The following is a 144,179-nucleotide window of genomic DNA, read 5'->3' as shown; positions in this document are numbered from 1 at the left end:
TAAAGCTTGGTCGCAAATGGGTCTTCCAAATGGACAATGACCCCAAGCATACTTCCAAAATTGTGGCAAAATGGCTTCAGGACAACAAAGTCAAGGTATTGGAGTGGCCATCACAAAGCCCTGACCTGAATCCCATAGAAAATATGTGGGCAGAACTGAAAAAGCATGTGCGAGAAAGGAGGCCTACAAACCTGATTCAGTTACACCAGCTCTGTCAGGAGGAATGGGCCAAAATTCACCCAGCTTTATGTGGGGAGCTTGTGGAAGGCTACCTGAAATGTTTGACCCAAGTTAAACAATTTAAAGGCAATGCTACCAAATACTAATTGAGTGTATGTAAACTTCTGACCCACTGGGAATGTGATGAAAGAAATAAAAGCTGAAATAAATCATTCTCTCTACTATTATTCTGACATTTCACATTCTTAAAATAAAGTGGTGATCCTAACTGACCTAAGACAGGGACTTTTTACTAGGATTAAATGTCAGAAATTGTGAAAAACTGAGTTTAAATGTATTTGGCTTAGGTGTATGGGAACATCCGACTTCAACTGTACCTGTATTTATTCTACAAAAATGTCTCCTCTATATAAACCTGTTTGGTGAGCACATTATAAGAAGTAGGCATAGCCATATAAACTCAGCAAAAAAAGAAACGTCCCTTTTTCAGGACCCTGTCTTTCAAAGATAATTCATAAAAATCCACAGATCTTCATTGTAAAGGGTTTAAACACTGTTTCCCATGCTTGTTCAATGAATCATAAACAATTAATGAACATGCACCTGTGGAACGGTCGTTAAGACATTAACAGTTTACAGTCGGTAGGCAATTAAGGTCACAGTTATGAAACTTAGGACACTAAAGAGGCCTTTCTACTGACTTTGAAAAACAAGTCAGGGAATCTTTACTAGGATTAAATGTCAGGAATTGTGAAAAACTGAGTTGAAATGTATTTTGCTAAGGTGTATGTAAACTTCCGACTTCAACTGTATGCTCTCGGTCTCTCTCTCTCGCTCTTACTCCCTCTCGCTCTAATTTTTTCTCTTCCTGCATTCCTTTCTATCCTCTTTCTTTGCATCTTAAACGGCCTTACCCTTTAACTTTCTCTTGCTCTCAAACTCTCTCGCAGTTCATAGCTGTTCTGTAGGTAACTACTGTATGGTGAGAGTATATGAATCCAGACGGAGAAAGACTTGATGATGTTAAAGGCTGGAACCTTTACAAAATGCTGTAAAGCCCTAAAGAAAGAAAGGGAATGAGAAACAAAGAGTGAAAGACAGATGCAAAGCTTCCCATCATCTGTTCAAGGTTATGGGAGAAACTTGTCTGCTGGCCGTGAGATCTGATCGTTCTTTCATATAGCACTCAGAGGGGAAGAGAAAAGGAGGAGGGTAGGAGATGAAGAGAGAGAAGAAAGGAGGACGGATCAGGCAAGCTAAAGTGAAAATCACCAAATAGCCGCCTCACGAATCTATCAGTGCAGGATCTAGATCCTATATCTTTTTATTCTATTTTCTTTATTTCCATTTTCTTATCTAGTGGGCATGGGGCATGGAGTGAGGAAGGAGGGGGTTGGGGTCTTTTTATGTCAAGGAATTTATTTTATCTTAGCTGCATCATTTTGATTGAAAAAATACTGTATATCCGTTCACACTTCAGATTGGAAAGATGTTCTAAGATTAGAGCTAGAAGGCTGAAGGGCCATCTCACTGCATATCACTGTTTTTCATTCTGTCCTTCTATTCAGGGACTGATTCAAACCTGACTCACTAGGGGAATAGGCCAATCAATGACAATCATTTAGGAATTTACTAACAGGTGGAAACATGACCGCGGGAAGATGTTTTGGGTTGGGGGTGCTGTGGGGTGCTGTGGGGTGCTGTGGGGTGCTGTCAAAAAATATATACGCCAATTGGGGGCTGAGGGAAACTGTTGAGCGTGAAAAACCCAGCAGCGTTGCAGTACTTGACACACTCAAACCGGTGCGCCTGGCACCTACTATCATGCCCCGTTCAAAGGCACTTCAATCTTTTGTCTTGCCCGTTCACCCTCTGAATGGCACACCCACACAATCCATGTCTCAATTGTATCAAGGCTTAAAAATACTTCTTTAACCTGTCCAGGTGAAAGCTATGATCCCTTATTGATGTCACATTTAAATCCACTTCAATCAGTATAGATGAAGGGGAGGAGACAGGTTAAAGAAGGACTTTTAAGCCTTGAGACAATTGAGACATGGATTGTGTATGTGTGCCATTCAGAGGGTGAATGGGCAAGACAAAAGATTGAAGTGCATTTGAACAGGGCATGGTAGTAGGTGCCAGCCGCACCAGTTTGAGTGTGTCAAGAACTGCAACGCTGCTGGGTTTTTCACGCTCAACAGTTTCCTGTGTGTATCAAGAATGGTACACCACCCAAAGGACATCCATCCAACTTGACACAACTGTGGGAAACATTGAAGTCAACATGGGCCAGCATCCCTGTGGAATGCTTTTGACACCTTGTAGAGTTCATGCCCTGATGAATTGAGGCTGTTTTGAGGACAAAAGGGAGTGAACTCAATATTAGGAAGATGTTCCTATTGTTTAGCACACTCAGTGTACGTTGAGCGCAAAGGAGGGGGATACAATAAATTAGGTAGCGGGCTGCAAATGGCCCCAGGGCTATGTGTCTGACACCTCTGATGAGAATCAACGTGTATGGTAGGGAGTGAGAGGAAGCTCATGAAATAGAGAGAAACTAAAAATTTTAATCGTTGGAAAGTGTGAGTGGGGAGCGCAGTACTTGGAGACCCAATTTATCTGATGTTGAAACACGAGATGATGACATAGGAGGTCCCCCAACTTGGATGGGTGTAGTTTGACCAACATTTGAAGAAAGGTTCCTTATTTTGACTGTTATCCACTGTGTTAGCTAGTTTTTGTCCATATGGAGAGATACGGCCTAACTGATTCTAGTTGAGGTGGGACAGCAGGTACAGTGGCTTTTGTGAAAGTATTCATCCCCCTTGGCATTTTTCCTGTTTTGTTGCCTTACAACCTGGAATTAAAATAGATTTTTGGGGGGTTTGTAACATTTGATTTACACAACATGCATACCACTTTGAAGATGCAAAATATGTTTTATTGTTAAACAAACAAGAAATAAGACAAAAAAACAGAAAACTTGAGCGTGCATAACTATTCACCCCCCCAAAGTCAGTACTTTGTAGAGCCACCTTTTGCAGCAATTACAGCTGCAAGACTCTTGGGGTATGTCTCTATAAGCTTGGCACATCTAGTAACTGGGATTTTTGCCTATTCTTCAAGGCAAAACTGCTCCAGCTAATTCAAGTTGGATGGGTGCCACTGGTGTACAGCAATCTTTTGACATCATTTGCTACCTGACAATTTTACGGTTTTTAATTTTTAATTACCGTTAATATTTTTAGTTTTTCCTACACTCAACTTTTTTTCATTCAATTTTTTCCCTCAGGACATTTTATCTGGACTGTCACGATCGTCGTAAGCATACTCGGACCAAAACGCAGCACGATATGGGTTCCACATGTTTATTCAATGAAACGCACAAAAACAATAAAGCACAAACGAAAGGTGACGTTCTGGAGTGCTCACAGGCAACAACACAAAAACAAGATCCCACAAAGCACAGTGGGGAAATGGCTGCCTAAATATGATCCCCAATCAGAGACAACGATAAACAGCTGCCTCTGATTGGGAACCATACCAGGCCAACATAGAATAAACAACCTAGATTACACACCCTAGTCACACCCCGACCTAACCAAAATAGAGAATAAAAAGGCTCTCTATGGTCAGTGACATGGACATGGTTCGTCAGGACTTCCAACAGCCGAAGCTAAGTAGTAACATTAACATGATGCCTTCTAATTGCAGTCGCTGTACTCATAATATTCAGGAGAACGATCGCCTTACGGCGAGGATAGCTGTGCTGCAAGCCCAGTTTCAGACGCAATCGTTAGGCAAGGGTAATTTCAGTGTAGGAAAGGATGAAACAGCGTCTGTGCCACCATTAAGTACAGATAGTAGTAGACCCCTCGCACGGTCCCCGCAGCCGGACAACTTTCTCATGGCTTCTGGAGGGAAATGCTGTAGGAATGCTCAACCGGTGTCGCTCATTCAGCCGACAGAAACTTTCAACCGGTTCTCCCCATTAAGCAACGAGTCGTAGTCAGAGGCCGAGCCTCCTCTGGTCTCTACTCCTCCCGTTACGGGGTCTGAGATGCCGAAGCCTCCCACCATTAGCTCTGACAAATTGAAAACCTTAGTCATTGGCGACTCCATTACCCGCAGTATTAGACTTAATACTACCTGGCATGACTACCTGGCATGATGACTCCTTGCTGTCCCCAGTCCACCTGGCCGTGCTGCTGCTCCAGTTTCAACTGTTCTGCTTGCGGCTATGGAACCCTTACCTGTTCACCGGACGTGCTACCTGTCCCAGACCTGCTGTTTTCAACTCTCTAGAGACAGCAGGAGCGGTAGAGATACTCTGAATGATCGGCTATGAAAAGCCAACTTACATTTACTCCTGAGGTGCTGACTTGTTGCACCCTCGACAACAAGTACTGTGATTATTATTATTTGACCATGCTGGTCATTTATGAACATTTGAACATCTTGGCCATGTTCTGTTATAATCTCCACCCGGCACAGCCAGAAGAGGACTGGCCACCCCTCATAGCCTGGTTCCTCTCTAGGTGTCTTCCTAGGTTTTGGCCTTTCTAGGGAGTTTTTCCTAGCCACTGTGCTTCTACACCTGCATTGCTTGCTGTTTGGGGTCTTAGGCTGGTTTTTGTACAGAACTTTGATATATCAGCTGATGTAAGAAGGGCTATATAAATAAATACATTTGATTTTTTAAGTCATACCACAGATTCTCAATTGGATTGAGGTCTGGGCTTTGACTAGGCCATTCCAAGACATTTACATGTTTCCCCTTAAACCACCCGAGTGTTGCTTTAGCAGTATGCTTATGGTCATTGTCCTGCTGGAAGGTGAACCTCCGTCCCAGTCTCAAATCTCTGGAAGACTGAAACAGATTTCCCTCAAGATTTTACCTGTATTTAGCACCATCCATCATTCCTTCAATTCTGACCAGTTTCCCAGTCCCTGCCGATGAAAAACATCCCCACAGCATGATGCTGCCACCACCATGCTTCACTGTGGGGATGGTGTTCTCGGGGTGATGAGAGGTGTGGGGTTTGTGCCAGACATAGCGTTTTCCTTGATGGCCAAAAAGCTAAATTTTTGTCTCATCTGACCAGAGTACCTTCTTCCATATGTTTAGGGAGTCTCCCACATGCCTTTTGGCGAACACCAAATGTGTTTGCTCATTTTTTTCTTCAATATTTTTTTTCTCTTCTGGCCACTCTTCTGTAAAGCCCAGCTCTGTTGAGTGTACGGCTTAAAGTGGTCCTATGGACAGATACTCCAATCTCCGCTGTGGAGCTTTGCAGCTCCTTCAGGGTTATCTTTGGTCTCTTTGTTGCCTCTGATTAATGCCCTCCTTACCTGGTCCGTGAGTTTTGGTGGGCGGCCCTCTCTTGGCAGGTTTGTTGTGGTGCCATATTCTTTCCATTTTTTTATAATGGATTTAATGGTGCTCCGTGGGATGTTTAAAGTTTTTGATCTTTTTTTATAACCCAACCCTGATCTGTACTTCTCCACAACTTTGTCCATGACCTGTTTGGAGAGCTCCTTGCTCTTCATGGTGCTGCTTGCTTGGTGGTGCCCCTTGCTTAGTGGTGTTGCAGACTCTGGGGCCTTTCAGAACAGGTGTATATACACTGAGATCATGTGAAAGATCATGCGACACTTGGTTAAATAAAGTCCACCTGTGTGCAATCTAATTATGTGACTTCTGAAGGTAATTGGATGCGCCAGATCTTATTTAGGAGCTTCATAGCAAAGAGGGTGAATACATATGCTTGCACCACTTTTCCAGTTTTAATTTTTTAGATTTTTATTTTTTTCATTTCACCAATTTGGACTATTTTGTGTATGTCCATTACATGAAATCCAAATAAAAATATATTTAAATTACAGGTTGTAATGCAACAAAATAGGAAAAATGCCAAGGGTGTAACGGCTGATTTCCTCCTCTTCTTCGTCTGAAGAAGTCCCGTGTGGCATGAACACAGACACAGGAAACAAACACCCACCAACCAACAGTGAAAGCAGGCAACCTAAATATGGTTCCCAATCAGAGACAATGCAAAACACCTGTCTCTGATTGAGAACCATATCAGGCCAATTGACAAACCTAAACATAGAAACACATAACATAGACTGCCCACCCCAACTCACGCCCTGACCAACTAACTAAAGACAAAACAAAGGAAAATACAAAGGGGGACGAATACTTTTGCAAGGCACTGTAAATGTACTGTATATTATTTGCTGACAGGTAAAAGCCATAGGATTTGAATGAGGATTTGGATGTGTCTCCAAAACTCCTTGATGAAAACATGTTTACCTACCACACTGACACATACATGCACACAGCTATATCTGACTATCTGGATGTCTAACCTCACACACACAGAGACTCAAACACACACACACACACACACATGCACGCACAAACACACTTCTTAAGACAAGACTGAGGAAGTAGCACGACACAATTCATTGAAATTGGGTCAGGCGCTGGATTGCCACCAAAACACACCCACTCCCTAACCTTTAGAGAACCACACTGGGGTTCTCACAAGTGATTATCTTTCTCCCAAGACCAATCCCAGACGACAGCTTCTCGCATGTCAACAATCTTGTCTGTGCAGACACACATACACGTCTCACACACGTCTTACACCCGCATGCATGCCTAGTGAAGTGTTACCGAAAGGACATATGTACCTTGGAAGATTTCAAAAGAGTCTGAAAACCTCAACTTCTCCCAGAAATGGAAGCCTTTTTGAAATGTATCCTCTTTGCCCAAAATCATCTCAAACTCAACCCAGCCTCTCCAGCTCTTTTCTAATCGTATTACTCCACTCTAACGTGTCTCCTGCTTTTCCTAGTCATTAACGTGATATTCCCTCAATCAGCTGAATTTCCAGAGCCTATTCCCAACCAGGCAGCCTGGAATAGGGGATGGATCAGGCAGCTTATAGGAATAGGGGGATTGCAGCACATGCACAGAGCTGTGTATATTTTAGCCCTTACTTCCTTAAACCAGTGTCTCCCCAGTCTGGAGATAATCTGGAGAGATGCTAAACCAGCAGCTTTCTGAGGCTAAGGCTGTTGACTGGTGTGGACTCTCTTCTACTTCCTCCTCTTCTTCTTCCTCTCAGTGAATGGTTTTGGGGCTTTACCTTTAAATCTGAACTCATAAACACACAAGACGCAAAGCACGCAAGGTCTGGACAAGGTGTTCTCAAGGCAAACCAGTGGCACAATGGTGCTGTTACTGAGAAAATGGGTGAAAATACACTACATGATCAAAAGAATGCAGAAACCTGCTCGTCGAACATCTCATTCCAAAATCATAGGCATTAATATGGAGTTGGTCCCCCTTTGCTGCTATAACAACCTCCTCCAATCTTCTGGGAATGCGTTCCACTAGAAGTTGGAACATTGCTTCCATTTAGCCATAAGAGCATTAGTGAGGTTTGGCACTGATGTTGGGCTATTAGGCCTGGCTCGTAGTCGGCTTTCCAATTCATCCCAACGGTGTTCGATGGAGTTGAGGTCAGGGCTCTGTGCAGACCAGTTAAGTTCTTCCACACAGATCTCGACAAACCATTTCTGTATGGACCTCGCTTAGTGCACAGGGGCATTGTCATGCTGAAACTGGAAAGGGCCTTCCCCAAACTGTTGCCACAAAGTTGGAAACACAGAATGGTCTGGAATGTCATTGTATGCTATAGTCTTAAAATTTCCCTTAGCTGGAATTAAGGGGCCTAGCCCGAACCATGAAAAACAGCCCCAGACAATTATTCCTTCTCCACCCAACTTTACAGCTGGCACTATGCATTGGGGCAGGTAGCGTGCTCCTGGCATCCGCCAAACCCAGATTAGTCCATTGGACTGACAGATGGTGAAGCATGATTCATCACGCCAGAGAATGCGTTTCCACTGCTCCAGAGTCCAATGGTGGCGAGCTTTACACCACTCCAGTCGACGCTTGGTATTGTGCATGGTGATTTTAGGCTTGTGTGCGGTTGCTCGGCCATGAAAACCCATTTCATGAAGCTCCCGATGAACAGTTCTTGTGCTGACATTGCTTCCAGAGGCAGTTTGGAACTCGGTAGTGAGTTTTTCAACCGAGGAAATTTGATTTTTACACGCTTCAGCACTAGGTGGTACCGTTCTGTGAGCTTGTGTGGTCTACCACTTCGCGGCTGAGCCGTTATTGCTCCTAGACGTTTCCACTTCACAATAACAGCACTTACAGTTGATCGGGGCAGCTCTAGCAGGGCATAAATGTGATGATCTGACATGTTAGAAAGGTGGCATCCTATGACGGTGACACGTTGAATGTCACTGAGCTCTTCAGTAAGGCCATTCTACTTCCAATGTTTGTCTATGGAGATTGCATGGCTTTGTGCTCAATTTTATACACCTGTCAGTAACGGCTGTAGCTGAAGTAGCTGAATCCACTAATTTGAAGGGGTGCACACATACTTTTGTAGACATAGTGTAGAAAAAGGGGGAACGAAAGTAACATACAGTGCCTTCAGAAAGTATTCATACTCTTTGACTTTTTCCGCATTTTGTTTTGTTACAGCCTGAATTTAAAATGGATTCAACTTAGATTTTGTGTCACTGATCTCCCCACAGTACCCCACGATGTCAACGTGGAATTTTGTTTTTCTCTTGAGTATTCAACCCCTTTGTTATGACAAACCTAAAGGTCAGGAGAAAAAATTTGCTTAACAAGTCACATAATAAGTTGCATGGACTCACTCTGTGTGCAATAATAGTGGTTAACATGATTTTTGAATGACTACCTCATCTCTGTACCCGACACATGCAATTATCTGTAAGGTCCCTCAGTCAAGTAGTGAATTTCAAGCACAGATTCAACTTGAAAGACTAGGGAGGTTTTTCAATGCTTCGCAAAGAAGGGCACCTATCGGTAGATGGGTAAAAATAAAACAAGCAGACACTGACTATCCATTTGAGCATCGTGAAGATATTAATTTGGTTTTGGATGGTGTATCTATACACCCAGTCACTCCAAAGATACAGGCGTCCTTCCTAACTCAGTTGCCGGAGAGGAAGGAAACCGCTCAGGGATTTCACCATGAGGCCAATGGTGACTTTAAAACAGTTACAGAGTTTAATGGCTGTGATAGGAGAAAACTGAGGATGGATCAACAACATTGTAGTTACTCCACAATACTAACCTAATTGACAGAGGAAAAGGAAGAAAGCCTGTGCAGAAGAAGAAAAAAAATATTCCAAAACATGCATCCTGTTTGCAATAAGGCGCTAAAGTAATACTGCAAAAGATGTGGCAGAGAAATTTACTTTTTGTCCTGAATATAAATAGTTATGTTTGGGGCAAATCCAACACAACACATCACTGAGTACCACTCTTCATATTTTCAAGTATGGGGGTGGCTCCATCATGTTATGGATATGCTTGTCATCAGCAAGGACTAAGGAGTTTTTAGGATAAAAAGAAACGGAATAGAGCTAAGCACAGGCAACATCCTAAAGGAAAACCTGGTTCAGTCTGCTTTCCAACAGATACTGGGAGACAAATTCACCTTTCATCAGGACAAGAACTTAAAACTCAAGGCCAAATATACACTGGAGTTGCTTACCAAAATAACATTGAATGTTCCTGAGTGGCCTAGTTAGAGTTTTGACTTAAAGCTGCTTGGAAATCTATGGTAAGACTTGAAAATGGCTGTCTAGCAATGATCAACAACCAATTTGACAGAGCTTGAAGAGTTTAAAAAATAATGGGCAAATATTGTGCAATCCAATATTTTGAGATTTACCCTAAAATACTCACAACTGGAATCACTGCCAAAGGTGATTGTAACATGTATTAACTCAGGGGGTTGAATACTTATCTAATCAAGATATATTTAGTTTTTTTTAAGTGTTAAAATGTTTCTTCCACTTTGACATTACAGAGTATTTTGTGTAGATGGTTGAAAAAGATTATGATAAATTTTTTATCCCAATCTGTAACACAACAAATGTGGACAAAGGCTAGAAACTCTCTCTCTCTCTATCTCTCTCTCTCTCTCTCTCTCTCTCTCTTAATTTGCTCCCCTTTTCTCTCTCTCTTTTTTTTCTTTCTCTCTGCTCTCTGCTCTCTTTTATTCTCTATCTCTTTTTCTCTCTCTCTCTCTCTTTGTCTAGTAGTTTGTCTCCAGGTATGCCTCTGCATACTGACTGGGTCCTCAGGGATCTGTTGGTGGCGTGTGTGTTGGAGTTTCTTCTCCAGGCCTTTAAAAAACACCTGAGTCAGTGAGAGTGGCTTCTCTAACAGCTGTTCAGCCTCATTTAGACCCAACCCGCTTCACTCAGTGATTAAAACCCTGTGTGCATCAGCAAGAACTTGCCTCGCCCCCCCGCCTCCCTCCCCACATCTGCAGTCCCTACACAGCTCAGAGAGACAACAAAAGTTTCACTCTATTATCAAGAAATGGGAAGAATTAAGGTGTCACCCCTTTAACCCTGGGCATCAGTAATAAGCCGTAATAACTTACCAGAGGGTTTCTCCTCATCTCTTTTACTCGATCTGCACTGTTCTGAGAGAGTTGAACAGATGCTAAACAAATAGTGATGTCACCCTGTTTATTTTTCTTCAGATCAGTGCAGATGAAACTGAGAGGACAGGAGAGTAAGGCACTTTAGTCTATTGAGATGCACCCTAGATCAGAGGAGGTGCTGTTCTGCAAAACAATACAAAAGTACATTCTCGTACATAAAGGCAAAGATAGAGGGAGGGAGAGAGAGAGAGTGAAAAAAGTTCCCAGAAGGAGCAAAAAGTGCATAATGAGAGAGGGAAAGGGGAGAAGGAGGGAGTGCTGGAGAGTCAGAGATAGCGACGGCTGCCAGCGAGAGTTGAAAGCATGACCTTGCCTGATAGGATGACAAAGGGAACCGGCGGCACACTCATGAACGCACGCACACGCACACACACACACACACACACACACACACACACACACACACACACACACACACACACACACACACACACACACACACACACACACACACACACACACACACACACACACACACACACACACACACACAGAAAGTTTCTCTGTTCATTATTCATATGGCCCCTTGTTGATTTTGGGCGTTCGCCGCACATTCTAAATGCCAGGGTATCTCATTTGGATGTTGGCAGCCCCAGCCACGGCTGCTGTCTTGCGCTGCATTCTTTATGCATTTTGCCGTTTTCTTCAGTTATTCCCCCCCTCCACTTCCCCTCTCTCTCCTTGCCTGTCCTCTTCTGTCATTGTCCCAACTCTCTTCTTTTTGCTCCACCTCCACTTCCACCCCATATTCTCTCTCTCGCTCTCTCTTCCTCTCTCGACCACCCCGGCCTTTAGGGACACACATCAGGTATGTTATACTTCTTCATGATCACCAGGCGTAGAGGCACGAGGCCCTTTTGTGTACATATGTCTGAGTGTGAAAGACGTGTGTGTGTACGTGCGTGCATGTGTTTTTTAAATATATGTGTCCATTCTCACCCATTCACCCCCAACCCAAGTAAACACACACATCTCAGATGTATTGGGGAGAAAACTAGCTGAACTTGCTGATACCAAAGGTTTCCGTGGCTGAAAAACAGCATTCAGAGTAATGATGAAATAAGTCTGTAATGATGTCCTCTACATTAGCTATGTATATCAGAGTAAAACTCTTTCTACCAACTTTATTTTTCTCCTTCTTATGTACTGTGCAGCACATAAACAAAACGAGGCCGGGGAAAGGCAACGTTCACCATGCCACTCTGATCAAAGAGCATGCGTTGTTTTTGAAATAGAAAAACACAGCGCACAGCCCACGAAGAAAGAGAGAGCACAAAAGACAGACAGAGAGAAGGACAGAGAGGGAGGGTGAGAGAGGGAGGGTGAGAGAGGGAGGGTGAGAGAACGGAGGGAAAGTTTTAATAATGCATCTGGCAATCCTGACGTCTCCCAGTTGTGGCAGAGTCATCCTGAAATGTCCAATTAGTATAAAATATTCAGGCGTGGTGTGTGTCTGTAGAAAGAGACAGCGTGGGGAACGGACACAGAGAAGGGGGAATGAGTGTGTGACTCTGGAGGTGACAGGCTCTACGAGGGACACTAACAACATGCCCACGGTCTGAGAGTGCAAAGGAGAGTGATACTGGGGAGCTCCTAATGTGTGTGTGTGTGTGTGTATGTGTTTGTGTCTCTGTGTGTGTGTGTGTGTGTTTATAGAGATATTCTCATCCAGCAGGTGCTTGCTGTAAGGGTTCCCTCATAAAACTCAACCAGGAGAGCTCCCGGGTTGAGTCTCCCGGTTGTCTCCCGGGTGGCGCAGTGGTCTAGGGCACTGCACCGCAGTGCTAGCTGCGCCACCAGAGTCTCTGGGTTTGCGCCCAGGCTGGGCTGGGTTCGCGCCCAGGCTCTGTCGCAGCCGGCCGCAACCGGGAGATCCGTGGGGCGACGCACAATTGGCATAGCGTCGTCCGGGTTAGGGAGGGTTTGGCCGGTAGGGAGGGTTTGGCCGGTAGGGATATCCTTGTCTCAGTATGTAAAAAAATAAAAAAAATAAAACAATTTCTAAAAAATTCAACAAAAAAAAAATTATAATAATATATATATCAAAAAAATGTATGCACTCTACTGTAAGTCGCTCTGGATAAGAGCGTCTGCTCTTGGCCGGTAGGGATATCCTTGTCTCAGTATGTAAAAATGTAATACATACTGAGGGGAGGGGAGGACGGCTCATAATAACGGCTGGAATGGAGTCAATGGAGTGGTATCAACCAAATGGAAACCACACGTTGGATGTGGTTGATACCACTCCATTGACTCCATTCCAGACATTATTATGAGCCGTCCTCCTGTCAGCAGCCTCCGCTGGTGGGAGAGCTCCACCCATGGGACTGGTGGATAAGTACAGTGCAGGTTGTCAAAGGAAAGACAGAGAGGGGAAACACATGGGTTAGCCAACATGACCATAGTCATTCTCCACAGCACACAATGTTTCCACAATAACCGTTCACATTTTAGTTGGACGTGACAGCACATCTAAAATGAGTTAAACATACAGCAGCTTCACTATGCATTTCAGCTCCACACATTTTGAGGTTGTTTGTCTATCTATCCTGTCTGCTGTGGATGGGAGGAGGGGGAAGAGTAGAGGAGGAGGAGAAGGATGAGAGGAGTGGGAGGAGGAGAGAAGGGAGGAATAGAGGAGGGAGGAGTAGAGGAGGGAGGACAGGAGGAGGAGGAGGGGTAGGAGATCAGCATTCTGCTCCACTCCGATGTGATTCGCGGCACTGGCCACGTCTGCTGGCAGTAACAGATTTTCTGCTGCTCGAGCAGAGCCAGTTCCTTTTCTCCCACTTGTACAAACACACACACACACACGTGCATACACACACACACATACAAACACACACACACACACACACACACATATAATCACCCCGATTGTTCTTTTAACCTTGACAGAGCGGCAAGCAGCAATACACACGTTTACACACTACTGGCCCCAAGCAATAGCAAGGTACTCAATGTTAGAGTTTGTGGAGGGAACTGGCGAGACTGAACGAGGGAGAGGATCCCTGCTGTTGTTGTAGGACTAAGAGGGAAAAAGGGATGAGAAAAGAGAGAAAGAGAGATGGTGCCATTGATAAAATGATTCTAGGAAGGGGCAGGGTTAATGCAGCCTGTAGCAGTAACATGTAACACTGACATTCTGCAATGACAACAGAGTTTTGCAGCAGACAAGGACAACATTGCACTTGCCTGCCAAAACATTTGAACCTGAGAATATTACAACATGGCATTGGCTGCTTAATATTATATCATAAATCTCCCCTACCCTCGTTCTCCCTCTCTCTCATTTTCTGTCATTCTCTCGTTCTCTCTCCCTCCATCCCTTCATCCCGCCAGTCGGACCTGTGACACGGTCGGTTCACTTTGACGGTTGGGGGACAGGAGCCGAGGACCCATGATTTTTCGGCGGGCACTTTGATGGGCCGAAAAGTGCGTCACTCATTAGAGGGTGTAAATCGTGTCATCTCTCTCCATCTGCTCCTCTCTCTCTCTCGTCATCTCTTGCTCGCTCTGTGTTTTTTGCATGTCTTTTTCTCAATCTCTGTCTCTCTCTCTCATCCCTTTTCCTCTCCCTTGCACATCAACAACAGAACAAAATAGCGTAGGTGTGAGTATTAATATTGAGCAGAGTAAAGTGGATTGGGTAAAAAGAAGCAGAATGTATGGGCAGTGGAGGGGAGAAGAACAGGAGTCTAGCAGGACGCTCAATATACATTTAAACCCCAGATACTGTAACTGATGAAATATCAATGGATCTATAACAACAGCTGCTCCCTACACACTCATCGACACACACTCACGATACTTGCGCACACACAAACACACACACACACACACAAACACACACACACGCACAAAACAAACACGCACACACACAAACAGGCTCGCTGACTTAGGGAGACCACAGACAGACTGCTGATAGGCAGCAGGACATACTATGGTCTGATGTGCGTGTGTGTGTGTTCTGCTGTGTCATCAGGGACACTGACCTGAATCTGCACCACGACAGGACCCTGTACAGGAATGAGGAGGGAATGTAGGGTTAGGGAAGGGGGTGAAGAAAGCTGGAGGGGGAGAATGGAGAGGAGTGGGGAAGGTGTGTGTGTGTGCATGTGTGTGTTAGTGGGGTTCTGTTTACCTTAATGTATATGAGAGTACTACAACACAATAGCAACTACACAAACAAACTAACAGAGTTGTGGAGGCTCATGCTCTGAAAATCCCCCCAATCTGACATGGAGAATTACCAGCGCCTTCCCAATGGGCTTAGACACACTTGCATCCCCACTACAACTAAGAGGCATGTGTGTGTGTGTGTGTGTGTGTGTGTGTGTGTGTGTGTGTGTGTGTGTGTGTGTGTGTGTGTGTGTGTGTGTGTGTGTGTGTGTGTGTGTGTGTGTGTGTGTGTGTGTGTGTGTGTGTGTGTGTGTGTGTGTGTGTGTGTGTGTGTGTGTGTGTTCAAGCCCAAGGTAAGGCATAGGATGACCAACATACAATACAGATACAGCAATTATAGAAATAGGTAAAGAGAGAAGAGACATTGGGATGGGAGACGAAGAGGAGAAGAAGAAGAGGAGGAGAGGAAAAGATTAAGCGAGCAAGTAAGAAATAAAATTGACAGAGAAAGAAAAAACTGATTGAGAGCATCAAATATCTGTATTGTAAATAAATCTTTGTCTCCCTCTGGTGGTTACATTTAATAACTCTCTGAATCCCCTGAAGCTCTAGGGTTGAACTTCAAATCAATCAAACTTTGTGTTAACCAACAGTGCAGTTCAAGAAGAGTTAAGAAAATGTTTACTAAATAAACTAAAGTAAAAAATTATAAAAAGTAACACAATAACATAACAATAACGAGACTATATACAGGGGGTACCGGTACCGAGTCAGTGTGCGGGGGTACAGGTTAGAGGTAATTTGTACATGTAGGTAGGCGTGAAGTGACTATGCTTAGAGAATAAACAGTAGCAGCAGTGTACAAAACAAATGGGGGGGGGGGGGGGGGGGATCAATGTAAATAGTCTGGGTGGCCATGTGATTAGTTGTTCAGCAGTCTTATGGCTTGGGGGTAGAAGCTGTTAAGGAGCCTTTTGGTCCTAGACTTGGCGCTCCGGTACTGCTTGCTGTGCGCTAGCAGAGAAAACAGTCTATGACTTGGGTGACTGGAGTCTCTGACAATTTTATGGGCTTTCCTCTGACGCCTATTATATAGGTCCTGGAATGCAGGAAACTTTTCGCCAGTGATGTACTGGGCCGTACGCATTACCTTCTGTTGCGCCTTACGGTCAGATGCTGAGCAGTTGCCATACCAGGTGGTGATGCAACCGGTCAGGATGCTCTAGAGACGGTGGAGCTGTATAACTTTTTGAGGATCTGAGGACCCATGCCAAATCTTTTTCAGTCTCCTGAGGGGGAAAAGGTTTTGAGGGCACGACTGTCTTGGTGTGTTTGGACCATGATAGATCATTGGTGGACATCAAGGAACTTGAAGCTCTCGACCGGCTCCACTACAGCCCTGTTGATGTTAATAGGGGCCTGTTCGGCCCACCTTTTCCTGTAGTCCACGATCAGCTCCTTTGTCTTGCTCACATTGAGGGAGAGGTTGTTGTCCTGGCACCACACTGCCAGTTCTCTGACCTTCTCCCTATAGGCTGTCTCATCGTTGTCGGTGATTAGGCCTACCACTGTTGTGTCGTCAGCAAACTTAATAATGGTGTTGGAGTCGTGTTTGGCCACGCAGTCGTGGGTAAACATGGATTACAGGAGGGGACTAAGTACACACCCCTGAGGGGCCCCAGTGTTGAGGATCAGTGTGGCAGACGTGTTGTTGCCTACCCTTACCACCTTGGGACGGCCCATCAAGAAGTCTAGGATCCAGTTGCAGAGGGAAGTGTTTAGTCCCAGGGTCCGTAGCTTAGTGATGAGCTTCGTGGGCACTATGGTGTTGAACGCTGAGCTGTAGTCAATGAACAGCCTTCTCACATAGGTGTTCCTTTTGTCCAGGTGGGAAACGGCAGTGTGGAATGCAAATGCGATTGAGATTGCGTCATCTGTGGATCTTTTGGGGCGGTATGCGAGTTGGAGTGGGTCTAGGGTATCCGGTACGATGCTGTTGATGTGAGCCATGACCAGCCTTTCAAAGCACTTCATGGCTACCGACGTGAGTGCTACGGGGCGGGGCAGGTTACCTTCCTTTCCTTGGGCACAGGGACTATGGTGGTCTGCTTGAAACATGTAGGTATTACAGACTCAGTCAGGGAGAAGTTGAAAATGTCAGTGAAGACATTTGACAGTTGGTCTGCGCATGCTTTGAGTACATGTCCTGGTAATCCATCTGGCACCGCGACTTTGTGAATGTTGACCAGTTTAAAGGTCTTGCTCACATCGGCTACCGAGAGCATTATCACACAGACATCTAGAACAGCTGGTGGTCTCGTGCATGCTTCAGTGTTGCTTGCCTCGAAGCGAGCATAAAAGGCATTTAGCTCGTCTGGTAGGCTCGCGTCACTGGGCAGCTCGTGTCTGGGTTTCCCTTTGTAGTCCGTAATAGTTTTCAAGCCCTGCCACATTCGACGAGCTTCAGAGCCGGTGTAGTAGGATTCAATCTTAATCCTGTATTGACTCTGTATTGATTCTGAGGACATAGCAGGATGTCTTATAGGCGTCTGGATTAGTGTCCCGCTCCTTGAAAGCGGCAGCTCTAGCCTTTTGCTCGATGAGGATGTTGCCTGTAATCCATGGCTTCTGGTTGGGATATGTACGTACGGTCACTGTGGGGACGACGTCGTCGATGCACTTACTGATGAAGCCGATGACTGAGGTGGTATACTCCTCAACGCCATTGGATGAATCCCGGCACCGACAGAGATGGCCGCCTCGCTTCGCGTTCCTAGGAAACTATGCAGTATTTCGTTTTTTTACGTGTTATTTCTTACATTGGTATCCCAGGTAATCTTAGGTTTTATTGCATACAGTCGGGAGGAACTATTGGAATATAAGAGCAACGTCAACTCACCATCATTACGACCAGGAATACGTCTTTCCCGAAGCGGATCCTCTGTTTTGGATCGGATCCCAGCCGGCGAACCAAAACAACGACGCCGTAAAAGAGGCAGACGAAGCGGTCTTCTGGTCAGGCTCCGGAGACGGGCACATCGCGCACCGCTCCCGAGCATACTACTCGCCAATGTCCAGTCTCTTGACAACAAGGTAGATGAAATCCGAGCAAGGGTAGCATTCCAGAGAGACATAAGAGACTGTAACGTTCTTTGCTTCACGGAAACATGGCTCACTCGAGACACGCTATCGGAGTCGGTCCAGCCAGCTGGTTTCTTCACGCATCGTGCCAACAGAAACAAGCATCTTTCTGGTAAGAAGAAGGGCGGGGGGTATGCCTTATGATTAACAAGACGTGGTGTGATCATAACAACATACAGGAACTCAAGTCCTTCTGTTCACCTGACTTAGAATTCCTCACAATCAAATGTCGACCACATTATCTACCAAGTGAATTCTCTTCGATTATAATCACAGCCGCATATATTCCCCCCCAAGCAGACACATCGATGGCCCTGAACAAACTTCATTTGACTCTATGTAAACTGGAAACCACATATCCTGAGGCTGCATTCATTGTAGCTGGGGATTTTAACAAGGCCAATCTGAAAGCAAGACTCCCCAAATTCTATCAGCATATCAATTGTGCTACCACGGCTGGCAAAACCCTGGATCATTGTTATTCTAACTTCCGCGACGCATATAAGGCCCTCCCCCGCCCTCCCTTTGGAAAAGCTGACCACGACTCCATTTTGTTGCTTCCAGCCTATAGACAGAAACTAAAACAGGAAGCTCCCGCGCTCAAGTCTGTTCAACGCTGGTCCGACCAATCTGATTCCACGCTTCAAGATTGCTTCGATCACGTGGACTGGGATATGTTCCGCATTGCGTCAAACAACAACATTGACGAATAGGCTGATTCGGTGAGCGAGTTAATTAGCAAGTGCATCGGCGATGTCGTACCCACAGCAACTATTAAAACATTGCCAAACCAGAAACCGTGGATTGATGGCAGCATTCGCACAAACTGAAAGCGCGAACCACTGCTTTTAATCAGGGCAAGGTGACCGGAAACATGACCGAATACAAACAGTGTAGCTATTCCCTCCGCAAGGCAATCAAACAAGCTAAGCGTCAGTATAGAGACAAAGTAGAGTCGCAATTCAACGGCTCAGACACAAGAGGTATGTGGCAGGGTCTACAGTCAATCACGGATTACAAAAAGAAAACAAGCCCCGTCGCAGACCAGGATGTCTTGCTCCCAGACAGACTAAACAACTTCTTTGCCCGCTTTGAGGACAGTACAGTGCCACTGACACGGCCCCCCGCTACCAAAACCTGCGGACTCTCCGTCACTGCAGCCGATGTGAGTAAAACATTTAAACGTTAACCTCCGGCATCCCCAGCCGCGTCTTCCAAGCATGCGCAGACCAATCTGGTTGGTGTGTTTACGGACATATTCAATCAATCCTTATCCCAGTCTGCTGTCCCCACATGCTTCAAGAGGGCCACCATTGTTCCTGTTCCCAAGAAAGCTAAGGTAACTGAGCTAAACGACTACCACCCCGTAGCACTCACTTCCGTCATCATGAAGTGCTTTGAGAGACTAGTCAAGGACCATATCACCTCCACCCTACCTGACACTCTAGACCCACTCCAATTTGCTTATCGCCCCAATAGGTCCACAGATGACGCAATCGCAACCGCACTGCACACTGCCCAAAGCCCATCTGGACAAGAGGAATACCTATGTGAGAATGCTGTTCATCGACTACAGCTCAGCATTTAACATCATAGTACCCTCCAAACTCGTCATCAAGCTCGAGACCCTGGGTCTCGACCCCGCCCTGTGCAACTGGGCACTGGACTTCCTGACGGGCCGCCCCCAGGTGGTGAGGGTAGGTAACAACATCTCCACTCCGCTGATCCTCAACACTGGGGCCCCACAAGGGTGCGTTCTGAGCCCTCTCCTGTACTCCCTGTTCACCCACGACTGCGTGGCCATGCACGCCTCCAACTCAATCATCAAGTTTGCAGACGACACTACAATGGTAGGCTTGATTACCAACAACGACGAGACGGCCTACTGGGAGGAGGTGAGGGCCCTCGGAGTGTGGTGTCAGGAAAATAACCTCACACTCAACGTCAACAAAACAAAGGAGATGATCGTGGTCTTCAGGAAACAGCAGAGGGAGCACCCCCCTATCCACATCGACAGGACAGTAGTAGAGAGGGTAGTAAGTTTTAAGTTCCTCGGCGTACACATCACGGACAAACTGAATTGGTCCACCCACACAGACAGCGTGGTGAAGAAGGCGCAGCAGCACCTCTTCAACCTCAGGAGGCTGAAGAAATTCGGCTTGTCACCAAAAGCACTCACAAACTTTTACAGACGCACAATCGAGAGCATCCTGTCGGGCTGTATCACCGCCTGGTACGGCAACTGCTCCGCCCACAACCGTAAGGCTCTCCAGAGGGTAGTGAGGTCTGCACAACGCCACACCGGGGGCAAACCACCTGCCCTCCAGGACACCTACACCACCCGATATCACAGGAAGGCCATAAAGGACAACAACCACCCGAGCCACTGCCTGTTCACCCCGCTATCATCCAGAAGGCGAGGTCAGTACAGGTGCATCAAAGCAGGGACCGAGAGACTGAAAAACAGCTTCTATCTCAAGGCCATCAGACTGTTAAACAGCCACCACTAACATTGAGTGGCTGCTGCCAACATACTGACTCAATTCCAGCCACTTTAACAATGTAAAAATGGATGAAAAAAATGTATCACTAGCCACTTTAAACAATGCCACTTCATATAATGTTTACATACCCTACATTACTAATCTCATATGTATATACTGTACTCGAAACCATCTACTGCATCTTGCCTATGCCGTTCTTTACCATCACTCATTCATATATTTTTATGTACATATTATTCATTCCTTTACACTTGTGTGTATAAGGTAGTTGTTGTGAAATTGTTTGGTTAGATTACTCGTTGCTAATCATAGATCATAATTTTTTTTCTTCCAATGATAGCATGTTGGCAAGTAGAATTGATGGCAGTGGGAGTTTAGTCGCTCGCCTACGGATTCTCAAAAGGCAGTCTGATCTGTGTTCTCTTTGCCTCTGTCTTTTCTTCACGCAAATGACAGGGATTTAGGCTTGTTCCCAGGAGAGCAGTATATCTTTCTTGTCGGACTCGTTTAAAGGAAAAATCTTCTTCCAGTCCGTGGTGAGTAATTCCAGTTCTTTTTGGTCATAAGAGACGGTAGCAGTAACATTTTGTACAAAATCTGTTAAAAAATAAGTTACAAACAACCCCAAAAAACTAACAAAATACCATAATTGGTTACGGGCATGTAAAAGGTCAGGCATCCTCTTCGGGGTCATCTTAACATCTACACACCGAGACCTCTAGGATCAGATCCCTCCCTCCAAACTCTGACCTTAACCATTAGATGAGATAACTCAAAACTGTACTTCAATCATTGTCTAGGGGCAACTTCATCCATACACTCCCTCGTCGACCCTGATCTCATAACTCCCACGAAGGATGACATCCTTATCACTTGTCACTGACATATCCGCAACAATGGCACTCATTCCGTCAAAGGCCTGACCTTCAGCTTTGGCAATCAGCAGAGGATGGTGTTTGTCAATGTGTATGTGAGAGAGTGTGATCAGAAAAGTATGGCTCCAGCCTCCTAACAGATTCCCTACCATAGGGGTTTTATGAAGGCATAAATCTACTCCATTCCGGACTGGCTGTGTAGGCGCTGGGTGGATGAGGGTCAGCAGGAGTCTGTGTTTTGGTGGGTGTGTGTGTGGGTGGGTGAGTGTGACATAATTTCTGGTCACAACTTGTAGACTTGTTTACGTGCTGCTGTGCATTTTGTTGCTAACCTTACTCTGCTACCTGCCAACTTTACGTTTTTTATTTTTTAATTACATTTATATTTTTAGTTTTTCCCTCGCTCCACTTTTTTAATTCAACTTTTTCACTCCGGTCGCTTCATCTGGACGTGGTTCGTCAGGACCTCCACCAGCCGAAGCTAAGTAGTAACATTAACATGATGCCTTCTAATTGCAGTCGCTGTACTCATAAAATACAGGAGAACGATCGCCTTACGGCGAGGATAGCTGTGCTGCAAGCCCAGCTTCAGACGCAATCGTTAGGCAAGGGTAATTTAAGTGTAGGAAAGGATGAAACAGCGTCTGTGCCACCATTAAGTACACATAGTAGTATAAATCCCCTCGCACAGTCCCCGCAGCCGGACAATTTTCTCATGGCTTCTGGAGGGAAATGCTGTAGGAATGCTCAACCGGTGTCGCTCTTTCAGCCGACAGAAACTTTCAACCGGTTCTCCCCATTAAGCAATGAGTCGGAGACAGAGACCGAGCCTTCTCTGGTCTCTACTCCTCCCGTTACGGGGTCTGAGACGCCGAAGCCTCCCACCATTAGCTCTGACAAATTGAAAACCCTAGTCATTGACGACTCCATTACCCGCAGTATTAGACTTAAAACGAATCATCCAGCGATCATACACTGTTTACCAGGGGACAGGGCTACCGACGTTAAGGCTAATCTGAAGATGGTGCTGGCTTAAGCTAAAACTGGCGAGTGTAGAGAGTATAGAGATATTGTTATCCACGTCGGCACCAACGATCTTTGGATGAAACAGTCAGAGTTCACCAAGCGCAACATAGCTTCAGCTTGTAAATCAGCTAGAAAGATGTGTTGGCATCGAGTAATTGTCTCTGGTCCCCTCCCAGTTAGGGGGAGTGATGAGCTCTACAGCAAATCAAATCAAGTTTATTTTATATAGCCCTTCGTACATCAGCTAATATCTCGAAGTGCTGTACAGAAACCCAGTCTAAAACCCCAAACAGCAAGCAATGCAGGTGTAGAAGCACGGTGGCTAGGAAAAACTCCCTAGAAAGGCCAAAACCTAGGAAGAAACCTAGAGAGGAACCAGGCTATGAGGGGTGGCCAGTCCTCTTCTGGCTGTGCCGGGTGGAGATTATAACAGAACATGGCCAAGATGTTCAAATGTTCATAGATGACCAGCATGGTCAAATAATAATAATCACAGTAGTTATCGAGGGTGTAGCAAGTCAGCACCTCAGAAGTAAATGTCAGTTGGCTTTTCATAGCCGATCATTAAGAGTATCTCTACCGCTCCTGCGGTCTCTAGAGAGTTGAAAACAGCAGGTCTGGGACAGGTAGCACGTCCGGTGGACAGGTCAGGGTTCCATAGCCGCAGGCAGAACAGTTGAAACTGGAACAGCAGCAAGGCCAGGTGGACTGGGGACAGCAAGGAGTCATCATGCCCGGTAGTCCTGACACATGGTCCTAGGGCTCAGGTCCCCTGAGAGAGAGAAAGAAAGAAAGAAGGAGAGAATTAGAGAGAGCATACTTAAATTCACACAGGACACCGGATAAGACAGAAGTACTCCAGATATAACCAACTGACCCTAGCCCCCCGACACAAACTACTGCAGCCTAAATACTGGAGGCTGAGACAGGAGGGGTCAGAGACACTGTGGCCCCATCCGATGATACCCCCGGACAGGGCCAAACAGGAAGGATATAACCCCACCCACTTTGCCAAAGCACAGCCCCCACACCACTAGAGGGATATCTTCAACCACCAACTTACAATCCTGAGACAAGGCCGAGTATAGCCCACAAAGATCTCCACCACAGCACAAACCAAGGGGGGGCGCCAACCCAGACAGGAAGATCACGTCAGTAACTCAACCCACTCAAGTGACGCACCCCTCCTAGGGACGGCATGAAAGAGCACCAGTAAGCCAGTGACTCAGCCCCTGTAATAGGGTTAGAGGCAGAGAATCCCAGTGGAGAGAGGGAAACCGGCCAGGCAGAGACAGCAAGGGCGGTTCGTTGCTCCAGAGCCTTTCCGTTCACCTTCACACTCCTGGGCCAGACTACACTCAATCATATGACCTACTGAAGAGATAAGTCTTCAGTAAAGACTTAAAGGTTGAGAACGAGTCTGCGTCTCTCACATGGGTAGGCAGACCATTCCATAAAAATGGAGATCTATAGGAGAAAGCCCTGCCTCCAGCTGTTTGCTTAGAAATTCTAGGGACAATTAGGAGGCCTGCGTCTTGTGACCGTAGCGTACGTGTAGGTACAGTGGGGAGAACAAGTATTTGATACACTGCCGATTTTGCAGGTTTTCCTACTTACAAAGCATGTAGAGGTCTGTAATTTTTATCATAGGTACACTTCAACTATGAGAGACGGAATCTAAAACAAAAATCCAGAAAATCACATTGTATGATTTTTAAGTAATTAATTTGCATTTTATTGCATGACATAAGTATTTGATACATCAGAAAAGCAGAACTTAATATTTGGTACAGAAACCTTTGTTTGCAATTACAGAGATCATACGTTTCCTGTAGTTCTTGACTAGGTTTGCACACACTGCAGCAGGGATTTTGGCCCACTCCTCCCTACAGATCTTCTCCAGATCCTTCAGGTTTCGGGGCTGTCGCTGGGCAATACGGACTTTCAGCTCCCTCCAAAGATTTTCTATTGGGTTCAGGTCTGGAGACTGGCTAGGCCACTCCAGGACCTTGAGATGCTTCTTATGGAGCCACTCCTTAGTTGCCATGGCTGTGTGCTTCGTATCGTTGTCATGCTGGAAGACCCAGCCACGACCCATCTTCAAAGCTCTTACTGAGGGAAGGAGGTTGTTGGCCAAGATCTCGCGATACATGGCCCCATCCATCCTCCCCTCAATACGGTGCAGTCGTCCTGTCCCATTTGCAGAAAAGCATCCCCAAAGAATGATGTTTCCACCTCCATGCTTCACGGTTGGGATGGTGTTCTTGGGGTTGTACTCATACTTCTTCTTCCTCCAAACACGGCGAGTGGAGTTAGACCAAAAAGCTCTATTTTTGTCTCATCAGACCACATGACCTTCTCCCATTCCTCCTCTGGATCATCCAGATGGTCATTGGCAAACTTCAGACAGGCCTGGACATGCACTGGCTTAAGCAGGGGGACCTTGCGTGCGCTGCAGGATTTTAATCCATGACGGCGTAGTGTGTTACTAATGGTTTTCTTTGAGACTGTGGTCCCAGCTCTCTTCAGGTCATTGACCAGGTCCTGCCGTGTAGTTCTGGGCTGATCCCTCACCTTCCTCGTGATCATTGATGCCCCACGAGGTGAAATCTTGCATGGAGCCCCAGACCGAGGGTGATTGACCGTCATCTTGAACTTCTTCCATTTTCTAATAATTGCGCCAACAGTTGTTTCCTTCTCACCAAGCTGCTTGCCTATTGTCCTGTAGCCCATCCCAGCCTTGTGCAGGTCTACAATTTTATCCCTGATGTCCTTACACAGCTCTCTGGTCTTGGCCATTGTGGAGAGGTTGGAATCTGTTTGATTGTGTGTGGACAGGTGTCTTTTATACAGGTAACGAGTTCAAACAGGTGCAGTTAATACAGGTAATGAGTGGAGAACAGGAGGGCTTCTTAAAGAAAAACTAACAGGTCTGTGAGAGCCGGAATTCTTACTGGTTGGTAGGTGATCAAATACTTATGTCATGCAATAAAATGCAAATTAATTATTTAAAAATCATACAATGTGATTTTCTGGATTTTTGTTTTAGATTCCGTCTCTCACAGTTGAAGTGTACCTATGATAAAAATTACAGACCTCTACATGCTTTGTAAGTAGGAAAACCTGCAAAATCGGCAGTGTATCAAATACTTGTTCTCCCCACTGTATGTACGGCAGGACCAACTCGGAAAGATAGGTAGGAGCAAGCCCATGTAATGCTTTATAGGTTAACAGTAAAACCTTGAAATCAGCCCCTGCCTTAACAGGAAGCCAGTGTAGGGAAGCTAGCACTGGAGTAATATGATCAAATTTCTTGGTTCTAGTCAGGATTCTAGCAGCCGTGTTTAGCACTAACTGAAGTTTATTTAGTGCTTTATCCGGGTAGCCGGAAAGTAAAGCATTGCAGTAGTCTAACCTAGAAGTAACAAAAGCATGGATTAATTTTTCTGCATCATTTTTGGACAGAAAATTTCTGATTTTTGCAATGTTACGTAGATGGAAAAAAGCTGTCCTTGAAACAGTCTTGATATGTTCGTCAAAAGAGAGATCAGGGTCCAGAGGAACGCCGAGGTCCTTCACAGTTTTATTTGAGACGACTTTACAACCATCAAGATTAATTGTCAGTCTCACAACTCAATCGCTGGTTGAAAACTGTTTTCTGCCCCTCCCAAAAGATAGAATTTGTATATAATTGTCCCTCTTTCTGGGACTCACCCACAAACAGGACCAAGCCTGGCCTGTTGAGGAGTGACGGACTCCATCCTAGCTGGAGGGTTGCTCTCATCTTATCTATGAACATAGACAGGGCTCTAACTCCCCTAGCTGCACAATGAGATAGGGTGCCGGCCAGGCAGCAGGCTGTTAGCCAGTCTGCAACTAGCACAGTCAGTGTAGTCAGCTCAGCTATCCCCATTGAGACCGTGTCTGTGCCTCGACCTAGGTTGGGCAAAACTAAACATGGCGGTGTTCGCCTTAGCAATCTTACTTGAATAAAGACCTCCTCCATTCCTGCCATTATTGAAAGAGATTGTGATACCTCACATCTCAAAATAGGGCTACTTAATGTTTGATCCCTCACTTCCAAGGCAGTTATAGTCAATGAACTAATCACTGATCATAATCTTGATGTGATTGGCCTGACTGAAACATGGCTTAAGCCTGATGAATTTACTGTGTTAAATGAGGCCTCACCTCCTGGTTACACTAGTGACCATATCCCCCGCTCATCCCGCAAAGGTGGAGGTGCTGCTAACATTTACGATAGCATATATCAATTTACAAAAAAAAATAAACGTTTTTATCTTTTGAGCTTCTAGTCATGAAATCTATGCAGCCTACTCAATCACTTTTATAGCTACTTTTTACCGGCCTCCTGGGCCATATACAGTGTTCCTCACTGAGTTCCCTGAATTCCTATCGATCCTTGTAGTCATGGCAGATAATATTCTAATTTTTGGTGACTTTAAAATTCACATGGAAAAGTCCACAGACCCACTCCAAAAGGCTTTCGGAGCCATCATCGACTCAGTGGGTTTTGTCCAACATGTCTCCGGACCTGTTCCATGGAATAAATGTTGTGGATCTTATTGTTTTTCTTCATAATCCTTAACTATCGGACCACCATTTTATTACGTTTGCAATCGCAACAAATAATCTGCTCAGACCCCAACCAAGGATCATCAAAAGTCATGCTATAAATTCTCGGACAACACAAAGATTCCTAGATGCCCTTCCAGACTCCCTCCACCTACCCAAGGACGTCAGGGGACATAAATCAGTTAACCACCTAACTGAGGAACTCAATTTAACCTTGCGCAATACCCTAGATGCAGTCCCACCCCTAAAAACAAAAAACATTTGTCATAAGAAACTAGCTCCCTGGTATACAGAAAATACCCGAGCTCTGAAGCAAGCTTCCAGAAAATTGGAACGGAAATGGTGCCACACCAAACTGTAAGTCTTCCGACTAGCTTGGAAAGACAGTACAGTGCAGTATCGAAGAGCCCTCACTGCTGCTCGATCATCCTATTTTTCCAACTTAATTGAGAAAAATAAGAACATTCCAAAATGTCCCAAGAGAGGCATTTCCCAAGAGAGGATGGCTTTCACTTCAGCTGTGAAAAATTCATGAACTTCTTTGAGGAAAAGAACATGATCATTAGAAAGCAAATTACGGACTCCTCTTTAAACCTGCGTATTCCTCCAAAGCTCAGTTGTCCTGAATATACACAACTCTGCCAGGACCTAGGATCAAGGGAGACACTAAAGTGTTTTAGTACTATATCCCTTGACACATTGATGAAAATAATCATGGCCTCTAAACCTTCAAGCTGCATACTGGACCCTATTCCAACTAAACTACTGAAAGAGCTGCTTCCTTTGCTTGGCCCTCCTATGTTGAACATAATAAACGGCTCTCTATCCACCGGATGTGTACCAAACTCACTAAAAGTGGTAGTAATAAAGCCTCTCTTGAAAAAGCCAAACCTTGACCCAGAAAATGTAAAGAATTAACGGCAAATACTGAATCTCCCATTCCTCTCGAAAAAAATTGCAAAAAGCTGTTGCACAGCAACTCACTGCCTTCCTGAAGACAAACAATGTATACAAAATGCTTCAGTCTGGTTTTAGACCCAATCATAGCATTGAGACTGCACTTGTGTAGGTGGTAAATTACATTTTTAATGGCGTCAGACCGAGGCTCTGCATCTGTCCTCGTGCTCCTAGACCTTAGTGCTGCTTTTGATACCATCGATCACCACATTCTTTTGGAGAGATTGGAAACCCAAATTGGTCTACATGGACAAGTTCTGGCCTGGTTTAGATCTTATCTGTCGAAAAGATATCAGTTTGTCTCTGTGGATGGTTTGTCCTCTGACAAATCAACTCTAAATGTCGGTGTTCCTCAAGGCTCCGTTTTAGGACCACTATTGTTTTCACTATATATTTTACCTCTTGGTGATGTCATTCGGAAACATAATATTAACTTTCCCTGCTATGCGGATGACACACAGCTGTACATTTCGATGAAACATGGTGAAGCCCCAAAATTGCCCTCCCTGGAAGCCCGTGTTTCAGACATAAGGAAGTAGATGGTGGCAAATGTTCTACTTTTAAACTCGGACAAAACAGAGATGTTTTTTCTAGGTCCCAAGAAGCAAAGAGATCTTCTGTTGAATCTGACAATTAATCTTGATGGTTGTACAGTCGATTAAAATAAAACTGTGAAGGACCTCGGCGTTACTCCTGACCCTGATCTCTCTTTTGACGAACATAACAAGACTGTTTCAAGGACAGCTTTTTTCCATCTACGTAACATTGCAAAAATCAGAAACTCTCTGTCCAAAAATGATGCAGAAAATGTATCTATGCTTTTGTCACTTCTAGGTTAGACTACTGCAATGCTCTACTTTCCGGCTACCCGGATAAAGCACTAAATAAACTTCAGTTAGTGCTAAACACGGCTGCTAGAATCTTGACTAGAACCCCAAAATTTGATCATATTACTCCAGTGCTAGCCTCTCTACACGAACTGCCTGTTAAGGCAAGGGCTGATTTCAAGGTTTTACTGCTAACCTACAAAGCATTACATGGGCTTGCTCATACCAATCTTTCCGATTTGGTCCTGCCGTACATATCTACACATACACTACAGTCACAAGACGTAGGCCTCCTTACGGTCCCTAGAATTTCGAAGCAAATACCTGGAGGCAGGGCTTTCTCCTATAGAGCTCTATTTTTATGGAATGGTCTGCCTATCCGTGTGAGAGACTCAGACTCGTTCTCAACCTTTAAGTCTTTATTGAAGACTCATCTCTTCAGTAGGTCCTATGAATGAGCGTAGTCTGGCCCAGTAGTGTGAAGGTGAACGGAAAGGCACTGGAGCAACGAACCGCCCCTGCTGTCTCTGCCTGGCAGGCTCCCCTCTTTCCACTTGGATTCTCTGCCTCTAACCCTATTACAGGGGCTGAGTCACTGGCTTACTGGTGCTCTTCCATGCCGTCCCTAGGAGGGGTGCGTCACTTGAGTGGGTTGAGTCACTGACGTGATCTTCCTGTCTGGGTTGGCGCAACCCCTTGGGTTGTGCCGTGGCGGAGATCTTCGTGGGCTATACTTGGCCTTGTCTCAGGGTGGTAAGTTGGTGGTTGAAGATATCCCTCTAGTGGTGTGGGGGCTGTGCTTTGGTAAAGTGGGTGGGATTATATCCTGCCTGTTTGGCCCTGTCCGTGGGTATCGTCGGACGGGGCCACAATGTCTCCCGACCCCTCCTGTCTCAGCCTCCAGTATTTATGCTGCAGTAGATTATGTGTCGGGGGGCTAGGGTCAGTCGGTTATATCTGGAGTATTTCTCCTGTCTTATCCGGTGTCCTGTGTACATTTAAGTATGCTCTCTCTAATTCTCTCTCTCTTTTTCTCTCTTTCTCTCTTTTTCTCTCTTTCTTTCTTTCTTTCTCTCTCGGAGGACCTGAGCCCTAGGACCATGCCTCAGGACTACCTGGCCTGATGACTCCTTGCTGATGACTCCCAGTCCACCTGGCCGTGATGCTGTTCCAGTTTCAACTGTTCTGCCTGCGGCTATGGAACCCTGACCTGTTCACCGGACGTGCTACCTGTTCCAGACCTGCTGTTTTCTACTCTCTAGAGACAGCAGGAGCGGTAGAGATACTCTGAATGATCGGCTATGAAAAGCCAACTGACGTTTACTCCTGAGGTGCTGACCTGTTGCACCCTCGACAACCACTGTGATTATTATTATTTGACCCTGCTGGTCATCTATGAACATTTGAACATCTTGGCCATGTTCTGTTATAATCTCCACCCAGCACAGCCAGAAGAGGACTGGCCACCCCTCATAGCCTGGTTCCTCTCTAGGTTTCTTCCTAGGTTCTGGGCTTTCTAGGGAGTTTTTCCTAGCCACCGTGCTTCTACACCTGCATTGCTTGCTGTTTGAGGTTTTAGGCTGGGTTTCTGTACAGCACTTTGTGACATCAGCTGATGTAAGAAGGGCTTTACAAATACATTGGATTGACTGATTATTCCACATCTGTGTCTGTGTCTTGAGAGTTTGTCTTTTCATTGATGTATGGAAGTCTGCTTTTACAACTGATGTGGTATGGGGGTACAGAAGTATGAATGTTCTGATATGAAGTGTAGTAACCTGGTATATTTATGTTTACCAATAGATGGCAGTATTGACTCAAGACGGGGGTTTGCTTCCCGCTATCCGTAGCTATTTCCTATGTCTGCCTATTTAACTATGATTAAGAAAGCTTCAGGTAGTTTAAGCCAGGTGCATAAGAGAATGTAATTCTAAGTTACAATTAAGTACTAAACCGTACTTAAGTCTCATGAGTCGTAATTCTAAGAAGCCTTTAAGGATACTACATATTGGTATATCATCAGACTGATTTCCCCAGGTAGTCTCCCATCCAGGTTCTGACCATGCCCAGATGGAAGCCAGCAGAGGGATATAGGGTGCTTTGAATACTGACTGTGACTGATGCTGGCCATAACTGATGTGGTCTATAACTTATGCAGTCTGCCTACTCAAGCATGCTCCCCAACAGATACTGAACTTGTCATACCAGTACACACTAACGTTTTCAACTGAAAAAGGAGAGAGAGAATACATGTATGGAGAAGAGAGGAAAGAGTGAGAGAGAAACATCGAACAGAGAGAGAACTAATGGGGTGAGGAAAGGATAGAGCAGGACGAAAAGGAGGGAGGCTACTCTTGATGGGCTGGCCCCTCAGGCTTTACCTGCAGGCACAGAGACTACCCCTAGAGACAGAGGTGTAGAGAGAGATGGAGAAAGAGACATAGTTGGGAGGGTGAGCGAGCGAGAGAAAGGTAGACGAATTAAGGGGGGGAGAGATTGAATGAAAGCAAATGGCAAGGAAGAGAGAAGGTGAGAGAAAGTGTATGCTCGCATGTGTGTGTAGGTGTGAATTCTCCAGAGAGACCTTAATGGGTTTGGAGAAGCCCTGCAACAGGGAGGTCATAAGAGATTGCTCCCGGCTTCTGTGCCAATGTTTTCGGTTTCGACATCATTTCTGGTGTGTGTGTAGTGGAACACCTTGGGGTGACCGTGGCCTATTGAAGCCTGAGAGCTGACAAAACCTCCCCAGTAGAATGCTATTCCAGGGGGTTGCCTGTCATTGTACAGTGGAGCCAGTGTGGCACACATTAGGAGAATAATTTGAGCTCTTAAGAAAAATATAGACTGAGAGACCGAGACAGACACAAAGAGAGAAGAAGAGAGATGATAGAGAGGGAGAGACAGCAAATTTGTGGTAGAGAGAGGGGTGAGAGGTACAAGGGATCATATCGGTGCTCACTGACTTCCTCCTGGGTCTTCCCATCCAAACAAAACAGATATGGATGGTTGCCAATGTGACACATTGAGGGAAACAAAGGGGAAAGCAGGCAGAATTTGTCACATGAAGTGTAAAGCAACATGACCCTCTGTCATACAAATCCTCATGATTCATCAGCCGGCACGCCCAATTGTGTTGTGTTCGCTTTCCCAACCTATCAGTATCATACGCCAGGGCGATCAATTCTTACACACTCGAGCGGCGCGACCCTGTTAAAGCGCTCTCTGAAGATGATGAGATGTGATTCTAAACTGAGATTCCCCAGATAATCCTGATTCCTGTGTTATTTTGCTGGGCGGTGTGGATTAAAAATACAACCGGCCAGTACATCACGCACAAACGGTGAATGTAGTAGATATGAAAAAAACGAAAAAGACGAGAACACTTCCACTGTTGTTCTCCAAAGTAAGAAAGAGACTATTACTGAAGCATTTTTACAAAGGGTCTATAAAGACTCAGCACATACACATTGTTACTGGACCCCTAGTCTCTCTCATGCTGAAGGGGAAAAATAAATAGAACTAAAATGCGAACTATTCAGTCTTAAAACAGATACACTGCTACATAACACAGCAGTCCATAGAGCTTTGAGTACCTGATGTGTGTGTGTGTGTGTGTTGATTTCTGATGGTGCTGATTGAAGAGAGGTCATCTGACGTGAGACGGATGTCATGGATGCTACTGGTTATTTATGTTGTTAATATTTAGACGAGGCTGCCTCCAGCTAAGCAGCCGATCAGGGACACACCCGTAAACCACAGCCGACACATTGCAAGGCCTCCGCTCAAACACACTCATTCACTCAGACAAACACACACAGTCACACACACGGACAAGCGCACAAACAATAGAGCACGAGACCCTCTAACATAAACCAACACATAGGCACACACCACACCAGCAGTGACAGAAAGGCCTGGGGGTAAACTCAAACACCACACCAGCAGTGACATAAAGGCCTGGGGGTAGACTCAAACACACCACACCAGCAGTGACAGAAAGGCCTGGGGGTAAACTCAAACACACCACACCAGCAGTGACAGAAAGGCCTGGGGGTAAACTCAAACACACCACACCAGCAGTGACAGAAAGGCCTGGGGGTAAACTCAAACACACCCCACCAGCAGTGACAGAAAGGCCTGGGGGTAAACTCAAACACACCACACCAGCAGTGACAGAAAGGCCTGGGGGTAAACTCAAACACACCACACCAGCAGTGACAGAAAGGCCTGGGGGTAAACTCAAACACACCCCACCAGCAGTGACATAAAGGCGGGGAGGGGGTCAACTCAAACACACCCCACCAGCAGTGACATAAAGACCTGGGATTAAACACAAACACACCAAACATTAAGTTTCATGTCACGTGCACAAGTACAGTGAACCTCTAAACCCAACAATGCAGTAATCAATAACAATGTAATACTAAAATTAACATAAGGTAGAACAACAAAACACGGGAAATAGAAATATGAATTACACAAGAAAGTAAGTAAGCTATATACAGGGTCAGTTGCAACGGCGCTACGATTGGCCCAGCGTCATCTGGGTTAGAGAAGGGTTGATTGTGGTTGGCCGTCATTGTAAAATATGAATTTGTTCTTAATTTAACTAACTTACCTAGTTAAAGAAAGGTTAAATAGAGGTAGATATGTATAGTGTCTGTGTGTGTAGAGAGTATATGTGTGTGTGTGAGCAAATTAATTGAGTCCTGTGAGTGTGCATAAAGTGATAGTCTGTGCAGCCATTTTGTTAGCTACAGTTGAAGTCAGAAGTTTACATACACCTTATCCAAATACATATAAACTCAGTTTTTCACAATTCCTCACATTTAATCCTAGTAAATGTTTTACGTCAGTTAGGATCACCACTTTATTTTAATAATGTGAAATGTCAGAATAATAGTAGAGAGAATGATTTACTTCAGCTTTTATTACTTTCATCACATTCCCAATGGGTCAGAAGTTTACATACACTCAATTAGTATTTGGTAGCATTGCCTTTACATTTTTTAACTTGGGTCAAACGTTTTTCGGGTAGCCTTCTACAAGCTTCCCACAATAAGTTGGGTGAATTTTGGCACATTCCTCCTGATAGAGCTGATGTAACTGAGTCAGGTTTGTAGGCCTCCTTGCTCACACACGCTTTTTAAGTTCTGCCCACACATCTTCTATAGGATTGAGATCAGGGCTTTGTGATGGCCACTCCAATACCTTGACTTTGTTGTCCTTAACTTTGGAAGTATGCTTGTCATTGTGCATTTGGAAGACCAATTTGCGACAAAGCTTTAACTTCCTGACTGATGTCTTAAGATGTTGCTTCAATATATCCACATCATTTTCCTACCTCATGATGCCATCTATTTTGTGAAGTGCACCAGCCCTCCTGCAGCAAAGCACCCCTACAACATGATGCTGCCACCCCCGTGCTTCACGGTTGGGATGGTGATCTTTGGCTTGCAAGCCTCCCCTTTTTTCCATTATGGCCAAACAGTTCTATTTTTGTTTCATCAGACCAGAGGACATTTCTCCACAAAGTACGATCTTTGTCCCAATGTGCAGTTGCAAACCGTAGTCTGGCTTTTTTATGGCGGTTTTGGAGCAGTGGCTTCTTCCTTGCTGAGCGGCATTTCAGGTTATGTCGATATAGGACTCGTTTTACTGTGGATATAGATACTTTTGTACCTGTTTCCTCCAGCATCTTCACAAGGTCCTTTGCTGTTGTTCTGGGATTGATTTTCACTTTCGCACCAAAGTACGTTAATCTCTAGGAGACAGAACGCGTCTCCTTCTTGAGCGGTATGACGACTGCGTGGTCCCATGGTGTTTATAGTTGCGTACAATTGTTTGTACAGATGAACGTGGTACCTTCAGGCATTTGGAAATTGCTCCCAAGGATGAATCAGATGATTTTTTTTTCTGAGGTCTTGGCTGATTTCTTTTGATTTTCCCATGATGGCAAGCAGAGAGGCACTGAGTTTGAAGGTAGGCCTTGAAATACATCCACAGGTACACCTCCAATTGACTCAAATTATGTCAATTAGCCTATCAGAAGCTTCTAAAGCCATGACATAATTTTCAGGAATTTTCCAAGCTGTTTAAAGGCGCAGTCAACTTAGTGTATGTAAACTTCTGACCCACTGGAATTGTGATACAGTGAAGTGAAATAATCTGTCTGTAAACAATTGTTGGAAAAATTACTTGTGTCAATTTGTGGAGTGGTTGAAAACGAGTTTTAATGACTCCAACATAAGTGTAAACTTTCGACTTCAACTGTATTTAGCAGTCTTATGGCTTGGGAATAGAAGTTGTTCAGGAGTTTATTGGTGTCAGACTTGATGCACCGGTACTGCTTGCCATGCGGAAGCAGAGAGAACAGTCTATGGCTTGGGTGGCTGGAATCTTTAACATTCATCCACTCACACACAACAAGTGAGATAGACTCAATCATGGACACTCTTACTGACAGTTACTGCTTTGTGTGATGCATTGTTGTCTCTACCTTCTTGTCCTTTGTGCTGTTGACTGTGCCCAATAATGTTTGTACCATGTTTTGTGCTGCTACCATGTTGTGTTGCTACCATGTTGTTGTTATGTTGTGTTGCTACCATGCTGTGTGTCATGTGTTACTGCCTTGCTATGTTGTTGTCATAGGTCTCTCTTTATTTAGTGTTGTGTTGTCTCTCTTGTTGTGATGTGTGTTTTGATCTATATTTATATTGTATTTATTATTATATTTTTTTAAATCCCAGGCCCCCGTCCGTGCAGGAGGCCTTTTGCCTTTTGGTAGGCTGTCAATGTAAATAAGATTTTGTTCTTAACTGACTTGCCTAGTTAAATAAAGTTTAAATAAAAATAAATAAAAAAGGTAGAGAGCCATGGCGTGCTGAACAACACATACTATCCATACTCTCTCCCACTAAGAGGAGGGATCTGGGACCAGTGTCCCACACTGCTACTGTGTTATATAATAAGTCATGGCCCTAACCCAACCCTCTCCTGCCTGGGGTCATAGGTGTGATTCTAGGAAAACCACAGTAGCAAATACTTCACACAGAACATGGGTGGAGATCACAGGGGGCTGCTAAGGGGAGGATAGCTCATAATAATGGCTGGAACGGAGCGAATTGATGGAATCAAACAACTGGAGATCATGTGTTTGATGTATTTGATACCATTACACAGATTCTGCTCCAGCCACTACCACGAGCCCGTACTCCCCAATTAAGGTGCCACCAACCTTCTGTGGTAGAGATGGGGCCTAGACGTGGACATTCCCAGAGTCTGTATTGATGACCCAACATTCCTGCACGGGCCATACAGCATGCTGAATGGCTGAATATGTTCATCACAACATCACCCGGTCAATATGTTTATCAGTCTGTTAATATGTTTGTCTGGCTGTGATAACTGATAACAGTGCTGTTGTCAATAACTGTTCACACAGTTGAAAGACGATTATTCACAAATTCTCACAAATTATTCACACTGTTATGTTTGCAATTCTAATTCTAATCAGATCCATGGAAACGTTGACACATTAAAGAGATGGGATTAGTGAGAAGACATTTTATCTTATGAGAATAGCAGGTGAATCAATATCTCAAGATAAACATGCACTACTACAACTGTGTGGAGTCCATTCAATAAATAGGCACTGCCCTCTAGTGGTTCAAAACAGGTGTCAGTTATATTTATTTCCTGTAGATGTACTATGATACCATAACTATTGATATTGCAATGACTCATTATATTTGCATTGAGGCACATTATGACAGTAATAATGTTAGGCACATTATGACTGAATGACAGGTTATACAGGAAATTATATCATTTCAGTTTTGATTTCATTGACTGAGATCCACAAATAGTTTCTGATGCAAGACTTGTGCAAGCAGAAAGTATATAGAATCTGACCTTTACGTTTCACCCTTGTGGTATGCGAGAGAAAATTTGATTGTGTGTGTCTGTCTGTTGGTGTGACGTACCCTGATAGTATACCACCAGTTTGGTCAGCTTTCAACCCAACTGGGCTGAATTGAAGTGATCTTATGCCACTTCACACACATAGACACATGTGCACGGACACACACACACACACAAACACAAACAGCTGTGACTTGCAGTTCAGAGAAAAGGGTTGGTGTTCTCCTAAAGGTGTGGCATGACCACAGCACATGCAGCATGCACCCATAGACTATGATAGAGGACTCTAGTGGGCAAAAGGCCATTTTAGCATGGGGTGCAGCATTGAGAGCTTCCACCATGCTTGCTCCATTTTAAAGTGGTCAACTGGGTGGGGATCCCTATGGATTGTAGCCTCAATTGCACTGCCCATGCTGTCACAGACGCTGTAATGCCACAGATATAAAGATGAGTCCTCCATCTATCTCTATGCGTGCAGACATCTATATGCGTGCACCCTGCAGTTGTTGAGAGAGCAACTAAAATCTAAACCAATTGAATCACAGGTAAGAAAAGTAGCCAATCACAAGGAAACAGTATCTCTTCGGGTAGATTTCCTTAAGGTGAGAGGGTGGAGCCAAGAAACGTGTCAATATTTACTACAACTCTTCAGAGATTTCTCTCTGTGTGTGTCTACATGTAAACACATACCAAGATGGATTTGTACAGCAGTGAACCTGATACCCCCCGGACAATCGCTATGAAAAACAATGGAGACAGGGAAGAGGAGGGAGGGGGAGGAGCAGGTTGTTTGTTGTAGCTTTCCTCTTCTAACCACTGGTCTCAAGATATATTCATCTGATTACTGGTGGTGCCTTTTGGCAGTGTGTAAACATAGTATCATACAAGCAAAACATTGGTAAGATTTAGGATACAATGTGTAACATGTCAACACGTCACATAATAGCAGATGATTAGATATGAATATGTTGTGTAACACTTTATTATTGGGGCCACTGGATAGGGGCTGTGTACAGTTCTGTCCATTATATATTTTTTTCTTGAATGTTCTACCGTTGTTAAGGAGACCAGCAGAGCTCCATGTGGCAACAAGTAGAGAGAAAAAGAAGGGGGAGGTGTAGGTGGGAGTTTCTAGAAAAACAGAAAATGTCTGCCCTCGTCCCGACACGATAAAGCTTTCACTGTTTGTGCTCTGCTTCAGAGTCTGTTTGGACTCAGTTCCATAACCTTTAGTCAGACAACATGGTGGACATCATTCACCAGGCACTTTACAATCTGTGCTAAAGGTGCTCTTCAGCAGAATACAGTGGCCATGATAGATTTATGTACCAACAAGCGCTGTCACAACTCACAGCCTTGTGGGTCTAAAACTGGGTGAAGCTTGACCCATCCCACCGGCCCCATGGCCATATTGTTGAAAATGTCTCACTCAAGCCAGCTGTGTACCAATGGCTATACTTAGAAAAAAAAAGAGCCCAGACGGTCAAACGACTGAAATAGCCTCGAACCAGGGTCCCCTATTTCAAAACAGATGGCTCTATTTACTCTGAAGTCCAATGCCACTTCTCTCCTTGTTGGGCCTGTTTGTTTGGGTGATGGGTCATGTTTGCCTGATGTGTTTTCCTACAGAGACAACATGGAGGTTTGGACCAGTGTATTCGAGGAACAAACTGTTTCCTCTGGCAATGGTCAGCATGATCTTACTGAGTGTGGGCCCCAATCCAACTTCAATGCTAGGTGTAGACAGAAAGCTCATCGATAACAACAGCCATTCCTAAGGTAGCATTCTCCTCTCACTGCTACGGTCACTGCTGCCCTTTGTACTGGAGAGAGGCACATTAAAGAGATGGGATTAGAGAGAGAGAGAGAAACTGTGTGACAGTTAGATAATAAGATATGGTGAAGAAGCAGGACAGAGTGAAAGCAGGAGCAGGACTGGAGGGCGGAGACTCTCCGCAGAGTAAACATTGCCAATTGGCAGCGGGCCAGCATCAGAGGGTAATGGGTGCATTCACTGAAACACGTGCTCCTGCCGGCCAACAACACAAACCTGGCCTTCACTACGACACGGGGCCTGGGAAAGGGTGGGAGGGGAGAGAGGGGAGGGGGCAAAGGGAGGGGGGGATTCTTAGAAATAGTAAATGAGTGTGACAAGTGTGGCCCGCCAAAAACAAATGTGCAAAACAAAGCAATGGCCATAGCAGGAATGGGCATCAGTCCCATATCACAGATGGCGCCGGAGAAGAAGGCTGATGTTTGTGTTTTTTTATTTGTTTCTTTGCGTTGTTTGTAACTTATTTCTTTACTTATTTTTTACATAATGTTGCTGCTACCGTCTCTTATGACCGAAAATAACTTCTGGACATCAGAAATGCCATTACTCACCACGAACTGGCAGAATCCTTTTTTTCCTTTAATGAGTCGGACGAGCCCGACGTGAATGACGTACTGCTTTCTCGGGAACAGGCCCAGATCCCCATCATTTGCGTGAAGAGAATGCGGAGAAAAAGGGGCCAGAGGGCAGGCTGTCTTCTGAGAATTCGTAGCCGATCGAATAAACCCCCACTGCTTTCCATTCTGCTCGCAAACGTGCAGTCATTGGAAAATAAAATCAATGACCTACGCGGAAGACTAAACTACCAACGGGACATGTAATATCTTATGCTTCACGAAGTCGTGGCTGAACGACAACATTATCAACATAAAGCTGGCTGGTTATACGCTGTATCGGCAGGATAGAACAGCGGCGTCTGGTAAGACAAGGGGGAGGCGGACTATGTATTTTTGTAAATAACAGCTGGTGCACGATATTTAAGGAAGTCTAGAGGTTTTGCTCGCCTGAGGTAGAGTATCTCATGATAAGCTGTAGACCACACTATCTAGCTAGAGAGTTTTCATCTGTATTTTTCGTAGCTGTCTACATACCACCACAGACTAGCTGTCTAGCAAGGCTTTCGACTCTGTCAATCACTGCATTCTTATCGGCAGACTCAATAGCCTTGGCTTCTCAAATGACTGCCTCGCCTGGTTCACCAACTACTTCTCAGATAGAGTTCAGTGTGTCAAATCGGAGGGCCTGTTGTCCGGACCTCTGGCAGTCTCTATGGAGGTGCCACAGGGTTCAATTCTCGGGCCGAATCTTTTCTCTGTATATATCAATGATGTCGCTCTTGCTGCTGGTGATTTTCTGATCCACCTCTACGCAGACGACACTATTCGGTATACATCTGGCCCTTCTTTGGACACTGTGCTAACAAACCTCCAAACAAACTTCAACGCTATACAACACTCCTTCCGTGGCCTCCAACTGCTTTTAAATGCTAGTAAAACTAAGTGCATGCTCTTCAATCAATTGCTGCCCGCACCCTCCCGCCCGACTAGCATCACTACTCTGGACGTTTCTGACCTAGAATATGTGAACAACTACAAATACCTAGGTGTCTGGTTAGACCGTAAACTCTCCTTCCAGTCTCACATTAAGCATCTCCAATCCAAAATGAAATCTAGAATCGGCTTCCTATTTCGCAACAAAGCCTCCTTCAGTCATGCCGCCATTATTAGTTATTTAGCTCGTCTGGTAGGCTCGTGTCACTGGGCAGCTCTCGGCTGTGCTTCCTTTTGTAGTCTGTAATAGTTTGCAAGCCCTGCCACATCCGATGAGCATCGGAGCCGGTGTAGTACGATTCGATCTTAGTCCTGTATTGATGCTTTGCCTGTTTGATGGCTCATCGGAGGGCATAGCGTGATTTCTTAGAAGCTTCCAGGTTAGAGTCCCGCTCCTTGAAAGCGGCAGCTCTTCCCTTAGCTCAGTTTGAATGTTGCCTGTAATCCATGGCTTCTGGTTGGGGTATGTACACTACCATTCAGAAGTTTGGGGTCACTTAGAAATGTCCTTCTTTTCCATGAAAAAATACATGAAATTAGTTGCAAAATGAATAGGAAATATAGTCAAGACGTTGACAAGGTTATAAATAATGATTTTTAATTGAAATAATAATTGTGTCCTTCAAACTTTGCTTTCATCAAAGAATCCTCCATTTGCAGCAGCTACAGCCTTGCAGACCTTTGGCATTCTAGTTGCCAATTTATTGAGGTACTCTGAAGAGATTTCACCCCATGCTTCCTGAAGCACCTCCCACAAATTGGATTGGCTTGATGGACAATTCTTACGTACCATACAGTCAAGCTGCTCCCACAACAGCTCAATAGGGTTGAGATCCGGTGACTGTGCTGGCTACTCCATTATAGAGAGAATACCAGCTGACTGCTTCTTTCCTAAAAAAATCTTGCATAGTTTGGAGCTGTGCTTTGGGTCATTGTCCTGTTGAAGAAAGAAATTGGCTCCAATTAAGGGCCGTCCACAGGGTATGGTATAGCGTTGTAAAATTGATGATAGCCTTGCTTCTTCAAGATCCCTTTTACCCTGTCCAAATCTCCCACTTTACCACCAACAAAGCACCCCCAGGCCATCACATTGCCTCCACCATGCTTGACAGATGGCGTCAAGACATCCTCCAGCATCTTAAAAAAAATTCTGCGTATCACAAATGTTCTTCTTTGTGATCCGAACACCTCAAACTTAGATCCGTCTGTCCATAACACTTTTTTCCCAATCTTCCTCTGTCCAGTGTCTGTGTTCTTTTGCTCATCTTAATCTTTTATTTTTATTGGCCAGTCTGAGATATGGCTTTTTCTTTGCAACTCTGCCTAGAAGGCCAGCATCCCGGAGTCGCCTCTTCACTGTTGACATTCAGACTGGTGTTTTGCGGGTACTATTTAATGAAGCTGCCAGTTGAGGACTTGTGAGGCGTCTGTTTCTCAAACTAGACACTCTAATATACTTGTCCTCTTGCTCAGTTGTGCACTGGGGCCTCACACTCCTCTTTTTATTCTGGTTAGGGCCAGTTTGTGTTGTTCTGTAAAGGGAGTAGTACACAGCATTGTACGAGATCTTCAGTTTCTTGGCAATTTCTCGCATGGAATAGCCTTCAGTTCTCAGAACAAGAATAGACTGACGAGTTTCAGGAGAAAAGTCTATGTTTTTGGCCATTTTGAGCCTGTAATCGAACCCACAAATGCTGATGCTCCAGATACACAACTAGTCTAAAGAAGGCCAGTTTTATTGCTTCTTTAATCAACACAACAGTTTTCAGCTGTGCTAGCATAATTGCAAAAGGGTTTTCTAATGATCAGTTAGCCTTTTAAAATGATAAACTTGGATTAGCTAACACAACGTGCCTTTGGAACACAGGAGTGATGATTGCTGATAATGGGCCTCTGTATGCCTATGTAGATATTCCATAAAAAATCTGCCGTTTCCAGCTACAATAGACATTTACAACATTGGGGCGGCAGGTAGCCTAGTGTTTAGAGCGTCGGACTAGTAACCGGAAGGTTGCAAGATCGAATCCCCGAGCTGACATGGTAGAAATATGTCGTTCTGCCCCTGAACAAGGCAGTTAACCCACTGTTCCTAGGCCGTCATTGAAAATAAGGATTTGTTCTTAACTGACTTGCCTAGTTAAATCAAGGTAAAAAAATAAATAACAATGTCTACATGGTATTTCTGATCAATTTGATGTTATTTTAATGGACACATTTTTTTGCTTTTCTTTCAAAAACAAGGACATTTCTAAGTGACCCCAAACATTTGAACGGTAGTGTACGTACAGTCACTGTGGAGACGATGTCCTCGATGCACTTATTGATAAAGCCAGTGATTGATGTGGTGTGCTATCGGCAGAATCCCGGAGCATATTCCAGTCTGTGCTAGCAAAACAGTCCTGCATCTACTTCATCTGACCACTTTTTTATAGACCGAGTCACTGGTGTTTCCTGCTTGTAAGCAGGAATCAGGAGGATAGAATTATGGTCAGATTTGCCAAATGGAGGGCGAGTGAGAGCTTTGTATGCGTCTCTGTGTGTGGAGTAAAGGTGGTATAGAATTTTTCTCTCTGGTTGCACATTTAACATGCTGATAGAAATGAGGTGAAACTGATTTATGTTTCTCTGCATTAAAGTCCCTGGCCACTAGGAGCGCCGCCTCTGGATGAGCGTTTTCCTCTTTGCTTATTGCGGTATACAGCTCATTGAGTGCGGTTTTAGTGCCAGCATCGGTCTGTGGTGATAGACAGCTATGAAAAATACAGATGAAAACTCTCTAGGTAGATAGTGTGGTCTACAGCTTATCATGAGATACTCTACCTCAGGCAAGCAAAACCCTGAGACTTCCTTAGGTATCGTGCACCAGCTGTTGTTTACATATATGCATAGGCCCCCTTCTCGTGTCTTACCAGAGGCTGTTATTCCATACTGCCGAAAAAGTGTATAACTCGACAGCTGTATGTTCTTAATGTCGTCATTCAGCCACGACTCGGAGAAACATAAGATATTACAGTTTTTAATGTTCCGTTGGTAAGATATACATGCTTTCAGTTTGTCCCATTTATTTTCCCAGCGATTTAACGTTAGCTAGCAGATTGGAAGGTAAAGGCAGATTAGCCACTCGTCGCCTGATCCTCACAAGGCACCCTGATCTTTTTCCGTAAAATCTCTGTTTCCTTCTCCAGTGAAAAATTAGTTTGACACCCCTGACTTAAATGGTCAAGTCTATTCTATTATCTATATTTCTATGATTTCAATAGGTTTTCTATGGAGGATTAACAGTATAATTAAAAACAATAGATATTCCCATTCAAGTCAAAATGATCTGATTATATGATATGTGGACCTCCAACCATTTTTGTGGTAGCATTTGAAAGTTGACATTGCCATTTTATTCACATTTTAATACATGTATTAGCCAAAACATGATACCCACCCTGTATTCAAGAGCATGTTGTGTTTCAACCGATGGCGGGCACAACACCTCAGATTATTTTTTTCAATAAATTATAAAATAGTTTGACAACCCTGTTTGTAAGCTTTTAAATTATATAAATCTCAACCATTTATCTTTTCCAGTGATTAAGACATGGATGTCTCATGGTATGATGGGGTATGCAAAAGGCGTCAACTTCGAGCACTTTTATCTCTTGAATGTTTTGGCATTCAGGTCCAAAAAGTAACTTTCTGAGCAAATATGTATGGAAGGTTCCATTCAAATTAAAAGGGGTTATGTCAAAAACGGATTGAATTCAAATGGATTTACCCTATGACACACACAGACACAAACAGCCGCTCTCACAAACAGCCCTGGAATTGATACTAAATTAATATCCTAATGTGTTGTTGTTTCATAGCAACTAGAAACCCCTCCTGTGACCCTGATCCACTGATCTGAGAGCCTGATTAAACACGCAAACACCCCCACCCTCCCACACACATGCACTGTTGATGCACAACACCCTGCATAAAAACAAAATGAACACAAATACACAGGGATTATGCTTGCTCAGTGTGAAGCATTGGGAGGTCAATAAAAACAGTAAACGCTATGCAGGCATTTAAATAGCAAACCCATGTGTTTGGTTCACTATCTCCATATCCTCCATGTTGGCCAGAGTAGGTAGAGTTACATCCTTGAATAGGCTTGTTCTAACAAGATGTCTTCTTGTTCACTGTGCTCAAGGTTTTCCAAACCCCTGGCTGCATCTAAATTGGCATAAAGAGCATCGTTTCCTTATCTGCTTTCCTTCATGATGACCACTTCTCCAAATCAGCAAGAGGCAATATGTGAAAACAATAATGGAAACATATCCAACTAATCCATCAATCAATGGGACAAAAGGAAAGGAGAGAAATTAGATTAATTCAATCACAGTATTAGAGCACAGGTCTGTTGTCCTTGGGAGTTGGGAAGAGCAGATTGGGCCATTTTTTAGATAATCTTTTGAGGAAGAGTTGTTAGAATCAGTTTAAGTTTTCAATTCTCTACTTTCAAATCCTTAATCCATATAAATTCTATTGAATACAACTATGTGCAGTTCCTGTAAAATTGAAATAATTACATACGCAGAATTAAGTAAAGGGGTCACAAAATTAAGCTTTGTTAAAGTTGTGCGAACAACTCAAGGCTCTTTCATGCCTTTAGCACTTTGTTCAGTGTGTTTGGTTGTGTACCAAGGAAACGCCTCACTAGCATTAGCAGGAAGTGGGAAAATGTCTAGCTAATCTCAGCTAGCCCACCGCAAAGAGGATAGGACTACGAATCTACTCACAGGAACTCTCACACACTCTCCCTATGTTTACAAGTTTACTGTGAAGCACAAGGATTATTGCCTAGATTACTTGGCAGTAGCATGCTTTGTGCTTTGACAACAATGAAAGACAAAAAGGCATTGATAAAGTATTATAAATGAAAGGGAAAGGGGGATACCTTGTCACTTGTACAACTGAATGCCTTCAACTGAAATGTGTGGTAATGGTGGCTCTTAACCTTTATACAATAACACTTCTCAAATCCTTATCTCACACTTTGAAGTAGATTATTTTACCGCAGCCCACACATTCTGGAATATGACCCTCAAGTCCTTTATTTCTATGTTTAGTCTATGTTTTTTATATATGTTCTATAAATACAGCATGTTCTGGTATGTTCTAATCTAATTAATGTTCTAATCTACCATTCTCCTCTTTCTCTGTTTATAGAATACTTGAGTGGCATGTATGAACCTTCTTTTATACTTCAGTTTTACTTGTGTTATTATTACTAACATTAGTAGTAGTAGTAGTAGCAGTAGTAGTAATAGTATTAGTGCTATAGTGCTTGTGTTGACCTCTTGCTCCTTTGTAGCATTTCAAAATAAACCTGTCCATGCCCATTATTGTCCTCATTGCAGAGGACAGCATTACAGAGCAGGCCCCTCCCAAATGTCTCTTACTGTACTTTCACCTTACATGACTTTGAAAGGCAGAAATCCAAAGGCAGACGGGTTACACAACTCTCAGTGGTACAGGATGTACAGTACAAACCTGTATGGGGTCATTTGGTGGTGCTGTGTATTGAATATTATGCAAAGGGAAGAAATGATAAGGTCAAACAATGCTCTCTGTTTACTTTAATACAGATCTTTACAAAACATATGTTTTAGATGTCATACCCACAGTATATCATTAGAATGGTTTAATGCAAAGTAATGGAAGAAGCAGGAGCTCTGTAAGAATGCTCCAAATAGTATGCCTAAATTAAATCAAAGTAACTTCAAACCAAGTTTTATGGCAACACAATATTGTGCTAATTACCCATAATATTAGGTAGCCTACATTTGTCAGTTGGTTGAACTATCCTATTAAAGGTAGGCCCATATGGTCGCTTAAATGTCAATATTCTTAAATAGTTTTCTGACATTGAAAGTTGGCTGTAGTTCCGTGCCTGCAATAGCTAACTTTAGTCTGAATTACTAAGAGTACATAGACCTGGAATTAGCTACTACTATTAGCATGCTATTTCAGTGTCAGACATTTAAGATCCACATAGTTTTCCCCAATCATTCTGTGGACATCTTTCGGGGTAAGAAACTGTTTAAAGTATTTTAAAATATTGTTAATTACAACACCTTGTAATTAAGTAGTGACTCATTGTTAATCCCTTCCTTCAATCACATCTCATTTCAATCACCACCTATCTAGTACAAGCATCATCCATCCCAATTACTGCCACACATCTATATGCATTACTGAGTCATCAACTGATGAAGTTATGTTAGCACACAGGGTCTCAGATTTTGTCCAACACTCTGTCTGTTTCTCCATGGGGCAGGTTCCTAGAACTGACTCTCTACGGGGACCCAGTTGATGGTTGCACCATGGAGCAACAGCATGCCAAGCAAACTATCCACCGCCTCTGAGCAGGATCCCTTAATCACTGGCACAGCGCATGCATTCTCCCTAACCAAATTAGATATGACATTTTCAGGACCTAAATTAAGGGTGGAAAACAAGCTATGCTGTTTATAGGCAAAAGTGGGACTTAGTGTTTGGCTGTCTTTTGGGCAAACTGGGAGTTCAGGTTGTTGATGGTACTCACAGCAGTGACAAATGAATGTGAAATTGACTCTGACACTCCCTCCTCCTCATCAGAGTTAGAATACCCACTGATAGCCATTTGAGATAAAACATGAATAGTACTTCAGAACATGGGTGTGTATTATGATACCTTTTTGAATGGCCTTCAATATTAAGGGTGTGCCATTATTTCTAATCAGACAAAAGGGTGTGGTAAATAAAAGGTACCTGGACTACAACTGTGAACAGAAGTTGTGCAGCACTGGAATTTACAGCCAGGAATCTACTTTCACAACCCATTAGTATTATGAGGCTGTTATGTGACTCTTGACACTGATGTAACTCTTGACAGATTGATAGCCTGTAAATTACAGGAACATCAGGTGAATTAAGGTCACTATGCTCCTGAAAAGTTTATGGGCTGACAGCATGTAATCTTTGTTGATCAATCTCATATGGTGAGAGAGCTTTATGATTGGCTGGCAGGTGCAGAGCGTTGCTTTCTCTCAAGTAACAGAATGCACTGCAGCTCTGCCAAGTGAGTCCTACAGCCAATGTCACTCACTGCATCATGTTCCCGATGCAAACATTGCCATGTGATAGGGAGCTGGATAGCGAATTGCACTTTAGATGAAGTCGTAGATGAAGTTCAGTTCATGGTAAACACACCAGAGGGTCAAATTATTCCTTGAAAAAATGGTATATTAGTTAACAGTAGAGGATGCTCCTCTTTTACTGAATCAAAGATATATATGATAAAGGTCAATTATTCTAATACAAGATCTCTGAGAGCATCATATTACATATCCATCAAGTTCAACTCTAACAAATATTTAGTGAAGTCAACTATATATTTTTGCTGAGTTTCAGCCCAAATCAGACACATTACAAAGGGCTCTGTCTGTCATGTAATCTCTGAACTGTATGTCCCATGGACAGGATCTCATTGTCAAACTCGGATGAGTAACTTGACTGTTAGCTCAGGGTTTATTTATGTTGAACAATGTAATAATTCTTCTATTGTTTTTCAGTGGATGCAATACTCGGAAGAGCCTTATATGGTGTCAGCACATACTCAATGGAAGGAAGAAACCCAATGACCCCCAGCTTTGGCAGAGCTCCAAGTCCTATCAAAGTCAAATGAATAGACACGTACACTCAATACACTGTTTCCCCAGTTCCCCTCTCCGACAAGGATAGAGTCATACTAGTAAAATGGGAACATCCCTGAAACAGGAACACAAGCAGCTGCTAGTACAGACCACAGACAAACAGGAATTGTTGTTGATCAGCCAGCTGTTTACTAAATGTCTCAGTCATAGCGGAAGAGAATGAGGAAATCGGTATTGTACTCTGAACCTAATAAACATATTTCACATATAAATGAAATCCATTCACTATAATGACTTTATTTTAAGCCCTGTGAAGTGTTAAGGAAATATACCACGTACTCGAATGACCTGAAAATGCAACGCAGCAGCAGGTCTAGGGACAGGCTGTAGTACAGACACGCACCACGTGAACACGATAGTCGCCCCTTATATGGTCATGAGGGCGCTCTTTGACTGGAGCGTCCGAGTTCAGTACGATTCAGAGAAATCAGAAATGCACTCCATGTTCTAACCACTGATGTAAATCAAACGCATACAGCACGTTTTGCGCATTATAGATCGTGCATTCTGATGCATTGACATGTACATCTGCACATATAATGCTTAAAACAAATATCATCGTTTATTACCATAATGTAATAATTGTTATTTATATAATCCGAACATTAATCAGTTATGGTTATTTCAACAATCCAGCAAATCTTTGTCAAACATTTGAAATATGCAGCATTTTAGAGTGGAGGGATGATATTTAAAATAATATTGCATGAAAACAATTGAATGATAGCTAATTGAGATAAAATACTTCTCAGTCAAAGGTTTTTGATTTCATGGGTTGTGGAATATAGCAATTTGCAACAAGAAATAAGTCAGATATGTATGACAATTTGGTGTTATTGTAAAAACATAGTTTATTTGACCCACATAATATAGCTAGACAGTTACGAGTTATGTATTATGTCCAGTTGGCTAGATGTGCCAAGACTGAATAAAATCAGGGGAATCGTGCAGGTCTTTAAATAAGATATGAATAGTCAGAGTGATGTTCAGAAAATATGTCATACATAATAAGGAATTCTATAATGAAATAAATCAATTAATACTTTGTACGGAAAATAATAGAAATGATGATTCTCACTATTTAAAATAATTTGAATGATGATTACACCCACATTGTAAATGGTACATTCCGGATCATACGTCATCCATTGTTTACAAAATATCGAGGGTTGCTCGCTTACTTGCTTTTCTGCCGAGCAACGTGGTGAGAGGAAGGAACTGAGCTACGCTCCCATTCATTTCGAAACTACAGCCAAGAAACACACAAAATACAACAAAATGCCTTGTCGAAAGGAGGACTACATCCTCTTGGAGCAGTCTGTTACCGTCGATTCAAAAGAAGTGGACGCTTTGGTCACGAAAATCGGTGAGGCGCTGCAGCTTCACAACAATAGTGCTAATCAGAAGACGATGTCATGTCTCCACGGTCTCACCAGCAACTGCAGCAGTAACAACATCATCAAACAAGCCAACAATGGCGTGGCCCTGCAAAAACGTACCGGGTGCTGCATACGGCTTCGAAACCGGAGGCAACGTAGTAACAGAGCTAGTCCATACAGTTTCCCTGGCTCAAGTAACCAGGCGTGGGACAATTTCAAACGTTGGGACCGAAAGGGGATCAACGCAGCTGTCGAGAAGGACGACCCACATCAGTTACTTCAGGAATTAATATTGTCTGGGAATCTAATCAAAGAAGCAGTCAGGCGGCTGCAGTTCTCTACGACGGAGTGTGGAGATATTTCGGACAATCTGCAATGCTGATGTTGCGGACAATGTATTCATTAATGATATTTTACGGACAAAACTTAAACTATTTTGCTGACATAGCTAGACTATACATGTTGAGAACGATTAAATGTCATGGTGGTAACGTCGTTAGCATGTCTACTTTGTGACCGCTAATTTAGGTTTTTCATTTAGCCAATGAGTTAGCTAGTTAACGTTAGCCATGTTTGTAACTCACTTCATCTTGATGGTTCGTTAGATTTTTGTTTATGGGTGGGGACTCCTTTTCACACTTCGTTGGCTTAGTTAGTAGCTAGTTATGTAAACCAAGTGAATGTTATGTCAACCAAGTGAAAGCTTTACGTTGACATTGTTTACAAATCTAATCTCAGGCCGCCAACATTGCCTGTTTTGGTCCTTTAGTTTGAATCGGGTCGTTTCAAATCTAAGGTCTTACGTTACTAGTTAGCATTCTAGGCTAGCGCCACACTCATACCAGGGTTAATTCCTAACCCCCAGCAAGGCAGCACTGTGACTACTTCGACGGCAGCTTTGTATTTCCTTTACCCAGAAGGAACGGGATCGACAACCAGCTACCAAACCGTGTAATAGACGGAGGCAGGCGACATTTCAAATGGTTCTGACTAAATGTCTCTTCGAACTGGTTGGGGGCGGTGTATTTTTTTTCTTCTTTCATAATGGGATACGGATGTGTTTCATTTCCCCATTGTCTGTGTCAAGTGATTTACCATGACCACTTCGCAACGAAGTATTTTATAATGTTCCTGAGTATTCAGGCCTTTGTCTTAAAATAAACACGGTGTTTTTCAATTTTGTGTGTGTTTTTCGCCATCAGATAAAGGTTCCAATAAAATATAGCAAGTAACTACAGTATTTGGGAAGCCTGTCGACATACTATACAAAACGCTGCCGTATGTACAATGAACAAAAATATAAACATGCAACAATTTCAAATATTTTAATGCGTTCATAAGGTAATCAGTAAATTTGTCCACTTCTATGGATTTCACATATGCATTTGTTGGTCACATATACATTGAAAGAATTAGGGGAGTGGATCAGAATACCAGTCAGTATCTGGTGTGATCACCATTTGACTCATGGAACGCGACATCTCCTTCGCATTGAGTTGATTGTGGCCTGTGGAAATTCTGTCCTGCTCCTTTCTCTTCAATGGCTGTGCGAAGTCGGATATTGGCGGGAACTGGAATAAACTGTTGTACTCGTCAAGTCAAGAGCATCCCAAATTATCGATGGGTGACATGTCTGGTGAGTATGCAGGCCATGAAAGAACTGGGACATTTTCAGCTTCCAGGAAACACGTAGATCCTTGCGACAAGGAACCATGCATTGTACTGCTGAAACATGAGGCGATGGCGGCGGACGAATGGCATGACAATGTGCCTCTGGATTTCGTCAGTGCATTCAAATTGTCATCGATAAAATGCAATTGTGTTCGTTGTCGGTAGTTTATGCCTGCCATACCATAACCCCACTGCCACCATGGGGCACTCTGTTCACAACGTTGACATCAGCAAACCGATCGCACACGGTCTCTACATCCCTGTTAGTGAGAATTTCTCATTTTGCCAAGATAATCTGACAGGTGTGGCATATAAAGAAGCTGATTAAACAGCATGATCATTACACAGATGCACATTGCACTGGGGACAATAAAAGGCCATTAACATGTGCAGTTTTGTTACACAACACAATGTCACAGATGTCTCAAGTTTTGAGGGAACATGCAATTGGCATGCTGACTGCAGGAATGCCGACCAGAGCTGTTGCCAGAGAATGTAATGTTAATTAATGTACTATAAGCCACCTCCAACGTTGTTTAGAGAATTTGGCAGTACATTCAACCAGCCTCACAACTGCAGACCATGTATAACCATGCCAGCCCAGGACCTTCACATCCAGGATTGTCTGAGACCATGTGTGCAATTTTTTGGGGAGAAATAAACTTTTCATGAGTGTGGAATATTTCTGCAATCTTTTATTTCAGCTCAAACAACATGGGACCAACACTTTACATGTTGTGTTTATATTTTTTTTCAGTGTAGTTTCATAGCTGATTACACGTTCCCCATTTTAAATGTACTGCTTTATTTATTCCATCAATTAATGCTCAAAAACATTTAACCCCTGTTCAATATGTTTTTCGGGGAAAATGTTGGGCCTTGCCTGTGTGTGTGGTCACTGTTGGAAAGGACAGATGTCCATTTTCTACAGTGTTATGTTCCTGGGTTTGCCCCCAGTGGCCTACACTACACTGGTTGACGAGAGTTTGTGGAAAACTTGTTTTGCTCTTCTCTTTACTATATAGCCAGTGTGAGGGCCAATAAATTGTTGAAGTGTCTCCTCCCCCATTCATTTTATACTGGATGTTCAGCTACACCTCATTATCATTTATGGTCACAATAACAGATGTTCATGCAAAGAAAGAATAGATGGTATCATGTTTTGGTTGTATTTTACTGGGGAACATTCTCATAACTGTTTATCCAGAAATCACACCCTGTTATGTCAAAGAATACCCAAGTGAATCTCCATAGAGGTCTAGGGATCAAAAGATGCCAACATATGAATTGAAGAAGAGAACCACCACTGTTGACCCAAAACCTTATTACTTTCTATATGACACAATAGAGTTTGTTCTGAAGTAGGCTACATTAGGAACATTTTGCAATATTCCCTCTTTCTAGACTATGGTGTGACCCAAAATCAGATCCATGTCCACACCTACAGCTGAAGTCGGAAGTTTACATACACTTATGTTGGAGTCATTAAAACTCATTTTTCAACCACTCCACAAATTTCTTATCAAACTATAGTTTTGGAAAGTCTGTTAGGACATCTACTTTGTGCATGACACAAGTCATTTTTCCAACAATTGTTTACAGATTAATTCACTGTATCACAATTCCAGTGGGTCAGAAGATTACTGCAACATTTTCCTAATGTAGCCTACTTCAATAATCACAGTCAACTAAGTTGACTGTGCCTTTAAACAGCTTCAAACAATTCCAGAAAATGATGTCATGGCTTTAGAAGCTTCTGATAGGCTAATTGACATAATTTGAGTCAATTGGAGGTGTACCTGTGGATGTATTTCAAGGCCTACCTTCAAACTTGGTGCCTCTTTGCTTGACATCATGGGAAAATCAAAAGAAATCAGCCAAGACCTCAGAAAAAAATTGTAGACCTCCACAACTCTGGTTCATCCTTGGGAGTAATTTCCAAAAGCCTGAAGGTACCACGTTCATCTGTACAAACAATAGTAGGCAAGTATAAACACCACGGGACCACGCAGCCGTCATACCGCTCAGGAAAGAGACGCGTTCTGTCTCCTAGAGATGAACGTACTTTGGTGCGAAAAGTGAAAATCAATCCCTGAACAACAGCAAAGGACCATGTGAAGATTTTGGAGGAAACTGGTACAAAAGTATCTATATCCACAGTAAAACGAGTCCTATATCGACATAACCTGAAAGGCTGCTCAGCAAGGAAGAAGCCACTGCTCCAAAACCGCCATAAAACAGCCAGACTACAGTTTGCAACTGCACATGGGGACAAAGATCGTACTTTTTGGAGAAATGTCCTCTGATGAAACAAAAATATAACTGGCCATAATGACCATCGTTACGTTTGGAGGAAAGAGGTGGAGGCTTGCAAGCCGAAGAACACCATCCCAACCGTGGAGCACGGGGGTGGCAGTATCATGTTGTGGGGGTGCTTTGCTGCAGGAGGGACTGGTGCACTTCACAAAATAGATGGCATCATGAGGTAGAGAAAGTATGTGGATATATTGAAGCAACATCTCAAGACATCAGTCAGGAAGTTAAAGCTTGGTCGCAAATGGGTCTTCCAAATGGACAATGACCCCAAGCATACTTCCAAAGTTGTGGCAAAATGGCTTAAGGACAACAAAGTCAAGGTATTGGAGTGGCCATCACAAAGCCCTGACCTCAATCCTATATAACATTTGTGGGCAGAACTGAAAAAGCGTGTGCGAGCAAGGAGGCCTACAAACCTGACTCAGTTACACCAGCTCTGTCAGGAGGAATGGGCCAAAATTCACCCAACTTATTGTGGGAAGCTTGTGGAAGGCTACCCAAAACGTTTGACCCAAGTTAAGCAATTTAAAGGCAATGCTACCAAATACAAATTGAGTGTATGTAAACTTCTGACCCACTGGGAATGTGATGAAAGAAATAAAAGCTGAAATAAATCATTCTCTCTACTATTATTCCTAACTGACCTAAGACAGGGAATTTTTAGTTGGATTAAATGTCAGAAATTGTGAAAAACTGAGTTTAAATGTATTTGGCTTAGGCGTATGTGAACATCCAACTTCAACTGTACCTGTATTTATTCTACAAAAATGTCTCCTCTATATAAACCTGTTTGGTGAGCACATTATAAGAAGTAGGCATAGCCATATAAACTCAGCAAACAAAGAAACGTCCCTTTTTCAGGACCCTGTCTTTCAAAGATAATTCGTAAAAATCCAAATAACTTCACAGATCTTCATTGTAAAGGGTTTAAACACTGTTTCCCAAGCTTGTTCAATGAATCATAAACAATTAATGAACATGCACCTGTGGAACGGTTGTTAAGACATTAACAGTTTACAGTCGTAGGCAATTAAGGTCACAGTTATGAAACTTAGGACACTAAAGAGGCCTTTTACTGACTTTGAAAAACACCAAAAGAAAGATGCCCCGGGTCCCTGCTCATCTGTGTGAACGTGCCTTAGGCATGCTGCAAGGAGGCATGAGGACTGCAGATGTGGCCAGGGCAATAAATTGCAATGTCCGTACTGTGAGACGCCAAAGACAGCGCTACAGGGAGACAGAACGGACAGCTGATAGTCCTCGCAGTGGCAGACCACGTGTAACAACACCTGCACAGGATCGGTACATCCGAACATCGCACCTGCGGGACAGGTACAGGATGGCAACAACAACTGCCCGAGTTACACCAGGAACGCACAAACCCTCCATCAGTGCTCAGACTGTCCGCAATAGGCTGAGAGAGGCTGGACTGAGGGCTTGTAAGCCTGTTGTAAGGCAGATCCTCACCAGATATTACTGTCAAATCTGGTGCAGTCCATGCACCAGATTTGCGAGGACTATCAGCTGTCCGTTCTGTCTCCCTGTAGCGCTGTCTGCAATGCAGTACTTAATGCAGCTCGTGGCCACACCTGATACTGACTGTCACTAATGATTTTGACCCCCCCCCCTTTGTTCAGGGACATTATTTTATTTCTGTTAGTCACATGTCTGTGGAACTTGTTCAGCTTATGTCTCAGTTGTTGAATCTTGTTATGTTCATACAAAAATTTACACATGTTAAGTTTGCTGAAAATAAACGCAGTTGACAGTGAGAGGACGTTTACTATCTTCATGTTGAAACAGAAATCGACCTTGTGTTCATTCTGTTGGTTTGAATCCGTTGATGACCCCATGTGGATAAAACTATAATGATAGCCACCACTTTAATTTTCAGTACACAATGTGTGCTATTGAGGAAAACACACCAGATGGCAGTATACGACTAGGACGTGGAAAACATCAAATTACTTTCTTTTTGCCTGTGAATATTTGAGTCATTTTGGCTTCCAAATAAATCAATAACCTCAAAGAATAAGATGATGTAAACAAATGGACTTCCGTATACACATATGGGAATTCACAGCTAGTGTAAACGGCTATGAAGTTGAAATGTCCACCAATTTCAACCACAAACAATACTATAAGTAATTTGTCATATAGATAAGTTTAATTTCAAACCTTCGTAGAGCCTTAACATTTTAAAAGATGTTTATAAAGAGAAAACCAAGTGTGCCAGTGCCACTCCCTCAGGATATGCCAGGTCCTGGAAACCTTGCTGCTGCTATTGCTTTCAATGTCACAAACATTGAATCCTATATCATTTTATACATAAGGACAAGCTCTTTGTCCGACATTCTTCCCTACAATTACCAAATAAAATCAGAGAGGGTTAGAAGAGTGGGGCTGAAGTCATTTAAATGGCATCCAATCTCTTTTAAGATAATGGTAGGTTACACTTTTACCTATTGTACCGTAACCCTTATTTGGAAGGTGCTTTCAGGACAGAAATACCCACACCTAATCAGGTGCCATTGTGATGTGCCACCCATCTCTCCTCTTGCCTTGATCAGATACAAGCTTGGCATATGGAAGGAAAAAGTTAGAACACACCTGCATGTGTTACTGGAACAAGCAGCAACAAAACGTTGGTTTAACGTAATGATAAAAGACAGGGTTCATTAACCTCATTACCATGTCTCATGTCTGGAGAAGTTCCCCAGCAAAACAAGGGGGCTGGTCTACCAAATTCCACTTCATAGCAGCTGGGAGAGAAAAGGCTTCATAGGAAGTCTATTCATATTTGATTGGTATGATTGTTGTATACTGAAATCGTTCTAGACACAGACAGGTGCCAAACCAATGGCACACCAGCCATTGGTTTGTTATGCAGCCCTGTCTGAGCCTTACTGTATGACACGTGTCAAACTCATTCCACGGAGGGCCGCGTGTCTGAGGGTTTTTGCTCCGCCCTTGTACTTGATTGATGAATTAAGGTCACTAATTAGTAAGGAACTCCCTTCATCTGGTTGTCTAGGTCTTAATTGAAAGGAAAAAACAAAAACCTGCAGACACTTGTCTCTCTCTTTCTCTCTCTCTCGCTCACTCTCGCTATCTTTCTTTCTTTCTCCCTTTCTCTCCATCTCCACTCACTCAGAATGAAGAGTGGAGTGACGTCTGTGTATCTTTACCTAGCCTCGCACGACCATCCTGATTTGAGAACTTAAACAGAATGTACGCTGGCTAGATATGGATGGTCATACAAGGCTAGTCCTTACCAGTCAATGTTGAAATTTGAACAGAAAACCAGTTAGATCCATAGGCGTACAAAGTTAACAAAAGCTGACTTGTAGCCCCTAGAAATCTTTTTGGTGTCGGATGAAATATATATTTAGCATTTAAGCTAGCTATTTGGCATTCAATATCCTTGCAACATCACTTAAGCATGGAAAATATTTATGCCATCTCTTTGAGGTGCGTATGTTTAGCCTTTAAGCCAACTCTGGCACTGTATAAATATGAACATTTAGCTTCAGTACAAGACTGAGTCGGCAATTCATATGATGTTGGATTAAAATCAGGGTGTGAGTCATTCCTTCAGACTACAATGTGTTGTAGTCATTTTGCTTTACTCTCTCTCTCTCTCTTTCTCTCTCTTTAGTCTTTTTAGCATGTGACTGCTTTGCCAAGTGTGCAAATCCCTTCCCAAAATGTGTGGGCCCTAGAGGCTCACAGCAAAATATTTTGGATGATATTTAAAATCCAGTTGTCACTTTGAAGAAAATGTTTCACACGATAACTAATTAGTGTCACTTACGTTGGAAGCTGGTTTTCTCAGGCTGACATTTTCATTGTAGTCTTATGTCTGTCGCTGAACAACTGGAAAAGAGAGAAGGACAAGCAAACATGGAGAGGGAAGAAGTTGCCCCTAGTTGGACAGTAAAGGTCTGTTTAAAGGTCTGGAGCATTTACCCTCCAATATGGTTAGGATTTGAAGAGGGTAAGCTAATTCTAGAAATGTACAGGTTGGATGTGTCAATGCATACATTGTGAGGATTAATCAACAGAGACACACTCTAAACTGACAATTCGTTTTGTATTATGATGCTGTTGGAGTGTGGAGATGACACCTGGTGACACTCATTCAGACATCATGTGATCAATGCAATGTTTCCACAAGGAATAATACTACCTCTGACTGGTTCACCATGACTTGAATGTTTGAATACTACATACAGTGCTCTCTGATTTTATTCAGACCCCTGACAATGATTCATATTTTTAAACACGTTTTTAAAAATCCAAGCCCCCTTCCCCGCAGGAAGCCTTTTGCCTTTTGGTAGGCCGTCATTGTAAATAAGAATTTGTTCTTAACTGACCTGCCTAGTTAAATAAATGTTAAATAAAATAAAAAATAAAATAAAATGAAGCTTGGGAAAAGTATGAGTACTACACTAGCATTTTCCGGTCATACATGACTGGGGAACATTGTCATAACTGATTATCCAGAAATCACACAGTGATGACATTTTTTAAGTCAATGTATACTGGACTGAATCTCCATTGAGGTCTAGGGATCAAAAGATGCCAAAACACGAAATGGAGTGACACTCATTCAGACATCAGGTGATCAAAGCTCATAGTTTCCACAAGGAATAATCCCACCTCTGATTGGTTCACCATGACTTGATTGAAAGGATTTTCACTCATCGTTTAGGAATGATGAAGGTATCAAACTGTGAGTATGATTAAGAGTTCCCGAGTGGCGCAGCGGTCTAAGGCACTGCATCTCAGTGCGAGAGGCATCACTACAGACCCTGGTTTGATTCCAGGCTGTATCACAAACAGCTGTGATTGGGAGTTCCATAGGGTGGTGCACAATTGGCCCAGTGTCGTTAGGGTTTGGCTGAGGTAGGCCATCATTGTAAATAAAAATGTGTTCTTAACTGACTTGCCTAGTTAAATAAAAATACAAAAAATTGTTAATTTACAAGAGGAAAAGTGAAAGACAGAAAAATCCTCCTCATTTAATTCACACTTTAAAAAAGCTGTTCCAATAAAAACAGAGTGCATTCGGAAGTAGTCAGACCCCTTGACCTTGTTACACTGTCATTCTAAAATGTATCAAATAGTTTCTACACACAATTCCCCATAATGACAAAGTTTTAAAAAGTTTTTAGAAATGATAGCAAATTTATACAAAATAAAAAACAGAAATAGCACATTTACGTAAGTATTCAGACACTTTACTCAGTATTTTGTTTGAGCACTTTTGGCAGCGATTACAGCCTCTAATCTTTTTGGGTATGACGCTACAAGCTTGGCACATCTGTATTTGGAGAGTTTCTCTCATTCTTCTCTGCAAATCCTCTCAAACTCTGTCAGGTTGGATGGGGAGTGTCGCTGCACAGCTATTTTCAGGTCTCTTCAGAGATGTTAGATCGGGTTCAAGTCTGGGCTCTGGCTGGGCCACTCAAGGACATTCAGAGACTTGTCCCGAAGCCACTCCTGCATTGTCTTGGCTGTGTGCTTAGGGTCGTTGTCCTGTTGGAAGGTGAATCTTTTCCCCAGTCTGAGGTCCTGAGCGCTCTGAAGCAGATTTTCATCAAGGATTTCTCTGTACTTTGCTACATTTCTCTTTACCTCGATCCTGACTAGTCTCCCAGTCTCTGCCGCTGAAAACATCCCCACAGCATGATGCTGCCACGAGCATGTTTCACCGTAGGGCTGGTGCCAGGTTTCCTCCAGATGTGACGCTTGGCATTCAGGTCAAAGAGTTCAATCTTAGTTTCATCAGACCAGAGAATCTTGTTTCTCATGGTCTGAGAGTCCTTTTGGTGCCTTTTGGCAAACTCCAAGCAGGCTGTCATGTGCCTTTTACTGAGGAGTGGCTTCCATCTGGCCACTCTACCATAAAGGCCTAATTGGTGGTGTGCTGCAGAGATGGTTGTCCTTCTGGAAGTTTCTCCCATCTCCACAGAGTAACTCTGGAGCTCTGTCTGAGTGACCATCGGGTTCTTGGTCACCTCCCAGATGTCTCAGTTTGGCCGGGTGGCCAGCTCTAGGAAGTGTCTTGGTGGTTCCAAACTTCTTCCATTTAAGAATGATGGAGGCCACTGTATTCTTGCGGACCTTCAATGCTGCAGAATTTTTTTTGTAACATTCCCCAGATCTGTGCCTTGTCACAATCCTGTCTCGGAGCTCTACGGACAATTCCTTCAACCTCATGGCTTGGTTTTGCTCTGACATGCACTGTCAACTATGGGACCTTATATAGACAGATATGTGCCTTTCCAAATCATGTCCAATCAATTGAATTTACCACAGGTGGACTCCAATCAAGTTGTATAAACATCTCAAGGATGATCAAATGGAAACAGGATGCACCTGAGCTCAATTTCAAGTCTAATAGCAAAGGGTCTGAACAAGGTATTTCTTTTAAAAAAAAATGAATAAGTTTGCAAAAATGTATAAAAGCGTGTTTTTTCTTTGTCATTATGGGGTATTGTGTGTAGATTGATGACAAACATTTTTTACATTTAATCCATTTTAGAATAAGGCTGTAACAAAATGTGGAAAAGGTGAAGGGGTCTGAATACTTTCCGAATGCACTGTATATCAATATTAGATAAACTACTACCACTTGAATAAAGAACAGTATCATCTGCATAAAAATGAACATCCGCTGTTTCAATAAGATCACCAATGTTGTTGATGTACAAAATGAACAACAGTGGGCCCAAAAGAGAACCTCGCGGAACACTTGAGCACACCTCTATGGACTCCCATTTACAACCATCCGCCATTACACATTGTATACGATTTGATAGGTAATTTATAAACCAATCTAGAGCATGACCAGTAATTCCACAACATTTTAACCTTTGCACTAACACAGCATGGTCCACGGTGTCAAAATCCTTCGACAAATCAATAAAGACAGACACACAATGTAACTTCTTATCAAGAGCACAGTGGATGTCTTTTAAAACTTTCAATGTTGCTGAAACAGTGCTGTGGCCAGACCTAAAACCTGATTGCATTCCATTTAAGATGTTGTTTTCTTGGAAGTAGGTCTTTAGCTGCCTACTAACTAAGGACTCCAGTACCTTAGACTGTACAGATAATTTTGCTATGGGTCGATAGTTGTCAAGTAGTGAAGGATCTCCACCTTCCAGGAGAGGCAGTACACAAGCAGATTTCCATAACTTGAGGATTTCCTTAACATCAAGCGTGAGTTTAAAAATACATGTTAAGGGGAAATACATCCACAGGTAACCTCCAATTGACTTATTAGCCTATCAGAAGCTTCTAAAGCCATGATATCATTTTCTGGAATCTTCCAAGCTGTTTAAAGGCACAGTCAACTTAGTGTATGTAAACTTCTGACCCACTGGAATTGTGATACAGTGAAATAATCTGTCTGTAAACAATTGTTGGAAAAATTACTTGTGTCATGCACAAAGTACATGTCCTAACCGACTTGCCAAAACTATAGTTTGTTAACAAAAAATGTGTAGAGTGGTTGAAAAACGAGTTTTAATAACTCCAACCTAAGTGTATGTATACTTCCAACTTCAACTGTAGGTGTTCACTACATTTACATTGGAACCAGGAAATATGAAAGAAGTGAACCAAACAGAAACATTGCAAATTAACAATAACAACGCCATGAATAATAGACCAGAAGTCTAAAGCAAACACTGCGCTAGTGATATCACACCAATTTAGTCTAATTTGAGTGTTACTGTAGGCTATGTTAGGGGAAATGGGGGATGTATATAATTCCAGGTGCTAGTGTTCCCAGCTCATTAACCCAGTTGCATTAGACAGGAAGGGTGTATTCTTCCAAGGATGAAGCGAAGGATATTCTCTGTTGGGTTCAGAGGTCAGACAGGTGGGTGGAGCTTGAGGAGAATACACTAATGCTGCATGCCATTCTCTCTGTGCACCACGTCAATGTAGACCACTACTTATAACCTCAGTACTGAATAGCAGTTAACTCATTCTAAGAATACTTATAATTGACTGTTGTAATAGCATCCCCCCCCCAAAAAAAATCGATGCAGCTTTAGTCAGACAACTTCCAAATGGTTAAACACTGATTATAACAGTCAGAGGCCATCATCTTAACAAGCCTTTAGCTGATAATTTATAGAGCATGGCACTGGAACTTCACTACTAAAGACACTACTAAAGACGTACCATGAGAGTTAACTGCCGATCCTAATGAACTATGGGACCCTGGAAAGCAAGGGGGATCGATTCTCTATTCTGCTTCCAAAATGGGCACTGTGCTTCCTTGAGGACTGTGTGACGTAAGGGTTTAATGAGACTACGTTTGAAGTTTGGGATGAAAGACTTGTGCTCAGCGATGGGGGAGGACCAGATATCTAAACACACGAGACACTTGAAATACCCACAGCAACAAGCAACATGCTCGGTATTGGGGTGGCAGGTAGCCTAGTGGTTAGAGTGTTGGACTAGTAACCGGAGGGTTGCGAGATTGAATCCCTGAGCTGACAAAGTAAAAATCTGTTGTTCTGCTCCTGAACAAGGCAGTTAACCCACTGTTCCTAGGCCGTCATTGAAAATAAGAATTTGTTCTTAACTGACTTGCCTAGATAAATAAAGGTTAAAAAAAAGAGCTGGGTTCTGCAAGTCCATTCTTTTATAACCATACTATTAGAACGTGAGGATAGTTTTGACGCTATAGCAGGACGTTTCTCCATAACTTTCAGTGCTCTTGGCCCGGTGTTCTCTCCCTGTGTCCCAGCAGTGTTTTTGCCTCATGGCGTGTTTTGTTCTCGCTCTGCCCTGGGAATGCCTGGCCCTCATTTTGACTTCGGCACCATCCTGCTTCAGATTGAGGCTCTGTACTCGCCATGAAGTTCCAATCCCGATTCGCTTCAAATGACATTGATGAAACAGTTGGTTGCCAATGTCAACAATGTTCATAAACGACAACACAGGTCATAAACAATGGTGTAACAAAGCCCTTTTGCTTTAACATTGTTACTTTACTCACCTACAGTAGATTGTGTGTCCTATTTCCGACAGGGCTTTAGTACAGCAAAATTAGAGATGAATGGGGGGAGGAAATGGGGGAACATTTGGGTAAAACATAAATATCCTATTGATCTCACACACACTGAATACTCACATCTGTCCTCTGCTACTCTGACCTATTTGTGAAATACTACCAGAAATTACAGGTCAATCTCTTCTCATGTCTCTTTCACCCCATACCCCTAAAAGAAGATGTACTACATAGCCCAGCCCATGTCCTTCTGCCAGTCCAAGCAACAATATCCCTCCTTGAACCACTCTACGGTCATCTTAAAATAGTAAGAACGAGTGAGAGAGAAGATGCCAGAGATATACAGGGAAAGTAAAAGCAGAGAAGGCAGGGTTGTTTATCAAATGGAATCTTTTTTTATAGAAACTTAAACATCTTGACATACATTTCACATACATTTTAGCAAAGTATGATATTGTCATCAGTAGTGTAAACTATATTCACTATCAGTGTTTCCTGACTAAACCTGCTGTATGTTAAACAGCTGCAAGGCTGCAGGATGTCTAACCGTTTCTCTCAGGGAGAAAGATTTACCCCAGGGAAAGAACTGTTAATAAAGTGAATCTGCTTCCAGAGCCATGAAATAGGAATTGAGTTTGGGGTCCAAGTACTTAGACACAACTAGCATTCAAACTAAAACAGTTTATATTCTCTCTATTACCATCTTGCATGAGAAACAAAACAGTGCCTATTGGCTATGTTCGATAGTTACTCTTTTAAAAGGTAACATAAGTTGAGTGTTGTATGTCCGTTTAGTGTAAGTAACTTGTACTGAGGCTTCTTGTAAAACCCAAGAGATTTATCCTCTAAAAATAATCCAGGAAAAGGATGCAGTAAAATAAACAGTTCAACCCATAAAGCATTTGAAGGAAAAACTGTTATGACATGCCTGGTCTGGATGGTGTCTGATCACTGTCAACACACACTCTCTCTTTGTCACACACACACGCACACGCACGCACGCATGCACACACACACACCCACAGTTTTGTTTTGCTATCCTTGTGGGGACCAAATAATTGATTCTAATCCCAAATCTTATTTTCCCTAAATTTAACCCTTAACCTAACCATAACCATAACACTAACCTTAAACCTAAGACTAACCTTAACCCCAAACCCCTAACCCTAAAACTATACTTAACCCTAACTCCTAACCCTAAACCTAACCTTAATTCTGACCCTAACCCTAATTTTAACACTATCTCTAAACCTAATTCCTAAGCCTAAAATAGCATTTTTCATCATGGGGCCCACAAGGATAGTTCAACAAAAACCAAAAAAACACACACACACACACACACACACACACACACACACACACACACACACACACACACACACACACACACACACACACACACACACACACACACACACACACACACACACACACACACACACACACACACACACACACACACACACACACACACACACACACACACACACACGTTTTTCCCCAGATTGTTTGAAAGGTACTTGTCCAGCTGGGACATGGATAGTGCTCTCATCCCTGTAGATCAAAAACATGCAAATGAATTATATTCCAATAGCCTCACCAGAGAGCATGCTGATTGGTGCGCTTTGTCTGATTGACTCCCTTATTATTTAAGTTTCATGTGTGTTTTATAAAAACTCACAGGGCCTGTTCAAACGGGACTCATCTGATGCAGCATCAAAAGGACTATTATGACTCTCATGTTGATTACTCTCCTGCCAACATAAAACGTTTTCCTGGGGTTGATGCCAGTTCTATTTGTCATGTATTCCCCAAATACAAATACAGAGGATAGAACATTGTATAAATGATACAATCCCTCCAATAACATTGAATGAGTGTACTGAGATGCACTCTGGAGATGGATGTGGATTATTGTCCTTGATTCTCTCGTCTAGACAGGTGGTTCTCAACCCGTGTACCACAGCACACTGGTGTACCTCCAGGAACTCTCAGATGTGCCTTGAAACTTTTCCTAATATTGAAAAAAAATGTAACAGTCAATTATAGGCTAAACATGACATGTGGAATGCACATGGGATTGTGACTTAGAAGCACTAGTGCCAGTCAGATAATACATTAAATGGAATCTGTATCCTAACTTGTTTCTCAGGCTGTTAGAGGGGTGCGCATCACGAGCAAAGTCATTTGTATAATTTTGCTTCATCTGGGTTAAACATTAGCACAGGCAAGTCTGATATTTATTATGGCTCTGTGCTTAGCTATACCACAGCCTCTGCCATAAAAATAAACGGAGCATGGCTTTATGTCCGTGGTTGCACATTTGCCATGCAGAAAACCGCTCATCTGTAGCCCAAACCCTTCTAAACTAAAATGAAATTCATAATAAAGGAACTTTCAAAACTACATAAATATTTCAAATAAACCCTATTTAACCTATATATATATATATATTTTTTTTTTTTAATGTCACAGAAAATAGATGATTTGCAGTATGGCTCAGATGAGATGCAGGTCATTACCACTAAATAAATGAATAGGGAAATTTTATGTGTGCCAAAGAATTTTACATCCCATCAATGTGTACTAAGGTTAAAAAAGGTTGGGAACCACTGGTCTAGACAAATAAGTAGGCCAGAGGTCCCTTGTGGTAAAACAAGGTGTCATAATGAAAATATAAAAAATGTGTTCTGCCAAGTGAGAACTACTGCTGTGAACTACCGCTATTTTGTTTGTTTGGCCAGAAATGGTAGGGAAAGGGTTCACTGTACATCAATTTTCTTCTGCATCTTATCTCAAAATGGCTGCCATACCATGTAGGTTTACAATATGCATGCAATCCACTCTGTTCCATTTAATGAAACGATACATCACTACTTCAGTGCTGTATGCCCAATGTCTCAGACTGCTGAGGAATATTTAGACTGTCCTCATATGTGGACCGGCCCATAATGCATTGACATCTGTGCAGGTTGGCTATAACATCAGGGACTCCTACGTGTCCAAGAGATAAGGGGCTGGCCCTGTGGCCCAATAACCATGTAAGGAAATCTAAGGGGCCAAATGATTTTCTGTGACTGTCAGGAGTAAAAACAATACTTTCTTGAGAATGTTTGGGAAAGCATTGAAGGAGTCCCTTGGAATAGGCTAAAAAGCCTATGGTCTGGAAATCTTTTCCCTACATGCTTAAATACAGTATAATCCCTATGTATGTACAGTATATAATTTACAGTATTTATAGGCGACTGCAGGGGAGAAATGTGAGAAAAACATTTTGTTTTAGTGCTACATAGAGAAAATATTCTACTCTGAAAGCAAGTTGTATTGTGTTGTACTGTGCTTTCAACCCTTTTAAAGCACAACCAAGTTCAAATGGAAATACAAGGGTAGATATTTTGTGTATTCATTTATACAACAACTTAATGTGTTATCACTGTGCTTCATATACTAGCACAACCAAATGACCTGGATTGCAATTGAGATTATTTAAGTACATGGTGCAAGTGGTCAGAGCTGTTTGAGATTCTGAACAGATTATTATAGCAATTGTGAAGATCTCCACAGACCTGAATCCAATATATATTATTATCAAAATTCCATTTGAAATCAACCACAGCTTGAAACACTAGGCCTATATGTATTGTCTATTTTTAGTTTAAACAATAGCGGTTGATGACTTCCCAAATACTATACAGGCCTAAATAGCATCACTGATGTTATATGAGTGATAAAGTATGGTCACATTTCACTTGCTCTGTTAAACCTACCCTGTGGAATGACTTTGATAGCAACACTGAATCTATTAAGTGAAGATTTATCAACAATCATTGTCATGATAGCACATTGGTAATAGTCAGTGACAAATATCAACGCTAAGCAGGGCTTGGTAAAAAGAAACTTGGATTGGAGACCAAAATGATAGCTGTAGATAGAGCAACTCTCCATTAGGAGGTTCTGCCCAGCCTATTGTTTTTTTCTTATAGTGGTTATTATGTTGAAGACCTGACATTGTTTCAAAAGGTTGTCACGACTTCTACCGAAGTCGTTGCCTCTCCTTGTTCGGGCGGTGTTCGGCGGTCGACGTCACCGGTCTTCTAGCCATCATCGATCCATTTTTCATTTTCCATTGCTTTTGTCTTGTCTTCCCACACACCTGTTTTCAATCCCATCCATTACCTCTTGTGTATTTAACCCTCTGTTTCCCCTCATGTCTTTGTCAGGGATTGTTTTATGTCAACTGTTGTTTATTGATGTATAGGTGTGCGACGGGTCCCCGTACCCATGTTGATTTTTACGTATGTACATTGTTCGTGTTTGGAGCATTGTTAAATGGACATTTATTAAAAGTCTCCATTACACTCAGTTTAACTCTCCTGCGCCTGACTTCCCTGCCACCTATACACACGGCTCTGACAAAGGTACAAATTCAACATCTTTTTTTACAAGGTTTGTCTATGTTGAAAATTGGTTACCATGATAACAATCCTGTTGTGGAAATTTCACAAACCTTTTACCCTCAAAACAAAAATTGATTTTTGATTACATTTTTCAAATCCAATGTATTTTCCAAATAGATTCTACGTCACAATACGTTGACAAATTATGTTGAAACAACGTTGATTTAACCAGTTTGTGCCCTGTGGATTGTCAGTCACGACCTCTCCTCTTACCAACAAAATCATTTACACTGGCACACCATTTTCCTGACATCACACTTTAAGTGCCATTTGGGAGTACATCGGCTGTGTCAAAGCACAACTCCACATCTCAAGTGAGATTATGACTGTAAATGAGCTGGATGATCTCTCCGCATTTGACACAAATAGAAAGGCTGAAGGGAGGGAAGGAGAGAGTACTTGAACAACTTGGAGCTCTGCTGGGAGTTTACGTCATATTTGGCTTTTGAATTCTGTTTTGCCACTAAAATCATAAAACACTGACAACTAAAATATTGTGTTATTGTTATGCTGATTAATAATGGGGGGGGGGGGGGGTAACCCCAAAAGGTGATTTGAGGACCCATTAAAAGGGGTTTCTTTGAAGAAGCCTTTTAAAGGGTTCTTTTAAGTTCCCCCACAGTTTCAATTTGAAGAACACCTAAAAGATCTTCCATTAACCTTTTCTTTTTAGAGCGTGATTATATTTCCTAGAACTGCCAAGGTTAGGGTCTGCTGCAGCAGTGCATGTCATTGCTAATCTACCACTGCTGGGGTTGTTGGGTGGAAATAATGTTTTAACCAGTTCAGGATATTCATGTGTGTGTATGCTCTGCATACAGCCTGTCGTGACTTGACTCGGAGACTCCTCCTCCCAGAGCCCTTTTGGTATTTCACTGTGACCCTGCAGGAAACAGAGACAGGGGTGAAGGCAAATGTGTTTATTGCTCTCCAGTGAAACCATGTTGTGCTGTTCTATACACCACAACATACTGCATCTTTCAATAAGTTTTAAAATATCAAACACAATATAACATCATTCAGTCTATACTGTACATCTTGTCTATGTGATACATTCAGAGGAGACAGAACATGCAATAGTTGTCAGAACACAACACTGAAAAAGGTTAGACATGAAAGATGTCCCCTCATCATCCTTTAGATATGTCCTATACATTGTACACTGTCATATTCTGATGGTGTTCTTAAAGCTGAAATCCTTAATGGTGTAACAACCACGTCAGTTTGCACAGTTTTTACCCCTCTGACATCATTGCACGTGTGATAAAAGAGCACAGTATGAACCGATTTACATTTTTACCATGCTTCGCGACGCTCCTCAGCTCCGAAACAAAAACAATAACAGTGGTGGGGCAGCCAGTGGTGTTTCCCCCTACTGCGGATTCCATCTTTAACCCAATGACTTAACTTTTCCATAGCTTTTTCTCCACAGCCGCTCTTGTGCTCCATCTTCCACACTACCACCAGAGCTCACCCCCTCCACTACTATGTGTGCTGGCCCTCTCCCTCCCTTGCAGCCTCAGCATCTCCATCACACTCATGGCGTAAACATCCCTCAGGTTCACCCCTCCTCCCCTTGCTGCCAGCCTCTTGAGCGCCTCCCCGTGCCGCAGCGCCGCCTCCTTCATCTTGAGAGTGAAGTAGCAGGCAGAGAAGCGGTCGTTGATGATAGCGATGGGCAGTGCCAAGATCAGGATGCCAGACAAGATGCAGAGAAAGGCCAGCACCTTGCCCAGGGTGGTGTCGGGGCGGATGTCTCCGTAGCCCACCGTGGTCATGGAGGTGGTGGCCCACCACCAGGCACACGGCACGCTGCTGAAGGTGGTACCGGGGATGTCATGCTCCAGGGAGAACTCCACCGTGGCGAAGATGGAGATGCCCACGGAGAGGAAGAGGAGCAAGAGACCCACCTCCTCGTAGCACTGGGTGATGGTCAGGCCCAGGGACTTGAGGCCTGGGGGACACAGGGATACAGAGGGCTGGGGTCAATTATACATCAGTTCAGGAGATTAAATGCCAGATTACTTATTCAGGTTGTACACCTGAAAGTGCATTGTCTAACGTTAGATAGTCTGACGGCTGTCTGCACTGATGCGTTCAAATGATGCCATCTGTTGGAAGACCATTCTGAAAGTGTACACTCTTTGATGGTACGCAAATCTTACAGAGTGTGGCAGTTGCATACTTTCAAGTGTAGAATAATTAACTGAATAATAAACTCTTAAAAGTCTTAATACCTTTTCACTTGCCTAACATGAAGGTACTATAGTGCATCTATTCAAATTATACACTGTATTCCACAAACAGCTAATATAAAAAATGATGTGTGAAACTCATGACTGAGAATTTAGTGGGGAAAATTGGAACAGCAAGCTGGCAGTTAAAATAAGTGCAACACTCTAAATATGCACAACTGCGCAGGTGGTAGGACTATTCACACACTGATATTGCTTGTAAGCTCTCCAAACTCTTGAAGTAGAAAATAAATATTTGGTTAAGTTTGCCAAGTAAGTATACTTTTTAATGTTCTTTTTGTGTACTGAAACACTATATGGGATCAAAATGAGACCTAGCTAGTACATTTGGTTCTTTGGAAGTTGTCTATAAACCAAACAGTAAAGCAAACGCATCTTTGTTTAGAAAATGATACAGTTATCGGGATGCACCTTTGTTCAGGATATTGTCAGACAGACATATTGTCACACACATGACAAGAACACTCCTGCCTTTATATTTTCAAGTCATTTTAGTCAGACCATGGGACTTAAACTGAACAAATGTCATAGACTCCTCAGAGATATCAAGATATACCAGCATGTAGACAAAGTGGAGAACATGCCCTGTAAATCCACATTTTTCCCCTAAAATAATCTGTTTTATTAACAGCTATCACCCAGAGTGAGAAATCTATTTTTCTCTCTTTTCCTGACGCAACATGCCATACTTACCAATTTGTTGAAGTAGCATACTAGAGGGAATATGGTACAATTGCAGTCATGGATGCCAACAAAGATTTGTAATACATACCATAATTCTATAAAAGTGTAATGATGGCCTGGTGTGTCAGTGCATCCTAGATCAAAGACAAAGTTGATCTCTCATCGCCTTTTCTTTTTTCTTCATTGAAAGGACAAGATGTGACGTGCTGGCTCTGTATCTGTCACAGTCTCTGGTCTACTTCCTCCCCTCTTATCTTCTCTTTTGGTGTGGTAACATCATCTCCCTTCATTATGCATGGCCTCACAGCCTACATCCCAAACCAGGGCTCTCATCCCTCGCCAAAATCAGTAACATCCAAGCCATTCACGTGCACGGACGCAAACGTACACAGACACAAACAAATGGACTCAGGAGCATTCTCTCATCTGTCAGACCCCTTCCCTCAATCTCCTGAGGAAATATGAATGAATATTTTTTCTCCTTCTCCTAGCTCGTCTCGTTCCCTTTCTCACTCTTGCTATTTAGTTCCATCCCAGGCTTTCTATTACCTTGAAAAATCTCAGACTCCAAGAGACTTCAAAGTATAATCTCTCCTGGGTCAGAAGCTAGTTTAATCACAGAAAAACTAAGAATTGGATTACAACCATATATATATATATATATATATATATATATATATATATCACATACACAGTTGAAGTCGGAAGTTTACATACACCTTAGCCAAATACATTTAAACTCACATTTCACAATTCTTGACATTTAATCCTAGTAAAAATTCCCTGTCTTAGGTCAGTTAGGATCACCACTTTATTTTAAAAGTGTGAGATGTCAGAATAATAGTAGAGAGAATAATTTATTTCAGCTTTTTCATCACATTCCCAGTGGGTCAGAAGTTTATACATACTCAATTAGTATTTGGTAGCATTGCTTTTAAATTGTTTAACTTGGGTCAAATGTTTTGGGTAGCCATCCACAAGCTTCCCACAATAATTTGGGTGAATTTTGGCCCATTCCTCCTGACAGAGCTGGTGTAACTGAGTCAGGTTTGTAAGCCTCCTTGCTCGCACACGCTTTTTCAGTTCTGCCCACAAATTTTGTATAGGATTGAGGTCAGGGCTTTGTGATGGCCACTCCAATACCTTGACTTTGTTGTCCTTAAGCCATTTTGCCACAACTTTGGAAGTATGCTTGGGGTCATTGTCCATTTGGAAGACCCATTTGCGACCCAGCTTTAACTTCCTGACTGATGTCTTGAGATGTTACTTCAATACATCCACATACTTTTCCTACCTCATGATGCCATCTATTTTGTGAAGTGCACCAGTCCCTCCTGCAGCAAAGCACCCCCACAACATGATGCTTCCACCCCCGTACTTCACGGTTGGGATGGTGTTCTTCGGCTTGCAAGCCTCCCCCTTTTCCTCCAAACATTGCGATGGTCATTATAGCCAAACAGTTCTATTTTTGTTTCATCAGACCAGAGGATATTTCTCCAAAAAGTACGATCTTTGTCCCCATGTGCAGTTGCAAACCGTAGTTTGGCTTTTTTAATGGCGGTCTTCCTTGCAACGAAGTACATTCATCTCTAGGAGACAGAACGTGTCTCCTTCCTGAGCGGTATGACGACTGCCTGGTCCCATGGTGTTTATACTTGCGTACTAGTGTTTGTATAGATGAACGTGGTACCTTCAGGCGTTTGAAATTGCTCCCAAGGATGAATTAGACTTGTGGAGGTCCACAATTTCTTTTCTGAGGTCTTGGCTGATTTCTTTTGATTATCCCATGATGTCAAGCAAAGAGGCACTGAGTTTGAAGGTAGGACTTGAAATAAATCCACAGGTAGACCTCCAATTGACTCAAATTATTTCAATTAGTCTATCAGAATCTTCTAAAGCCATGACATCATTTTCTAAGCTGTTTAAAAGGCACAGTCAACTTAGTGTATGTAAACTTCTGACCCACTGGAATTGTGATACAGTAAATTAAATGTGAAATAATCTGTCTGTAACAATTGTTGGAAAAATGACTTGTGTCATGCACAAAGTAGATGTCCTAACCGACTTGCCAAAACTATAGTTTGTTAACAATAAATATGCTGAGTGGTTGAAAAACTAGTTAATGACTCCAACCTAAGTGTATGTAAACTTCTGACTTCAACTGTATATTATATATATATATTATATATATATGCTAGATCAGCTTTAATATTGCAGATAGATTGTGTGTGGGCTTCTATCAATGTAATTGTCGGCATCATTTCCAATCCCGCATATATAATTATTTTGTAAATACACAGTACCAGTAAAAAGTTTGGACACACCTACTCATTCAAGGGTTTTTCTTTATTTTTTACTATTTTCTACATTGTAGAATAATAGTGAAGACATCAAAACTATGAAATAACACATAAGGAATCATGTAGTAACCAAAAAAAACTGTTAAATCTAAATATATTTTAGATTTTAAATTCTTCAAAGTAGCCACCCTTTGCATTCTCTCAACCAGCTTCACCTGGAATGCTTTTCCAAAAGTCTTGAAGGAGTTCCCACATATGCTGAGCACTTGTTGGCTGCTTTTCCTTCACTCTGTGTTCCAACTCATCCCAAACCATCTCAACTGAGTTGAGGTCGGGTGATAGTGGAGGCCAGGTCATCTGATGCAGCACTCCATCACTCTCCTTCTTGGTCAAATAGCCCTTACACAGCCTGGAGGTATGTTGGGTCATTGTTCTGTTGAAAAACAAATGATAGTGGGACTAAGCCCAAACAAGGTGGAATGGCGTATCGCTGGAGAATGCTGTGGTTGCCATGCTGGTTAAGTGTGCCTTCTAAATAAATCACAGACAGTGTCACTAGCAAAGCACCCCCACAGCATCACACCTCCTCCTCCATGCTTCATGAGGGGAACCACACATGCAGAGATCTGTTCACCTACTCTGCGTCTCACAAAGACACGGCGGTTGGAACCAAAAATCTCCAATTTGGAACAGATTTCCACCGGTCTAATGTCCATTGCTCGTGTTTCTTGGCCCTAGCAAGTCTCTTCTTATTATTGGTGTCCTTTAGTAGTGGTTTCTTTGCAGCAATTCGACCATGAAGGCCCTATTCACGCAGTCTCCTCTGAACAGTTGATATTGCGATGTGTCTGTTACTTGAACTCTGTGAAGCATTTATTTGGGCTGCAATTTCTGAGGCTGGTAACTATAATGACCTTATCCTCTGCAGTAGAGGTAACTCTGCGTCTTCCTTTCCTGTGGCGGTCCTCCATCATAGCGCTGGATGGTTTTTGCAACTGCACTTGGAAGTTCTTGAACTTTTCCGGATTGACTGACCTTCATGTCTTAAAGTAATGATGGGCGGTCATTTTTCTTTGCTTATTTGAGCTGTTCTTGCCATAATATGGACTTGGTCAATATTATTCTACAATGTAGACAATAGTAAAAATAAAGAAAATCCCTGGAATGAGTAGGTGTGTCCAAACTTTTGACTGGTACTGTGTATATAATTTTTAATATATTTTTAGTAAAATATATTTTCCTTTATTATTTTCCCCCACCACCCTCTCCTAATTGGAGTAAACTAATGGACAACAATACATAGGCTTCCACTTCCAGCTTAAGACACACTACTTACATTTCACGGACAGTACATTTTACATGAGTTATCTTTTGTCCCAGCCTTCAGCTACCCTCAACCCCTCCCATCTATCTCTGAAGACCATCCAGTTCTGATTTCTAACTGCCATGTATTTTTTCCACTGTGCTGTGATGTTTCACAAAAGTTCTGACTCTTTCTATTCTTATAGTTTCAACAGATTCTTCAGAATTTTGGGCCTACAGACTACAACGACACACTGTTGTACAAGTAACACCAGCCATCTTGTCTGACTACCCTGCTGTACTTTTTACACACATCTACAAATCACCTAATGAGTTGCTGGAAGAAAGAAATAAGTGATATATCCTTTGAAAATAATGATGTATCTCAACTGGATTGCTACCTTCAAAATCAACTTTGAGATCCTGGACAATCTGACATCCTGGACAATTTGACATCCTGGACTACTGCAGCTTGGCGTGACAAATGATAGGTAGCGGCATCAGGTTTAGGAATCATGACAGGATTAAAATGGCTGCGTATACTGTATGTTTGGATAGACGACTACATTACCTGTGGAGTGGCGTCCTAGTTTGAGCATGCGGAGGGACCTCATGAGCCTGAGCACCTGCACCACGCGGCCCATGTTCTCCAGCTCTGTAGAGCCACCGTGCAGACTCTCAACTGCCAGAGTCACATAGAAGGGCAGGATGGCCAGCAGGTCGATCACATTGGGAACACTACGGGTGAAGCGGCACTTGTCGCGCACGGAGACAAAGCGCAACACCAGCTCGCCGGTGAACCACACCACGCACAAATATTCCAGTGCGTCCACGAAGAAAGGTGTACCCCCATCATTGCCCCCGCTCTCGTCACCGATCCCGTTCCCACACACATTCCCCAGGTCCAGCGAGATGAGCACAATGTTGACAATGGACACCGCCACGAAGATGATGGACAGCGTGCCGAAGGCGCGTGCCGCTCGTGAAGACTCTGGCTTCTCCAGCAGGTCCCACAGGCGCCGCCGGAGATCTGGGCACGCAGCGCCGTTGAAGTCGTCGTCCTGGCTTTCGTCAGTCTCAGCCTCGTTCCGCATGTCCAGGCTCTCCTTGAGCTCCTTGCGGCGGTAGTAGCGTTCCCGACAGCAGGGGTCGATGCAGAGCTCGTCGATGCCCCAGTACTCAATCTCCTGGAAGAAGGAGAGCACGCAAAGCTCCTCCCTGACATGCAGGTGGCCTGTGCGGTAGAAGTTAATCACATACTGGAAGGTCTGTGAGCTGCGGTCGAAGAAGAACTCATTCTTCAGGAAGTCAGCGTCGTCACAGAGCTCCAGGGCAGAGTCCCGTGTGGACAGGGCCAGCTTGCCCAGACGGGTTTCTGGGTGGGATGCCAGCAGCTCCTGCGAGAGAACGTAGCGGCTACCTCCCACGTTGATGGTGAAGAAGTCCAGTGGGTCGTCACAGACAAGAGGGGGCTCGCTGTAGAAGACGCTAGAGTCTATGGACACGAGGGAGGTCCTGTCCCTGTAGAACTCAGCTGGGCTGGATGAGCTGCTCATCATGGCGGGCACAGGCCTGCCTGGGGTGGAGGGGAAAACCTGAAGGGCACCAGGAGTGCAGTTGGGTATCAAGGAAAAGGTAAACACTGAGGTCAACATTTGTTCAGGTTCAAAATAATGACTGGCACCAAATCCAATTGAGACCACATAGAAAACAGTTAACATGTAAGGTAGAATCTTCATACTAATTCCAAGAGCAATTCTCTACTCCGTCCCTGCTTGTTCCATCCCCTGTGTAGCCTATTAGCCATGTGGCAAGGGAATACATTGTACAGCTTGGCTAGAAGCAGCCATTAGTTATCCCTAATCCTCAGTTAAACTCCCTCTGCTCCCTGAATGAAGGAATCCACATTTCCTTGGCTGCTCCTACCAAGAGCATCGTGTCTGACATCAGATGAGTGAGAGGGAGAGAGAGAGCGAGAGAGAAAGAGGGGAAGACAGGGAAAGAGCCTCTGGCCGTGTCCTGCTTCTTCAAAGCTCTTTGTGGAGATTTCAATATTTTAGCTGGCCTACCTAATTAATAGAATTAATGTTCCTATTCCTGTAATCATTAATTCCCTTTGTTAAGTCTATCTGCTATCTAACAACGTCATGGTGGTCATTTTAAGTCGCACATATTTAAAAGATAAATCCTGAAAAATGGATATCAGAGCAGTTGATCTGTTGGCAAGAACACAGACACTGTAAAATGTGCTCACCTGTCATGATTGAAAGGCACTACCATATACTGAAAACATGCCCTGTGTGTAAAAGTGGTGAAAGATTTTCCTCCATTTTAAGTGAGAGGAGGAAGATAATGCCTAAGCTACACCAATTGATATAATAACAATAACAAATCCAAAAGGGGCAAAATGTGAATTGCTATTTAAACCAAAAGCTGAAATGGTCCTACCAAACAAGTTTCTGGGTATGGAGATATTCTGGTTATGTTTACTCTTCATGTTTCTACTGTCTCTAAATGGCTGTGTGAAGTCAGACGTTTACATACACTTAGGTTGGAGTCATTAAAACTCGTTTTTCAACCACTCCACAAATTTCTTGTTAACAAACTATAGTTTTGGCAAGTCGGTTAGGACATCTACTTTGTGCATGACACAAGTAATTTTTCCAACAATTCTTTACAGACAGATTATTTCACTGTATCACATTTCCAGTGGGTCAGAAGTTTACATACACTAAGTTGACTGTGCCGTTAAACAGCTTGGAAAATTCCAGAAAATTATGTCATGGCGTTAGAAGATTCTCATAAATGATGTCAATTAGCCTGAGTCAATTGGAGGTGTACTTGTGGATGTATTTCAAGGCCTAACTTCAAACTCGGTGCCTCTTTGCTTGACATCATGGGAAAATCAAAAGAATTCAGCCAAAACCTCAGAAAACAATTGTAGACCTCCACAAGTCTGGTTCATCCTTGGGAGTAATTTCCAAACGCCTGAAGGTACCACATTCATCTGTATAAACAATAGTACGCAAGTATAAACACCATGGGACCACGCAGTCGTCATACCGCTCAAGAAGGAGACGCGTTCTGTCTCCTAGAGATGAACGTACTTTGGTGCGAAAAGTGCAAATCAATCCCAGAACAACAGCAAAGGACCTTGTGAAGATTCTGGAGGAAACAGGTACAAAAGTATCTATATCCACAGTAAAACGAGTCCTATATTGACATAACCTGAAAGGCCGCTCAGCAAGGAAGAAGCCACTGCTCCAAAACCTCCATAAAAAAGCCAGACTACGGTTTTCTGCACATGGGGACAAAGATCATACTTTTTTGAGAAATGTCCTCTGGTCTGATGAAACAAAAATAGAACTGTTTGGCCATAATGACCTTCGTTATGTTTGGAGGAAAAAGGGGGAGGCTTGCAGGCTGAAGAACACCATCCCAACCGTGAAGCACGGGGGTGGTAGCATCATGTCGTGGGGGTGCTTTGCTGCAGGAGGGACTGGTGCACTTCACAAAATAGATGGCATCATGAGGTAGGAAAACTATGTGGATATATTGAAGCAACATCTCAAGACATCAGTCAGGAAGTTAAAGCTTGGTCACAAATGGGCAATGACCCCAAGCATACTTCCATAGTTGTGGCTTAATGGCTTAAGGACAACATAATCAAGGTATTATGAGTGGCCATCAAAAAGCCCTGACCTCAAACCTATATAAAATGTGTGGGCAGAACTGAAAAAGCGTGTGCGAGCAAGGAGGCCTACAACCTGATTCAGTTACATCAGCTCTGTCAGGAGGAATGGGCCAAAATTCACCCAACTTATTGTTGGAAGCTTGTGGAAGGCTACCCGAAACAATTGACCCAAGTTAAACAATTTAAAGGCAATGTTACCAAATACTAATTGAGTGTATGTAAACTTCTGACCCACTGGGAATGTGATGAAAAAAATGTAATCTAAAATAAATCATTCTCTACTATTATTCTGACATTTCACATTCTTAAAATAAAGTGGTGATCCTAACTGACCTAAAACAGGGAATTTTTACTAGGATTAAATGTCAGGAATTGTGAAAAACTGAGTAAAAATGTATTTGGCTGAGGTGTATGTAAACTTCCGACTTCAACTGTATAATGAGAAAATAATGGATTTTTAATGGATCATTGCAGAAGATATTTGATGAGCATACATGACAGAAAAGGCAGGATAAATGGGGGTGTCTAGACATTTTAAACTGGCATCCTATTACACAATAACAATATTATATTACTGGCACAACATCATAATGAAAATGAAAGGTATCCATGGTTTTAATTTCACTCGCAAATAAAATAACTACCTACATTTTGTAAGCCTAGGAGGTGAGCAGTTTGGATTATGTAATAAAAGAGCAACACATGTGTTTCGAATTAAAAATAGCTGTAGATATTCTGGTTATTATATGAATCATGAATAAATATACAGGTTGCTGTCAAATATTTATTAGATTGAAATAAAGTATTAATATGTTTTGCATTAAATTGTTTTGTTGTCAGAGATAGTATGTTACTGGAATGAACCATCTCTGAAAGATTAGCCTATACTGTACCAAGTGCACCACAAAACTACAGTAGTAGCCACGAAACTAGCCCAACTAATATAACTTAGCCAATTTAACATAACAAGGGCGAAAAGATTGGTCTTACCTGGCTATATATTGAGAGTTTCCATCTTGATAAAAGGGATGGTTGAGTTTTCCATCCTCTCCATTAGCCAAGTTATTTTTTATACTCTGCGTAAAACAGTCAGTTATGTGTTTTGACACTAGTGTTGGTCATGATTCTTATCTTCTTGCGAGCAGAAATGAAAAAGAGCTCCAGTTATTCGAAGAAAACATGACAAAACTCCGTGCGTTTCAGACAGCTCTATGACCTCAGATGCGCACCGCGCACTAGACCATCTTGGCTCTGTCCTTGCTATTGTGGATCCTTTGGACGTCCCTACCCCTTTAAAGTTGAAATAAAAAATGGTTAGGGTTAATGGTAGGGGATAATGTTATGGTATGGACGTCCAAAGGATTCCGGATTGTACTAACCCTCTTGGCTCGCGGTGCCGTTTAAAAATGTTGGGTAGCAACGAGCACACGCAAGGAGGGGCGTTTTTCTGAATATAGCGGATGCAAATGTCTTATGGGTCCAATTTACCTTATTCATATTAGAAACCATGAAAATAAATACTTCATATGAAAGTTTTGAACGCTGGCTTATCAATGATATTACAATATGCAGATGGATATTTCCAGAGAGATGGTATTTTAGACAATTTCACAAAATTGTTCCATCAAAAAATGTGTCCCATCTCAAAGGTTTTCTAACTTTAACACATATTTTTGTCCATTCAAACATGTCTCTGAAAAAGGGCTCATCTACATGCACCATTGTATGTTCTCATCTTATTTGTATTTGCAAAAGTCCCCCAACCATATTCTTTGAATCAGACAAAGCCAAGGGTCCTCAATTTAATTTTTACCTGCCATTTCAGTTCTGTAATGAGATTTATTTTCCTTCCTTGTTCAATAAGAGGAAGCCAAAGCAGGGGAGAAACGTCAAAGTACTTTTTTGTAGGATTTTGGTACTTAAAATATCCACATCTAGGTTCTTAAAATATCCACATCTATTTGTACAGATCTAGGACACTATTTTTAAAAGGTAGGTTACTGAATTCCCATTTCGTTTCTACTTGTCACAGTTCACCTTCCGTTGACCCCAGAGAGCCCTCGGATCTTTTCTTCACTCCCCATGGCATTTATGGAAGCGTTGAGACAGGCTTGGTCTGCCGTGACTGCACATCCACAGCTCTCCAGACATGCAATTACTGTCCATCTATATGTGACATTTCTCACATTGTTCACCCATGTGCATGGAAAGAATATGTATATAATAGGATACAATGGGTCCTATGTGACATGCAGGACATCAGGATCCAGGTTTATCTGTAAAGTGTCTACGAAAAATGATAGTTTCAAGTTCATATGGCTACAGAGTTAATATATCAATAGTATACTATTGTTCGATTGAGACTTTTTAATTTATCTGCAGTCCCACTAACATTTATCTAAGCAATTTGGTGGCAGTTTCCAGAGGCACTGTAATATCTGTACCATTTCTCCCATTGATAAGTTACTTGGCACCATCTTCTGTTCATGAGAGGTATCACAAAGATCATTATTGTGATGGGTCCGTTTTATTTTATCACCAAGATTAATATGTGATGGGTCCGTTTTATTTTATCACCAAGATTAATATGTGATGGGTTCGTTTTATTTTATACACATCCATCTGCTGTTCATGAGAGTTATCAACAATATTCAAATTGGGATTGGTCCGTTTTATTTCATGCACAACAATCATTTTGTATTATTCATTCATTTAAAAAAATATCAGTCCCAAAAGGTGGTATCATTTACAAAAAATAAGAGATATTTTAGAGTAATAACTAACTCACACCTCCAGAGAGTATGGACCAGACAGTGATCAGAATTTTGAGCTCCTCAATTCAGTTGGTTTCTCCTCCTCATCGAGTCCGTTTTCAATAGTCACGCTCTCTGATGTTCCAACATCAACAAGTAAAAATCCATAAGTATGGTGCTTGATTCAATTCACATACTTCACAATTCAAATATAGACAGCTAAAATGTATAAAACAGTAATATATTTTTGTATAAAAAATGTATTACCCAGATTGTCTTCTCCACGAGTGGGTCTATGTAGTCTTGGAGCTCAGTATTGAGGGTCTCTGGCAGTAGAACGCACAGCCCCCGCCGATGAAGGGCAGGAGGCCACAGATGAGCATGGACAGGGCCTGGTGGTACACATCTAGCAGATGCATCAGAGGGGCCAGGATGCCCGCCCCACGGGCACACATGGAGTTCAGACCCACACCATTCTGTCTGCAAGGACGACATGAAGAAGGACATGGCAATAAATGTATCCAAAAGTGGATGAGGAGAAAATTTGACATACACAGTATGAAGAATGAGGATATTATTCTGCTGTAATAAACAGTATACATTGGGAATTTACCTAACCTTACAACGGTGGGATAGAGTTCAGCAGTATATACATAGACAATAGTGAAAGAGGCTGCTATAGCAAACGTTCCAGTCACTGCAATGATTGTCACCAATACTGGAAGGTCTAAGGGTCAAAATAAGACAGAAATAAGTACCACCAACAGGTATGTTTCAGAATATAATGCCAACTACACCAAGTTCAGGAAAATTGGGGGGGTTCTTGGGGGTGGGGAATGGAATTATTTGTATTTTTTAGTTTTAGTTTTCTTCTTGGGGGGGGGGGGGGGGGTCTCAAATGGTTGAGGGACAGCTATTGGGGAACTGTGGGGGGGGATCTTGGAGGGTTCGGGTTCACATTTTTTGGCCTGGTGGGAGATCTGTCAACGTGCCCTTGAGCAGGGCATCGACCCTGGATGCTTCTTTCTGTGTGTCGCTCTGAATGGAAGTCTGTTGGATGACTGGTATGATGTAGTTGTTGAGCGGCTTCACTGCAAGTATATTGTATGTTTTGGATATTCAATAAAACATTTAAAAAGTTCCGGCGAAATACGCCAAAGATAAAACATTTGAATGCTACACAGTATAAACCCAGATTGGGTAGGTGTTTGAGCATTTGCATAACTGGAAACAGCCTTCAGAAGTGTACTGGTGTACTGGTCCACCCAGCCCCTTCAAAATAGGAAAATAACAATCACACACTACAAAGGTTTGGGGCTGTCAGCCCGCTCAATAGTCAAACACTGTTTGATGATTGTAGACAGTACAAGGTGTTATATTTTGGCTAATTGAGATTAGAGATTGGAGTTTGTGGTAAGAGACAACCTGGGAGTATTGCCCCACCTAGCACAAATGTGTTCATAGCATTGCCTTATATTGTCATGCCGACCACGAACCGAAGGCCAATGTAGACATAGATGTCGGGGGAGAAGGCAGCGGCCACTCCAAACAGCAACTGGATTGGCAGGGAAACGAGGATGGCGAAGCGACAACCAAACCTGCGGGGGTATTTCACATTTTTGGGGTGACCTCTTCACTAAACTCGTGACAATTTATAAGTGGATTGTGTGTTTTACCTGTCTGCTATAGGACCAAACACCAGGGACCCTATTAGGAGGCCGGTCATGTAGATAGACTGTGATGCCTCACTCACACATTTGCTTTCACACACCAGGTTAAACTGATGAGGAGGAAAGGAAAGAGGAGAGAATTTAGTTGCTTTTGATAATCAGGAAATGGATTGCTTCTTTTCATAATAAAAGCGCCATACATGCCTAATCTCACAATATATCAGATACAGTGCATTCGGAAAGTATTCAGACCTTTTCTTTTCCACATTTTGTTACGTTACAGCCTTATTCTAAAATGCATTGAATTGTTTTTTCCCCTCAATCTACACACAATACCACACAATGACAAAGCAAAAACAGTTTTTTATTATTTCACCGTAGGCAGCGATTACAGCCTCAAGCCTTCTTGGGTATGACGCTACAAGCTTGGCACACCTGTATTTTCTCCCATTCTTCTCTGCAGATCCTCTCAAGCTCTGTCAGGTTGGAAGGGGAGACTTGTCCCGAAGCCACTCCTGCGTTGTCTTGGCTGTGTGCTTAGGGTCGTTGTCCTGTTGGAAGGTGAACCTTCAACCTGCTCAGGACCTCAAACTGGGGTTTCATCAAGGATCTCTCTCTGTACTTTGCTCTGTTCATCTTTCCCTCGATCCTGACTAGTCTCCCAGTCCTTTCCACTAAAAAACATCCTCAAAATTGGATGCAAACACCACCACGCTTCACCGTAGGTATGGTGCCAGGTTTCCTCCAGACGTGACGCTTGGCATTCAGGCCAAAGAGTTCAATCTTGGTTTCATCGAACCAGAGAATCTTGTTTCTCATGGTCTGTGAGTCCTTTAGGTGCCTTTTAGCAAACTCCAGGAAGGTTTTCATGTGCCTTTTACTGAGGAGTGGCTTCCATCTGGCCACTCTACCATAAAGGCCTGATTGGTGGAGTGCTGCAGAGATGGTTGTCCTTCTGCAAGCTTCTCCCATCTCCACAGAGGAACTCCGGAGCTCTGTCAGAGTCACCTCCCTGACCAAGGCCCTTCCCCCCCGATTGCTCAGTTTGGCCGAGTGGCCAGCTCTAGGAAGAGTCTTGGTGGTTCCAAACTTCTTCCATTTAAGAATGATGGAGGCCACTGTGTTTTTGGGGATCTTCAATGCTGCAGAATTTGTTTTTGTAACATTCCCCAGATCTGTGTCTCAACAATCCTGTCTCGGGGCTCAACGGACAATTCCTTCGACCTCATGACTTGGTTTTTGCTCTGACATGCACTGTCAACTGTGGGACCTTATATAGACAGGTGTGTGCCTTTACAAATCATGTCCAATCAATTGAATTTACCATAGGTGGAGTCCAATCCAGTTGTAGAAACATCTCAAGGATGATAAATGGAAACAGGATGCATCTGAGCTCAATTTCAAGTCTCATAGCAAAGGGTCTTAATACTTACCTAAATAAGGTATTTCTGTTTTAATTTTTTAATCAAATTAAGGTGCAGTTTGTGATTGGATCAGGTAGATCTGCCACTGACATGGCCTTTCTTCTGAGGCAGCTATTTGTTTTAATCCTGGGATTTTGCAAGCTTCTGGGCAAAGGATCTGCAGAGATAGGTGCGACCGGACTCCAAGGACTGCAAGCCCAGGTCATTGTATGCAGGAGGTGTAGGTGGTGCCCATGATGATTTTGGTTGAATGTCGTTGGACCTTCTCAAGTTGGTTGTGTTGGTGGGCTATGAGACCTGGGTGCCATACTGGAGTGGCGTACTCTAGGTCTTCAGGGGGGGGGGGGTGAAGTGGCAAAGATGGTTCTTCATGAAGAGACTTTGGTTCCCTTTGGTGGTGATGTGTGTGTCCCCTTTTAAGTTGTCTTGGAGTGTCACACCGAGCTCTTTAGCGCTGGACACCACCTCAAGGCCGGAGATGGATAATGGCAGAGGGTGGATCAGGATTGTGACTGAAACAGGTGTACATGACATTGCACTTTATTGGTTGAGATTCATCTTGTTTTGTTCTGACCAGTCGGTTAGTTGGTAGAGGCCCTGATGTATTTTGGAAGTGTCACGTGTCTTGATTCTATAAGGTTCAGGTCATCCACAAAGGAGGAGTTGGATAGGGTACCCTCTGATTTTTATTTTATTTAACTAGGCAAGTCAGTTAAGAACAAATTCTTAATTACAATGGCGGCCTACCAAAAGCAAAAGGGCTTCTGCGGGGATGGGGGCTGGGATTAAAAATAAAAACAAATATAGGACAAAACACACATCACGACAAGAGAGACAACACAACACTACATAAAGAGAGACCCAAGACAACATAGCAAGGCAGCAACACAACATGACAACAACATGGTAGCAACACAACATGGTAGCAGCACAAAACATGGTACAAACATTATTGGGCACAGACAATAGCACAAAGGGCAAGAAGGTAGAGACAACAATACATCATGCAAAGCAGCCACAACTGTCAGTAAGAGTATCCATAATTTAGTCTTTGAATGAAGAGATTGAGATAAAACTGCCCAGTTTGAGTGTTTGTTTGTAGCCTGTTCCAGTCGCTAGCTGCAGCGAACTGAAAAGAGGAGCGACCCATGGATGTGTGTGCTTTGGGGACAGGTGTTGTATGTGGAGGATGAGGCCTGCAGTAGATATCTCAGTTAGGGGGGAGTGAGGCCTAAGAGGGTTTTATAAATAAGCATCAACCAGTGGGTCTTGCGACGGGTATACAGAGATGACCAGTGTACAGAAGAGTATAGAGTCCAGTGATGTGTCCTATAAGGAGCATTGGTGGAAAATCTGATTGCCGAATGGTAAAGAACATCTAGCCGCTCAAGAGCACCCTTACCTGCTGTTGTTGGAATTTATATGTTTAAATGAATGATGAGAATACTCCACCCTGAAACCATATAATTGTATGAAATTGACTAGAATCATAAAGTTATAATTAATGATGTGTGTAGTTTTAGTCAGTAAAACAAAATGTCTATTATAGTATCTTAAAAACAGACTGTCTGAGCAAGATTCGGTGCCGACCTTGGCTGGGGGGCCACTGAGAGTACTTCCCAGGGTCTCCCTATCTTGAGGGAGGACGGGGAATGAGTCTCACGGACTCCCCTAATCTTTGTCGGCTGGGTAGTAGGACAGTATGTGCGTAGGACACCTACTGTTTGTGTGTAAATGTATGTGCGTATGAATTCTGTTTGTGTGCAAGAGTATGTGCGTAAGGAGCTAGTATAAAATGAATGGTTTTGTACAACTAACCAGCGCGCCCGTGAATAAACATTTTGACTATCATAGCTGGGCCCTCTGTCTGTTTCATTCAACCAGTATCTTACAAATCCTGGGTTACAGACTGAGTAATTAATTGAAGTTCAGTTTATGAACATTGAGAACAAAATTCTCTTGACACCTGCGCCATTGACATGAGCCACAAATACATTTGGACCAAGCCGTGTGCCCTGGGGGAGGCCACAGGAAAGTTCTTGAGGCCTGAGATACAAGATCCCATGAGATTCTAACCTGACTACGGCCGGAATGGAAGTTTCAAATTCATGGCATGGTCTCTGGTTGGACAGATAATTGCAAAAGGTGTTTCATTGCAATGGTGTGATCCACAAGATCAAAGGCCGTGCTGTAGTCCATCAGTACCAATGTGCTGGAGGTGCCTCTGGTGTTTGCTGTTCTGTATAGGCAGTGGGTGATTGAGTGTCCGTTGAGGCAGCCAAACTGTTGTTTGGAGATGTTCTTTTGGATATCCTGTGTTGCCCATTCAACAACAAAACCTTCACACGCCTTTACCAGAAGGGGCGTGAGCAAGACTGGCCGTAGCTGGTCAATGCTCAGAGGATTACTCTTCAGCAGTGAATCTGCCACTGATGAAGGGGCTTTTCTGGTTGGAACGGAGAGTAGTCTCCTGTGCATTTCCCATGGTTCAACAGTAGGGAGTGGCATAGCTGGCAAAAATCTAGGTCGGTCTGACAGGTGTAGTGTAGGTAATGATGTGGTGACAGATGAAAACTTGGCATTTATAGCATTGGCAATGGCAGAATGGTTGTCTGAGTGGAGCCTGTCAACTTTGATGGAAATTGTCTTTTTACTCCTGGTCAGAGATGTATTTTGATGGTACCATGTGGTTATGGCACCTGCTTTTTGCTAACCGTAAAGAGTGTAGCATACAAATCATAAAGAGTGTACCGTGCATCAAAGATTATGATTTTTTTTTAAAGGTTAAATATTTTATTTCCAGTCACATAAATAAACCTATATTTTAAGCCCGGAAAGCAACCCGGCCTTTCCATAATACACTCAGCCTAGTGTGGGATAGAATGAAAAAATCCCATTCTGAAAAAGCACTAATATTGTGAAATAGCCCAAATGCAACAGTCGCCTCGTTAGTTTTAGGCCTACCTTTACCAGGTGAGGCCCTTGCCCCCGCTGTTTTCCTGCACAACAAAGTAAAGGTGGTAGCAGCAGAAAGTACTGTACAGCGTATCCCGTTGATCGGTTTCTTCTGATTAATTGACATGCCAAAATGTAACTCTGAGGGAGTTATATTAACCTGAGCCGCGTTGCACGCGAACGGGCAAAAGCCGTGAGGGAGGAGCGCAAATCTCAACTCGAACAGTAATCTGCGCAACTAGGTTATGTTAACAAGGCAGCATGATGCATCGTCCAGAAACATAAACATATCTATTTTCCATAAAATATTGTAACGACATATTCGAATTTTCAAACTAGTTTTCAGTGGGAAGGAAGATAAAGCGTTTTTATCAAAAGCAATCCCTTTTGCATGTAAAAAAACAAACAAAAAACCCCACAATGTACTCATTACTCTATGTGCTTATGCCCGGTTCAAAATAACTGGGAACTCGGAAAAATACAAGGTCGAATCATGACGTCAGTGATATTCAGGTCGGAAAGTCGGAGCTCTAGAAAGACGTCCGAGTTCCAGAGTTGGAATTCCGAGTTGGCGGACCATTCAAATCGATTTTCCCCAGTTGGAACCACTTTTTTTCTCTCCGAGTAACCAGTTGTTCTGAACGCACATTTTGAGCCAGTGCATTTTTTCACCCGCTTTAAACTCCTGCCACCGGGGTAACTCGGGACAGCTAATCGAATCCCCTCATTGAGTGTATTATCCAATCGACCAATAAAACCACGGAAATATGACGTTGGATGTTAGATTAGTCCTAATTGGCTAATTTCTAATATTGTAGGGTTTAGTTAGTCATGATTGACTAATTTCTAATGTTGTGTACTACGTCATCTAAATGATTGCCCATTGACGCCCACACTGCAACAAGCCCGCCATTTGGAACCTAATCCAATTCTGTTTTGGTGACAAGGTAAAGTATTGAATATATTGGCATACTGTAATAGCTGGCTATAGATTTCGAATGAGCCAGAATTGTCATATTAAGTATAATTATAGCGATGAAACAAATAAATATTCAGTTTTTAGATGCATTCAGTAGCTAAAATAAGCTGCCTGACTGGCTGCTACGTTGACAAGAAGACTGGGCTAACCGCGGTAACGTTAGCTAGCCAAGTCAGGCAGCATCAGCGGGAATGTAACGTTATTGACTTTACTAGTTAGCTATCCCGTAGATCGGTTTCTACTTAAACACCACCATTGTCAATTCAACAGGTTAGCAAATATCGAGATAACTAGTTTTCAGTCTGTGTGGTGGTGAACTTTGAGACATGGCGTATTGTACGTAACGTTAGTTGGCTAGCTGGCTAACGTTAGCTCTCTGTTGTGTTCAAAACAAACCTGCGCGCCAAATCATGTCTCCGGGCGCCACACCGCAAAAAATGTAACTCCACAAGATTGAATGTACTGTTGTATCTGGCTAGCTATGTATACTAATAATGACAACTATCTGGTGGTGGGTAAATTGTGATTGATTGTAATTGTAACTAACTAGGTAACGTTAGATAGTTAATTTCAGATTATAAGTGGGTAGCAAGCACAAACAATGCAATTGAACAAAAACTATCTAGCTAACAATGTTCTCGGACATGACATTAAGTGCGATGGGAAGTTGTTGACTAGATAACGTTAGCTTAATGTTGTAGTTAATATAATTCACATAAAAAGGAGGGACTATAGTCAGGGGCTTCTCCAGGGATATCTGGCTAAACTGATGGGGAAACCTCTTTCTTCCCAAAACAGGGCATGTCAGCAGATGTTACAAAGTGCACTGACATGACTGAAGCAATGGATGAAAATATGGAGGTTTGTCCCCTGTCGAATGAGGTAGAGAAAGAACCAAATGTTGAAGACCTGGCCGACTCACCATATAAGGCCCGACAACCACGGAATGAAATGAGTAGAGACATAAGTATGATAAGTCAATGATGTTTATGAACCCGTTTTGCTCAATATAGGCCTACACTGTTAATTTATAGTTCAGTACAGGTATCTAGCTAGATATCATCCCTCCTTTACCTTCCTCAGCTTTGCATGGGTCCAACTTGTTAGTTATTGCATGCACAGAGGCCTGGTTTGCTACAGTTGAAGAAGCCAGCAGCACTGAATTCTATTTGACCAGTTATGTTCTTCTTGCAGCTCTATCTCAAATAGTTGAAGGGAAGAGGGAGAAAAAGACGGTGCAAAGACTTGATTTCCAGGTTGCGAAACCTGCGAAGGTGCTGAAAGTTGAAAATGGTAAGATGGAGCATCCTCGGACATGTCTATCACCAAAGGCAATAGATGAGCGCAGAGAACTTTTCCAAAGTTTTGTTGACTTGAGACAGAATGAAGCCTGTAAATAAGTTCTCATCATTCTCGTAGTCTTTGTATTGGGATGCAACTGTATCATGTACCAGCCCCGCTGGGATCCCATATCATGCTCCCACCACCATTTTGCCCTCAGTAGTCAGCTCATTATTTAACAGTACAACCCCAATTTTCTCACTCCCTCTCAGGTGGCGGAGATAAATTAGGAGACATTGTGCGAGTGAACCACCACCTCGGAAAGCTGAAGGTTCCAGATCTGAAACCGCTTCATACAATTCTCTTTGATATGCCAGGTAAGGTAAGTGTATCTTACACTTTTTAAAAGGTTGAGTAATGTCACAATGGACACCCCTGTGTGGGTAAAACAACTCTAGAGTTGTTGTTCTTAGTCAGTTGTCATTGTTGATGCTTCCCTCCTCAGATTGCCACAATGAGGAAAAACATGCGGCTGTTCAATGGCTTCCCGTTCGAGGTTGACAGTGATCCCTATATAAAGAAGAAGGAGAGGATGATGAAGTAAGAAGCAGAGGGGGTTGCTCAATTAGGACTTATGAAACAACAGTGTGTGTGTGTGTGTGTGTGTGTGTGTGTGTGTGTGTGTGTGTGTGTGTGTGTGTGTGTGTGTGTATACCTACATACAGTACCAGTCTAAAGTTTGGACACCTACTCATTCAACGGTTTTTCTTTATTTGTACTATTTTCTACATTGTAAAATGACACATGGAATCATGTTGTAACCAAAAAAGTGTTAAACAAATCAAAATATATGAGATTCTTTAAAGTAGCCACCCTTTGCCTTGATGAAAGCTTTGCACACTCTTGGCATTCTCTCAACCAGCTTCATGAGGTAGTCACCTGGAATGCATTTCAATTAACAGGTGTGTCTTGTTAAAAGGTAATTTGTGGAATTTCTTTCCTTCATGCATTTGAGCAAATCAGTTGTGTGTGACAAGGTATGGGTGGTATACAGAAGATAGCCCTATTTGGTAAAAGTCCATATTATGGCAAGAACAGCTCAAATAAGCAAAGAGAAACGACAGTCCATCATTACTTTAAGAGTTTGAAAGTTTCTTCAAGTGCAGTCGCAAAAACCATCAAGCGCTATCATGAAACTGGCTCCCATGAGGACCGCCACAGGAAAGGAAGATCCAGAGTTAGCTCTGTTGCAGAGGATAAGTTCGTTAGTTAACTACACCTCAGAAATTGCAGCCCAAATAAATGCTTCAGAATTCAAGTAACAGACACATCTCAACATCAACTGTTCAGACTGCGTGAATCAGGCCTTCATGGTCCCAATTGCTGCAAAGAAACCACTACTAAAGGACACCAATAAGAAGAGACTTGCTTGGGCCAAGAAACACGAGCAATGGACATTAGACCAGTGGAAATCTGTCCTTTGGTCTGATGAGTCAACACCACCGTGTCTTTGTGAGATGCAGAGTAGGTGAATTGATCATCTCTTTATGGTGTGGTTCCCACTGTGAAGCATGGAGGAGGTGGTGTGGGGGTGCTCTGCTGGTGACACTGTCTGTGATTTTATTTAGAATTCAAGGCACACTTAACCAGCATAGCTACTACAGCATTCTGCAGCGATACACCATCCAATCTGGTTTGGGCTTAGTCCCACTATCATTTGTTTTTCAACAGGACAATGACCTCCAGGCTGTGTAAGGGCTATTTGACCAAGAAGGAGAGTGATGGGGTGCTGTATCAGATGACCTAGCCTCCACAATCACTTGACCTCAACCCAATTGGGATGAGTTGGACCGCAGAGTGAAGGAAAAGCAGCCAACAAGTGCTCAGCATATGTCGGAACTCCTTCAGGACTGTTGGAAAAGTATTCCAGGTGAAGCTGGTTGAGAGAATGCCAAGAGTGTGCAAAACTGTCAAGGCAAAGGGTGCCTACTTTGAAGAATCAAATTTAAAACATATTTTTATATGTTTAACACTTCCCCCCTCCCCCCCTTTTTTTTTTGGTTACTACATGATTCCATATGTGTTATTTCATCGTTTTGATGTCTTCACTATTATTCTACAATGTAGAAAATAGTACAAATAAAGAAAAACCCTTGAATGAGTAGGTGTGTCCAAACTTTTGACTGGTACTGTATATTTTTTACCTTTTTATTTTATCAGGGAGTCATACTGAGATCAATGTCTCTTACAGATGAGTCCTGAATTACATAAATTACAGAAAATACAGCCATCAAAATAAAATGCAACCAGAAAGAAAAATAAGGTCATAAGAAATAAACACATTCATCAGTAAAAATGTCCTCAATCAGCTTTCTGAATTTCCCTAGAGGCACCAACACATCCAATTTTAAGAACCTTTTTAAGATTGTTCCACATAAGGTGCTTCTAACGGCTTTAATGAAGTAACATGTTTAAACATTATCAGAAATATTGTTGTGATTGTGGATCAAACTTACTCCATTATTATAAACAAGCAAACTAATGACTAGTAATTGTGTGTACTGATTCAGGATAACATGCGTACGGTTGAGGACCATCTGTAAAGTGTTGGACCTGGAGAAGGGTGGAAACCAGTCAGTCCTCATCGACAGGATCATGACTTTCCTCATGAGTCCCAGAATATCAGGAAAGGTGAGTTACAGGTCTTCTCTTTATTTTTCAAATAAACTGTCCTTAACAGTCATTTTCATGTGAGTGACTGGTCTTTGTTCTTTAGCTAGGTACACATTTCTTGAGTTTGTTGTCTTGTCAAATAGAATACAAAACTGAACTGTGTTCACCAATGAGGTCTTCAAAAACTATAATTCTATCCTTCCCATCTGCAGCCTGTGATCTCAAAGAGAAAGAAGAAGTCTAAGAAGAATATCTCAACCAAAGACTCTAAGAGCAAGACCAAGGCTAAGGCCAGGAGTACATCCAGCAGCCCCCGGAAGGTCAAAGCAGAGAGCAAGTCCAAAGCTATCGTCACTGATTCTAGCAGTGATGACGATGAGGATGAGGACGACGAGCAAGGAGTCAAAGTAGAACAAGACGAGTCGGACGCTGAAAAGAAGAGCGGGAAATCGGGAAAGAGGGAAAAGGTGACGACCGATGACGATACCGATGAATCTGAAGACTACGACGATGAGGTGAGGAACTGAAATGTTGTAATGTAAACTGATAGGTATTGTCCATTGGAAATTGATATTTCCCTTATTTGGTCTTGGATGATACTAGTGCCATTATATAAATATTCTAGAACTGTAAAAGGGAACGGTCAGCCTGTTCTGTCACTCAAAGATTAATCACAGAAGTCCCTTCTCCTACCAATCAGGATCCCAAGTCAAATCCAGCAGCCAAGGGCAAGAGAACACCTTCCAGGAAGCGTGCGCAACCAGCAAAGAAGGCAGCTCCTGCCAAAAAGAAAACAAAAGTGGAAGACTCCGACCTGTCTGAGTCTGATTCAGACAAGGATGATGAAGATGAGGATGAGAAAGACGGCGAGAGTGAAGTTGAGGTGAGACTCTTCTGTCAATCTGTCCCAGATTCTGGATTTGCTAAACTCACAGCAAGTCTTGTGAATATAAAAGTCAACAGTTTGGTTTTGTGTCCATATTTGTATGTAACAGATAATGTCTATAATATCTGGATAGGGTTTTTACCCATTTTGTCTTTTTTATCTTGAACTAATGGAATGAACTCATGGATGGATTTGTCCTCAGACAAAAAAGAAACCGGCAGCTAAGAGGGCAGCACCAGCCAAGCCAGCAGCTAAGACCAAGAAAGCAGACAGCAGCAGTAACAAACAGAAAAAGACTGCCAACAAGGGCAATGGTAAGAATCTGTAGATTTACTTTTATAGCACGTTTCATACGTCATTGGCAACCTGTAGCCTAATGCTTATTGTTATGTTTTCTCTGCTTGTTTCCCTAAATGGCAGCACTCGACAGCTCGGACGACGATGAGCCGTTGATCAAGATGATCAAGAAGCCTCCGACAGATGAGCAGCTAAAGGAGACTGTGAAGAGGCTGCTGAAAGACGCCAACCTGGAGGAGATGACCATGAAGAAGATCTGCCAGAAAGTATGTTTGCTTCTCAAACATCTCTGATTTCATATCACAATGATGGTTGGCTTACCTGTAAAAGTCTAACGCAACAACTTCTCTCTCCCAGGTGTACGACACATACCCAGACTATGACCTGACCAGCAGAAAGGACTATGTCAAGCAGACAGTAAAAATTGTGAGTTACCTGTCCTCCCTTGGTGTTCTGGAATAGCAGCACTGTGCTTGCCTTCTAGACTACTCAAGTCTGTCAGTCATTACCCACAAAAAAATTGTATGTGTGTGAATGCTTTTCAATTGTTTTATCTGTTGGCAGACTGATTTCTTTGTATAACTGTCTGTTTTGTTTTGTTTTTTGCAGCTGATTTCCTGAAGGACATGAAAATGGTCCTTGTGACAAATAACTGTGTGAACGTTCCAATGCTGGAAAAGGATAATCAAAACATTGTGCCTACCTTAGAACTGCTCAAACCCCAGTTTTACTTCATGTGTTTGTTTTTATTTGAATCAAAATGTTTTTGTTTCTGTATTATGTAATTTCCAACTTGACTGTACACTTCTCTTTAGGTCATATTTAACATGCTACTTAAGGCTTATGCATTTGAGTCATTGCTTGTTAATAATCTGTGCTTTGTTAATACACTTTACAGTTTTTCTACTGATCCCAAGCAAAGGGTATTTAGGCTAAACGAACCGTGTTTAGAGATTCATGGTTGGTCACTGTAAATGGAAACATGTCCTCAGGCAATGCATGAATTCACACACTGTTGATTTTAAATGTATTTCTTGACTTGACCAGTCAAAATGGAATAAGGCCCCTCACTATAGCTATCCACTGCATTAGTCTTCTGTGGAGGATTTCTAATCTTTCCCTCTGTGGTTTTGATGCACATATAACAGCTTTATAGCAACACAGCAGTGGTATGTATGTATGTATGTATGCTGGGGTGTATTCACTAGAACCAAACGGGGAGGGACCTACAGGAATTTGACCAATAAACTTTCTGTTTTTAGTAAACGGTTTCTGTTGCAAAACATTTTGGACTAATGATTCCACCCCTTTTCCCTTCCCCCTAGGCATTTTGTGTAAAATGGTTTTGCATGGCAAGCTTTTCAATTGAGTTTTGAAAAGTATTGTCACGGTCAAGTCTTCAAACATATTCCTTGATTGCATTTATAAGACTTCATGTTTTTATATGTAAATGTGTACATTTGTGAATCATTTACTTTTGATGAGATCCTGTTTTTGTCCTTATTTTGTCTCTGTATGCAGTACAGGATGATCTGATTTATGTAGTTGTTACCTTGCTCAATGAAGAGTTGGATTTTTTTAGTCAATATACCTTTGACAAAGTAAGTGTCATTGAATGAAATTGTCTTCCAATGTTATGCATATAAATTAAATCAGATTTTTGAATGAACACTTGTCTATCTAGTGTTTTACTAAAGCAAAGACACTTGTTACTAAGGCGGTAAACAGTTAAGATATTGGCCCTGTTATGGCGCATCAAAACCTTGATGTCATGTAAATTGTGACTGCCTGACTAAGCTACAAACAATATTGGTCAGTACGATCTGGAATCCTTGGGACGTTCCTACCTTAACCATTTTACATTTAAACTTCAATGGGGGTTAGGGATGTCCCAAGGATCCCAGATAGCATAGCAGGGACTAAATAATTTTGGCTGCATTCAAGAGCATCAAAACAGTATTATAAACTGGGTGTTTCGAGCCCTGAATGCTGATTGGCTGACAGCTGTGGTATATCAGACTGAATACCACGGGTATGACCATTTTTTTACTGCTCTAATTATGTTGGTAATCAGTTGATAATAGCAATAAGGCACCTCGGGGTTTGTGGAATATTGCCAATATACTACGGCTAAGGGCTGTGTCCAGGCACTCCGCCTTGTGTCGTGCTTAAGAACAGCTCTAAGCTGAGGTATATTGGCCATTTACCACACCCCCTCTGGCCTTATTGCTTAATTATAAACGGGGTGGTTCGAGCCCAGAATCCTGATTGGCTGACATATTTAAGCAATAAGGCCGAGGAGGTGTGGTATAGGTCAAAATACCACAGCTAAAGGCTGTTCTTATGCACAGTGCCTGGACACAGCCCTTAGCCGTGGTATATTGGCCATATCACTAACCCCTGAGAAGCCTTATTGCTATTATAAACGGGTTATTAACATAATTAGAGCATTAAAAATAAATGTTTTGTCATACCCGTGGTATACAGTCGTACAGCCAATCAGAATTCAGGGCTCAAATCACCCAGTTTATAAAAGACAATACCACAGCTATGACAAAACATGAATTTTTACTGCTCTAATTACGTTGGTAACCAGTTTATAATAGCAATAAGGCTCCTCGGGGGTTTGTGATATGGCCAATATACCAAGGCTAATGGCTGTATCCAGGCGCTCTGCTGTTGCGTCATGCATAAGAACAGCCCTTAGCCGTGGTATATTGATTGGGCCTTATTGCTTAAATGTATCATTGGTAATTTGTGGCTGTCTGATTATTAATAACGAGTCATTATTTATGATGCAAGGTGATTTGTAGATCATTAGTCGTCAGTCTGCTGAAATGTCGAACAAGCCCATTGAGTAGTTGATGCAATGTGATTTATAGATTAGTCAGCTTCGCCTTTAAAGTCGGCTTGAGACTGAAAGGACTGAACTTTGACAGATTTAAGACTTTACTAATGATGCAATGTACACATGCCTACATTTCAGGGAAGCTGGTTATAGTTTGCGGGCTCTTATTGGACGCAAGAGAAGATATCCAAGCGCGTGGATTGGGCAGCTAAACATCAATGGCGATGGGAAAGACAGACGATGTAACGTTGTAACAAACTATTTACCGATACATTCCCTTATTTCATAACTATAATTAGCCTAGTATCTTAGATACTCTTTGCATTGTAACGTATTGTAGCACTTGCAGTCAATACGAAGAATAAATGTACCTATACATTTTGCTGCTTTCGATAATGACATTTGTGTTACAATGTATCTATTTTGAGCGAAGGAGCACACGAATTATGGTTTAACTTAGTCAGTAATGTATTGTGTGTGTGCATGATCACGTGTTTAAATCGATCGCCTTCAAGACTGGTTCAAACTCGTATCTATCCACGGACTACAACCTTATTGAAATTCACCAGTCACTGCAGCAGTTTTTCTTTGACTGACAGAGCGAGACAGCATTCCACTTGAAACCTCTTGTGGACAAAGCTATTCTCCTGCTATGGGTAGTTTCTGTCTCCTAAGAAGTCGGTGTCTCCCCCGCCAGGTCGGCCTACCATTGGTCATGCATCGGCAATACAGCCTTGACATTTCCGCTCAGCTTCTCCGAACGCAGGGCTATGTGAACGGGCAATGGATCAATGCTCCCTCTACCTTCCCAGTGCTGGACCCAGCGACGGGGGAAGAGATTGCGAAAGTCGCAGACTGTGGTCCAGCAGAAGCTAAACTAGCTGTCGACGCAGCCTACAAGGCATTCTACTCCTGGAAACAACACACAGCGAAAGTATGCCTCTACTTTAATTATGCTGAAAGACAGTTGACTTGACAGTTCACGATCCACAATTCTGTGAATAACATATTGATATTGTTTTCCTTCTTCATCTGCACCACCGCTTTCCCCACATTTCCTAGTTGCATGAAATCAACAGTGTGACAGCTGCTTTCCTTAACTATTGTGACTGGCATGCATGTTAGGCAGAATATAATAACCAAATAGAGACAGTCAAAGTGCACATCTATTACAAGCATCATAGCCTATACCCCAGGGTTCATTGTTTTGGGGCCTGTACTGCAGTCTACACTCTATAATAGCCTGGCCAAAGAACTACTTGGCCCGCAAAGTAGCCACTCCAGGTTGCAGGGGTGTTTTTTTTACTGTCCATCATAGAGGTCAACCAATTATGATTTTTCAACTCCGATACCGATTATTGGGGCATGAAAAAAGCCGATACAGATTAATCGGCCGATTTTTTTAATATATATTTGTAATAATGACAATTACAACAATACTGAATGAACACTTATTTTAACTTAATATAATACATAAATAAAATCAATGTAGTCTCAAATAAATAATGAAACATGTTCATTTTTGTTCAATTTGGTTTCCTGACTGATGTCTTGAGATGTTGCTTCAATATATCCACATAATTTTCCTTCCTCATGATGCCATCTATTTTGTGAGGTGTACTAGTCCCTCCTGCAGCAATGCACCGACTTTCCAAAACTATAGTTTGTTAACAAGAAATTTGTGGAGTGGTTGAAAAACGAGTTTTATTGACTCCAACCTAAGTGTATGTAAACTTCCGACTTCAACTGTACCTTTGACTATTGGATGTTTTTATAGGCACTATAGTATTGCCAGCCTAAACTCGGGAGTTGATAGGCTTAAAGTCATTAACAGAGCTGTGCTTCAAGCATTGCGAAGAGCTGCTGGCAAACGCAGGAAAGTTCTGTTTGAATGAATGCTTACGAGCCTGCTGCTGCCTACCACCGCTCAGTCAGACTGCTCTATCAAATCATAGACTTAATTATAATATAATAAACACAGAAATACGAGCCTTTGGTCATTAATATGGTCAAACCCGGAAACTATCATTTTGAAAACAAAACGTTTATTTTTTCAGTGAAATACGGAACTGTTCCTTATTTTATAGAATGTGTGACCCTAAGTCTAAATATTGCTGTTACATTGCACAACCTTTAATGTTATGTCATAATTATGTAAAATTCTGGCAAATGAATTATGGTCTTTGTTAGGAAGAAATGGTCTTCACATAGTTCGCAACGAGCCAGGTGGCCCAAACTGCTGCAGGTGGCCCTGACTCTGGTTACACTGAATGCAAGAGAAGTGACACAATTTCCCTAGTTAATATTGCCTGCTAACGTGAATTTATTTTAACTAAATATGCAGGTTTAAAAAAATATATACTTGTGTATTGATTTTAAGAAAGGCATTGATGTTTATGGTTAGGTACATTGGTGCTACGATTGTGCTTTTTTCGCGAATGCGCTTTTGTTAAATCATCACCCGTTTGGTGAAGTAGGCTGTGATTCGATGATAAATGAACAGGCACCGCATTGATTATATACAACGCAGGACAAGCTAGTTAAACTAGTAATATCATCAACCATGTGTAGTTAACTAGTGATTATGTTAACATTGATTGTTTTTTATAAGATAAGTTTAATGCTAGCTAGCAACTTACCATGGCTCCTTGCTGCACTCGCGTAACAGGTGGTCAGACTGCCCCGCAGTCTCCTCGTGGAGGGCAATGTAATCGGCCATAATCGGAGTCCAAAAATGCCGATTACTGATTGTTATGAAAACTTGCCGAAAACTTGCCATGCCGATTAATCGGTCGCCCTCTAGTCCATGAGTGATTATGCAATTATTAAGCGCGACTCACTCACTGCCATATTAATACATCACTAAGTGAGAGAATATCAAAGTCTGACTCCAACATCTTATACTGTAGTTCGGGGAGAATCCTGTTCACTCCAGTTTTGTCTTTGATCTGGTAAAGATAGCCTCATTGTACTGGTTTTCTTCAGTCCATGCAGCCAATAACCCCCCCCCCCCCTTGTCTTTTTATCCACCCCCCCTTTTCCGAATCTCTCTGTCCAATTTTCATCATGCAAATAAATGCTCTGCTGCCATGCATGTGGAGCTCTGCTTCGGAGCGAGAGGGACTGAGTGAGTGGAAAGGCTACAGCCAGAGTCACCACTCACCATCAACACCTCATACACTCAATACCCAGCACACATTGTTGCATCAAGTTCCATCTCTGTTATCAGGAGCTGCTAGTTTCAGGGAGCGCTAGTAAGACCAGATGGAGTCTTCCAGATTCTTGTGGATCATGCAACTTACTGATTCCATGATCTGATTTAATGTTTTCTTCCTTAGGAAAGAAGTGTCCTTCTACGGAAATGGTACGATCTGTTGACGTTGAACAAGGAGGACCTTGCTAAGCTGATCACCTTTGAGTGTGTGAGTATTGTCTTGCTGGATGCAACACAGGTGCTGTCCTTGTAATGATTTGTATTTCGTTCTGAGTTGTAAACCACTTGTGTGTTCTGCACCTCTTAGGGCAAGCCCATGAAGGAGTCCCTGGGGGAGATTGCTTACGCTGCTGGCTTCCTGGAATGGTTCTCTGAGGAGGCGCGTCGTGTCTACGGGGATGTTGTGCCCTCGGCTGCCAAGGACCGTAAGATCCTTCTGCTCAAACAGCCTGTGGGCGTGGCCTCAATCATCACTCCGGTGAGCCGTAATGCTTCATCCATCTGCTATATGTCAGGGATGTCCAACTTAGGTCCTAGAGATCTACCTCCGTAATGCTTTTCACTTCCTGCGTAACACCTAGCCTATCCTCCTCCCCCCTCACACACAGTGGAACTTCCCCAGTGCTATGATCACCAGGAAAGTGGGTGCTGCCCTGGCCGCGGGCTGCACCGTCGTGGTGAAACCTGCCGAGGACACACCACTCTCTGCCCTGGCGCTCGCTGAGGTCAGTGATTCCGTTCCCACAACAACACTCACTGTGTACTGTGGCTGGGTCCCCAATAGTAAGACACTTCATTTGTCTAATTAATATGTTTACTTTTTGTGTGTGTAAAGCTGGCGAGTCAGGCCGGGATCCCTGCGGGGGTGTTTAACGTGGTTCCCTGCTCCAGAGAGAAGACCCCCTCTGTTGGGACGGTCCTCTGCACAGACCCCCTGGTGGGGAAGGTCTCCTTCACTGGATCCACTGCCACTGGAAAGGTATGGACACTGATCTAGAATGGCTTCAGAGTTAGCTTAATCAATCCTGAAAATGCAATATACATTTCATGTTACTCTTAAATCTTGTAGGTGAATAATTTTTCCATGAAAAGGCCTGTGATTCTCCTGATAACTCCACCCTCATCCTCAGATTCTCTTGAAGCACGCTGCCGACACCATCAAGAGGGTTTCAATGGAGCTGGGTGGCCATGCCCCTTTCATTGTGTTTGACAGTGCAGATGTGGACAAGGCTGTGGCGGGAGCCATGAACTCCAAGTTCAGGAACTCAGGACAGGTACTGGAATAGGAGTTCTCTCAAAACAAATCATTTTGTGTCTACTGTGCTGTTCAAACTGTGAAATACACCATATCGAAATGTTGCGTGTCATTCTAAAATGGGGTGTCTTAAGTCGTGGCCTAACCTCCATGTCCCTCAATGTGCCCTTTGACCCCCGTAGACATGCGTCTGCTCCAACCGCTTCCTGGTCCAGAGTAGGATCCACGATCACTTCATAGAGAAGTTGGGGAAGGCCATGGACGCAGAGCTCCGTCTGGGCCACGGCTCTGACCCAAACACCACCCAGGGTCCCCTCATCAACGTCCATGCCTCTGAGAAGGTAACCTGGTTCCTTCTGTCAAAAGGGTGTTTGTATTATAACTATACTATAACTGTATTATCTGCATGATGTTGTTTATATTCTGATATGTTACATAACCTTATGATATCCTATGTCTCTCCCAGGTGGAGCACCAGGTAATGGATGCAGTGTCGCGGGGGGCCAAGGTCCTAAGGGGGGGGAAGCGTCTGGATGGCTCGTTCCATCAGCCCACTCTGCTGGCTGATGTCACCACAGACATGCTGTGTACCAGAGAGGAAACCTTCGGTCCTCTCCTGCCCGTCATCAGGTCAGTGGAGCTAGGAGAGATCAGACAACTCAATCACATTTGAAGAGTGGATGGATGCTAAAATGGAAGCTAACTCAAGTTGTTTGTCTTTTCCTTATGACAGGTTTAGCACAGAGGAGGAAGCACTTGCCATTGCCAATGCATCTCATGTGGGTTTAGCAGGTGAGCTAAACATTATTGTATGCCCCTTGCTGTCATGTCTGAAAATCCCTCAAACCTATAATAGAATAATTATTTGACAGAGCCAGTCTGATTTACTAATTCTATTATTTAATATCAATAGAAAGTCTATCTCAGAATCTGATTTGATGAGTTTCATTCAACTACGCTCTTCTCCACCCACCCCAGGGTACTTCTTTTCCCAGGACGTCAGTCAGATCTGGCGGGTGGCGGAGAATCTGGAGGTAGGCATGGTGGGGGTCAACGAGGGTCTCTTCTCCACTCCAGAGGCCTCCTTCGGTGGGGTCAAACAATCGGGCCTGGGTCGTGAGGGCTCCAAGTACGGCATCGAGGAGTACCTGGACGTCAAGTACATGTGCTTTGGAGGGCTAACCCCCTGAGGGTCCACTGCACCCCCCCCCCCCCCCCCCCCAAGTAGGAAGCGGTGATTTTGGGAAAAGGGAGGATTCTTAGGCTCTAGTAACAGTTACTTACTCATATTTCACATTTAAAAAACTACAATGGATTACAATCATCAAATATGATTCCTTCACAAATGATTGTGATTCTGATCCTCTGCATATGTTGTCATTGAGAGCCTTCATTGCTCAGATACAGGGAAAGAAATATGTTAAACATATGTTAATGCAGTACAACTTAACTGGGAGTCCTGCAGGCTGGTATGGAGTATAGGAAAACCTTTCATAGTATTGAAAATGCCATTGGTCGTTGCACTATTATCGCTAACGCCATGGTTCATAGATACAGTTGAAGTCAGAAGTTTACATACACTTAGGTTGGAGTCATTAAAACTCGTTTTTCAACCACTCCACACATTTCTTGTTAACAAACTATAGTTTTGGCAAGTCGGTTAGGACATATACTTTGTGCATGACACAAGTCATATTTCCAACAATTGTTTACAGACAGACTATTTCACTTATAATTCACTGTATCACAATTCCAGTGGGTCAGAAGTTTACATACACTATGTTGACTGTGCCTTTAAACAGCTTGGAAAATTCCAGAAAATGATGTCATGGCTTTAGAAGCTTCTGATAGGCTAATGGACATCATTTGAGTCAATTGGAGGTGTACCTGTGGATGTATTTCAAGGCTTACCTTCAGACTCAGTGCCTCTTTGCTTGACATCATGGGAAAATCAAAACAAATCGGCCAAGACCTCAGAAAAAAATTATAGTCCTCCACAAGTCTGGTTCACACTTGGGAGCAATTTCTAAACGCCTGAAGGTACCTCGTAAATCTGTACAAACAATAGTACGCAAGTATAAACACCATGGGACCACGCAGCCGTCATACTGCTCAGGAAGGTGACGCGTTCTGTCTCCTAGAGATGAACGTACTTTGGTGCAAAAGTGCAAATCAATCCCAGAACAACAGCAAAGGACCTTGTGAAGATGCTGGAGGAAACAGGTACAAAAGTATCTATATCCACAGTAAAATGAGTCCTATATCGACATAACCTGAAAGGCCGCTCAGCAAGGAAGAAGCCACTGCTCCAAAACCGCCATAAAAAAGCCAAACTACGGTTTGCAACTACACATAGGGACAAAGATCGTACTTTTTTGAGAAATGTCCTCTGGTCTGATGAAACAAAAATAGAACTGTTTGGCCATAATGACCATCATTATGTTTGGATGGAAAGGGGGATGCTTGCAAGCCGAAGAACACCATCCCAACCGTGAAGTGGTTGGTCCCGTGTGGCTCAGTTGGTAGAGCATGGCGCTTGCAACGCCAGGGTTGTGGGTTCATTCCCCTCGGGGGGACCAGGATGAATATGTATGAACTTTCCAATTTGTAAGTCGCTCTGGATAAGAGCGTCTGCTAAATGACTTAAATGTAAATGTAAATGTGAAGGACAGCGGTGGCAGCATCATGTTGTGGGGGTGCTTTGCTGCAGGAGGGCTGGTGCACTTCACAAAATAGATGGCATCATGAGGTAGGAAAATTATGTGGATATATTTAAGCAACATCTCAAGACATCAGTCAGGAAGTTAAAGCTTGGTCGCAAATGGGTCTTCCAAATGGACAATGACCCCAAGCATACTTCCAAAGTTGTGGCAAAATGGCTTAAGGACAACAAAGTCAAGGTATTGGAGTGGCCATCACAAAGCCCTGACCTCAATCCCATAGAACATTTGTTGGTAGAACTGAAAAAGCGTGTGCGAGCAAGGAGGCCTGCAAACCTGGCTCAGTTACACCAGCTCTGTCAGGAGGAATGGGCCAAAATTCACCCAACTTATTGTGGAAAGCTTGTGGAAGGCAACCTGAAAAGCTTGACCCAAGTTAAACAATTTAAAGGCAATGCTACCAAATACTAATTGAGTGTATGTAAACTTCTGACCCACTGGGAATGTGATGAAATAAATAAATGCTGAAATAAATAATTCTCTCTGGTATTATTCTGACATTTCACATTCTTAAAATAAAGTGGTGATCCTAACTGATTTTTACTAGGATTAAATGTCAGGAATTGTGAAAAACTGAGTTTAAATGCATTTGGCTAAGGTGTATGTAAACTTCCGACTTCAAGTGGATGTGTAAGAAGCTGCCGAGAAATCCATGTCTCAAGTTCCATGCTCTACATTGTTTCCTCTCCTCCTCCTCTCTGACTACTGGCCTATAAGAACTGGTGAAGGGAAAGCAATATGGTGACAACCCAAACCAGTTCTCCAGGTCCGTTAAAAGGAGAGTTAAAGACCCAGTGCAGTCTAAACATGAATTTCCAGTGTTTTTATATATATATTTCTACACTGAGGTTGGAAAATGGTGATAATGCCCTTTTAGTTTAAAGAGCTGTTTGGAAAGACTGCCTGAAATTTCAGGCTGTTTTGGTGGGATGGAGTTTTGGCCTGCCTGGTGACATCACCAGATGGTAAATTCTCTGCCAATAACCACTTATTTTCAGTTTTCCCCTCCTCACTCAGACCACTCCCAGCCAGTCTTAGCAAAATTCTTGTTTGAGAAATTGCTCTTTGCTAAGAAGCTATTTTTGATTCTTTGTTTTCAATTATAATGGTCAAAATCACAGTAAGGTACTTAATTGCTACCCAGATATTATTTGATGTTGAGATAAAAACGGCTGCATTGGAACTTTAAGGGTAGTCCCTTAAAGAGGAGGAGAGGAAGCCACAATAGTATTTGGACATAACCCCATACACTTCTCCAACCTGTGGTATCCCATAACGATCTGGACCTTTAGGGCTGAATCATATGTTGAGATACAAATGAACAAATGTGTGTTCTCAATGTAGGATTAGGCCCTCAATGAGGAGCACTGTATAACTTGAAGCCTAGCGTAGAGTTGGGTAGATTTAATAAGCACATCAATTGAAAATAGTTGAGATTATTAATATGCACAAGAGACATCATCTGTTTAATTGGAAGATTATTTATATTTCGGCTATTTTCTAGAAAAGGGAGCTTGGCTGTATCCAGATGCCAGCTGTATTAGATATGTCACAAATGATGAATAACACTATTTTGGTAACCATTGTTGGGCTAAGCATCCTCTGTTGTAAATAGTTTTTTTTAACTGTCCTAACTACTTAAAAACCATCTATTGTAGACCATGCCACTACATTATAGGTTATGGTGTTGTCGTTGGTAACTAGTCTTCCCACATAGAATATATTATACAGTAGGGATGCCTTACGATATTCAGACAGGTGGTACAAACTGCGTGCTGTATCTGAGCCTGCAATGTAAATGTTGTGTTCTCTGAAGTAATGTCTCTTGCCAAACATTGTGCCGTTTGAATGATGACAAATTCTGTTTTCTAGTTGTGACATTCTTATTGTAAAAAATAAATATATTTCTAACTATTGTAAATATTATTGGAGTTTTTCAGAAAATAAATTACTGTGAGTTACTTTGTTTGTCGAACAATATAATTTGGTTTACATTAGATTAGTGTTTCCCCAACCCTGGTCCTCGAGTACTCCCAACAGTACACACTTTTGTTGTATCCCTGGACAAACACACCTCATTCAACTCATTGAGGGCTTGATGATTAGTTGACAAGTTCAATCAGGTGTGCTTGTCCAGGGTTACAATAAAAATGTGTGCTGTCGAGGGAATTGGAGGACCAGGGTTGGGAAACACTGCCTTACATCTTACTACTCATTTTGGACAGGAAAGAAAATGACACAGAATTCAGAACACTGTTCATTGATTTGATGCATTTGTTTTATTTCTGGCAATATATTATCTGTAAAAACATTGGTAGCTGTAATTAGTTAAGTAAACCAAAGTATATACCAAAAATTGGGTGGTGTAATGGGAAAAATCCATGACTATTAGTGTTTCCGTCCATATTGGGGAAATATCTCCCCAGTCGCTTACGAGAACAAAAAATGTAAAGCAACCATTGGACATGCTTATGTTGCTATAATGTCTAAAGTATTTTATCCATTCCATCAATGGCTACCTGTCCTGCATAGCAACGTTACTTATCAAATCCAACAGTCCTCTTCTTAACCCTTAAACTGTGTGTCCTGCCTGTCCTGTCAATCATTATTTTGCACTATACTCATGTAAGCAGACATTCTCTGACACTGAATTCAGGAGGCAAAACATCCATCATTACACAAAGGAATTACTGATTGAAAGCATGTCACCCACCATGTTCAAGTTAGATAATAGATCTTACCAAGGGAAGGAAGAAAGGATGCTTTGCCAAGTACTTGGATAGAACAGGGTCTCTGTCAGCCACAGGCTTATGGTGCATAGTGCAGTTTGGCACCTAGATTGTCCCATGAAATGCCTGGTTATGTTTCTTCGGGCCCATTTATGAGACCTATTATGCTTATTTAGCATAAAGAAGCTTTAAAATGAGAAGGATACCAAAACTATACAACTAGTTTGGAGGACAAGGGTGCTAACTCAAAACAGTAGTTCAGATACAGTAAAATGCTGTGTTGTATTGTGTCAAAGTCCAAGACACTCATAGAGAGAGATCACAGAGAAATTGAGTTAGATTCTGATTAAATCATTCACGAGTAGCATCACAAGATGGACTTTGGGGAGTAAACATAAGAATTATGAGACTTTTCCCCAAACGTGCACTCAAGCCATTTTGACAAATCCAATTTGTCAAATAATTTACAGGAGAGGCGCCAGACGCTCACAACCAGGGTTGGGCTTGTCTCCATCTCCTATAAAATAAAGACAGTAAAAAAAACATTATTGGATAAAAAGGCAAAGTTAAAGGTCAGTAGTAGTCGGTAGACTAGTATGCATAATGGATAGTTGTATGTACATTCACCAATCTGGTTATCTGTAGAAGTATGTGAGGCCACAGAACCTCACTGTGCTACTCACAAAGAGCACCTTCATACTTGGTGTCGAATCATTCAAACAGTCTGTATGCATGTAAACTCAATGCTACTGTTAGTTCCCAGAATCCAGGGATGCCCAACTCTAGTATTCTACAGCCCTTGGATTTTCACATCTCCCTGGTGCTGAGTTGTCCAATGAATGTCATAGAAAGTACACACCTGGTTGAAACCATTATTTGAATAGAAGACGAGACCGAAAACAAGCAGACACTATGGCACTCGAGGACTCGAGCTGTGCACCCCTGCCATAATCACAAAAGTGGGTTTCACTCATGTTGTCTGATAACCACCCCAGTTCTGTGTGTTCCTGCTCATCCGAAGGTGTTCCCGTTGCGGGCAGCCTGAGCATTGGTCCGGTTTCTGCTCCGGACCGGTCGGTCTCGGCTGAAGATGGTGTCCTGGTCACTGTCCAGCTCTGACTCGGACATCATGAGGCTGGAGTTGTGCTCCGTGCTCCTGTGTTTGATGTCTGAGAAGGGGACAGACCGGGTAGATCATGGCAGGGTCACCAAAAACAGGAATGTTTGAAATGTGTTGATTGAAAAATCAGACACTTACTGTATTTGGGCCTTAGCTCCATTTTCTCCTGTTCGTCCATGTTGTCCAGTATAGTGTACTTGGTTTTCTTCCTGACCTTAGTGCGACTCCTCCTAAACATAAAAAAACACATTTCTATTAAAGTTCCAATGCAGCCTATAAAAATAATATCAATATCAAATAATTTCCAGGTAACGTTTAAGTACCTTACTGTGATTGTTTTCAATTAAAATATTCTAAAAGATACAAAAAATTACTTGTTAGCTAATAGCCATTTCTCAAGCAACAATTTTGCTTGGACTGTCTGGGAGTGGTCTGAGTGGGGAGGGGGAAACTAAAAACTTGCTGTTATTGGCAGATAGGTTTGGAACTCGCTTTCTTATTGGTCTATTAACTAATTTACCACCAGGCGATGTCACCAGGCAGGCCAAAACCCCATCCAACCAAAACAGGCAGAAATTTCAGGCAGTCTTTTCAAACAGCTCTTACACTAAAATGGCAATATCATAATTTTCACAATTTCACAGTATTATTCCAACCTCATAGTGTGGAAATACTATATATATACAGTACCAGTCAAGTTTGGACACACCAACTCATTCCACGGTTTTTCTTTATTTTTACTATTTTCTACATTGTAGAATAATAGTGAAGACATCACAACTATGAAATAACACATATGGAATTATGTAGTAACCAAAAAAGTGTTAAACAAATCAAAATATATTTTAAATTTAAGATTCTTCAAAGTAGCCACCTTTTGCCTTGATGACAGCTTTGCACACTTGGCATTCTCTCAACCAGCTTCACCTGGAATGCTTTTCCAACAGTCTTGAAGGAGTTCCCACATATGCTGAGAACTTGTCGGCTGCTTTTCCGTGAAGAGGCGACTCCGGGATGCTGGCCTTCTTGGCAGAGTACCTCTGTCCAGTGTCTGTGTTCTTTTGCCCATCTTAATATTTTATTTTTATTGGCCAGTCTGAGATATGGCTTTTTCTTTGCAACTCTCCCTAGAAGGCCAGCATCCCGGAGTTGTCTCTTCACTGTTGGCGTTGAGACTGGTGTTTTTTGTGGGGACTATTTAATGAAGCTGCCAGTTGAGGACTTGTGAGGCGACTGTTTCTCAAACTAGACACTCTAATGTACTTGTCCTCTTGCTCAGATGTGCACCGGGGCCTCCCACTCCTCCTTCTATTCTGGTTAGAGCCAGTTTGCGCTGTTCTGTGAAGGAAGTAGTACACAGCGTTGTACGAGATCTTCAGTCTCTTGGCAATTTCTCGCATGGAATAGCCTTAATTTCTCAGAACAAGAATAGACTGACGAGTTTCAGAAGAAAGTTATTTGTTTCTGGCTATTTTGAGCCTATAATCGAACCCACAAATGCTGATGTTCCAGATACTCAACTAGTCTAAAGAAGGCCAGTTTTATTGCTTCTTTAATCAGAACAACAGTTTTCAGCTGTGCTAACCTAATTGCAAAAGGGTTTTCTAATGATCAATTAGCCTTTTAAAATTATAAATTGGATTAGCTAACACAACGTGCCATTGGAACACAGGACTGATGGTTGCTGATAATCGGCCTCTGTACGCCTATGTAGATATTCAATTTTAAAAATCTGCCGTTTCTAGCTACAATAGTCATTTAGAACATTAACAATGTCTACACTGTATTTCTGATAAATTTGATGTTATTTTAATGGACAAAAAATTTGCTTTTCTTTCAAAAACAAGGACATTTCTAAGTGACCCCAAACCTTTGAACGGTAGTGTATATATAAATCACAGGAAATCACATGTTTTACTGCACTGGGCCTTTAACAAACAGCTAATCATAAAATCTCTATAGGACATTGCTGTGTGTCTGAGCAAGAAAAGAAAAGTCACCTTTTGCAGCAGTACACACATGCCCAGGTGACTGTCACGATGAAGACAATGACCATGAAGAAGGACAGGATGAAGTAGAGAACCCGCCACTCTGCCAAACAGAAGAGAAAAAAGACTGGCACTGTGAATGTAGCATCTCACAGCAGACGGGGCAAAAACTATGTCATCCTCTCAGGACCGATGAATGAACATAGCTCACCACAGTTGCTCTCTCCATCGCCAAAGAACCTGCGAATGACGTTCTCCGTCCAAAAGGGGTCACAGACACACTCCTTGGTGATTGGGTCACACGTCCCACGGCCCGAGCAGCGGAGCAAGCACACTGTGTGGGGTGAACACCAATACACAAACAGGATCAGCATACACCACGGCAGAGGACAAAGACAGACAGCTTTCTTACTCACCAAGTGATGAGACGTCATCTAGTCTAATTTAATCTCTCATGTAATATAATCAGAGATGGTCTATAATATTGTTATAACATTGTAACAGGCTTTGATATAATATGATAAGGTAAGATGTGGTGTTCTGTGTTGTGGTACTCACTGACTGTATCCACTCGAAGGACTCTGAAGAGCAGGTAGTCAGTCTTCTCCCTCAGCAGCTGACCACGCAGCACACTGGCCAGTTTAGGACCAGGCACTGGCCTCTCAGGACCCTGCACTGAGAACCTCAGCACTGTGCTACACACACACACACACACACACACACACACACACACACACACACACACACACACACACACACACACACACACACACACACACACACACACACACACACACACACACACACACACACACACACACACACACACACACACACACACACACACACACACACACACACACACACACACACACACACACAATGCAGTAATACAATGTGTAAAAACACAACCATGTATGTTTTGTATGTGTTTGCTGCATTGGGCAGTACCTGAGATCTGAGTGTCCCCATAGGCCCCTGAGGTGGATGTCATTGTCCAGGACGTGGAGCAGTGCTGCCAACTGTCTGAGCACCGTGTCCTTCTGTGACACACTCACCTGGGCCAGCGCCACCAACATCTCCACCTCCACCTCCTCACGACCCCCAGGGTCTGTGGACACACAGAGAACATACCCACTCTGACAGAACACACATATGCTGTACATGCTGTTCAGCTCTTCCTCCTAATGCTCGTCATGGTCTGTGGGGAAACACAGTCTGAGAACACACACACATCTACCTGGCCGCACTTCCACGGTGGCTGTGGCGGTGCTGCTGCGTCCCTGGGTGTCTGTGACATGCAGCTGGAACAGATAGGTGCCCTCCACCAAGTTGGCCAGGCACAAGAAGGCCTGCTGCTCTGAACCATACAGCACGTCCTGGGGAAACAACAGGACAGAGTAGTTCCAACCTTAAAGTAGTTCCTTCTTCCTACCAGTATAGCTAACAGCATATTACAAGCTCAAACTATATTTACCGTATACCTAAGTATCAAGACTCCTCTCACTCACCCCAGCAGCAGGGCTCTGACTGTCCCGGACCCAGAGGAAGTGCACCTCGGCTGGGTCACCATCCGTCACTGAGCCTCTGAGCACAAGGGAGTTGTTGGGCAGGGTGAGGGTATGGCTGCCGCTGGCATGTGCTACAGGGGGAAGGATTCTGGCTGAGGATGGACAACAGGCTATAGATGAGTACCATCATGCTCAACCAGCCTGGGTGATGATGTCTCATCTTGTTTTGAACAGTTTTGCTGTGTTTGAAGCATTGTGTGTTTTCTTAGCAGGTTGACGTTTGTCATTGATTATTATTAGGGTTAGCAGTGTGGTTAAGGTTAGGTTTAAAGTCACATTTTATTGCTTTGTGGCTGTGCCAGCTAGGGACCACTCTGCAGAGCTGCCTCCAGTACATGAGTCTTCCCAATAAATGCCAACCTGTGTTTTCTTACCCTCTTGAACCCTGACTGTGAGAAAGGCACTGTCTGTCAGCCCTTCCTGGTCACTCACAGTCAGACTAAATGTGTAGCGGCCCGCTCTGAGGCCCGTTACTTTGGCTACAGGCTTGTCCACACCCTCTGTCCTTGACCCTGGAGGACCTCTACAAAACAACACAGAAAAACATGATGAGAAAGCTCTTCAGCTTGTTCTTCATATCTTTATAGACTTTTCTGGACACAGCCTTTGACCTATATGAACAGCATTGGTACCTGATGGTGTCCCAGTGGTAGCTAGTGACGGCGTGGTCATCAGTGCTGCTGCTTCCGTCCAGGGTAACGCTGGTCACTGGGAGGGTCAGCTGCCTGTTAGGACCCACTACAGCCACAGGGGCTCCGTTTGACTCCTTGACCTCAGCTATGGGGGTGCTTTTGTTCTCTATGGGACAGAGCAAAACAGATCATTTGTTGAAACATGTCCTATGCATGTTTTGATACCCTTGGGTTTACTACTAGGTGGACTAAGGTAAAGGAATGCCTGAGGTAAACTGCCTGAGGACAATCCAATGGTGTAAAACATATCTGGTACTCTGTTATAATCTTAATACTGTCCTTATGTCATTTACCTGTCATCTGAGTGGCAGCGGTAGTGACAGAGGAGGTGGCTGCAGTAGGGTCACCCTGTCTGTGGGCCAGGGTAGCAGCAAGGCCAGGGCTGGAGGTGGGAGTGAGAGTGTCATGGCTGGGGTAGGGCAGTCGGTCATTCTCCACTGGCTGAATAACCTTCACTGTAGCCGTGGTGGAGTCTGACAACCCGGCAGAATCTGTAATGGTCAACCTGGAAAAAAAGATGAATTCAAGATGAATCCAGCTAATCTTGTACGCTTGTATTGTAGTGGTGGGGGAAACATTGATGGTAATGGCTTACACAGTATCTATGTCACGTTTCCATGAGGCTTCATTCATAGATATAACTATCTAAAGGCAGAAAACCTTTGGTCCTGTATTCCTGTTGGTTAAACACCAACTATGATTAATAGAGACCATATACTGTAATTATTAGTGCAGTCTGACCTGTGTTCCATGGTATGTATAGCAGCATACCCAAACTATTGTGTCTTCCGTTTGAATTTCAATCCTTGAATTGACTGAGATTAAATTAAATTGGACCCCAAGTCTAGGCCACAGAGGTCCTATCCATACCTGAACGTGTACTCCCCAGGGGCAAGGTTGGATAGGTTGAGAATCTGTGTGTCCGAGAAAGCTCCAAGCTCTATGGATGGACCTCCAACCTGCTCCCAGTGATGGCTGATGATCACTCCATCATCAGAACTCTCTGTGAGGGACCATCAAACACAACATAGGACAAACGGACAACATAATATATCATTAGGTGGGTGCTTGATAGAATTCATAGTCAAATAATTGGATAGGACTTGCAGACTCAAATTCTTCAACAGATTGAAATACTGGCTAACGTTATTTAAATACAGCAGTAAGACAATGTTACGACCCAAAACAGATCTTCACCCTCGATTGAAACATTGTTTACGTTTCACATCAATAAATGTTGGAGCATTTGAGTGTGCATGCCCTAATGGCTCTTAGTCCAGTATTTTGATATTAGACTAAACTCCTCGATCTGTAATGTTCATTCATCTGTCTGATACTACTGCTCTGGTGACAAGAGGAAGACTGCCCTCTACTGATTCATCAGTAGAGGGCACCATGTCCAGCAGCATCTCAACATCCACAGGGGAACATTTCTCCTTTCCATTTCTCATTTTGGGTTACTGTCATGATGATAAATATTTAGATAATACATGAACCCAACAGCTAAAACAAATTATTTATTGAGGTTGTTACAAACTTGGAAAAGAAAGAACACACTGATACATTTCTCGATTGAATGAATATGGTCTTACATTTACATTTTAGTAATTTAGCAGACACTCTTATCCAGTGCGAAATACAGGAGAAACTAGGGTTAAGTGCCTTGCTCAAGGGCACATCGACATATTTTTCACCTAGTCGGCTCTGGGATTCGGTTACTGGCCCAACGCTCTTAACCACTAGGCTACCTGCCACCCCAGCTATATAGTATAATATGCAAACTATTCAATTACACAATATCTGAAACAGATAGATTATTTTGTTTACAATAATATAGTAATTGTTAGTTTATAAGGCGATTAGAAGTAGAATATACACCCCACGGTGGAAATGGCCACTTCTTTGTTGCCCTCTTATTGGGATGTTTTGTTCTAGTATCTCTTTTTTCAGTATTTGACATTGTTTATTTTAAAATGCAACCCTAATGTTATGTTAAAGTAGGCTAGCTTGGCTTGAAAGCCATTCTGTACAATATGCTCTAATGTTCATTAGGAATAGCCCATAAGTCCTCACAGAGTCGTTCAATGTCAAGCAAACAGTATGTATTGTAGCTATAAGAAATAATGTAAATTCAGCTTGTAACCTCAATCAACATTTTCCCCACATTTCATATGTCTAAGTCAGAGGAGAATCACTTTGTCCAAAGTGACAGTGGCCTACATGTCAAATCTCTGGTCTCCAAGGGGAAAAGTCACAGCTCCATCTCTTGGCTCAAAGGGCGAAGCCGCTCACAGTGCTACTGGTGACCTGCACCACCCGTCAAAGCCCCAAAAGGCTAAAGTCCTATATGAGTCCATCCTGCTTGTTGACCCCAGAAACCCCAATGAAATCAGGATGATCCTGAGGAAGGTTGGTTGCCTAGGCTCATCTCAGACAGCTGTGTCATGTCCTAAGCTGTCCCAGCGGGTCTCACAGTGTCCAGTCCTGTCCCAGAGTGCTGTGCAGCATGTGGAGGGCAGTGCCAGTCAGGTGCATGGCCATGTTTCCTGCCCACTGACAGAGAAGTAGCTGAGCAACTTAACAAAGAAAGAAATTAAAAGATTGGATGATTGGTGTCATTTCCGGTCACAACTTGCAGACTTGTTTACGTGCTGCTGTGCGTTTTGTTGCTAACCTTACTTTGCTACCTGACAACTTTATGGTTTTTACTTTTATTACTGTTTATATTTTTAGTTTTTTCCCTCACTCTTTTTGCGTTTTGTTGCTAACCTTACTTTGCTACCTGACAACTTTACGGTTTTTACTTTTATTACTGTTTATATTTTTAGTTTTTTCCCTCACTCTTTTTGCGTTTTGTTGCTAACCTTACTTTGCTACCTGACAACTTTGCGGTTTTTACTTTTTAATTACCGTTTATATTTTTAGTTTTTCCCTCACTCAACTTTTTTTCATTCAACTTTTTCACTCCGGACGCTTTATCTGGACATGGTTCGTCAGGACCTCCACCAGCCGAAGCTAAGTAGTAACATTAACATGATGCCTTCTAACTGCAGTCGCCGTACTCCTAATATGCAGGAGAACGATCGCCTCACGGCGAGGACAGCTGTGCTGCAAGCCCAGCTTCAGACGCAATCGTTAGGCAAGGGTAATTTCAGTGTAGGAAAGGATGAAAGAGCGTCTGTGCCACCATTAAGTACAGATAGTAGTATAAATCCCCTCGCACAGTCCCCGCAGCCGGACAACTTTCTCATGGCTTCTGGAGGGAAATGCTGTAGGAATGCTCAACCTGTGTCACTCATTCAGCTGACAGAAACTTTCAACCGGTTCTCCCCATTAAGCAGCGAGTCGGAGTCAGAGGCCGAGCCTTCTCTGGTCTCTACTCCTCCCGTTACGGGGTCTGAGAGGCCGAAGCCTCCCACCATTAGCTCTGACAAATTGAAAAGCCTAGTCATTGACGACTCCATTACCCGCAGTATTAGACTTAAAACGAATCACCCAGCGATCATACACTGTTTACTAGGGGGCAGGGCTACCGACGTTAAGGCTAATCTGAAGACGGTGCTGGCTAAAGCTAGAACTGGCGAGTGTAGAGAGTATAGGGATATTGTTATCCACGTCGGCACCAACGATGTTAGGATGAAACAGTCAGAGGTCACATAGCTTCATCGTGTAAAACAGCGAGAAAGATGTGTTGGCATCGAGTAATTGTCTCTGGCCCCCTCCCAGTTAGGGGGAGTGATGAGCTCCACAGCAGAGTCTCACAACTCAATCGCTGGTTGAAAACTGTTTTCTGCCCCTCACAAAATATAGAATTTGTAGATAATTGGCCCTCTTTCTGGGACTCACCCACAAACAGGACCAAGCCTGGCCTGTTGAGGAGTGATGGACTCCATTCCTAGCTGAAGGGGTGCTCTCATCTTATCTACGAACATAGACAGGGCTCTAACTCCCCTAGCTCCACAATGAAATGAAATAGGGTGCAGGCCAGGCAGCAGGCTGTTAGCCAGCCTGCCAGCTTAGTGGAGTCTGCCACTAGCACAGTCAGTGTAGTCAGCTCAGCTATCCCCATTGAGACCGTGTCTGTGCCTCGACCTAGGTTGGGCAAAACTAAACATGGCGGTGTTCGCTTCAGCAATCTCACTAGAATAAAGACCTCCTCCATTCCTGCCATTATTGAAAGAGATTGTGATACCTCACATCTCAAAATAGTATACATAATAGCTACATAATGTTAGATCCCTCACTTCCAAGGCAGTTACAGTCAATGAACTAATCACTGATCATAATCTTGATGTGATTGGCCTGACTGAAACATGGCTTAAGCCTGATAAATTGACTGTGTTAAAATGAGGCCTCACCTCCTGGTTACACTAGTGACCATATCCCCCGTGCATCCCACAAAGGCGGAGGTGTTGCTAACATTTACGATAGCAAATTTCAATTCACAAAAAAAAAACGCAACATTTTCGTCTTTTGAGCTTCTAGTCATGAAATTTTTGCAGCCTATTCAATCACTTTTTATAGCTACTGTTTACAGGCCTCCTGGGCCATATACAGCGTTCCTCACCGAGTTGCCTGAATTCCTATTGGACCTTGTAGTCATAGCAGATAATATTCAAATTTTTGGTGACTTTAATATTCACATGGAAAAGTCCATAGACCCACTCCAAAAGACTTTCGGAGCCATCATCGACTCAGTGAGTTTTGTCCAAAATGTCTCCGGACCTACTCACTGCCACAGTCATACTCTGGACCTAGTTTTGTCCCATGGAATAAATGTTGTGGATCTTATTGTTTTTCTTCATAATCCTGGACTATCGGACCACCATTTTATTACGTTTGCAATCGCAACAAATAATCTGCTCAGACCCCAAACAAGGATCATCAAAAGTCGTGCTATAAATTCTCAGACAACCCAAAGATTCCTTGATGCCCTTCCAGACTCCCTCTGCCTACCCAAGGACGTCAGGGGACAAAAATCAGTTAACCACCTAACTGATGAACTCAATTTAACCTTGCGCAATACCCTAGATGCAGTCGTAACCCTAAAAACTAAAAACATTTGTCATAAGAAACTAGCTCCCTGGTATACAGAAAATACCCGAGCTCTGAAGCAAGCTTCCAGAAAATTGGAACGGAAATGGCGCCACACCAAACTGGAAGTCTTCCGACTAGCTTGGAAAGACAGTACCGTGCAGTATCGAAGAGCCCTCACTGCTGCTCGATCGTCCTATTTTTCCAACTTAATTGAGGAAAATAAGAACAATCCAAAATGTATTTTTGATACTGTCGGAAAGCTAACTAAAAAGCAGCATTACCCAAGAGAGGATGGCTTTCACTTCAGCAGTAATAAATTCATGAACTTCTTTGAGGAAAAGATCATGATCATTAGAAAGCAAATTACGTAACTCCTCTTTAAATCTGCGTATTCCGCCAAAGCTCAGTTGTCATGAGTCTGCACAACTCTGCCAGGACCTAGGATCAAGGGAGACACTAAAGTGTTTTCGTACTATATCTCTTGACACAATCATGAAAATAATCATGGCCGATAAACCTTCAAGTTGCATACTGGACCCTATTCCAACTAAACTACTGAAAGAGCTGCTTCCTGTGCTTGGCCATCCTATGTTGAACATAATAAACGTCTCTCTATCCACCGGATGTGTACCAAACTCACTAAAAGTGGCAGTAATAAAGCCTCTCTTGAAAAAGCCAAACCTTGACCCAGAAAATATCAAAAACTATCGGCCTATATCGAATCTCCCATTCCTCTCAAAAAAAAAATTAAAAGCTGTTGATCAGTCTGGTTTTAGACCCCATCATATCGTCCAAGGTGGCTTAGCAGTTCAGACGTCTTTTTCTGTTCCGTATTGTCGTGTCCTGTATATATATATATTTACACCTTTCTTCGCATATCTTTTATTTATTTTATTATCCAAGAACTCAACTACAAAAGCTTTCCTGCAAAAGCTTTCCTGCAACCCGCTTCACCAATTACAAAAAGTATTATTTACCTCAATCTGAAAATCCATCGTGGAAGCTAGCCAGGGGCTAATTCAGAAGCTAGCCTGAAAGCTAACCAGAAGCTACTCCGATAGCTAGCCAGAAGCTAATCTGTAGCTGCCCCGAAATTAGCCGGTTTGCTGGCTAGCGTTGGTGTTTCAGCTGCCCACGTTTTGTGGTCATCAGCTATTCCTTTAGCTCGATAATCTACCGGCACTTTTGTGCAACGCGACTCGGACCGGAGCATTCCGGGACTTTTTTTCTCTCAGTTTCCACGGATTCCAGCCGCAGGCTCTGGACACTTGCACCTTGATTTCGCAGCTAGCTAGCTGCAAACCGTGTGACTATTGGCTTACGTCGACCCCGGAGCAAACTCAAATCATTCTGGAGCTAGCCAGCTGAGGAGTTCCATCACCATCCGGACCCGTTTCTTTTGTTGCTGCTGCAGATACGGAACCCCACCGGGCCTTCACGACTGACTGCCGCGACTGACTGCCGACGTTATCTGCCCGAGGGATTTATCCAACTGGCACCTCCGTCCCGACGTTACCTGAACGCTCATCTGAGGCCCGCTAATCGTTAGCTGTCTTATCGGCTGCTATCTGAACAAGTATATCGGACAACTATTATTATTATTATTATTTATTTATTTTATTTTTTTCCTTGGGTCACTATATCTATTTTGCCAATTTGGATTGATCCCCTCTACCACACGGAACCCCACTACACGGAACCCCACTAACCTACCGACGGAAACGCACGAGGTATCTACAAACAGACCTCCATCCTATGCTGCTACCGATAGCCATATACCCGGCCAGCTGTCTGGATCGCCACGACCCCAACCAACCTCTACTCACTGGACCCTTATTGATCACTCGATTAAGCATGCCTCTCCTTAATGTAAATATGCCTTGTCCATTGCTGTTCTGGTTAGTGTTTATTGGCTTATTTCACTGTAGAGATTCTAGCCCTGCTCTCTATACCATATCCAACCTCTCAGTTCCACCACCCACATATGCGATGACATCACCTGGTTTCAATGATGTTTCTAGAGACAATATCTCTCTCATCAGCACTCAATACCTAGGTCTACCTCCACTGTATTCACATCCTACCATACCTTTGTCTGTACATTATTCCTTTAAACTATTTTATCGCCCCCAGAAACTTCCTTTTACTCTCTGCTCTAGTAGCTCTAGGCGACCAATTCTCATAGCTTTTAGCCGTACCCTTATCCTACTCCTCCTCTGTTCCTCTGGTGATGTAGAGGTGAATCCAGGCCCTACAGTACCTGGCTCCACTCCTATTCCCCAGGCGCTCTCTTTTGATGACTTCTGTAACCGTAATAGCCTTGGCTTCATGCATGTTAACATTAGAAGCCTCCTCCCTAAGTTTGTTTTGTTCACTGCTTTAGCACACTCTACCAACCCGGATGTTTTAGCCGTGTCTGAATCCTGGCTTAGAAAGACCACCAAAAATTCAGACATTTTCATCCCCAATTACAAGATTTTCAGACAAGATAGAACGGCCAAAGGGGGCGGTGTTGCAATCTACTGCAAAGACTGCCTGCAGAGTTCTGTTATACTATCCAGGTCTGTTCCCAAACAATTTGAACTTCTACTTTTAAAAATCCACCTCTCTAAAAACAAGTCTCTCACCGTTGCCGCCTGCTATAGACCACCCTCTGCCCCCAGCTGTGCTCTGGACACTATATGTGAACTGATTGCCCCCCATCTATCTTCAGAGCTCGTGCTGCTAGGCGACCTAAATTTGAACATGCTCAACACCCCAGCCACCCTACAATCTAAGCTTGATGCCCTCAATCTCACACAAATTATCAATGAACCTACCAGGTACCACCCCAATTCCGTAAACACGGGTACCCTCATAGATATCATCCTAACAAACTTGCCCTCCAAATACACCTCTGCTGTTTTCAACCAAGATCTCAGCGATCACTGCCTCATTGCCTGCATCCGTAATGGGTCAGCGGTCAAACGACCTCCACTCATCACTGTCAAACGCTCCCTGAAACACTTCAGCGAGCAGGCCTTTCTAATCGACCTGGCCGGGGTATCCTGGAAGGATATTGATCTCATCCCGTCAGTAGAGGATGCCTGGTCATTTTTTAAAAATGCCTTCCTCACCATCTTGAATAAGCATGCCCCATTCAAGAAATTTAGAACCAGGAACAGATATAGCCCTTGGTTCTCTCCTGACCTGACTGCCCTTAACCAACAGAAAAACATCCTATGGCGTTCTGCATTAGCATCGAACAGCCCCCGTGATATGCAACTTTTCAGGGAAGCCAGAAACCAATATACACAGGCAGTTAGAACAGCCAAGGCTAGCTTTTTCAAGCAGAAATTTGCTTCCTGCAACACAAATTCAAAAAAGTTCTGGGACACCGTAAAGTCCATGGAGAATAAGAACACCTCCTCCCAGCTTCCAACCGCTCTGAAGATAGGAAACACTGTCACCACCGACAAATCCACTATAATTGAGAATTTCAATAAGCATTTTTCTACGGCTGGCCATGCTTTCCACCTGGCTACCCCTACCCCGGACAACAGCACTGCCCTCCCCTCTGCTACTCGCCCAAGCCTTCCCCATTTCTCTTTCTCCCAAATACAGTCAGCTGATGTTCTAAATGAGCTGCAAAATCTGGACCCTTACAAATCAGCCGGGCTAGATAATCTGGACCCTTTCTTTCTAAAACTATCTGCTGAAATTGTTGCCACCCCTATTACTAGCCTCTTCAACCTCTCTTTCGTGTCATCTGAGATCCCCAAAGATTGGAAAGCAGCTGCGGTTATCCCCCTCTTCAAAGGGGGGGACACCCTTGACCCTAACTGCTACAGACCTATATCTATCCTACCCTGCCTTTCTAAGGTCTTCGAAAGCCAAGTCAACAAACAGATTACCGACCATTTCGAATCCCACCACACCTTCTCCACTATGCAATCTGGTTTCAGAGCTGGTCATGGGTGCACCTCAGCCACGCTCAAGGTCATAAACGATATCGTAACCGCCATCGATAGGAAACAATACTGTGCAGCCGTATTCATTGACCTGGCCAAGGCTTTTGACTCTGTCAATCACCACATCCTCATTGGCAGACTCGACAGCCTTGGTTTCTCTAATGATTGCCTCGCCTGGTTCACCAACTACTTCTCTGATCGAGTTCAGTGTGTCAAATCGGAGGGTCTGTTGTCCGGGCCTCTGGCAGTCTCTATGGGGGTGCCACAGGGTTCAATTCTTGGACCAACTCTCTTCTCTGTTTACATCAATGATGTCGCTCTTGCTGCTGGTGATTCTCTGATCCACCTCTACGCAGACGACACTATTCTGTATACTTCTGGCCCTTCTTTTGACACTGTGTTAACAACCCTCCAGGCGAGCTTCAATGCCATACAACTCTCCTTCCGTGGCCTCCAACTGCTCTTAAATACAAGTAAAACCAAATGCATGCTCTTCAACCGATCGCTGCCTGCTCCTGCCCGCCTGTCCAACATCACTACTTTGGACGGCTCTGACTTAGAATATGTGGACAACTACAAATACCTAGGTGTCTGGTTAGACTGTAAACTCTCCTTCCAGACTCACATCAAACATCTCCAATCCAAAGTCAAATCTAGAATTGGCTTCCTATTCCGCAACAAAGCATCCTTTACTCATGCTGCCAAACATACCCTTGTAAAACTGACCATCCTACCAATCCTCGACTTCGGTGATGTCATTTACAAAATAGCCTCCAAAACCCTACTCAATAAATTGGATGCAGTCTATCACAGTGCCATCCGTTTTGTCACCAAAGCCCCATATACTACCCACCACTGCGACCTGTACACTCTCGTTGGCTGGCCCTCGCTTCATACTCGTCGCCAAACCCACTGGTTCCAGGTCATCTACAAGACCCTGCTAGGTAAAGTCCCCCCTTATCTCAGCTCGCTGGTCACCATAGCAGCACCTACCTGTAGCACGCGCTCCAGCAGGTATATCTCTCTAGTCACCCCCAAAACCAATTCTTCCTTTGGACGCCTCTCCTTCCAGTTCTCTGCTGCCAATGACTGGAACGAACTACAAAAATCTCTGAAACTGGAAACACCTATCTCCCTCACTAGCTTTAAGCACCAGCTGTCAGAGCAGCTCATAGATTACTGCACCTGTACATAACCCATCTACAATTTAGCCCAAACAACTACCTCTTTACCTACTGTATTTATTTATTAATTTATTTTGTTTATTTTTTATTTTATTCTGTCTCTACTTTGCACTTTCTTCCACTGCAAACCAACCATTCCAGTGTTTTTTAGTTTTTATTTTACTTGCTGTGTTGTACTCACTTCGCCTCCATGGCCTTTTTATATTTTTATTTATTTATACATATATTTGTTTGCCTTCACCTCCCTTATCTCACCTCACTTGCTCACATTGTATATAGACTTATTTTTTTTCACTGTATTATTGACTATATGTTTGTTTTACTCCATGTGTAACTATGTGTTGTTGTATGTGTCGAACTGCTTTGCTTTATCTTGGCCAGGTCGCAATTGTAAATGAGAACGTGTTCTCAATTTGCCTACCTGGTTAAATAAAGGTTAAATAAAAAAATAAATAAAAAAAATAGCACTGAGACTGCACTTGTGAAGGTGGTAAATTACCTTTTAATGGCGTCAGACCGAGGCTCTGCATCTGTCCCCGTGCTCCTAGACCTTAGTACTGCTTTTGATACCATCGATCACCACATTCTTTTGGAGAGATTGGAAACCCAAATTGGTCTACATGGAAGTTCTGGCCTGGTTTAGATCTTATCTGTCAGAAAGATATCAGTTTGTCTCTGTGGATGGTTTGTCCTCTGACAAATCAATTGTAAATTTCGGTGTTCCTCGAGGTTCCGTTTTAGGACCACTATTGTTTTCACTATATATTTTACCTCTTGGGGATGTGAATCGAAAAGATAATGTTAACTTTCACTGCTATGCGGATGACACACAGCTGTACATTTCAATGAAACATGGTGAAGCCCCAAAATTGCCCTCGCTGGAAGCCTGTGTTTCAGACATAAGGAAGTGGATGGCAGCAAACGTTCTACTTTTAAACTCGGACAAAACAGAGATTCTTGTTCTAGGTCCCAAGAAACAAAGAGATCTTCTGTTGAATCTGACAATTAATCTTGATGGTTGTACAGTCGTCTCAAATAAAACTATGAAGGACCTCTGCGTTACTCTGGACCCTGATCTCTCTTTTGACGAACATATCAAGACTGTTTCAAGGACAGGTTTTTTTTTCATCTAAGTAACATTGCAAAAATCAGACATTTTCTGTCCAAAAATAATGCAGAAAAATGTATCCATGCTTTTGTTACTTCTAGGTTAGAATACTGCAATGCTCTACTTTCCGGCTACCCGGATAAAGCAATAAATAAACTTCAGTTAGTGCTAAATACGGCTGCTAGAATCCTGACTAGAACCAAAAACCCAAAAATGTGATCATATTACTCCAGTGCTAGCCTCCCTACACTGGCTTCCTGTTAAGGCAAGGGCTGATTTCAAAGTTTTACTGCTAACCTACAAAGCATTACATGGGCTTGCTCCTACCAATCTTTCCGATTTGGTCCTGCCGTACATACCTACACGTACGCTACGGTCACAAGACGCAGGCCTCCTTACTGTCCCTAGAATTTCGAAGCAAACAGCTGTAGGCAGGGCTTTCTCCTATAGAGCTCCATTTTATGGAATGGTCTGCCTACCCATGTGAGAGACGCAGACTCGGTCTCAACCTTTAAGTCTTTATTGAAGACTCATCTCTTCAGTAGGTCCTATGATTGAGTGTAGTCTGGCCCAGGAGTGTGAAGGTGAACGGAAAGGCACTGGCGCAACAAACCGCCCTTGCTGTCTCTGCCTGGCCGGTTCCCCTCTCTCCACTGGGATTCTCTGCCTCTAACCCTATTACAGGGTCTGAGTCACTGGCTTACTGGTGCTCTTCCATTCCGTCCCTAGGAGGGGTGCGTCACTTGAGTGGGTTGAGTCACTGACATGATCTTCCTGTCTGGGTTGGCGATCTTTGTGGGCTATACTCGGCCTTGTCTCAGGATAGTAAGTTGGTGGTTGAAGATATCCCTCTAGTGGTGTGGGGGCTGTGCTTTGGCAAAGTGGGTGGGGTTATTTCCTGCCTGTTTGGCCCTGTCTGGGGGTATCATCGGATGGGGCCACAGTGTCTCCTGACCCCTCCTGTCTCAGCCTCCAGTATTTATGCTGCAGTAGTTTATGTGTCGGGGGGCTAGGGTCAGTCTGTTATATCTGGAGTATTTCTCCTGTCTTATCTGGTGTCCTGTGTGAATTTAAGTATGCTCTCTCTAATTCTCTCTTTCTTTCTTTCTTTCTCTCGGAGGACCTGAGCCCTAGGACCATGCCTCAGGACTACCTGGCATGATGACTCCTTGCTGACTCCAGTCCACCTGGCCATGCTGCTGCTCCAGTTTCAACTGTTCTGCCTGCGGCTATGGAACCCTGACCTGTTCACCGGACGTGCTACCTGTCCCAGACCTGCTGTTTTCAACTCTCTAGAGACAGCAAGAGCAGTAGAGATACTCTCAATGATCGGCTATGAAAAGCCTACTGACATTTACTCCTGAGGTGCTGACCTGTTGCACCCTCGACAACCACTGTGATTATTATTATTTGACCATTTATGAACATTTGAACATCTTGGCCATGTTCTGTTATAATCTCCACCCGGCACAGCCAGAAGAGGATTGGCCACCCCTCATAGCCTGGTTCCTCTCTAGGTTTCTTCCTAGGTTTTGGCTTTTCTATGGGAGTTTTTCATAGCCTCCATGCTTCTACACCTGCATTGCTTGCTGTTTGGGGTTTTAGGCTGGGTTTCTGTACAGCACTTTGAGATATCAGCTGATCTAAGAAGGGCTATATAAATACATTTGATTTGATTGGAAGTAAAAAAAGAAATACCGAAATAAAAAGAAAAGAACTGGAAAAGAAATAGAGCCAGCTGCAGAGGCCTAAAGTGATCCTCAAGCTGCAACGGGGTAAAACCCAGACTGAAGACAACAGCCATCTAGATGGAAGGGGGCTCTGCCAGTACGTCAGATAAATTGTCTATCAGCAAGGGATAAAAGAGAACAGCCAGCCAGATGGAATGAGGAAGCTCAACCTGTACCTCAGGGGAGTCTGGCAGGGGACAGAAGAGAACAGCCAGCCAGATGGAATGAGGAAGCTCAACCTGTACATCAGGGGAGTCTAGCAGGGGACAGAAGAGAGCAGCCAGCCAGATGGAACGAGTAGGACTCAACTACAAATCCAAACAATTCTTCAATATCCCTCCCAGCCAGAAGAAGTCGAGAATCATTGATATTTACTCATATGAATTTGCACTCAGCCACATAGCCAATCACATATACACACACAAGCACTAACAACACTTGCTTTTAAGTTTAGGTTTGCAGCATCTATTAGTTTGAAAATACACTTTTACATTAACCACACACAGTCAGTGTGTATTATTTGTATTCATATTAGTGTGTTTTATGGTACATCGGAGCTGTGACTGATCATTCATCTGATATATATTTATCTTTAGTAGGCCTACTCTAAAAGTAAAGAGTAAAATTATGGTAAGGGTAGTCACCATCCAAAGCCAACTATTTCATACATACGGCTGCCATTGATGATGGTTGAGCTGGCAGGAAGTGACATGACCTCGGTTACTGGGAGGGTGACGGCTTTGGGGGTGTGGTTCCTTCTCGCCGCTGTAAGGTAAGAGATAAGCCATCCATTAGGACTGTCAGCAATGTGTGACTGCTGTGTGCCCTTTCTAATTAATCCAGGAAATAAACTTCCGATCATGCTTGTAAAAACCCTTGTGTTTGTGACTGTACCAGTTTGGGTCTCTGGGCCAACGGAGGCTACCAGCTCCACTGTGTCCCTGGGCAACGTTAGCTCTACAGGATTGTCAGATTATACAGAGACAAGAGATTGAGAATAAAACAAGAAAATATGAGATAGAAACAGGTTATGTAACAGGGAGAACAAAGAATATTAAAGACTACCTACAATCACCAATAAAGGTTGAAAAAATCCAATGAACAAAAACCTATTGCAGTACCTGTCTGTGTGGATGTGGTCAGGGGTACAGTACTGGACAGATGAGATGGGGCTTTAGTAGGATGGGAAGTCCTTATTTGGCTCGGTTGGGAGGAGTGAACACTGTCATTCTGTGGTTTGGGCGTGAATGTTGGCCCTGAGCTGGCCAAGGATGTGTTCTGTAGTTCACTATCCTACAATGAAAACAACAGAAAATACATTACTATTCGTATTAGTAAATGAAGACTCTCTAATATAGAATCTGTATGGCTCATTCACAAATTAACACTCTCTCCAAATCCCCCTCCTGGGAATGGCTGACAAGCCTACATTAGCAAGAGAAGCTATATGGATTACACTATGTCCTATCCTCAAAGGATACGTGAAGGTCAGGTGCGCTGAGTGAATATGACTACAGAACAGTTGAGTCAGCAAAATGCCACTGTAATAACACACACACACATATATGCAGACTGTCAGCTGGGTGACCGCTTATCATACCTCAGGGAAGTAAGCCTATTTAAAATGTTCCAGCTGTCCTTACAGGAGATATTTCCAACTGTCTGCCTTAATTTTAGACAGCTTTTTCATGGCCAGTTTGTTCACTAATTGTGAGCTATCTAAATCCTAATCACTGTATTGGATCAATGGAACGTAGAACATCTATGTAACTCCGTATCATTTCCATCATGTCCTGACAAACATGTGGTCCTCACACTGCCTGCAACCCTATCCATGCCATCATTTCTTGTTGCGTCATGATTCCTGCCCATTGTTCCATCTGACACTTACTTTCTTGTTTTCAGGTGTATCGCCAGACGTGGGGTCACCGGGGGGTGCCCCCTGGTTGACTGTCGCCCCAGTGGAAGGACTGGGCAGGCTACCCTCAGCCCCTTCTGTTGCAAATCTCAGCCCCTCTAACCTGCCTTCACTTTCCGATAGGTTGAAACCATCCCTCCCTTCCAATCCTGCAGGCCAATCTGGAAGATCCCCACCGTTATCCTCAGGGCCAAGTTCACTCTCAGGGTATTCCAAATCCATCCCACCTGGGTCACCAAAATCCGTCTGGGGCCCATCTAACAGGGCTAGGTCCTTCAGGGCCTCCACGTCCCCAGAGGGGCGGGGCCTCCAGCGACTGGGGTAGGGCTCCCCCCTGACCAGAGACTGAAGCAGCAGGGAATGGGGGGGTCCTCTCTGCAGGAAGGCCATATAGGAATCAGCTCCAGGTCTCTGTCTGGGCTGACAGTTCTCCCTCTGCTGGCAGCTGAGGATGTAGCAGCGACGCTCAAACAGCCAGGCCAGGTTACAACCAGGCACATCACAACAGGCCCCGGCACACTGCGCCAGAGATGACACGTCTGGCACCCGCAAGATATTGCTGCTCCTCAGGGCCGGGGAGACCACAGCCTCTGAGTAGGTCGCACCCTGCCAGCACTGTGACGCCTCTGCAGCTATGGTACAGAGCACAGAGATATATGGTAAAACAGCTTTTGCTTATACTTTGCTTATATTTAGTAAAGGTCAGCAATAAAATCAGAAAGAGTCACCTTCCAACATGCTCCACTAAGGCGTCAACCAGATGGAACCATTAAACGGAGGGAAACTAGCATGAATTGTTCAGCGATCACTTCGCTGATACTGTGAGCCTAGGTATACTCACATCTTAGCTCTCAACAATATCCTCTGATAACATAGGGAAAAGGCATCAGCTGCTTTCTTTGTGTCACAGTGGAGAGTGTACGATAATGAATAAATGGACTCAATAACAGCAAACGTAATTCTTCTGCTGCTCTCATAAGGGGATATTGAGTGCACAAGCAGATCCTGGTAAACATCACCCAAATATACTGCCACTCTTAGAATGAATCAATAAGCTTTTTGGAGGTACTTAAAGGGCACATTTGGGTTCATTATCCTGTTATTAATTGTTCATTTTAACCCCCGAAAAGCATCTCTTGTGAAACCATTGTCTTTTTGACAACATGGGAATCAGAAACTCAATACAAACATGACTTCTATTTGTTAACTTTATGCTACAATACAAGTATACAACATAGAACACCCAGCAAAAATATTCATTTAACATGAGGTACATTCACAAGAATGTCATTTTAAAGATGTCCCCTAACCTTCCATATAGTGCAGGATGAGACAGAGAAGCAGGTGAGCTCCTGTCTGCATGATGCACCGGACAGACTGATCTAAACCTGGAACACAGAAGAAATCACAGACACATTACTCATTGTCCCAGATATTAATAATAATAATAATCACACATCACCTACTGTATCTACCAATGACCACTTTGATACTCACTCACAAAAGCAACATGGACTCTCCTACCCACAGAGAATGACCGTCAGTATCCTCCTGCCTCATGTTGAGTGGATCGTGTGTGACTCCGTGTAAAGCCACATGCTACCTTGGCAAGGATGACACAGCACCGCTCTCTGCCCATACCTTCCATGGTGGACTCTACTGGTGGGAACCTGTTACTACTGTCACCATACTGTGTGCTTACTGGTTTGTTGCTTCTGCTTACTGTGTAGGTAAACAATGATCATATATTTAAGTTGTTTCAGCTAATTGTTAAGGGTAGTGGTTAGGATAAAGTGTGATTCTAATATAGGGCTACAGATCAAGGGTCACTGTTGGTCACTGTATTTGAACTCAGGACAAAGCATTGAATTTGAACTCAGGCTTGATCCCCATTATCTGTCCTTTTGCATACCATGCTGAGAAAGTCACTGAATAAGCTGACACCATAGAAGGCTCTCTAAATAACAAATGAATTAACCAATTACTTAATCATGAGTAAACCTAACATATTGGTAATGTGTGGTCGCACTAAAACACTACATCCAATAAAGTCAACAAGCTGATTTCCTTTACTTTCTCCATCCACATCCCTTGTATTATAAAACGCTGTTCCAGCACCATGGACAGCAACTGAGGGAAGGTGGAGAAAAAAGGTTTCATGAGGTATTTGATGATGACGCAACCAACTGTTTTCTAGACTGGGGTCTGCAACACAGTATTCTAGAAGCTAACGTCATTAGCCTACTAACCTCACGGTTGTTGAGGGGATAACATGGTTAGAATGTGTAGCCTACAACAAGATATCGAATTTAAATAGATACTACCGAGCAAGCTAAGCAGTTCAACTATTCAAAGCCCTCCATTACTCACTGCTCATACAGCACTTACGAAAGATGTAGCTACACGTGAGACACTCACCAAGGATGAAGGGTGCAACAATGTATCCAAATAGCGGTAGAAGTGAAAGTCGTTGTTCCAGTCGATAAGACAAATTATGCTTGCATTTTGTAGAGAGGGTGTAAATTCCCGGCGCTCACACAATGTGCAGTCGAAATACGCCTAGCTCGGCTGGGTTGCTACAGTCTTGTTCACGCCAGCTACTGCACCATCCTTCTCCACTGTTCCCCTGCTGCTGTTACCGGTAGACATCCTTTGTAGCTCTTTTGGGCGCAGCCGACTGGGTGGTGGTAGGTCTCGAGAGGCAATTTGCTCTGCAGCTGAGCAAAATTAGTGCGCACTGATATTCGGGGAAAAGCTGCTCATGTCATGCTGCTCACCATCCCTGACTGGCCTCGGTGGCTTGCCTTCCATGCAAGGGGAGGAAGTGTCGCCAGCTGGATATATCAGGGGAGGGAGACGATATATCTTCAATATATAGTACCAGTCAAAAGTTTGGACACACCTACTCATTCAAGGGTTTTTCTTTATTTTTATTATTTTCAACATTGTAGATTTATAGGGAAGACATCAAAACTATGAAATAACACATGGAATCATGTAGTAATCAAAAAAGTGTTAAACAAATCAAAATATATTTTAGATTCTTCAAAGTAAATAACATTTGCCTTGATGACAGCTTTGCACACTCTTGGCACATTCTCTCAACCAGCTTCACCTGGAATGATTTTCCAACAGTCTTGAAGGAGTTCCCACATATGCTGAGCTCATGTTGGCTGCTTTACCTTCACTCTTCGGTCCAACTCACCCCAAACCATCGCAATTGGTTAAGGTCGGGTGATTGTGGAGGCCAGGTCATCAGATGCAGAACTCCATCACTCTCTTTCTTGGTCAAATAGCCCTTACACAGCCTGGAGGTGTGTTTTTGGTCATAGTCCTGTTGAAAAACAAATGATTGTCCCACTAAGCCCAAACAAGATCGGATGGCATATCGCTGCAGAATGCTGTGGTATCCATGCTGGTTGTTTGTGCCTTTAATTCTAAATACATCACAGAGAGTTAGACAGTGTCCCCAGCAAAACACCCCCACACTATCACACCTCCTCCTCCATGCTTCACGGTGGGAACCACACATGCGGAGATCATCCGTACACCTACTCTGCATCTCACAAAGACACAGCGGTTGTAACCAAAAATCTCAAATTTGGACTCATTAGACCAAAGGACAGATTTCCACCGGTCTAATGTCCATTGCTCGTGTTTCTTGGCCCAAGCAAGTCTCTTCTTCTTATTGGTGTCCTTTAGTAGTGGTTTCTTTTGATCAATTTGACCATGAAGGCCTGATTCACGCAATCTCCTCTGAACAGTTGATTTTGAGATGTGTCTGTTACTTAAACTCTGTAAAGCATTTATTTGGGCTGCAATTTCTGAGGCTGGTAACTCTAATGAACTTATCCTCTGCAGCAGAGGTAACTCTGGGTCTTCCTTTCCTGTGGCAGTCCTCACGAGAGCCAGTTTCATCATAGCGCTTCATGGTTTTTGCGACTGCACTTGAAGAAACTTTCAAAGTTCTTGAAATTTTCCGGATTGACTGATTTTCATGTCTTAAAGTAATGATGGACTGTCGTTTCTATTTGCTTATTTGAACTGTGCTTGCCATAATATTGACTTGGTCTTTTACCAAATAGAGCTATCTTCTGTATACCACCCCTACCTTGTCACAACACAACTGTTTGACTCAAATGCATTAAGAAGGAAGGAAATTCCACAAATTAACTTTTAACAAGGCACACCTGTTAATTGAAATGCATTCCAGGTGACTACCTCATGAAGCTGGTTGAGAAAATGCCATGAGTGTGCAAAGCTGTCATCTTGGCAAGGGGTGGCTACTTTGAAGAATCTCAAATATAAAATATAACACCATTTTTGTTACTACATGATTCCATATGTGTTATTTCTTAGTTTTGATGTGTTCATTATTATTCTACAATGTGGGAAATAGTTAAAATAAAGAAAAACCCTTGAATGAGTAGGTGTGTCCAAACTTTTGACTGGTACTGTATGCAGAATAATTTCATGTTCAAAGATAATAATGAACCTTATAGGTATAGGCATATAAGATATTTAAGCCATCATCACCATTATACCTATTATTATAATTTACTACTTTTTTATCCATATATTTATTGGATTTTCAAACAGGACTATCAACAGAGTTGGTACAGATCACCCCCCCCCAAAAAAAGAAACAACAACAAAAATTTAGAACACCTATTATTATTATTGTCCGGCCCTTGTCGGTTCACTTTCAGTGTCACCCAATGACTGCATGGTTTCTCTCGAGGGGCGTATTTACGAAGAATCGAAACCAACGTTTCCACACTGAATTTCCACTGCAATCCACGGTCCGTCATGAAAATAGTTGTATTTATTTTTATAGTCTGAATTTGAAAATCTGCATTACTATATAGCATGTAGGCTTAAGTAAGCAGCCTAACTTACATGTCACCTTATTTGAAAAGGACCTGTAGGCCTGCTCTGTCAGTTGGGAGTAAGTGGAGCTGGATGCAGTTTGTATTTGTACCTATGGGGGAAACGGCTGTGTAAAAGTGAAAAGGTGAACAGAGATGGGGGACAAGCAACAAGACTCAGTGAAAAGGTAGGTGACAAGCCAGATATGTTTACGATAGGTTATACTAGGCTCGGTGGGGGTGTTGTGCTGAAAAGCCCCCCCGCCAGAATCCCCCCCATCACGTGAACGCGCACGCACTCAATTCTTCATTGCTGTGACTTGCTTGCTAGTTGAGATTTCTGATCACGTTCGGCTGCGTTTCATTTGATTTTTTATGTCGGTTTTATCGCGGGGAAGGCACTAGTAATGTCTGCAGTTTTCGGTTTGGCTATTTATTTCAAGTGTATTAGTCTATAAATAAATCTCTTTGCCAAAATTCGTCATCTCCCATGTCTTATTCGACTAGTAGTTGGTCTGAAATGTTTATTGCTTGCCTACATTTTACTCCCTCCTCTATGTTTAATATAACACACATACATTAATTATTAATTTCGGTTGCCTATCCTGACGTGAAGTTTGTTCTATAGAAAGTATTTGACTCTGATGTGGGCCACGGAAGGTATTTGACCCTAGCCACAAAATTAAGGAAATTAGAAGCGGGAGGGGGTTCGACAAGGCTATTTTCTTGCCTGCCGAAATTCTGCCCCCCGCCCCCTTCTATCTTGGGACTGTAAGGCCTGGCTTCAGAATCACATTTTGTAATGTTTAAGAAAATAATGATAATACACAAATATTATCACACAATAACACAAAAACATCACAGAAAGTTACGTTTGTTAACGAACATTAAATAAGAAATACACATTTTGATTAGAGGTTGACCGATTATGATTTTTCAATGCCATTACCGATACCGATTATTGGAGGACCAAAAAAAGCCGATACCGATTAATCGGCCGATTTTTATATATATATTTGTAATAATGACAATTACAACAATACTGAATGAACAATGAACACTTATTTTAACTTAATATAATACATAAATAAAATCTATTTAGTCTCAAATAAATAATGAAACATGCTCAATTTGGTTTAAATAATGCAAAAACACATTGTTGGAGAAGAAAGTAAAAGTGCAATGTGTGCCATGTAAAAAGCTAACGTTTAAGTTCCTTACTCAGAACATGAGAACATATGAAAGCTGGTGGTTCAATATTCCCAGTTCTTCAATATTCCCAGTTAAGAAGTTGTATGTTGTAGTTATTATGACGCGTCGACTATTTCTCTCTATACCATTTGTATTTCATATACCTTTGACTATTGGATGTTCTTATAGGCACTATAGTATTGCCAGCCTAATCTCAGGAGTTGACAGGCTTGAAGTTATAAACAGTGCTGTGATCAAGCATTGCTAAGAGCTGCTGGCAAACTCAGTAAAGTGCTGTTTGAATGAATGCTTACGAGCCTGTTGCCGCCTACCACCGCTCAGTCAGACTGCTCTATCAAATCATAGACTTAATTATAATATAATAAACACAGAAAGATGAGCTGTTGGTCATTAATATGGTTAAATCCGGAAACTATCATTTCGAAAACAAAACGTTTATTTTTTCAGTGAAATACGGAACCGTTCCGTATTTTATTGAACGGGCTGCAACCCTAAGTCTAAATATTGCTGTTACATTGCACAACCTTCAATGTTATGTCATAATTATGTAAAATTATGTAAAATTAGTTTGCAACGAGCCAGGTGGCCCAAACTGTTGCATATACCCTGACTCTGCGTGCAATGAACGCAAGAGAAGTGACACAATTTCCCTAGTTAATATTGCCTGCAAACATGAATTTATTTTAACTAAATATGCAGGCTTAGAAAAATATACTTCTGTGTATTGATTTTAAGAAAGGCATTGATGTTTATGGTTAGGTACATTCGTGCAACGATTGTTCTTTTTTCGCGAATGCGCTTTTGTTAAATCATCCCCCGTTTGGGGAAGTAGGGTGTGATTAGATGATAAATTAACAAGCACCGCATTGATTATATGCAACGCAGGACAAACTAGTTAAACTAGTAATATCATCAACCATGTGTAGTGAACTAGTGATTATGTGAAGATTGATTGTTTTTTATAAGATAAGTTTAATGCTAGCTAGCAACTTATCTTGGCTCCTTGCTGCACTCGCAGAACAGGTGGTCAGCCTGCCGCGCAGTCTCCAAATGTAATTGGCCAAAAATGCCGATTACCGATTGTTATGAAAACTTGATATCGGCCGATTAATCGGTCAACCTCTAATTTTGATATTTGCATAATAAGATATAAAATGACAGTAAATCAAATATAAAAAGACAATAAATAACATAAACAAATATTGGAAAGCTGCAACAGCTCGACTGAAAATGTATTCCACTTTTAATGGAAAGTTTTCCAGGTGAGACCGTCGCCTGGAACTCAAGCCTAACCTAGTCCTGACAGGCAGCGCAGACATAATCCTCCTGACAGGCAGCGCAGACATAATCCTCCAATGATGGGATGGTTTTCATACAGGACTGGTGGAACCATCGTGGGCAGCAGTCACAACCAATCTGAAATTTATGATGAAAAATGTTAATATATTTAAAACATTAAATACATTTTCTTGAATTACAATTATTTAATTATCAGACAAAGCAGATAATACTACCTCTAGAAACATTACTGCTTATACAAATTCGTACTGGTAAAAATGTGCCTTTAGAAGTGAACAAGCAATTACACAGTTAGTGTCTTCCTCATTATTGTCCACCTCCCCACAGAAGTGGCACAGTTGGCTCAGGTCTTCTAGCAAAACATAATGTCAAGTAGTCTATACATCTTTACATGTATTTTTCTGAGCAAACAGGGAACAAGGGAATAGTATAGGTTTCTTGTAACATAATTATTTAAATACATGTGTTTTAGTGGCCATCTAGTCAGAAGTTGGATCAAAGATAACCTTGAAAAATCCATATAAATGTTTTTTTTTATCTACAATTATATTAAATTAGAAATTGAACATACCAGTGTTTTGGAGGAGAGTGACTGCTATTTCTTCTCTCATGATTTTAACATCTTTGTCCGTATTTGAAAAGACAATCGACTCCTCTTTCAGAACACACCCAAGTTTGATGGGCATTTCAGTTTTCCCCAACAAAATTATGTTACACTTAAGATTATAATTCACAAGTATACAACGACACAGCTATGATATAATTTGACAGTTCTGTTTTGCCTTTTAGTCAGTATACTTCCAGTAGGTTAATTGTACATTACTTATACTCGAATACTTACTGTCAAGGCAAATACCCCACAAGTAACATCTTGTTGGCATGGGTGAGGAAGGGTACCACACGCCCATCTGGAGATATTACACCCCTTCTCTCACAGGAATGATCTGAACATTATATGTTAATAAAGGTACAGCATTTTGAAACACTTTATTGATTACAATATAGAGATTAATAACAGAGGGGAATCTGAGAATGCAGGGATTCCAGCAGGGTGTGAGTTGAAGCAGTCAAATCTGGATCTGACAAGGGCTGGAATGTAAATGACATGTGATCATCTGGGATGATCTAACATCTGAGAATGGGCAGGCATTCCCTCGGATGAAGAGCATCTCCGTCTTGCTGATTATGTGCTGTCATCCAGGTGGAAATGTCACCTGCATATCTGATGTAGGAAAAATGATAAGAGATAAGTTGAGTGTTCTGTGAATATGTTTATGTATATGTACTATACATATGTGTGTATGTGTATATATATCTTGGTATATATTTTGTTGTATTTTAATTTCTATTATTATTGTCATTATTGTGTTTTGTGGTTGAGTGGTGGGGGGAGGTTGATGGGGATGGTGGAGGTGCTGGGGGTGACCTATTGAGGGCGAAGGGAGCTATTGGGGAGAGGATTCTTTATAGAGGCAGTTTTGTTTATTATATTTTTATACATTTATAAAAAAAAAATATTGTTTTCTATTATAACAGTTTACTGTGATTATGGATATGCACTCATGTTGACTTATTTTTCGCCCAGATTACACATTTTTGATTTATTGTTATTATTTTTTTATTATTACTACTGTAACTACATTCTTAACAACTAAAACAGAAAAAAAGTGTAACGTTTTTTAGGAAAAGCCGTAAGAGGGAAAAGAACGATAGGATGGGGGATTGAGGGATGGGTAGAGAACAGTAGAGGGCTCTGAAAACTATTATTGCTGAAATAACCACTTCCTTTTGTGACTAGTCTAATACTTCCTATGGCACACATCAGAGGGCATGATAGGTCACCAAAAATTATTCTGAAGTGTGCCAGGCCTTGCATTCCCAAAATAGAAAGGGGGGGAGAATTTCGGCAGGCAAGAAAATAGGCTTGCCGAAATCCTCCTCCCGCTTCTAATTTCCTTAATTTTGTGGCTAGAGTCAAATACTTTCTGTGGAACACATCAGAGTCAAATACTTTCTATAGAACAAACTTCACGTCAGGATAGGCAACCGAAATGAATAATGAATGTATGTGTGTTATATTAAACATAGAGGAGGGAGTAAAATGTAGGCAAGCAATCAACATTTCAGACCAACTACTAGTCGAATAAGACATGGGAGAGATGACGAATTTTGGCAAAGAGATTTATTTATAGACTAATACACTTGAAATAAATAGCCAAACCGAAAACTGCAGACATTACTAGTGCCTCCCCCGTGATCAAAATGACATAAAAAATTGAATGAAACGCAGTCTAACGTGATCAGAAATCTCAACTAGCAAGCAATTCGCAGCAATGAAGAATTGAGTGCGTGCGCGTTCACGCGAGGGGAGGGGCAAATTCGGTCAGGGGGGAGCTTTTCGGCACAACAGGGGCACAGTGTGACAACACCTGGTATGTGGTGGGTTTGATTCCTGCACGAGCCACATACAACACTGAATAGTGTTAGAGATAACTTTGGATAAAAGAAAGCATCTACTAAATCAGTGGCCATATTATTATAGGTGTCTGGCAGTTTGTAAAGTCAGTCTATTTTCCCATTCATAATTGATTAACTAATACCTCTCTTGTGATCCTCTAATGACACCTACATAAACAGGCCAGCAGATGGCAATAAGAACCAGACGAGTGACTCCCTCCAACAGGTTACAGTCTCTGGAAATTCCAAGCGGAGAAAGAAGAGAGGAAAGAAAAAGAGGAGTGCCGAGAAGATGGAGGACAAGGAGGGAGAGATGGGAACATCTACCCAATTGCAGTCTGTCTTGGTTCAACCACAATCAGAGGAATCTAACCCAGCCCAATTCCTATCAGTGCAACCTGACCCACCCTTAGGGCAATCTAATCGAGAGAAACCTACACCAGAGCAAACCTATCCCAAAGCAACCCAAACTAGCACAACGTAACCCTGCCCAACCATCTACAGGGCATCAAAACCCAGCCACGCTCTTTTCAGCGCTATCTCCACAACAGTCATCACCAAATCAGCCAGATCAGTCATCTCCACACCAGTCATCACTAGATCAGTCATCTCCACAACAGTCATCACCAGATCAGTCATCTCCACAATAATCATCACCAGATCAGCCAGATCAGTCATCTCCACACCAGTCATCACTAGATCAGTCATCTCCACAATAATCATCACCAGATCAGCCAGATCAGTCATCTCCACACCAGTCATCACTAGGATCAGTCATCTCCACAACAGTCATCACCAGATCAGCCAGATCAGTCATCGCCACACCAGTCATCACCAGATCAGTCATCTCCACAACAGTCATCACCAGATCCGTCATCTCCATACCAGTCATCACCAGATCAGTCATCTCCACAACAGTCATCACCAGATCAGCCAGATCCGTCATCTCCATACCAGTCATCACCAGATCAGTCATCTCCACAACAGTCATCACCAGATCAGCCAGATCAGTCATCTCCACACCAGTCATCACCAGATCAGTCATCTCCACAACAGTCATCACCAGATCAGCCAGATCAGTCATCTCCACAACAGTCATCACCAGAACAGCCAGATCAGTCATCTCCACAACAGTCATCACCAGAACAGCCAGATCAGTCATCACAGTCATCTCCAGACGAGGAAAAACCTAAGAAAAACTCACCCTTCTGACCTGGAACATAGATGGCCTGGACCTGAACGATATCAAGGAACGTCTCTCAAGGCTACTGGACTACCTGATCGAGTGAGTCACATCAACACACAACACATTTCGTCATATAGTTTTTAGGATGAGAAGTTTGTGTGTCATTCCCATAACCCTTATATACCCTCCCACTGTGTGGAGAGAAGCTGTGACTAATCGGAGGGAGACAGTCGTCACAGTTAATGAGATTTTGGCCCATTGCTTTTGAAGTCTGTCCTAGATTCATCTTCGGCACAATTTTCGAATTCACTTTTGTCACGGAGTAAATGCTTTTTACCCTCCCTGTTAAAACTGCACATATACATATAAACCTTTATTATCCATCAAAAACAATGTTATTTCTTTTCATTAACTGTCTGGTCAAGTCACAGAACAAAATGATATGTTTACAAGTCATTAAACAACATCTTAAGCAGTGAAATAGCGTTGTGTTGATTTCTCATGTTCTTTCTCCCTTGAAGGTACCACCCCGACATTGTGCTACTGCAAGAGGTTATTTCACCAATTTACCAGGTTTTACAGCAGGTTCTGAAGCCATATCATCTGTTGCCGGGTAAGCAATAGCATTATAAATACCTTTTCAGTCATTATAAAGTCTTGTCATTTGAGAGAATTCCTAGCTTTTCTTTGGCCAGATGTGGATTATATGACTGTAATTATGTATTTATATGACTGTGTTTATGGTTATCCTTCCTGTGTTATGTTGATATGGTCCATCCCAGGTAGTGACAGAAGCTATTTTACTGCCATACTGCTGAGGAAGTCCAGAGTTCAACTTCTGGAGAGTAGCATAGTGAATTACCCTACCACAGAGATGAGGAGAAACCTGCTTATGGCCCATGTAAGAACACTCTCTGTACCTTGCTCTGTCTTTTCCTGTCATCTCTCATTCCATCAAATGTCATTAAGTAATAGAAAATGTGCACAGATACTCAAGTTACACATGCAGATCTCAAGTTATGATTCTGCCCTTACTCAGTGTCTCTCTGCTCTCTCTGTCGTGGACCAGGTTTCTTTCCTTGGCCATCCGCTGTGTGTGATGACGTCCCACATGGAGAGCATGAAGCCCCAATCCCTGGAACGCCAGAACCAGCTGAGGACGGTGTGGAAGACAATGAGGGAGCAGCCCCAGGACCACAGCGTCATCTTTGGGGGAGACACCAACCTCAGGGACTGGGAGGTGAGACAGTGAGAGAGCGAGCGATGTGTTTGACATGTACATCGTGTGTATGTCTGCAACGTGTCTGGGTGTGTTTCCAGGTGAAGAACCAGGGCGGTCTACCTGAGAGCATCTGTGACGTATGGGAGTCCCTGGGCCAGCCGGAAGACTGCCGGTACACCTGGGACTCTGTCACCAATGACAACAATGACCTCCCTTTCCCCGCATGCCTGCGCTTCGACCACATCTTCCTGAGGCAGGCCGGTGAGGGGTCAAAGGTCAGCCCAGATGGCATGACCCTGGTGGGCCTGAAGAGGTTGGATGACTGCTGGCTTTACCAGCAACCACAAGGGTTTCCTCTGCACCTTCGTCATAAAACCTCTCAGTCAAGCAACACCTGAATGATACAAAGGGAACAGTTAGCTGTCCATGTCAACCTGGAACAGCATAGACGTCTTTGCCCATCTTCTTTATGTACATTGGGAGATTTCGAGATTTAGTCCTAGGATTATGGATTATGGGCGCAGCAATAGTGATTCATGACTTCAATTTCTATGTTTGGCAACTGCTGCTGTTCCAAGGCACACTTTTAATTTATCCAGCCACATATTTGTCTGTGCCAACAGGTTATGTACCCTATTCAAGGGCACATTCATACTGTCTCTGGACTTGGAAGCAGAAACTTTATTGGCTACCCTCCAGGGTACAGTATCTGGTTATTTTCTATCACTGTTTTAAACATCAAAGCAGCACCAAGCCAATTTCACAATAAACTCATTTTGTTCCAGACAATTATTTGTATTGACCCACTTTGATATGACTTTCTATGTGATTTTAATTTGCAAGGTGTAAGCAAAATGCAAGATTGTGTTATAATACTTTTATTGCATCAAATGGTTGTTTTAAGCAACAGAATAAGGGGTTGTTAGAACGCTCATCTGTGTGTGTTCTACTGAGGATGGGCCTCTGGAAGATTTACGATGTCTTTGGGTGATACCGCATTCCAGAGCATGAGTTAATGTTTCTGTACTGGGGTACCAGGGGGAGATGGCTCCAGTATGGAGTTGGGGGGACAGACACCGGTCTCTACACAATGAGTTCTCATGTTTTTACAGCAGATACTGTCTATTGTGAATTATAAGTATCTTTCATACAAAATCTTAACCTTGTGACCCATTCCATACATCTGTTGTTTGTCATGTAGACTGAAGGAGGATGGACTTTGCTATAAAATACTGTGGCTAAAACCAGCTGATTGAGTTCTCAGTGATCAGCTCCAGGGGTGGTTACCGACCAGCTCCATTACTGCACTAATTAAATAATAAAGGTTGATTGTTTTGAAGAAATCTAAAAGTCTCTCCTTTTGATTACAATAATTCCACCACAAAGGCTGTATTGTTTTAGAGAACAGTTAATTAACTTGCTGTTACTGTAACAGATCTCTACCATTTTGCACTCACAAAGTGAACTTCTTGTGTATTAACAGCCTTACCCAACCATTCAGTAAAAATAGCACAGAAGAACCCCATACCAAACAAGTTAGTTCTGATTTCTCTCCACTAGAGGTAGCTCTGGCCATATTCCAGATCCACTCACTGCGCCAGACACTGTGGAGGAAAATGACCTCCAAAAATAAACTCCTTTATCGCATTAGGGATAAAGACAGCCCTATGAATAACACCTGTCTAGCCCTGATAGCACCACCCTCAACAGAGCCACCCTCACTGTGAGAGAGAGAAAGCGTGGTGCATTCATTCATGAAATGTGTGCTTTGTCAATGGTATCCATCGTGGCATTAAGCTGCTGAATCAGACAAGGGAGAAAATACAGACACAAAACAGACTTCAAAATGTTTTTGTGACTACATGACCACATGTATGCCATTTCCTGAGCCACTAGTCTGGTTGAGACTGACGGTATCTAGTATTTAATGTTCTGTCTTGACTGTTTCTTTAAGGCTTTTCTCCTCTCTTGGCGTACTCTATCACTGATAACCACAAGAATTAATGCTCCCTCATTGAAATGCCTTGAACATTTTGCTATCAATAATGTGCATCAATGGGTATGCAAACAGAGCAGCTGACTCATGTATTTTTAGGGAGGGGTTGGTCGCAAGGCTAATGATTTGTTTTGACAACCATAGATCATGTTTATATTGCTGATAATATATTTATTGTGTTATTGTGTGCGTTAGGGTGACTTACTTCACAAAGTGTGTGAGTCTGTGCTTTTGAGTAAGTGTGTGTATGTGTGCTTTGTGTGCTATTATGTGTATGATTGTGTGTGTATGCGCACATGTGTGTGTGCTTGCGCATCAGTTTACTGTGGCTTTCTGTTCCTGCTCAGGTTGTTTCCTGAGTTATCCCCCCTAGGACCAGTGCACCCTCTTGTCTGTTTTAGATGGATGGCAGTATCTTCTGTAGGGAGAGAAATGGGTGAACAGGGCCCCAGTGTTTTCATTTGGAAAATTGATTGGGAGCTCATTTTCTCAGCTGTTTAATCCGAACCGAATGGAAATATGTCGGCACAGTCTGCTGGAAATTAGGAGAGATGGCAACCTGTCAACGTGAGGAATGATTTGTTACTGGCGTGGCTTCAGCCAGCGGGTTAGCTTAGGTGTATATAAATGTACTAGCGCATTCTCCATTAACATCCTCAGTAAAGAGCCTGTCAGTCAATCAGCCAGGTGCATTCTGGGACAGTAGCCAAAAATAGGTTTATTGTTTTGGGGAGGTACAGAGGATGACCTGGAAAAGGTGAAAATCCTCTGTGTGTTATTAGACATCGCACTCATTCTCTCATGTGATGATACTGTCTCTAGAAATGAAGACTAAAGCTGGTTGAAACGTCTATTAATGTCTATTTGTTTTATTTTAAAGGTTGTAACCTGACCAAAGTGACATACAGCCCTATTCAGGGATGCAAACTAGTCACCTTTCGGCGAAATTCGCTGTTTTGAATCCAAAATAGGTGACCTACGTGATTCGTGTAGATAAATGTTTGGGAGGGGAGGGGGGGGTTGAATTAGTACTGGCTGTAAGCGAATGAGTGATGTGCGTTTGGAGCAATACTAGTGGCTCTATCCAAGGCTCACATGGAACTCAAACCAGGTGCCATCATGCATAAATGTATTTTGTCCCCCCACACCAAACTCTGAAACAATTATATTAATTTGGGGACAGGTCAAAAAACATTAAACATTTATGGCAACTTAGCTAGCTAGCTTGCACTTGCTAGCTACTTTGTCCTTTTTAGCTAGCTTGCTGTTGCTAGCTAATTTGTCCTGGGATATAAACATTGAGTTGTTATTTTACCTGAAATGCACAAGGCCCTCTACTCCGCCAATTAATCCACACATAAAACGGTCAACTGAATCGTTTCTAGTCATCTCTCCTCCTTCCAGGCTTTTTCTTCTCTTGACTTTATATTGCGATTGGCAACTTTCATAAATTAGGTGCATTACTGCCACTGACCTCATTAGTCTTTCAGTCACCCACGTGGGTATAACCAATGAGGAGATGGCACGTGGGTACCTGCTTCTATAAACCAATGAGGAGATGGGAGAGGCAGGACTTGCAGCACGATCTGCGTCAGAAATATAACTTATTTTTTAGCCCTTGGCAACGCAGACACTTGTTGCAGTGGGTGCAATAATTGAATAACATAGATTTATAAATGTATTTTGCAACGATTGCGCACACGACACGAGCCGTGTAGTCAGCCTGTTACTAGTTACAGCATCAGCGTGCACTCTGGAAAGGCAGCTTGTCAGTTACAGCAGCGCGTCACTTGAACAATAACAAAGAGGATTTGGAGGTGGAGGGTCCGTCATGGTCTGGGGTGGTGGGTCACAGCATCATCTTGCTGAGCTGGTTGTAATTGCAGGCAATCTCAACGCTGTGCGTTTCAGGGAAGACATCCTCCTCCCTCATGTGGTACACTTCCTGCAGGCTCATCCTGACATGACCCTCCAGCATGACAATGCCACCAGTCATATTGCTCGTTCTGTGTGTGATTTCCTGCGAGACAGAAATGCCAGTGTTCTGCCATGGCCAGTGAAGAGCCCGGATATCAATCCCATTGAGCACATCTGGGACCTGTTAGATCGGAGGGTGAGGGCTAGGGCCATTCCCCCCAGAAATGTCCGGGAACGTGCAGGTGCCTTGGTGGAAGAGTGGGGTAACATCTCACAGCAAGAACTGGCAAATCTGGTGGAGTCCATGAGGAGGAGATGTACAGCAGTACTTAATGCAGCTGGTGGCCACACCAGATACTGACTGTTACTTTTGATTTTGACCCCCCTTTATTCAGGGACACATTATTCAATTTCTGTTAGTCACATGTCTGTGGAACTTGTTCAGTTTATGTCTCAGTTGTTGAATCTTTTTATGTTCATACAAATATTTACACATGTTAAATTTGGTGAAAATAAACACAGTTGACAGTGAGAGGAATTTTGTTTTTTTGCTGCGTTTACATCATATTATTTGTTTAATTAGTTCAAACCTGCATTCAAACCTGCATGTTATCATAATTGATATTCGCTGTTACTTTAACATCATTCTCAAGGTCAGTCTCATGAGGCACTGGGTTGTTCCTTTCAGGACTCAGCAGTCCCTCCCTCCTTCATGTAGTGCTGTGGAGAAATGTAGTTCTAATTCCTGTCCACTGCAGCAGTCTAAAGACAGGCCTCTAATGAAGAAACAAATGCCTGTAATATGTCTCTGTCATCACCTCTTTGTCCTTTCATTGTAGTCCACATCCTCTTCCTCCTCTCTCCCTTTTTCTCTTTTCTCCCCCCTCGCTCCAACTGATTTTCATAATTAATCGCCGCTAAATCCCCGCTCTACAGTAACAGCAAACCATAACCTCCCCTCTGTCCCCTTCCACCGATCCTGTCAAATCTTTTTTTTTTTAAGTGCCTGTCTCAGCAGCTTGGCGCCCCATTGGTTAACCTCTCTGACCCAGCCTACTGATTTGGCCGGGGGTAGCTGATTCACAGGAAGGGTACACAGGAAGGTGTTACATAAGCACTTCCTCTCCTACCACTGGCAGCCTCTCATTCAGTGGGTGCATGTAGAGCACATTTCTGCACCCTTAAAGCTAACAAGTGTCAATAAATATGTCTGATGTGTTTTTGGACTCGAGAAACAGATACAGTTGTGAAGTATTCTGAGTTTTATTTGGAAACATAGACATGAGAAGAGGTGACATACCTTTCTCTGTTCTTACTGTACAGTACAATTGAGTCAATCCATCCAGTCTAGGCTGTAATCAGAAGGTAATGGCCCTAGGGCACACTGTAAGATAGTGTAACCTTCTGTGACCTGTTTTAATGCACAGTCAATCATACTAATATGACTGTAATATTGTTCTCAGGGGAATGCTGTGTAAAAGTATCTGATCGATAGTAATCACATTTTGGTTTCAAAAGAGGTGATAGAAGACCCTAAGAGGTTATTAAGGGACTTTTCAACCCCCCTGTTGGAGCTCAGTCCTTGTCAGTGAGCATATGTGTAAAATGAACTGGGGTCATAAAGGGGTTGTATTAGATTGCACCACTGGCTAACTGCAGGAGGATAGTGGCCTTGCTTTTCCCTCTGCTATAGTGGTGTGGCAGTGGCAAAACACTGGCGGAATGGGGGAGGAAATGTTTTGGAACTGTAGGTGTGTGTGAGTGATCAGAGCTAGAAGGATCAACAAAGGGCAAATTGTTGCCAGCAGAAGAAATGCTGAAACGACTTCACACACACATCTCCTTTCAGAGAGGCCCCACTTCCTAATTTAAAGGCTTTTTTGTTGGGGTAGCTGGCCCCTTTGATGTTATCCTCAGTCTACCATACATATCTGTCTTATTGTTGGGGCTTGCTTGCCTACCCTTCCTTGTCATGCCTACCTTGACATGTTAAGACATACTCAGTAGATCCTTCCACATTTGCCCACCATCAGCTGTTGAAGGCAGGTCTAATCTTCCAGCTGACATATTTTGGCCTGATAAGCAGGACCTGTCAATAAGGATAATTGTTTAGAGGTGCCAAGATAACAACTTTGAAGAGAGGAGGTTTAGGATGGACTGAAAGATCAGAAAGTAGATAGAATTGCAACACACCCACCCTAAAGCTTAGGTAAGGATTTTATATGAAATGTGGGATTTGATTTAATCCTTCCACCAAAGATGCTTGTAGTTGGTATTTCATCTCTCTCTGTGTCAAAGGTGTAGCAGAGGTCAGCTAGTCGTAGACAGATAAGCAACTTTGGATTTTCTCAGTACAGGGCAGTGTCATTACTTTAGTTCTGGTTCTCAGCTAGCTAAAAACTTATCTGGTGGCTCTAAGGCAGCACATTTTGATTTGGTTTCATTTAATTGACCATTTTAAAACACAACTGAGCCGTGTAAGTGGATACACAACATTTAAGATCACCACAAACAAGTTTGCAACTTATTTCCATTGTGGTCCTTACATTAGCAAGTTGTTATCGGACCCATGCTGGCAGCCAATGGCACCAGCAGCCAAATGTACCGTAGACAAATGGCTGCCCATATTTCCTTATTTTTGAAAATGGTAAATTACCATAAATGAAAACGATTTGTCATATAATGCACTGAACCATCTACCTATCACCAAGTCTGATGTTATTACCAAGGCTGTCATCATTAAATAAAACATTCAACTATCTTGAATAAATAGTGGTATTTGTTTGACATGGTGGGCTCATTTTGAAATGAATGGATTGAACTCCATAAGTAAGTTAGACTTCAATTTTGAACTAAATGCTCACTACACATTGGTTTAAACAGTAAAGACAGAGGTCAGGTGAGAAGTGATTTAGTCAATTTCGAGATAAGAATGATTATATGGCCATGATTGAAAAGACAGTCACCTGTTTTCTTGTACAGGGTATTCCAGTATGTGTCCTGAGTTGGTAAACAGTCTGACCCTCTGGGGACATTTAAGGATACCTCTCTGGACATCATGATGCATTTTGATTTGAGCTAATCCAGACGGCCC

General features: G+C 42.8%; 5 protein-coding genes and 1 pseudogene across 10 annotated transcripts; 4 read left to right on the top strand and 2 right to left on the bottom strand.

The window, feature by feature from the left end:
- The first annotated feature begins 48,999 nt into the window (after positions 1–48,999).
- On the top strand, positions 49,000–50,407 carry LOC139564033 (GSK-3-binding protein-like). The gene has a single exon (XM_071383228.1). It carries the CDS (start codon positions 49,130–49,132, stop codon positions 49,610–49,612), a length of 483 nt encoding a protein of 160 aa, XP_071239329.1. The 5' UTR covers positions 49,000–49,129; the 3' UTR covers positions 49,613–50,407.
- A 17,209-nt stretch (positions 50,408–67,616) lies between these two features.
- Positions 67,617–85,877, bottom strand: LOC139564420 (potassium voltage-gated channel subfamily V member 1-like). Of its 2 annotated transcripts, XM_071383934.1 has the most exons (4): positions 85,758–85,877; positions 79,967–80,179; positions 73,824–74,847; positions 67,617–68,665 (listed from the first exon to the last, which is right to left on the bottom strand). In XM_071383934.1, the coding sequence occupies exons 3-4, from the start codon at positions 74,809–74,811 to the stop codon at positions 68,169–68,171; spliced, it is 1,485 nt and encodes a 494-aa protein (XP_071240035.1). In that variant the 5' UTR covers positions 74,812–74,847; positions 79,967–80,179; positions 85,758–85,877; the 3' UTR covers positions 67,617–68,168. The 2 variants fall into 2 exon arrangements, with proteins under 2 accessions (XP_071240035.1, XP_071240034.1); XM_071383933.1 differs by lacking the exons at positions 79,967–80,179; positions 85,758–85,877 and adding an exon at positions 77,937–78,157.
- Positions 85,878–86,573: 696 nt separating this feature from the next.
- On the top strand, positions 86,574–93,533 carry LOC139564526 (protein DEK-like). The gene is made up of 12 exons (XM_071384116.1): positions 86,574–86,695; positions 87,526–87,694; positions 87,922–88,020; positions 88,281–88,390; positions 88,514–88,608; positions 90,579–90,699; positions 90,894–91,196; positions 91,382–91,564; positions 91,770–91,881; positions 91,988–92,130; positions 92,222–92,290; positions 92,474–93,533. The coding sequence occupies exons 2-12, from the start codon at positions 87,529–87,531 to the stop codon at positions 92,483–92,485; spliced, it is 1,413 nt and encodes a 470-aa protein (XP_071240217.1). The 5' UTR covers positions 86,574–86,695; positions 87,526–87,528; the 3' UTR covers positions 92,486–93,533.
- A 977-nt stretch (positions 93,534–94,510) lies between these two features.
- On the top strand, positions 94,511–103,827 carry LOC139564525 (succinate-semialdehyde dehydrogenase, mitochondrial-like). The gene is made up of 10 exons (XM_071384114.1): positions 94,511–95,646; positions 98,051–98,134; positions 98,234–98,404; positions 98,535–98,651; positions 98,762–98,905; positions 99,057–99,200; positions 99,364–99,522; positions 99,648–99,811; positions 99,915–99,973; positions 100,160–103,827. The coding sequence occupies exons 1-10, from the start codon at positions 95,365–95,367 to the stop codon at positions 100,369–100,371; spliced, it is 1,536 nt and encodes a 511-aa protein (XP_071240215.1). The 5' UTR covers positions 94,511–95,364; the 3' UTR covers positions 100,372–103,827.
- A 334-nt stretch (positions 103,828–104,161) lies between these two features.
- Positions 104,162–127,769, bottom strand: LOC139564523 (dyslexia-associated protein KIAA0319-like). Of its 5 annotated transcripts, none has more exons than XM_071384109.1 (18): positions 127,347–127,769; positions 126,239–126,316; positions 124,902–125,560; positions 124,132–124,303; positions 123,905–123,967; positions 123,683–123,775; positions 110,872–111,004; positions 110,295–110,506; positions 109,942–110,107; positions 109,684–109,832; positions 109,250–109,401; positions 108,979–109,117; positions 108,690–108,849; positions 108,297–108,433; positions 107,950–108,072; positions 107,751–107,841; positions 105,889–105,980; positions 104,162–105,799 (listed from the first exon to the last, which is right to left on the bottom strand). In XM_071384109.1, exons 2-18 carry the CDS (start codon positions 126,288–126,290, stop codon positions 105,642–105,644), a joined length of 2,751 nt encoding a protein of 916 aa, XP_071240210.1. In that variant the 5' UTR covers positions 126,291–126,316; positions 127,347–127,769; the 3' UTR covers positions 104,162–105,641. The 5 variants fall into 5 exon arrangements, with proteins under 5 accessions (XP_071240210.1, XP_071240211.1, XP_071240212.1 ...); XM_071384110.1 differs by lacking the exon at positions 127,347–127,769 and adding an exon at positions 126,426–127,333; XM_071384111.1 differs by lacking the exon at positions 127,347–127,769 and adding an exon at positions 126,430–127,333.
- An 8,191-nt stretch (positions 127,770–135,960) lies between these two features.
- Positions 135,961–138,471, top strand: LOC139564095 (tyrosyl-DNA phosphodiesterase 2-like; annotated as a pseudogene).
- The last annotated feature ends 5,708 nt before the right edge of the window (positions 138,472–144,179 follow it).

Source organism: Salvelinus alpinus, chromosome 35 (assembly GCF_045679555.1).
Source record: "Salvelinus alpinus chromosome 35, SLU_Salpinus.1, whole genome shotgun sequence".
NCBI lineage: Eukaryota > Metazoa > Chordata > Actinopteri > Salmoniformes > Salmonidae > Salvelinus > Salvelinus alpinus.
This window is presented reverse-complemented; position numbering and strand designations above follow the sequence as displayed.

What these genes read in the sequence shown, in the direction of transcription:
- LOC139564033 (XM_071383228.1), top strand. Translation starts at nt 49,130, where the DNA reads ATGCCTTGTCGAAAGGAGGACTACATCCTCTTGGAGCAGTCTGTTACC.
- LOC139564420 (XM_071383934.1), bottom strand. Translation starts at nt 74,811, where the DNA reads ATGATGAGCAGCTCATCCAGCCCAGCTGAGTTCTACAGGGACAGGACC. An exon ending in ACTAGGACGCCACTCCACAG is followed by an intron (nt 68,666 to 73,823) that starts GTAATGTAGTCG and finishes TGTGTCCCCCAG; the next exon opens with GCCTCAAGTCCCTGGGCCTG.
- LOC139564526 (XM_071384116.1), top strand. Translation starts at nt 87,529, where the DNA reads ATGTCAGCAGATGTTACAAAGTGCACTGACATGACTGAAGCAATGGAT. An exon ending in GGTGCTGAAAGTTGAAAATG is followed by an intron (nt 88,021 to 88,280) that starts GTAAGATGGAGC and finishes ACTCCCTCTCAG; the next exon opens with GTGGCGGAGATAAATTAGGA. An exon ending in TGAAGAAGATCTGCCAGAAA is followed by an intron (nt 92,131 to 92,221) that starts GTATGTTTGCTT and finishes TCTCTCTCCCAG; the next exon opens with GTGTACGACACATACCCAGA.
- LOC139564525 (XM_071384114.1), top strand. Translation starts at nt 95,365, where the DNA reads ATGGGTAGTTTCTGTCTCCTAAGAAGTCGGTGTCTCCCCCGCCAGGTC. An exon ending in CTGCCCTGGCGCTCGCTGAG is followed by an intron (nt 98,652 to 98,761) that starts GTCAGTGATTCC and finishes GTGTGTGTAAAG; the next exon opens with CTGGCGAGTCAGGCCGGGAT. An exon ending in ATCTCATGTGGGTTTAGCAG is followed by an intron (nt 99,974 to 100,159) that starts GTGAGCTAAACA and finishes CACCCACCCCAG; the next exon opens with GGTACTTCTTTTCCCAGGAC.
- LOC139564523 (XM_071384109.1), bottom strand. Translation starts at nt 126,290, where the DNA reads ATGCAGACAGGAGCTCACCTGCTTCTCTGTCTCATCCTGCACTATATG. An exon ending in GACCACATCCACACAGACAG is followed by an intron (nt 123,968 to 124,131) that starts GTACTGCAATAG and finishes ACAATCCTGTAG; the next exon opens with AGCTAACGTTGCCCAGGGAC. An exon ending in TGGGGACACTCAGATCTCAG is followed by an intron (nt 108,434 to 108,689) that starts GTACTGCCCAAT and finishes GTGTGTGTGTAG; the next exon opens with CACAGTGCTGAGGTTCTCAG.